The sequence below is a fragment of the Canis aureus genome, chromosome 3 (genome assembly GCF_053574225.1).
Source record: "Canis aureus isolate CA01 chromosome 3, VMU_Caureus_v.1.0, whole genome shotgun sequence".
Taxonomy (NCBI): Eukaryota; Metazoa; Chordata; class Mammalia; order Carnivora; family Canidae; genus Canis; species Canis aureus.
This window is the reverse complement of record NC_135613.1, coordinates 88,483,492-88,622,448: the sequence shown is the minus strand read 5'-3', so window position 1 is coordinate 88,622,448 and position 138,957 is coordinate 88,483,492. Positions and strand designations below refer to the sequence as shown.

The 138,957-nt window shown below is 59.5% G+C and overlaps 3 protein-coding genes and 2 long non-coding RNA genes across 12 annotated transcripts; 3 read left to right on the top strand and 2 right to left on the bottom strand.

Moving 5' to 3' along the window:
• Positions 1-53,748: 53,748 nt before the first annotated feature.
• Positions 53,749-58,093, bottom strand: LOC144311575 (uncharacterized). Its single transcript, XM_077894269.1, has 3 exons — positions 57,707-58,093; positions 54,768-54,921; positions 53,749-54,667 (listed from the first exon to the last, which is right to left on the bottom strand). The coding sequence occupies exons 1-3, from the start codon at positions 57,871-57,873 to the stop codon at positions 54,563-54,565; spliced, it is 426 nt and encodes a 141-aa protein (XP_077750395.1). The 5' UTR covers positions 57,874-58,093; the 3' UTR covers positions 53,749-54,562.
• Positions 57,886-60,117, top strand: LOC144311574 (uncharacterized). 5 transcript variants are annotated; one of them, XM_077894268.1, is made up of 4 exons: positions 57,886-58,687; positions 58,899-59,047; positions 59,304-59,427; positions 59,523-60,117. In XM_077894268.1, exons 1-4 carry the CDS (start codon positions 58,237-58,239, stop codon positions 59,561-59,563), a joined length of 765 nt encoding a protein of 254 aa, XP_077750394.1. In that variant the 5' UTR covers positions 57,886-58,236; the 3' UTR covers positions 59,564-60,117. The 5 variants fall into 5 exon arrangements, with proteins under 5 accessions (XP_077750394.1, XP_077750393.1, XP_077750391.1 ...); XM_077894267.1 differs by having other exon boundaries at positions 57,909-58,687; positions 59,504-60,117; XM_077894265.1 differs by having other exon boundaries at positions 57,915-58,669; positions 58,899-59,427.
• An 18,843-nt stretch (positions 60,118-78,960) lies between these two features.
• LOC144311572 (uncharacterized) lies at positions 78,961-80,044 on the top strand. Its single transcript, XR_013377181.1, has 2 exons — positions 78,961-79,718; positions 79,875-80,044. It is a non-coding gene; the product is annotated as an uncharacterized LOC144311572 (long non-coding RNA).
• LOC144311573 (uncharacterized) lies at positions 79,087-81,397 on the bottom strand. The gene is made up of 2 exons (XR_013377182.1): positions 81,054-81,397; positions 79,087-79,388 (listed from the first exon to the last, which is right to left on the bottom strand). It is a non-coding gene; the product is annotated as an uncharacterized LOC144311573 (long non-coding RNA).
• A 32,780-nt stretch (positions 81,398-114,177) lies between these two features.
• B3GAT1 (beta-1,3-glucuronyltransferase 1) lies at positions 114,178-138,687 on the top strand. 4 transcript variants are annotated; one of them, XM_077894259.1, is made up of 7 exons: positions 114,178-114,332; positions 129,517-129,612; positions 129,778-129,924; positions 133,857-134,365; positions 134,824-135,120; positions 135,804-135,904; positions 136,880-138,687. In XM_077894259.1, the coding sequence occupies exons 2-6, from the start codon at positions 129,609-129,611 to the stop codon at positions 135,888-135,890; spliced, it is 1,044 nt and encodes a 347-aa protein (XP_077750385.1). In that variant the 5' UTR covers positions 114,178-114,332; positions 129,517-129,608; the 3' UTR covers positions 135,891-135,904; positions 136,880-138,687. The 4 variants fall into 4 exon arrangements, with proteins under 4 accessions (XP_077750385.1, XP_077750387.1, XP_077750388.1 ...); XM_077894261.1 differs by having other exon boundaries at positions 129,517-129,629; XM_077894262.1 differs by lacking the exon at positions 114,178-114,332 and adding an exon at positions 116,707-116,962 and having other exon boundaries at positions 129,517-129,629.
• Positions 138,688-138,957: the final 270 nt, after the last annotated feature.

Sequence of the window (138,957 nt, the reverse complement as noted above, 5' to 3'; positions counted from 1 at the left end):
AACCCTGGAGACGATCCGCTCTCCTGTCCCAGGAGCTCCGCACAGCCCCTCCACCCCCCAGGTAGCGCAGCCCTGACCTGGGATGGGAGAGGGTCATTTCGGCTGCTTTACCCTGAGAAGCAGCGTGACCCCGGCCGGCCTGGCTTCTGCTTCTCAGTTGGTAACGCGCATCCCTGCATCCCCGCATCCCTGCATCCTTGCATCTCCCCATCCTGCATCCCCGCATCCCCACATCTCTGCATCCCTAAATCTCCGCATGCCCTCATCCCCGCATCCCCGCATCCCCGCATCCCCGCATCCCCCATCCCCGCATCCCCCCATCCCGCATCCCCGCATCCCCGCATCTCTGCATCCCCACATCCCTGCATCCCCGCATCCCCACATCCCCGCATCCCCGCATCCCCGCATCCCCCCACATCCCCGCATCCCCCTGCATCCCCGCATCTCTGCATCCCTGCATCTCTGCATCCCTGCATCCCCGCATCCCTGCATCCCCTCATCCCCGCATCCCCGCATCCCCCATCTCTGCATCCCCGCATCTCTGCATCCCTGCATCCCCGCATCCCCGCATCCCCTCATCCCCGCATACCCACATCCCCCCATCCCTGCATCCCCGCATCCAAGCATCCCTGCATCCCCACATCCCCCATCCCTGCATCCCCGCATCCAAGCATCTCTGCATCCCCGCATCTCTGAATCCCCCCATCTCCGCATCCCCCATCCCTGCATCCCCGCATCCCCGCATCTCTGCATCCCCGCATCCCCACATCCCGCATCCCCGCATCTCTGCATCCCCGCATCCCCACCGTGGGTGTAGCAGCAGCTTCTTGGGTACCTGTTCCTGCAGGTGGCTCGGCCCAGGGACACACGGGATGTCTCCCTTACCTGCAGGGGTGCCTGGTGCGTCTCTCCTCGGGCCGCGCATTCAGGCTGGAGTGTGGTTAGGCGTTGGTGCGGCACGGGTCTCTGGATCACCGCAGGGTAAACACGCATCACACCCCGTAGGGATCAACGGGCCGCGCTCCTCCCGCCTTTACCAACCCACACCCCTAATGCCTCATGAATGAACAGTCCAGGTGCTCCGCGTGCCCTCCAGCGCTTGACAGCAGCACGTTTTCTGTCTCACCCATTCCGGGGGGTGGGGGGGGGATGCCGTGTTACCTGAGTGTGACTCCAGTTTGCATTTCCCTGATGAATAACTGGTTTGAGTGCCTTTTTTTTATATATTTATTGTCTATTTGGATATTTGTTTTATGAGATACCTGTGCAAAGCACTTTGCCCTTTTTTTCTATTCTACATGTTTGAAAACTTCTCTACACACCCTGGATAAAAGCCCTTTGTGACATATAAATAATGTAGGTGTCCTCTCCGACAGCCTGGCCTGCCTTTTCACCCTCGTAATGGTCTCTCTGAGAAAACATTTTAATGTGGCCCAATTTATGAGGCTTTTGCTCTGTGTTTCATGCCTTCCCACCCGTGTTCATAAAGATAATCTATGCTACACGCTAGAAGCTCTTTTATTTTACTTTTCACAATTTTACCTACAATCTTGGAAATTATTTCTGCTGGTTGAGTAAGTTGAAGGTTAAGATTAATTTCTCCCTTTCAGCCTCTCTGTTTCTTCTAGTTCTTTCTTTATTTTTAAATCCTCTACTTCTTTCTCAGTTACATTGCCTCCTTTCTGAGGTTTTCTAATTCTTTTTTTATACTGATTATTCATATCTTACATTATTTCCTTAAGTATTTGAACTTGTTTTGAAATATGAGGTCATAGTTTTCCTGTATTTTACGAGCATGTCTTTCTGATATTCTTTCTTTGACGGTGAGGATGTTACCCTGTTCCTTACATTCGTCTCATAAAAACATTATATGGGATCCAAGTATCATCCTTTGCTCTAATTCATTTTTATATGAAACTGGTTTTCATGGACTTTTAGAAGGGAGATCAGGAGAACATTTTTAGCTTCACATCTACAGTTTTTTGTTTTCTTTTGCTGCTGCTGCTGCCTTAGTGAAACAGGTAAAAACGTTGGCTTAGTGCTTTCTGTGGTCACCACGCTCTGTCCCCTCCCCGATTTTTATCTGAACCTCCCATTCCTTTGCCCCATTGTCCCTGGGCTGGCTTCTCTTCCCAGTAGGTTATGTCCTCCGTGTGGAGCTCTCTCTCCGAAGGGCTCTTCAGCTGGGTGGTTTCACAGATGGTGAGGCCCCCATTGCTCAAGCCTTTAAAACATCACAGAAGACCCCCTGAACTCTCTCATGAATTAAAACAGGCCAAAGCCATCCCAGTTCCAACTGCTCTTCTCAAATTGCCCCACTGTGTTCACCTGTGTTCAGCAGTTGGCTGCTGTGGGATCTGCTCTTAGGTCTGTCAGACACCCTCTTCCTTTCCTGTTTCACCCCAAACAATGCTGACACCACAGAGGACTTAGAACAGCTGAGGCTTTCTGTACCTGAGCACATCTTGTGGTGCTAAGGGGTGACTTGTCAGTCAGTTCTGTGGTATATATTGTCTTACGTTTCTGGTTTTCCTGCATATTTATACAAATGGTTTCAGGTAGATTCAAAACCTAAGCTTGAAAAAAAAAAAAAAAGAACAAAGTACAAAAAAAAAAAAAAAGAAAAAAACCTAAGCTTGTGCTGCTGTCACATTTTCACAAAATTTTTTCGTGAGACTCTTTTAATTTCCTCAAAGTTTTGGAATTTGGCACATCCCAAATGAGGTGGGAAAGAAGATGCTTTCTGTCTGCTGTGAGTCCTTCCCCATTAAAATTTCTAGCCATCTTCACCTCCACGGGGCCTAGGAAAGCTAACTTGGAAGTTTACCTATTAGAGATTCTGGAGACTATGTTTTGTAAATTGAAAACTCATTCCAGGGCGGGATCTAGCATATTTTCCAGCACAACTTGGTTAGCTGTCAATCAAGAACAAGGCAACATCAGAAAAACTCAGGATATGAAAGATTGCTTCGTTCCATGGCCTCCCAGCTAACATAAGGATCCAGGTAATGGTAAAACACCAGGTACTGGGCGCCCGGGTGGCTCAGGGGTTGAGCGTCTGCCTTCGGCTCAGGTCGTGATCCTGGGATCCGGGATCGAGTCCCACGTTGAGATCCCCGCATGGAGCCTGCTTCTTCCTCTGCCTGTGTCTCTGCCTGTGTCTCTCAGTCTGTGTCTCTCATGAATAAATAAATATGTCTTAAAAAAAAAAAAGAAAACAGGTATTAATTCAACTCCTTGAGGACTTGGATGAAGACATCTGCGTTGGGGCTTTTAGGGATTAGAGAAGATAGAATAAGAATGAGAAAAAATGTAAAAGTAGCAGAAAAAAAAGGGGGGGGGCTAGTTCAGAGATTTGAAATGCCTCATCTATAAATATATTCTCTGTTCCGGTTGATTAGAAATACAAGAAACATAATTAGTTTGAAACCACTTTTTTTCTAAATTCTGAAATAGTTTGGAGACACACTTCCTATCTGTTTGTTAGTAGACTCTATGGTTGTCTCTCTCCATTTAAGAAAGTATTTCTCCTGGAATCGTGTACGAGCATATTTGCTCTCCTTAGCTTCTAACCCATTGACTCCCTTGCAGTCAATCCATGTTTCTGAGCCCCTGGTATTTGTCAAGAACAGTTGTCAGGATCAGTCCGTTTCAGTCGTAAGACAGACGGGCAGTGTGAGGAATAATAAGACGAGATTAACGAGATTAATCAAAGAGATATGTATTCAGGGTTAGGGAAATTCAGGGTTAGCACAGTCTCCACAGGCCAGCAATGTTGGTAGGGGGGGGATAGAAGACCAGCGGGCCCAAGGGGCACTGCCTGGACCCAGGACAACCAAGACCCTCCAGTCCTCCAGAGCCCCCCTCCCCCCTGATGCTGCCTGAGGCCTGAGGTCTGGAGACGCCCTGGCTGCCTTAGAACGGTAGAGCAGAGAGGATGCAGAGAGGCCGTGGACATCTCCAACGCCCGCAGACCCATGGTGAGCGACCAGGAAAAGGCCCTGTGCCCAAGGAGCTTATATTCTGGTGGAGAAGGAAAATAAGCACACACACAATTTCAAATTCAGTAGGAAGAAGAGCCAGGTGAGTTGAGAGGAGAGAGTGGCAAGTCGGCCAGGGCCGAAGCCCTTGCAAAGGCGCTTGGGTACAGACTCCTTGGGAAAGTGCTCTGCAAGCAGGGCCCTGAATGACCGGTGAATTCTTGGGCAGAGAAAACAAGTGCATAGTGGACCATTTTGGAAGCTCAAGGCACGTTAGGGTCAAAGGTGTCTTGTTTTGTTTTCCCTCTTTGGCTGCTGACTGAAGCACCCTTTCTAGTGAACATTACAACCTCTAAGCAAGGTGTTCTGTGAACGTCTAAAGGAAGCAGGTGGCACGGTACAAAATCAGACGTGTTCTTCAATACTAAAATAGTTTCCTCTGTGTCTAAAGAACGTGGAAAACCTGCATCTCCTTTCCATCATTGCATCCAATTTTCCCCTTTTGAGGAGGGAGCTTTCAGTAAAATAGAGTCTGGGAAAGATAAAACTCCTCCGTCAGCAGTGACATAAAAGAGAGAAATTCAGGACGGGAACGTGTAACCTTGGAAACCATCGCCTTTCAATGTAGAGCCCTCGCCAAGCTCTAGGATCCTAGTGAGGCCAGTGTCTTCTGGAGACGGTTGGGTATAAGAAGGAGGAGGAGGAAGTAAGGGAAGAGGAGTAAGAAGAGAAGTGGGAGTCACTCGCATGTATCGAGCACCGACTGTATGCTAACAGCGTTCTAAGCACCTTACATTATTACCTCGTTTAAACCTCAGTCTTATAGGGTAGATGACAGAGTTATGCCTATTTTATAGATGATGAACCTGACATGCAGAGGAGTTAAGTAACTTGTCCCAAGGACTCAGAGCATAAATAGAGGAGCTGGGATTTGAGCCAGGAAGTCCGACTGTAGAGCCATGCTCTCCTTCCACACCACAACTTCTTCAGTTGGAGACTCAAGGAAGGAATACATTTCATCATGTCCCGCAAAACCCCCACCTGCACCACGCAAAGGAGAATGTCCCTCTCTCCCATTCCCTATGTTTTCAGGAAGACCTTGGAGGACCAGCCCCTGATCACGATTTCTCCAAATTTCACTCGGGATGGTTGGAAGAAGGGGAAAGAAAGGGAGCCACGCACCGTGTTGCCCTGTTTGGGGTCTTGGACTATAAGCTCCGTCTTTTCTCTGTCCCGGAAATACCCAGAATGCCCACAGAGTCACGGTGGTCTTCTGAGAGGCTTGTCGTTCACCAAAAAGGCCAGACTTGTGTAAGACGCCAATTGCATTAGGCAGAAAATAGATTGAGGCCCCACAAAGTGGTCATTTGAGGATGACTGAGAACATGGAGGACAGAGGATACAGAAAATACTGAAATAAATCAAGTTTCCCAAGACTAGCTCCCAGCTCCACCAGGGCTCCCCAGCTCCACCCTGCCTGCCCCACCCCTGAGGAGGAAGAAGATGAAGCAGGACTGGAATCTAGAGCTAGAACCACCCAACAAGGGCTGTGTCCACAAGGGAAAGCAAGCAGCGTGCAGCCCACGGTGGCTCTGTGGAAGGGGAGAGGGAATCTGTACCTGCTCCCTCTGTTGCTGGAGCCCAGAGCACAAGAGCAGGGCACACAGGGGTTTCCAGACCTGGATCTGGAGGGTAGGCAGCCACAGCCAGGACATTCTGGCAAGTGCTAGCGCCCTTGGACTGGGGAGTGAGTGCGGAGTGTGTAGTGATGAGCCAGGCACCTGCACCTGGGGCTGGGAACCCCGCGCAGCACACCTGCCTACCCTCACCTGAGGGAGTGAGCACGACGCTGTTAGATCCCACAGCGGCACTTTGCTGCCCTGTGGCTCCTGTGGCATCGCTTGCCCTTGAGTGTAGTGTATCAACCCCGGATTTCACTGTTCCCTGCTGGCCGTGGTACAACAACGTGGTAAACAGAGGGAGAAGAAGAAAACAATCACTGGCGTGCTGGCTTTAGACCCACTGTGAGCACAGAGAGGTTAAGCTACTCCCAGAGCTGCACCGACAGCATTTGCAGAAGAAATAAGCCAAGTTAGCTTGAGGCGGATTTGGATATTATTAAACCAACAAAGAGATAAATAAATGCAAGCTTTCGTGGAGGAAAGGTTATTAAATTGTAGGACAGGATATCCTGGGGACTCTGGAGTCTTCCAGGAAAAATTTTAGAAGTAAACAAGACATTGATTGTCTAGGACCTAAGAGGCATAGGGTTGAGCCCAACAGCGTTGAAAGGCACAGATGAGGTTGCTTGGGCCAATGCTTACAGGCCAGGGCGGGCTTCAAGCACGAGGATAAATCATAAGCAGCAAGCTGTGTCTGGGGTCTTCCCTGAAACTGCCACAATTCTTTTCCTCTTGCCCAGTCCCCCGATAGGATCGTCCCAGTCTGTCACATTCAACCCATCCTTATTCCCCTTCCTCGTTCCTAGTCCCTCTAATCCCAAGATGTTAGGTGACAGCGCAGCAATGGCTAGTGTGTTACCTAAAAGTAAGGCATAGTCCTGAGACGATTGCTAAGGATATTTACATTTTAGGAAGCTCTCCCAGAGTTTTACTTTTAATTCCACAATTAGCCATCTAGTTGAATGTTTCTTACCTGGCAATGCTGGCTGAATGAAAACAGGAGTCAAGAAGCCTCTCAGAGAAAAAAGGTTAATGTGGACAACAGGTTTTGGCTGCCTAACCTCCTTATTAAGATAAATTCCATCTGCTGTACAATTTATTTAATATACAATTTACTTAATGTTGAACAAGGGGTGGTGGTAAGGGAGGTGGGCAGGGGGTTGGGGTGACTGGGTGATGGGCACTGAGGGGGGCACTTGGCGGGATGAGCACTGGGTGTTATGCTATATGTTAGCAAATTGAACTCCAATAAAAAATTTTAAAAAAACAACAATTTACTTGATGTACAGTTTATCAGCCCCCACCCACTGGAATACATTATACCACAAGTCAGGGCATTACTGCCCTTGCACGTAGGGCCCAAAGAACCAGGAGAAGAGGGAGATCTGGCAGAAATGATCCTCATTTTTCCTGCTTAAAGCCCATAAAGGGTTATAAATCTATATTACAAAACAGAAATAAAGACACAGGCACAGGGAAATGCTCAAAAGAGAACTAGAAAGAACCGTCACAAAGGGTCTCTCTCTCTTCAAGGATGATTTGACTTCATCAAGGGATGAGGAGTGGCAAGAAGAGAAATATTTTTCATGGAACAGTGACAGTGTCTTGAGTAGGATAGATCAGACCCTGAGTCTGTGACATATTGATCTCCAGCCTATGCTCTCTCCTGAGACTCGAAGTGCTGGCTGTGATCTTGGAGACCTTTAACAGCTGATGCACTGAAAGAGCTCTCAAGTGGATGTCAGGAGGCTTGAGGGTAAGTCCTGATTTTTCACTAATTAGCATGTGGCCCTGGGCAAGTCACTTAACCTTTCTAGTCAGAAGACGATAGGAATGGACAAAATACATTATTTAGAGCATCAATAGAGAAATTCTAATCCTAAATCACCTGTCATTGTAGGATTTCTAACTTTCCGAATACAAAGATTTCTTTATTAGAGAGTTCAAGCTCATAACACATGTATTAATTCAGCCATTTGCTTATTCAGCCACATATTCAATTAATATTAATGGAACATGCTACCAATAAGGGAATAAAGAAGCTCATCTTCAATATGCTTTGAGGTCATATTTAAGCTTCTGTCTTTGTCACTGTCTTCTGCTGCATTAATCCCTAAGGTGACTTAATCTGTTGCCGTTTTCCCAAGGAAAAACCAGAGACCATTTCAGTATTGAAATTAATTGTTAATTGTTTGACCATCAAATCTTTCCCCATTCTTAGTAACAACCCTATAAGACCTTAAATATAGAGGTTTCCTCTCCTGGGGTGCTCAGAAATTTCCTTCTTACTTTCCAAGACAGCCTCTCCATTATTTTTGTCAAGGACTACATTTTTTTTAAAATGATCAAATTCTGGTTTTGACAATGATGAAACAAGATTCATCAACAACAAGAAACAACAAGAAACAGATTTAACCTCCTGCCATAAATAAGTGGGCCAAATATATGAAACAACTGTTTTTGAGATATTGGATAACAATTATTGAAGAACTGGTGATGCCTGAGAGGACAGAGACACCCTATGATTGTGCTACAGTTTTGTCTGGAAAAAATTCAAGATTCAGTGAGAGAAGGGAAATCTAAATGGAGCCTGCTGGCCTTACTGAGCCGAGAAGACAGAGATCAGAGCCAGAGAGGTACATTCATCCAAAACTACATAGGTGAAGAGCTCCAGAAATCTGCATAGAGCATCCTTGAGATTTTGTTGCGTTCTAGGATGTGAATATTTGGAATGAATCTCCACAGCTGGCTGAAAATGATCATGGAGTTATAAGCTGAAAGCTCCTGGCACTCTCGTAATGAAGGGAGACGTTCAATTCTGTCTTAGTCAGCTTGGGCTACTATGATAAATTACCATAGACGAGGTGGCTTAAACAATAAATATTTATTTCTCACGTTCTGGAAGCCAGAAAGTCCAAGACCAAAGCGTACCCGGTATTTTGTGAGAGTCGACTTCTTGGTTTGCAGACAGCCTTCTCCTCACTGCATCCTCACATGCCAGCGTAGAGAGAGAGGAAGCAAGACTCTCAGGTCTATTCATATAAGGTCTCTAAATCCATAATGAGGATTTAATCATCAAGATTTAATCATCTCCCAAAAGCCCCACCTCCAAATTCCATCACTTTGTAGGTTAAAGTTTAAATATATAACATGCAATCCACAACAAATTCCAAACAGCCATAATGAAGAGTCCTCAGTAAACACCCAACATTCAGTGGGACATTGACAGGCAGTGGAAATGTTGGAGGAGATGTACCTTAGCAGCGGGACTGAACTTTCCTTAGAGTGAAGGTTACTGTAGATCCATCCAAGGGAGGCTTAATGTTAGGCCTCCAAGAAATCAAACTAACACACAAGTGACTTGATTGCCTATGAAAGAAAGTCTAGCTCTCTTTAAAGAAATACAATAAATCCAGGTACTTATTGGATTTACTTATACTTAAAATATATTTATACTTAAAATATAATATAAGCAGCATCCATCAAAAATTACTAAACATGCAAAGAACCAGGTTAAGGGATCCCTGGGTGGCACAGCAGTTTAGTGCCTGCCTTTGGCCCAGGGCGCAATCCTGGAGACCCAGGATCGAATCCCATGTCGGGCTCCCGGTGCATGGAGCCTGCTTCTCCCTCTGCCTATGTCTCTGCCTCTCTCTCTCTCTCTGTGTGACTATCATAAATAAAAATTAAAAAAAAAAGAACCAGGTTAATGTGACCCATGAAAGAGAAAAAGAAAACTTCAGATAATGATCTCTTATAAAGAAAAATGAAAAATCCTCAACAAAATAGTAGCATAGTATTTTATTTGGGGGTATGGTGTAAGAAAGGGGTCCAGGGAAAGAAACTAGGAGCTAATTCTTTGAAAGAATTAACCATACAGATAAACCCCTAGCCAGAGTTATCAAAAAGAAAAGAAAAAAGGCCCAAATTAATAAAACCATGAATGAAAGGAAAGAGGAGAGATCATGACCAACACCAAGGAAATACAAACAATTTTAAGAACATATTATTGTCAACAATATGCCAACAAATTAGGAAATCTGGAAGAAATGGATGCATCCCTGGAAACATATAAACTACCAAAACTGAAACAGGAACAAATAGAAAACCTGAACAGACATATAACCAGCAAGGAAATTGAAACAGTCATCCAAAATCTTCCAAGAAACAAGAGTCCAGGGCCAGAGGGCTACTCAAGGGACTTCTATCAAATATTTAAAGAAGAAATAATACTTATTATACTGATGCTGTTTTAAAAAACAAAGGGAAGGAAAACTTCCAAGTTCGTTCTATGAGGTCAGCATTACCTTCATCCCAAAACCAAAAACCCCATTAAAAAGGACAATTACAGACTAACATCCCTGATGAACATGGATGTCGAAATATTCACCAAGATACTAGTTAACAGGATCCAACAGTACATTAAAAAGATTATTCACCACAACCAAGTGGGATTTATTCCTGGGATGCAAGGGTGACTCAACATTCACAAATCAATCAACATGATAGATCATATTAATAAAATAAAAGGCAAGAACCGTATGATTTTCTCAACTGAAGCATTTGACAAAATACAGCATCCTTTCTTGATTAAAACTCTTCGAAATGTGGGGAGAGAGGAAACATACCTCAATATCATAAAAGCTATCTACAAAGAGCCCACAGTGAATATCATTCTCAATGGGAAAAAGCTGAAAGCTTTTCCTCTAAGGTCAGGAACACGACAGGGATGCCCACTCCCACCACTGTTGTTCAACATAGTACTGGAAGTCCTAGCCTCAGCAATCAGACAATAAGAGGAAGTAAAAGGCATTCAAATTGGCAAAAAAGAAGTCAAACTCTCACTCTTCCCAGCGGGCATGATACTGTATGTGGAAAACCCAAAAGACTCCACCTCAAAATTGCTAGAACTCATATATTAATTCAGCAATGTGGCAGGATATAAAATCAATGGACAGAAATCAAAGTTATTAGCGTTGCACACTAATGATGAGACTGAGGAAAGAGAAATTAAGGAATAGATCCCATTTAAAACTGCCCAAAAGAATATAAGATACCTAGGAATAATCCTAACCAAAGAGGTAAAGGACTTATGCTCTAAAAACAGCAGAACACTTATGAAAGAAATGGAGAAAGACACAAAGAGATGGGGAAACATTCCATGCTCATGGGTCAGAAGAATAAATGTTGTGAAAAAGTCTGTGTTACCCAGAACAATTTACACATTCAATGCAATCCCTATCAAAGTACCATTGACATTCTTCACAGAATTGGAACAAACAATCCCAAGATTTGTATGGAACCAGAAAAGACCTTGAATAGCCAGAGGACTGTTGAAAAAGAAAACCGGAGCTGGCGGCATCACAATGGCAGACTTCAAGCTGTATTACAAAGCTGTGATCACCAACACATAATATACTACCACAGAAACAGACACATCCAGGTCAATAGAACAGAACAGAGAACCCTGAAATGGGCCCTCAACTCTATGGTCAACACATCTTCAACAAAGCAGGAAACAATATCCACTGGAAAAAAGACTGTCTCTTCAGTAAATGGTGTTGGGAAAATTGGACAGCCACGTGAAGAATGAAACCAGGCCATTGTCTTACACCAGACACAAAGATAAACTCAAAATGGATGAGAGAGCTAAACGTGAGACAGGAATCCATCAGAATCCTAGAGGAGAACCTCAGCCACAGCAACTTCTTGCAAGGCAAGTCTCTAAAGGCAAAAATGAAGTATTGGGACTTCATCCAGATAAAAAAGCTTCTGCACAGCAAAGGGAACAGTCAAAAAACCTAAAAGGCAACCTATGGATGGGAGAGGATATTTGCAAATGACACATCAGATAAAGGGCTGGCATCCAAGATCTATAGAGAAATTATCAAACTCAACATCCAAAAAACAAACAATCCAGTCAAGAAATGGGCAGAAGACATGAACAGACATTTCACAGAAGAAGACATAGACACAGCCAACAAGCACATGAGAAAATGCTCCGCATCACTGGCCATCAGGGAAATACAAATCAGAACCACCATGAGATCCCACCTCACACCAGTGAGAATGGGGAAAATTAACAAGGAAGGAAACCACAAATGTTGGAGAGGTTGCAGAGAAAAGGGAACCCTCCTGCGCTGTGGGTGGGAATGTGAACTGGTGCAGCCATTCTGGGAAACTGTGTGGAGGTTCCTTAAGAAGGTAAAATAGAGCTGCCCTACGACCCAGCAATTGCACTGCTGGGGATTTACCCCAAAGATGCTGAAATGAATGGGCACCTTCACCCCAATGTTCACAGCAGCAGTGGCCATAATAGCCAAACTGTGGAAGGAGCCTCAGTGTCCACTGACAGATGATGGATAGAGAAGATGTGGGAGGGGGGGCGGATTTCTCAGCCACCAGAAAGGATGATTACCTACCATTTACATCAACACGGATGGAACTGGAGGGTATTATGTTGAGTGAAATAAGTCAATCAGAGAAAGACCATTATCATATGGATTCACTCATATATAGAATATAAGAAATAGTGCGAGGGGGGATCCCTGGGTGGCGCAGCAGTTTGGCGCCTGCCTTTGGCCCAGGGCGTGATCCTGGAGACCCAGGATCAAATCCCACGTCGGGCTCCCAGGGCATAGAGCCTGCTTCTCTCTCTGCCTCTCTCTCTCTCTCTCTCTCTCTGTGTGTGTGTGTGTGTGTGTGTGTGTGTGACTATCATAAATAAATTAAAAAAAAAAAAAAAGAAATAGTGCAAGGGACCATAAGGGAAGGAGGGGAAGCTGAGTGGGAAAAAGTCAGAGAGGAACAAACCATTAGAGACTCTTAACTCTGGGAAACAAACTGAGGGCTGCTGAAGGGGAGCTGAGGGATGGGGCACCTGGTGTAATGAGCACTGGGTGTTATATCCAACTGATGAATTATTGAAAACTACATCTAAAACTAATAAGGTGCCATATGTTGGCAAATTGAATTTAAATTTTAAAAAAAGAAAGAAAAGGGTCCAGGGGTGCCTGAGTGTCTCAGTTGGTTGAGCATCTGACTCTTGATTTTGGCTCAGGCCATGATCTCAAGGCCGTGTGACTGAGGCCTGAGTCAAGGTGCTCAAGCAGGGAGTCTGCTGGACATTCTTTCTCTCTCTTCCTCTGCCCTCCCCCGTGCTCCCTCTCCCAAATAAATAAATAAATCTTAAAAAAAAAAGTACTCCAGTTTCATGCTTCTGCATGTCGCTGTCGTTTTCCCAGCGCCATTTTTTGAAGAGATTGCCTTGTCCCCATTGTATATTCTTGCCTCCTTTGTTGTAGATTACTTGACTATATAATTGTGGGTTTATTTCTGGGATTTCTGTTCTGTTTTAGTGATCTGTGTGTCTAGAACGGTACCATACTGTTTTGATTACTACAGCTTTGTAACATATCTTTAAATATGAAATTGTAATGCTTCCAGATTAGTTCTTCTTTTCCAAGATTTCTTTGGCTACTCAGGGTCACTTGTGGCTCCATACAAACTTTAGGATTATTTCTTCTAGAAACGTGAAAAATGTTGGTATTTAGGTAAGCTTTGCGTCCAATCTGTAGATTGCTTTGGGTAGTATGGGCTATTTAACAACATTGGTTCTTTCAATCCATGCACATGGAATATATTTCCATTTGTTTGTGTCTTCTTCAGTGTCTTTCCTCAGCATTTTATAATTCTCAGAGTACAGTCTTTCACCTCTTTGGTTAAGTTTATTCCTAGATACTTTATTATTTTGAGTACAATTGAAAATGGGATAGTTTTCTTGATTTCTCTTTCTGCTACTCCAATATTAGTGTACAGAAGTGTAACAAATTTCTGTATATTGAATTTTATCCCACAACTTTACTGAATTTATATATTACTTCTAGTAGTTTTTTGGTGGAGTCTTTAGGGTTTTCTATTTATAGTACCTTGTTACCTGTAAATAGTGAAAGTTTTACTTCTTTCTTACCAATATCTTTTTCTTGTCCGATGGCTGTGCCTAGGACTTGCAGTACTATGTTGAATAGAAGTGGTTAGAGTGGACATCCTTGCCTTGTTTCTGATCTTAGAGGGAAAACTCTTAGTTGTCACCATTGAGTATGATGTTAGCAGCTTTTTTTTTTTTTTCATTTTTGGCCTTTTTCATATTGAGGTAGGTTGCTTCTTTACCCTCTTTGTTGAGAGCTTTTATGATGATTGAATGTTGTACCTTGTCAAATGCTTTTTCTGCATCTATTGAGATGATTACACGGTTTTCATCCTTTCTCTTGTTGACGTGGTGTATCACATTGATTGAGTTGTGAATATTGAACCACCCTGTAATCCCTGGCATAAATCCCACTTAATTGTGGTGAATAATTTTTTAATGTATTGTTGAATTCAGTTTCCTAACAATTTTGTTGAGTATTTTTGCATCGATGTTCGTTAGAGATGTAGGCCGATAATTTCATTTTTTTGTAGTGTCTTTATCTGGTTTTGGAATCAGAGTAATGGCCTCATAAATGAATTTGTAAGTTTTCCTTCCTCTTTTTTTTTAGAATAGTTTGAGAAGAACAGGTATTAACCCTTTGTTAAATGTTTGGTAGAATTCATTTGTGAAACTATCTGGTCCTGGACTTCTATTGGTTGTAAGATTTTTTTATTGCTGATTCAATTTCATTGCTAGTAATCAGTCTATTCAGTTTTCTTTGCTTTCTGATTCAACTTTGGAAGGTTATATGTTTCTAGGAATCTATCTATTTCTTCTAGGTTGTCAATTACTTGGCACATAATTTTTCATAATATTCTATAATAAACTTTTGCATTTTTGTGGTGTTGGTTGTTATTTCTCCAGACCTGAAACCATTAAACTTCTATGAAAAAACATAAGCAGTAGTATTTTTTGACATTGTTATAGAAACATGTTTCTAGGATATATCTCTTTAGGTAAGGAAAACAAAACCAAATTAAACAGTTAGGACCATATCAGAATAAAAAGCTTTTGCACATCAAAGGAAACCAAGAACAAAACAAAAACAACTTTCTAAATGGGAGAAGATATCTTAAAATAATATATCTGATAATTAGTTAATATTTTTTAAAGAAGAAGGAACATATACAACTCAAAACCAAAATATAAAGACAATCTGTTTTAAGGTGGGTAGAGGACAGGAATCAACATTTTTCCAAAGAAGATATAAAGATGACTAACATACACATGAAAAGATGTTCAACTTCCTTCATCATCAAGGAAATATAAATCAAAACCACAATGAGGTATCGTCTTACACCTGTTGAAATGGCTAAAAAAAGATAAAAAATCACAAAAAATAACAAGTGTTGGTGAGAGTGTGGAGAAAAAGGAATGTTTGCTCACTACTGGTGAGAATGCAAATTGTTGTAGCCTCTGTGGGAAAATAGTATGGAGATTCCTCAAAAAATTAAAAACAGGATTTCCATATGACCCATTCCACATGGGTATTTACCCAAAGAAAACCAAAACACTAATATGAAAAGGTATATGTATTCCTATGTTTATTGCAACATTATGACAATAGCCAGCATATGGAAGTAGCCTAAGTATCCACTGACAGATGAATGGATAAAGGAGATGTGGTATGTGTACAATGGAATGTAATTCAGTCATTAAAAAAAATGAAATATTGCCATTTGCAATGACATGAATGGGCCTATACAGTATAATGCTAAGTAAAATAGTCAGATGGAGAAAGATGAATATCATATGATTTTACTCAAATGTGGAATTTAAGAAACAAAACACAGAAAAAAGAAAAAAAAACCCAGACCCTTAAGTACAGAGAAAAAAGTGGTCCTTAAACTCTTGAGTATAGAGGGGAGGTGAGTAGGGGGACGGGTGAAATAAAGAGGATTAAGAATACACTTACCTTGATGCACACTAAGAAATATATAGAATTGTTGGATCTTTATGTTGTACACATGAAATTAATATACTACTGTATGTTAATTATATTTTTAAAAAATAAAATAATTGAACTTCATCAAAATTTTAAAAATTTTGTCCTTCATAGGATACTGTTAAGAAAGTGAACAATCAGTGTATAGAATGGGAGATAATATTTGCAATTCACAAATCTGATAAGGGACTTGTATCCAGATTATATAAAGAAAGTTTGGTGCTGGACTTCTATTTGTTAATAATAGAAGACAAACTTAATAATAAAAAGACAAAATAAATTAATAATAAAAACTTAATAACTTAATAATATGACTTAATAATAACTTAATAATAAAAGACAAAATAAATTTTAAAATGAGAAAAACATCTGAATAGACATTTCTAAAAAAAAAAAAAAAAAAGCCAAAAAAAAAAAAAAAAAGACCAACAGCACATGAAAATGTGCTTATTATCGTTAGCCATCAGGGCAATGCAAATAGAAAGCACAATGAGATACTGCCTCACACACTAAGAGGTCTACGGTTACAAAGAGCCCATGTAAGTGTCGACCAGAAGTGGTTGGAAAGACCCGTATTCTCATGCGTTGCTGATGAGCGGGTAAAACGGTGCCGCGCCGTGGAACAGAGCTTGGCAGTTTCTCAGATTGTTAAACGTGTGGTTGCCCCGTGACGCAGCTCCTCCACTCAGATATGTGCGTGTGCGCGTGTGTGCGTGTGTATCCGGGAGGAATGAGAGCATACTTCCACACACAAAAAAATATGTGTCTTCAAAGTCATAAATTTATAGAAAGCATCAGCATTAGCTGTAATAGCCAAAAAGTGGAGACAACTGACGAACGCCAAACAAAAAGCGACATAAGCATGAGCTGAAATATCATTTAGCAATACAAATGCCTGAAGTACTGAGACCTGCTACAAAATGCACGAACCCTGGAAATATTACCCTAAGTGAAACACGTCAGTCACAAAAGACCATTTACTGTATGATCCCATTTATGTGAAACCTTGAGAAGAGGCCTATTTTACTTAGCGTTATACTGGATAGGCCCATTCATGTCATTGCAAATGGCAAGATTTCATTTTTTTTAATGACTGAATTACATTCCATTGTACACATACCACATCTTTATCCATTCATCTGTCAGTGGATACTTAGGCTACTTCCGTATGCTGGCTATTGTCATAATGTTGCAATAAACATAGGAATACATATACCTTTTCATATTAGTGTTTTGGTTTTCTTTGGGTAAATACCCATGTGGAATGGGTCATATGGCAATCCTTTTTTAATATAATGATACAACATAGATTGTTGGTTGCCAGGGTTGGCAGGAGGGAAAACGGAGAGTGAATGCTAATGGGCACGGGGTTTCTTCTTGGGGTAAAGAGATATCCTGGGATCAGATAGTGATGAGAGGTGTTCAGCTCTGTGAACATACTAAACACTCTTGAGCTGTACACTTACTTCAAACAGGCGAATTTTATGATAGTGAATTATACCTCAATAATTCTGTTAAAGACTTTTTTTTTGGAAGATTTTATTTATTTATTTAAAAGAAAGAGAGCGAGTGAGGGTAAGGGCAGAGGGAGAGGGAGAGAGAATCTGGAGCAAACTGTGCTGAGCGTGGAGCCTGACTTGGGGCTGAATCCCAGGATCCTGAGATCATGACCTGAGCCAAAACCAAGAGGCCACTGCTCAGTCAACGGAGCCACCCACATGCCCCAAAAATGTTTATTTGGGAATGTAAAGATCTAATGTATCCAAAATAATCTTGAATGATAAAACAAAGATGGGAACCTTTTATTATCTAATTCCAAACCTCATTTTAAACCTACAATGATCAACACAGTATGGTATTGTCCAATGAAACAGAAGAGAGCACAGAATACACACATATTTATATTGTCAGTTAATTTTACAAAGATTCTGAAGTATCAATAGGTGCTCATTTCCACAAATTCTACTATAGAATTGGATATCTGCATGTAAAAATAAACAAATTTTATTTAATTTCACATCATGTAGAAAAAGGAATTAAAATGTGTCACAGACTGAAATGCAAGAGCCACACATAAAAAAAACTTCCAGGAGAAAACAGAGGGGGAGATTTTTTGTGATCTTTGCTTAGGCAAAGATTTCTCAAACATGACACAAAAATGTGGACTATAAACAGAAATTTTGATAGAGTGGACTTTGTGAATTTAAAACTTTTGTTTTTCCAAAGGTGCTGTTAAGGGAAGAAACAGCAAGACACAGACTGTAGAAAATATTTGCAAAACACATACTTGATTTCAGGAAGCATGAAACATTCTCACAACTCATTAATAAGAATACAGAGAACATAATAAAAAAGAATACAAGAGACATAATCGATGTTTAGTATTTATTAATCAAGATACATAAATGACAAAAATGCTCAACATCATTACACATTTAAGGAAATACAGGTTAAAGCCATGATGAGGAGCCCCCATCCTCTAGAATGACTGAAATTTATTTTTTTATTTTTTTATTTTTTTTAGAATGACCGAAATTTAAAAGACAGGCAACACCAAGTTTTGTCGGGAATGAGAAACGGCGAGAACTCTCATGCCCGACTGCTGGGAATGAAATGTACTGGCGCCGTGCTAAACTAATCAGCAGTTTTCTGAAATGTTAAATATACACTAGCCATATGATCCAAAAATCACACTCCCACGTGTTTACCCAAGAGAAATACTTCTACTGGAATGTTCACAGCAGCTTTATTTAGAAGAGCTTAAAATCGTGGAAAAAGAGAAGGAACCAAATATGCCACATTATCTATACAACCAACAATTAATCAACAATTTAAAGGAAAGACTAACTGATGTAGGCAACAACCTGAATGAATCTCAGACGCCTTATTTTAAATGAAAGAACACGGACACAGAACACTTCGTACCGTGGGACCCGACGAGTACGAGCTCTACAAAATTTAGAAATGCAGCGACAGAACGAACCTGTGGCTGAGAAAACCCAGGGTTAGAAGGGGCGGACTGAAACGGGGCGTAAGGGGAATCCTCCACATTTGACGGTGGTGATTGATTCACCACCACGCACGTTTGCCAAAAGTCATCAAGCTGCACACCTGAAACTTGAGGACTCTTGTTGGATGCAGATTACGCCTTGAGGAGGTTGGCCAACAAGGCCGCCATCTGAATATGGAAGTGATGGGCCCGGAGGTGGTGGGACTCAAGTGTGGCCATGTCCTGGGACAGAGCCAATAGCGTGGCCTTGTCCCTCCAGGGATCCAAGTGAGGAAAAGTGGGTTCCAACAGCCACAGGAGGGAAGACAGCTGCATCTAACAAAGCACACAGCCACCTTCTTGAACCTGAAGTGGGAGATGGAAACCATGCTCCTCCTCAGGTGGGTCACAGGCTTCCTCAGGCCCATGGTGGCGGGTGGAGCTTGGTGTCGGGCTTGTCTCCAGAGCGCCACCCCTGACCCCTGGGTGATGGGCTCTGCAGAGGCCGTGGCATCCCAGAGGCACGTCCCTCAGGACACGGGTGCTGTGGCTGCAGGTGCCACGTGGCGGCAGCAGGGTCGGCCTCAGGAGGGCTGCTCATGGCCCTGGGGCAGACGTCAGGCACTGGCTCTGGTCACCACATGCTCACCTAGGTCTTCTCTTATTTTAGGGCATACTCTTCTCCCAGGCCTGGGGTGTAGCCGAGTATAGACAATATGGATCTAAGAGACACTGAATCATTTTAAATCACTTTAAGCCATCTGCAGAGAAACGTGATCTGCAGGGTAGAAACACTGAGTCCCAATTCTGTTGTCAAAACCATGGCTCCTCTACCGTCAGGCCTGTCTGCCTGGCGTCAAGGACACCAAGTGACCAATGTGATTCCAAACCCCAAGCTCTGGCCCAGCAGGGCGGGCACATACCTGTGTGTACACCTGAGTGTTCTGTTGGATTTGCTTGGTCTTGTTTGGTTTCCGGGAGAAAAAGGGACAATCCATGGATTCCCACTTGTCTTGCAAAGCATATTTGTATCGTTCACGCAGCCACCACGTCGTGGCTTTTTGCAGCTGCGGAAGGCTCTCCTCCACCATCGCAACCTGTGGAGGGCCGATACTGCCCTTCGCAGTGGCTACAGGGTAAGAGACCCTTTGCCCTGCAGAGAGAAGCACCGGACAGAGAGAAGAGAGCACGCTTGGAGAAGTAGGGAGTGCGTCTGGTCTTCAGGGTACGTGCTGGAGCCTCCAGCTTCGGCTGCCAAGGAGCGGAGCCGCCGTCCAGCTCCCAGGCCACAGCTCCTCTGCTCAGGGCCGCGCAGTGACGAGCAGTGCGGAGGCGAGGGCCACAGGGTCTCCCAGCCAGAGGACTAACCCCCCTGAGGACACAACCTTGGTGGGTCCAGAGACCCTGGGGGCAGCTGCTTCGCTTCCAGAGGAGGCTGTGATGACGGGGCCCCCACAAGGGCCCCATCAGACGAGGCTTCTCCGTCTAGAGTGGAAACGAGGCACCAAGGCCCAGAGGGTTTGGGGCAGAGTCCAGGCTGCTGCAAACCCACAGGCCCCAGGCCTCAAGTCAGAGAAGGTTTCAGGGACGTGCTTTTAAGGATTAAACATAGCTCTTGCTTTCTCTCTCTTCCCTCGTTGGACGAGCGCACCCGCACGATGATGGGCACTGGTGTGTGTGCACGGGGACACAGACACCGCACACCTGTCCCGGCGTGGGCTCCGGCACTGACAGGCCCGGTGACAAGCCCTGGCTGGTTGTGTGGCCTCCCTGTGACGTGGTTCCTGCCTCTGTAGGGCGACAGTGCAACGGGTCTCAGGGTCATTGAGAGGAGGAGGCAAGGCCTGAAGCCACCCCAAACACAGCCACGCGCTGAGGGACTGACAGTCACCACATGGACAGAACATACGAGAACCGGCAGGCGACATTGGAGACACCCTGTGCTTGCACCTGCCCGTGGACGCCGTCGTGTGTGTGCCCCAGACACGCTCAGGGCGGACACGGGCTGCGATCTCTCTGCAGGTTTCCCCAGCCCCACGTGACTGTGCTCAGGTGTACACACCCCCGGCCGAGTCGCTCCCAGCACCCGCGCTGACCCCTGTAACCTCCCGCAGGCCTGTGTCTGGGTGCCTGGGCTGCCCTGCCCTGGCCTGTCGTTCTCCGAGATGCACCCGTGGAAGGGCCCAACGGGGCCACCTCCCAGGCCCTGTGCACCCCCTGCACCCGCGCGCCCAAGTGCCCACCACGCGCCGTCCGGGTCCGAGCCACGCCTGCCCACGTGGGCTCCTCGTGGGACGGGAGCCTGCACAAGGCTCCTCCTGAGGGAAGGGAGCTGGGCCGGGTGAAGCCCGCGTGGTCTCCCTTCCTCCGGGATGAAGCCCTGGATCCTCTAAACTGTGCGCGAGCCCAGGCGCTGGTTCCCTCGGCCCCCAGGGCTGCCCCACCGCCCACGGCCTCCCCCTCCAGGACCCGGGACCACTCCCCCGGGCTCAGGACCTCCTTACCCGTAAGCTCCTCCTTGGTCCTCGAAATGCAGCTCAGATGGCAAACCTCACCCCGATGGCCCCGACGCATCGGCCCCCTCTGGGCCCTGCGCGGCCCTCTGCTCCCTGGGGGCAGGGTCTGCGCTGCGGGGACAGGGCTCGCGTCCCCACCACCTCTGATCTCCCCAGCCTGGTGCAGAGGGAGCCCGGGGACTGGGCACTGGAGGCCCCCGCCCCCTGCCCGCGCCCCCTTCCTCACCGCCCAGCAGGGCCGAGGCCCGACTCGCTGCCTGAGCAGGGAAGGCCCGGCGGGCTCAGCAGCTTGTCTTCCTGCGCTGTGCCCCCTCCCTGCCCAGCCAGGCCCGTCTTCTCCCCTCTAACCGCGTCCTTCTCCCCACCACATCCTGTCCTCCTGCCCCTGAGCTTCTTGCCCATGCACCTGCCTTCTTGGTCCCCACAGGACAGGGAGCTGGGGGCGGGGGCTGGGCGGGGCATGGATTCCGGGGTGACGCTGGGCTGACCCCATGCTCGGAGAGGTCAGAAATGAGGAGGCCCAGGCTTTAGGCCCTGTTGTCTAGCTCCCTTCAGCTCTCTTCACATTCACTGAGCTGGCTTCCCCACCCCCAAACCTTTGTGCAGACAGAGGGTGCCCCTTGGGCTTGGGTGCCAGGGAGCTTCCCCAACGCAGAGCACCGAGCACAGAGGCACAGCCACCCTGGGGCTGTTTCGGGGCCCGCCTGCCTCACATTCCACACCCCTCGGTGCTAGCTGCACAACCTTGGGCAGGAGGCACCATTTCCTGGCCGTGGGGACCTCGTCTACAAGGCAGACATGATGGCAGTACACCTCTGATGACAGAGGATGACCCAGGGCTGCCAGGAGGAGTAAATACACGGGCGCTTGTGGCACAACCGCAGCAGGGCCTGGCTCAGAGCAGCTTCCTCCACTCTCTGCTCTTCGGGCCCTGATGGGCCCTGGGGGGCAGGAGGCGTTGTCCTAGGGGCCAGGGTGCCGCCGGGGGGTGGACGGCTGCTGGTCACTGGTGCTCTTCTTGTCATGAACAGATAGCGAGGTGCTGTGACCCTCCCGTACCTGGGCAGGAATTGGACTGCTTCCTTTCTCCCCCAACTGCCGAGGGAGTTCCTGCATAAACCCAAATGTTTGCATCGTGTTCTACGCGTCCTATCACGGTCTCCCACGTTACCTCACTCAGTCCACATAAAAACCCTCTGATGCAAGACTGCCCTTCTGTACGATCTATGGAGAAATCCAAAGTGCGCACTATGAGCCCCCAGGTTGGCTTTGTCAAGATGACAGAGCTAAAGAATGACAAGGACCCTGGAAAGGCAGAGAAACCGATGATTCACCTGAACTTCCTGGGGCCCGACACCAGCAGGGGCCGTGACCGGGCCAGAGCTGCTGCAGAGCTAACCGGTCACCACCACTGGGCAGAAATACTCGCCAGATGAGGGGCATGGGTTGCACAAGAAACCTTCTGTTCAGCAAAGGGGGAAGGCAGAGGAAAACATCTAAGGAAGAAAGAAAAATTGATGAGAGTAAAATAGGAATTCTAGAGGCTTCGGGGGAGCATTGCTTTACTTAATGGGTAAAGTCAGCAAGGTAAAAGAGTGCTTGTTTGTGGGAAGGGGTCAACCTCACCCAGTTTATAAGGATCCTTCTAAGAAATAAAGCAGGAAATGGGGAAAGAAGGGGTTTTAGGTCCAGACACGGTCCTACCTTATCCTTAGTCCTGGCCATGGGTCAAGGTGCAGACACACCAATGAAGGCACAAATCCTTTCCCTCTCAGCCTTGTCCCCTGTCCCCCGCTCTGAGGCCACCTCCCGCCCTGCCTGCCATTCAACCTCACCTGGTGTCACAGGCCATCCCCTCTCCTAAATCATGCTGCATTTAATGTGCCACAAAGAAGGCTGGGGACAGAAGACATGGTCTCGATCGGCCTATGCACCGTGACCCTGGGTTACAAGTGCTCTGTACAAAAATAAGTTCAAAATGGATTAAAGATCTAAATTTAAGACTTGAAACCATTAAGCTCTTAAAATAGAGGCTATAAACTCTTGGAAATCAGCCCTGGCCATATTTTTCTATATGTCTTCCCAGGTGAGAGAAACAAAAGCAAAAAATAAACAATTGGTACTACATCAATCTGAAAAGCTTCTGCACAGCAGGAAACCATCAACAAAATAAGGAGGTAACCTATTGAATGGGAGAAGATATTTGTCAGTGATCTGCTAAGGGGTTGGTAGCCAAAATACATAAAGAATCATACGACTTAACACCAAATCATCCACAGCAGCAGCAGCAGCAGCAGCAGCAGCAGCAGCATCCAGTTAGAAATGGGCTAAGGACCTAGATTGACATTTTTCAAAGAAAGACATCCAGGTGGCCCACAGACACGTGACAAGATGCTCAACATCATGGAAATGCAAATCAGAATGACCTATCACCTCACCTGTCAGATGGGCTAGTATCAAAAAGACAAGAAACAATAAGCGTTGGTGAGGATGTGGATGAGAAGAAACACTCGTGCACTATGGGTGGGCAGGGAATTTGGTGCAGCGCTGGGAAAAAGCAGTACAGAGCTTCTTCAAAAAAAATTAGAAATAGAACTATCATAGAATCCAATAATTCTTCTGAGCATTTACTCAAAGAAGACAAACTAACAAACAAGCTATTTCAGAAGATGTGCACACCCCTCGTTTATCGCTGCATTACGGACAGGATCCAGGGGTGGAAGCAACCCAGAGGTCCATCCATAGGTGAACGGGTAGAGAAGAGGTGCCAGGTCTATGCAACGGAATATTACTCAGCCATCAAAAGAATGAAATCTTGCCATTTGCAGCGACAAGGGTTGAGTATAATGCTGAGTGAAATAAATCAGATGGAGAAAGATAAATACCGTATGATTTCACTCATGTGTGTAATCTAAAAAAATAAAAGACCAAAAAAAAAAAAAAAGAAAGAAAGAAACAGACTCCTAAATACAGAGAATAAATTGGTGGTTGCCCCAGGGGAGGTGGGTGGACAAAATACGGGAAGGGGACTGAGAGGTACAAACCTCCAGGTACAAAATAAATAGGTCATGGGGAGGAAAAGTACAGCATAGGGAATAGGATCGATAATATGGCAACAAGCTTGTATGCTGACAGGTGGCAACTGAAATTATCAGAGTGAATAGTTCATAATGTATATAATTATGAAATTACTCTGTTTTACACCTAAAACTAATATATGTCAACTATTCTTCGACTCAAAAAATATAATATGGGGGCACCTGGGTGGCTCAGTCGGTTAAGCATCCAACCCTTGGTTTCAGCTCAGGTCCTGATCTCACGGATTCTGAGGTCAAGGCCCATGTGGGCTCTAAGCTCGGTGGGGAATCGGCTTGAGGAGCCTCTCGGTCTGCCCTCCCCCCCGCACTCTCTCTCTCCCTCTCACATAAAATAAATAAATCATAGGTATAAAATGAAAATGGAAAAAAAAAAGTTGTTCTACGAGTAAGTTTCACACTTTGCAAGAACCAAATGTCAAATCATTGAGACCCAGTTTCAAAACGTTTCTCTCTCTGGTTCTTTATTATTTCAAGCAAGTAAGGACACAGCTATGAATGGCAGCCAAGTCTCTAAAGTGTGTGTGTGCAAGTGTGTGTGAGCATGAATATCCGTGCTGTCACGTATGTGTGTGTGCACGGGGGGGTATGTGTGCCCTTGTGTGTGTGCGGGGAGTATGTGCACGTGTGTGTGCAGGTTAGTATGCCGGGGGGGTGGGGGGTGTGTGCAACCTGCACGTACCCGAGCTTAGGTGACTCTGCTCCGCCTTCAGGCTCTGAGCGCGGGGCTGGCCTGGCCCAGCCTGACATGGGGCACCGGCCAAGGCCCCCCAGGCAGCCAGGACTCCCGGCTCAGACACGGGGCACCTGCCGCGAGGGGACCCCCCACCCCACGTGGGGCAACTGCAGCTGCGACGACACAGAGCCCACGGAAGGTCAGGAAAGGGGCCTGCAAACCCGGCCTCGGACCAGGGGCTCCCATGCACCGGCAGATGGGGTGTACCCAGCAGCATCTGGGCCCCACGGCCTGCCTCAGCGCCCGCCCCCCGGCTAACCCGCACCCCAGTCCTACCCCCTGGGGCTCACCCCATCTGCCTCCCCCGATTGCCTCCAGCCCCCCAACAGCCAGCCCCCGGCCTGCCTGCCTCCCCCACCTCTGCACCCCATCCCTGCCTGCCACTCCCCATCTGCCCTTCCCCCCATCTGCCTCCCCCCTCCCCCTGACCTCCCCTTCCCCCCCAAAGGAGCAGGATAACTGGCAAAAGAACAAAATAAATTACAGGTCTTATATATTTAAAGGCATCAAAATCCCAGAGCCGAAGGACCCTGCGAGGTGAGCCACAGACCACAAGGCCTTGTCCCCATGGAAGAGAGACCAACTGGCAAGGCTCCCAGCGGCGGCCCGGCTGGAGCCACGGGGCACACGGGCGACTATCCCGAACCTACAGCAGGACGAGGTCGGGGACAGGGTCGAGGCGGCCCCCCGACCGTCGGAGCGGGGTCTCCTGAAGAAGCTCCGGGCCACTCAGGGAGGGAAGGCCAGCCAGAGGGCCAGGGCCCCCCTCAAGCCCCCGTCTCCCTCAGCAGGTCCGCAGGGGGCGGCTCCGGCTCCCGGGTGGGCTCAGAGGCCCCGGGCCTCGAGGGGCCATCCGGGCCCAGCGCCTGGACCAGAGCAGGCCAGGGGAGGCTGAGGCTCCCTTCCCTTCCCTCCGCTTCGGCCTGCTCGGGTCCAGACTCCACGGCCTCCGCAGACTTCGCCTTTGGCCCCTTGGTCTAGTCCCAGTGGTGTCCTGGCCTGGCCTGGCCTGGCCCGTCTGCTGACACGGCTCCCTGGTCAGGCCTCAGTTTGCCACCTTGTCTCCCTATTCATTAATTCACTTTTCTTCCACTTCCAATCTGTTGTGGAGCCCATTCAGTAAATATTTTCAATTAAGTTACTCTTAGTCCTGAATTTTCTTTTTGATTCTTGCCTGGAACTGTCACTTCGTTGCTGGTATCCCAGTAGAATTAATTTTTTTAAAAGTTCTTTAACATATTTGCAACAACTGCTTAACCCAACATCTAGGGTATCCCAGAGTAAGTTTTTACACACTGATTTTATTTACTTATTTTTTTACCAATGGATCATGTTTTTCTTTCTTTGCTTCTCTAGTAATACCTTATTGCTCACTAGACATTGTTATCACATGTTTGCAGGAATTCTGGATTCTATGTTTCTCTGAAGACTGGATATCTGTTCTAACAACTGACTTAATTATATGTGAATTGCCTTAAACGCTTTCTTGATTTTTATGCATTGTTGTGATTGAATCCATGGAAAATTAAGCCCCTCTAAATGGCAGGAATCAACCTCCAAATGCAAAATTATTTTTAAAAGTGTGTAATTAATTTTGGGCTTTGTTGGGGCACCTGGCGGCTCAGTTGGTTGAGCGTCTGCCTTCAGCTCAGGTCATGATCTCAGGGTCCTGGGGTCGAGCCCCGTGTCAGGCTCCCTGCTCAGTGGGGAGCCTGCTTTCCCCGGCTCCCTCTGCAGCTCCCCCTCATTGTGTGCACACCTGCTCTCTCCGTCTCTGTCTCTATCTCGCTCTCTCCCTTTCAAATAAATAAATAAAATAAATGAATTTTTTTTTTAAATAGGGGCTTTGTGGGCAGCCCTGGTGGCGCAGCGGTTTGGCGCCTGCCTTTGGCACAGGGCGCGATCCTGGAGACCCTGGATCGAGTCCCGCGTCAGGCTCTCTGCATGGAGCCTGCTTCTCCCTCTGCCTGTGTCTCTGCCTCTCTCTCTCTCTGTGTCTCTATGAATAAATAAAATCTAAAAAAGAAAACCAAAAAAAACATTTAAAATAAATAAATAAATAAATAAATGGGGGCTTTGTTAAGGTTATATAGCCTTTACGCTAGAGAGTGGTCTTGACTCCAGAGCCATGGCTTTTCCAGTATTTCACTCAGTGTCTGGGCAAGCAAATCATTCCTACTCTGGCTGAAATCCGGAGTTGACCTCTACTACTTTTACTCTACCCTTAAATCTACGGCAACGGCTCCATGGTAAACTTCAGAGCCTCACCCTGCCCATAAACATTCCAGCCTCCGGAAAAGAGCTCAGAGAAAGTCCCCACACAGAGAACTGCCTCCTCCCAGTGTCCGTCTCTCTGTTCCAGTCTTTTGCAAACTGGGTCTTATTAAAACTACAATCTAGCCTAAATTCAGCTTATTTCATTATTGAAGAGATAAGCTTTTTCCCCTTCTTTCTAACAGAGGAAAGTGAAAACACGAACTTAAAGAATCAAAACATCACCTAGAGTCTTTAAAGTCCTTTTATGTACGATATGTAGCACAGGGTAAAACTAAAATCACTAGGCAAGGAAAGAAGAAGAAAGCCTCCTAATAAACAGAAAAAGCAGCCCAGTGATTCAGGTATTAGAGTTAGAAGCAAAGACCTTTAAAACTCTGGTTAATAATGTTATGAATAGTAGAAGAAAATCAACAATTTAGATGAAAACACAGATATTTTGACATGTGTAACTGCAACCCATAATTAAGTGAAAAATATAATACTCAAGTAGTAATCGATTATTAGGTATTGATTATTAATGTTTAATTGATAGATTTAACATCATATTGGATATAGCCAAATACAAGGTTAGTGAAATATAAGGGAAGTCAAAGAAAAAGCACAAAGAAAAAGGAATGGAGAATACACCCAGAGATCAAGGGCCAGGCAGGACACATTCAATAGATTTAAAATGCCTATAATTGGGGCAGCGACATAATAGGAGGGATGAAGTGTGGCAAAAGCAATATTTGAAGAAACAATGGTTGAAAAATGATGAAAGACAAAAGCACCCAGATCTAAGAAACTCAGCAAACCTCAATCAGGATAAAGACCCCCAAAAATATACTGTAGGCATATGATAGTCAAACTGCTAAAAGAAAAGGAAGAAAAGGAAAAGATGGAGGGAGGGAGGGAGGGAGGAAGATCTTAAAAACAGCCAGAGATTTAAAAACCACCTTCAAAGCAATAATAATCACCACTAACTTCTCAAGAGAAGGACTTGAAACCAAAAGATAATAGAAAACTATTTTTTAAAGTATTGTAAGAAAAAAATGTGACTCCTTTAAAAACAAAAATGATTTTTGTAAAAGAAAGTCTTTGGATGAACAAAATGTGAGCAAAATAATAATCACCAAATCTTAACCATGATAAATACTAAAGAGAATCAATCTGAAAGGAAATATCCTAGATGACAACACAGAATCGCATGAATAAATGAAAATAATCAGAAAATGAAAATATATGGGTCAATTAAAACGAATATCAACTGCAAAAAGCAGTAATATTAATGGCTATGGAATTTTAAATGGGTGTAGAATTAAAATCAATAATAGTTAATAATAACAAAGCAAAAGGCAAAAGGGGTAAATGGAATTGAAACATTCTAAAGTTCTGGCAATGTCAGAGAAGAGGCAGAAATACCATTTTTATTAGATGATGAGAAGTAAGAGATGCAAGTTGTGCCATCTATAGTAATCATGAAAAAATATAAAAGAAGATATACATAAGATATATATGACAAGTTAATAGAGAAAAATGGAATAACAACTAGTCTTATTAATTCAAAGAAACTCCAGAAACGAGGGGGAAATGAACATAAAGCTGTTTTTTCAACTAGGACATTAATTGTAACATGGAAGCCTCAGGCCCACTCAAGCCAGTCATGACATTAAGTATACGTGGAGTGTCGGTGATTTTCTTTTTTTTTTTTTTTTTTTTTTAAGATTTTTTTTTTCTTATTTGAGAGAGGGAGAGGGAGTGAGAGCAGGAGCACACACAGAGGGAAAGGGAGAGGGATTTTCTGTTTCTTGATCTGGGGGCTCGTACTGAGCTGCCCTGAGATTGTGGAGACGTGAATTTGTTATATACATTTTTCTGTTTGTAGTTGTATTTTAGGTGTCATTTAAAGGGTTTATTTATTTATTCACGAGAGACACAGAGAGAGAGAGAGAGAGAGAGAGGCAGAGACACAGGCAGAGGGAGCAGCAGGCTCCATGCAGGGAGCCTGATGTGGGACTCTATCCTGGGACCCCGGGGTCACACCCTGGGCCGAAGGCAGCGCTAAACGGCTGAGCCACCCGTGGGGGCGTCCCCCTAACGGGTATTTTTTAAACATCCTGGAAGTGCCTACATTCTGGAAGGCCAGCCACTGAAATGCCAAAATAATGGGAGCCGGGCTTGCGAGAGAGTCTGTCCTTTCCACTGACGGATTCTCTGGTGTCTTAGCCGCGGGTGCCTGCGGGGTTTGCACGCTCACCAAGAACTCAAACACACTGTAAAAGCCAGTGGAGCATAACTCAGTACAAAGAGGGTCGTGTCCCTGCCGTCTGGTGGACAGCTCCTGGCATCTCGGGAGCACTGTCCCTGTCCCTGTCCCTGTCCCTGTCCCTGCGCGGTCGGCCGCCTGGGAGGAGAAGGCTCCACCGCAGGGGCCTGCGGACCCGGCTCTCGGCCCTTGGGCACCCCACAAGGCTCCCGCCGCCTGTAATGTCCCCTGAGGGCCTGCAGGGCCTGCGCCTCCCCAGCCTGTGGGCTGCACAGCAGGGGCTCAAGGGACGGCTTTCCAGGCAAGGCCGCCCGCAGTCGGGAGGGGGGGTCCTGGGGGCGCCCCCAGGCGGGGCTGCATGGGCAAAGGGGAAGCGGGGGGCGGCTTGTCTGCCCTCCCACCGGCCACCGGCAGCTCTCCACCACACGTCCTAGGAAAGTGCCCCAGCCTGGTGGCCGGGCTGCCCCGAGTTGTCCTCAGCACAGGGGGGGATTCGGCTCAAGGCAGCTGTGTCTCTCTCGTCCCACTCCTGGGGACAAGGACATTCACACAACAAACTCCAGGGCGGGGACTGTGGCCGTGGGACCTGGGAGGGGCTCCAAGGTCCCCTGCGAGGTGGCCAAAGCCAGAGCCCCCGGCCCCCTTCTGCCCTGCGCCCTGCGGCAGCCCTGTCCCTACCCCAGGTGACCCTTGCTTGAACAGGTGGACCGAGGAAGATGTGGAGGTGGGGACTTTGAAGCCGCCGCTTAGAAGCTGAGAGCCCTGGCGCCAATCCGACCCCCGAAACCTATGGCCCACACACGGTTCGTTTTCACACCATCCCCCCAGGGAGCCGGGACGTCACCCCTCTACCCCCAGGCCCTGTTTTGGCAGATCTCACGCAAGGGTCACTTCAATCTGTGTCTGCTGCTTCCCCGTGGCTCTTGTCCGAGACCTGCCACACCGGCCTTCACCCTCTGCGCTCACACCCACCCACGGGTCACGACGGCCCAGGAAACCGCAGCACGCTGAGCCGTTCCAAAGCCCCCAAGCTTGCACCTGGTCCGCAGGGTAAGATAACCTTCCCGGTGGGGAGACGGGCCCCTCCGGAGCCGCCAGCCTCGTGCCCTGCTCCCTCCATCCCACACGGCCACGCGGGGCGGCTGTCGGGCACCTGCAGGAGCCGCACTGCCCAAGCCTCGCAGCTGGCTGGCCCTCCCTGGCGGGCCCCTCGCCGCGGTCCTCCCACGTGCCCCACAGGCCCCGCCTCGAGGACCCTTCCCTCCGAGGCTCAGGCTCGTTGCTTTGCTGCACTTCCCTAGGCCGCTCTCCCTCTCCCCCTCTTCCCCACCCTCTCCCCCTCTCCCCCTCTCTCCCTCTCTGCCTCTCTGTCTCTTGCTCTGCCTCAAATTTTAAGCATTCACTACATGCTTAGATCCCTGACCTGACAGGCACGAGGACCCCGCGAGGTGGGCGCCGCAATCCCCTGCACCCACGGCGGGGGAGGTGGGGGCAGGAGGTGGCGGCAGGCCGAGCGCCTGGAGCCCCAGAGCCCGCACCCCGAGGCCTCAGTGCAGGCGGCACGACGGGCTCCACCGCAGCTCGTGGAGGCACAGGGGAGGGTGTGCCTCACAGGCAGCCCTGGGGCGCCCGCCACAGCGGGGACGGAGAGTCCAGCAGCGCACCGGGCGGCTCCGGCCGGCTGCCCGTGCAAGATGCCGCCTGGGAGAACTTGTCGCAGAGATCGCCGCGCACTGGGTCCTTACCCTGGGGCTGGAGCCAGAGATGAGGGCCGGCCCGGCGCTGGAGGAGCCGCAGCAGCAGTGCGGCCCGCGGGCAGCCAAGGAGGCGGCTTCGATGCGCCGCACGAACAAGGCCACGGCAGGGGCGGAGAGCCTCCTCCCCACGAAGGGCCTTCTGCGCCCAAAGCCAGGCGGCCGTGAGCACAGTGCGGTGGGTGGCTGGACGCCCAGTGGCACCTGCCGCTCTGGGTGCAGCGCTTGGGAGCAGGCCGCGTAGGCTCCAGGGGAGCTGTCCCGGACGGCACCTCCCCATTCAGGGCCTTGGGCACCGGAGCGGCTCCCGGGGACCGTGCTTCGCCCTGTACAGAGCGCCCGGCTCGCGAGCTTGTGGACAACTGGAGAGCTGCTGCGCATGGACTCCAGGGCGAGTCTCAGGCGTTCGCCAAGCGCTACCTAGAGTTGGGCATTTCGGGCGGCCCTGGGGGTGCAGCGGTTTAGCACCACCTTCGGCCCAGGGCGTGACCCGGATTGAGTCCCGCGTCGGGCTCCCTGCATGGAGCCTCTTCTTCATCTGCCTGTGTCCCTACCTCTCTCTCTCCTCTCTGTGTTTCTCATGAATAAATAAATAAAATCTTAAAAAAAAAAAGAATTTGGCATTTTTGTCCTCACCCGGGTTCTGTGCAGTGGAGCAGGTGTCACCACAGTGAGGAGGATTAGAAAGACAGCTTTTGGGGCGCAATCGTCGTGCATTTAATGCACAGAGTAGGGTCAACCTCCTCTTCTCTGCTTTTGCCTTGTTGTTGTGTTAAATTCCAGAAATCCCTGTGACCCTCAGTCCCTGTTCCCGCTCCCCAGCACAGAGCAGGAGGTGGCAGCGCAGATTCCAAGACAGGACCAACCCCGCTGGGTCCAGCCGGTGGCGCGCACGTTCCGGGAGCACGGGGAGAGCGCCGGCTTCGGCCGGGACTGCTGCTGCCTCCGGACACCCTCCTCGACCCCACAAGGCCCAAGGGTCAGTCCTCTGGGATTCCCAGCAGCGGCATGCCGGCCCCCCCGCGCGGCACTGCCATCCTCCGCGTCTGCCTCTGGCCTTCACGGCCTTCGAGTGCGGGCACTGTGTAGACTCTGACAAGCGCTAGGCTTGGCCATGGCACCAGGAAGATAGTAGATGTTCAACGAGTACTAGGTACATGAATGAATGAATGAATGAAAGAATGAATGAATGAATGACTTTTCTGGGCAAGAGTAGACAGATGGGAAGCAGAGCCCCAGGAGGAGAGAATGCTGTGGGTGAAAGCTCTTTCACTGGCCGCACATCTGGGTGAGGGGTGCCCTGTGGAGCTTGCAGTTCCTCCAACACGACGTAATGTGAGAGCCAATATTTTATTGATTAGTATCTTAATACCCCCATTTCCAGCTGTGTTTGCAACAGACGATTGGACGAGCTCCGGGAGTGACGTGAATGCTGAATCCAGTGGCAGAGCGTCTGCAAAATGCTTGGTGTGGACCCGCGAGGCCCTGGGAAAGCCCCAGCTCAGGACCTGGGAACGTGGGAAAAGTCTCCACTCACAGGAGGGCCGGTTGCCCTGAGGTCTCAGATCGCGGACAGGCCCCGCCAGCTTCTAGGGGGCGGGGGGGCTCCCCTGGAGGAGCCGCACCACGTTTCCTGGGGCCCAAGAGCCTGGGGGGCGACGGGGCAGGCGAGGACCCTCCGTGAGGCACGTGCTCAAGGCCTGGAGGAGCAGGACCTGCGTTGCTAGTGCAGCCTGCCCGCTGAGGACACCGAGGCTGCGTGAGGTTTACCCCGCGGCTGTTGCCAGGACGGAACCAGGTCTCCCAACCCCGGACCCGGCCCCTTGTGCCCCGTCTCGAGCGCAGCTTGGGGGAGAAGCAGGCAGCTGGCTGTGTCCTGAGGGGGCGTCAGACCCACCTGGAAGGGGACGCTGAGCAGGCCCGTCACCACCTACCAGCCAAACCCCACGGGCTGGCACCGACCCGGGAGCCCCCGGTTGGGCAGCAGCGTACAGAGGGCCCTGGAGAGGCCGTGGGGCCGGGTGGGAGTGCGGACAGCAGGAGCTCCCCGAGGAGGCCCAAGGAGGCCCAAGGAGGCCCAAGGAGGCCCGAGGAGGCCCCAGGAGGCCCGAGGAGGCCCAAGGAGGCTCAAGGAGGCCCAAGGAGGCTCAAGGAGGCCCAAGGAGGCCCGAGGAGGCCCGAGAGGCAAGTCTCCAGCAGGAGGGAGGAAGCCACCAGAGCCCCCGGCGGCCAGGTGGAAGGATCCAGGTGAAGGCGGCGCAGCAGAAGCTTCCAGAATGGGGTCCTGCCAGTCGGAACTGCTCTATAAGGCTGGCCAGGGCCTTGCGACCACCCCCCTTGGAGCCCAAGACCACCTGCCTGGAGCACAAGGAACCTTCTCACCTGCGGAAAACAGCTTTGTCGACATTTCCGTTCATTCCCCGCACCCCCTCTGCCTGAGGGCCGAGGCCCATGAGGGCTGCTGGGTGGGGGAGGGTGCTGGGCTCCTGCACCCAGTGACCCAGGGGCCCCCGGCCCGCGGGCAGCAGTGCAGGCAGGAAGCCCGGGGTCGTGCGGGCCAGTCCAAGGCCTCCCCGGGCATCCCGGGGGCACCTGTGGGGTCCCCCGCCCAAGCCGCCGCCCAGGCCTCCCCAAGTCCCTAAGGACTCGCGACCCAGCCTGGGCCGGCTGGGCCCCGATGACACAGAGTCCAGAGAGGACCCGAACGCCTCCCGGGCCTGCCCTGGGCCTGCCCTTGCCGAGGCTGCTGCACTGCAGAGACATGAAAACCTCAAACAAATTTTTTTTTTTTTTAAGCAAGAGGAGGAGGGGGTAAAAAATAGCAGCACACAATTAGGGAGCCGCTGAACTTCTGTGCAAACTAATGAATAAACCAGCCCTTGACAACTTCCCCCAACTGCCGCCGACAGGATAATTGGGCCTAATTTCTTAATTTTAATGCCGTTGTTGCATTTGGCTTCTGCTAATGAGATGTAAATATGTGTTGCGGGTTTGTGGATTTGTTTAATTGCAGGGTAGCTCAACTGTGATTGGCCGGAAGGTTAGTCTGTTATTTATTTATTTATCTATTTATTTATTCATTTATTTATTCATTTCTATGTTCATATGCCCCCAAATGGGAAGGAAAGGAAACCTGGGGCAGGGTGGCGCTGGTGGCCCCTTGCCTACCCCTCTTTTTGGGAGAAAGCCGGAGGGTCCAGCGCCTGTACGGGGCTGTGGGTGTGGGGAGGGGCCGAGAGGGTAGCCGCCCGCACCCCTCGCTCGCCGGGCGCTGCGCCCTCAGGAGCCACGCTGATCTACACAGGCCTGTCCAGTCGCGGGCAGGTGTCCCAGGTGCTCAGCACCATCAGGCGGGACTCGGATCAGACTCATGTGCAAAACAGCAAGGCCGCCAGCAGAGGTGGGGCAGCAGGGCCCGAGCAGGGCTGGAGCGTGCACATCCCCAGACAGGAAAAGAGTGCGGCGCGGGGGGGACGACGGGAGGCCGCTGGACACGGGTGCCTGCCCCTGCTCCTCGGTCCAGGGCTCGGGGGGGAGCGTCCCTGCAGAGGCTCGTGGCGGGGCCAGTGGAACCAGGGCAGGGGCGAGGCCGTGAAGATAGCAGGGTCCAGAGCGGAGCACGTCGTGCAAGCAAGACGACCCTTGTCAGCCGCCTAGCTGGTGCCAGAGCTCTGGTGCACTGTGACCTCGCCCATCACCCACGGCCCGTGTGTCCCTGGGCGGCTACCTGGACACCGTGGGCCCATCACCCAGCTCGTAAAGCAAGAGAAGGCGGCGGGAAATGCAGCCGTGACGGGCCGAGGGGCGGGTGTCGGGGGGGGCCCTGCTCTCTGCTCTCCAACAGAGATGCCGAGGTCACAAGCAGGTGTCTCCATGCCGATAGTGGGGTCCCGGCGCGGCCCAGTTACGCCCAGTCCGGGCTCCCAGTCTGCCTGGTGGCTGCTTGTGCTCCATCGCTGGAGTTCCGGAAAGCCGCCTCACCCGTGGGCCTCGGAGGGGGAGGCTGTGGCTGCAGACCGTGAGTCCACACGGAAGGCCCGCCAGAGCCCAGCCGCCCCTGGGTGACGCGGGCCCTGAGAGTCCCCGCGGGAGCCAGGGTGCAGCCCGGGGGTCCCGTTCTCCCGAGGACGGTGGTGTCACCGGGGCTCCCGGCGGGACTGTCGCTGGACCCGCTCAGGGCCGGGGTCCCACGGTGATGGCCGCAGCCTGAGACATGGGGGTCTCAGTTTCACTCACAGCCGTGTGCAGACACAGAGCCCTCGGCCCACAGGGGCGCCCTGGGGGCCCCCCGGTGTCAGCAAGCTCTGTGACCAGCTGATAAGCAGGACTCCCACCAACAGAGCCCCGCGGCACCTCTTGGGTCAGAAAACGTGAACCGGCTGTGCCTGCTTTCGCCCCTCGAGTCTGCGGGGCCTTCATGGAAGTCACGCAGGAAGAGCGGCACATCCCACCCCCCGGGCCCAGCAGGGTCAACCACGCGCCGGGCAGTAAATCTGGAGGCTCTTGGACCGTAGTCCGCACCCCCGAAAAGCCACGGCCTCTGCCCCCCATTCCCACCCGGCTGCCTCTGGCGTCAGCGGGGCCATCAGCACATCTCACTTAGCGAAGAAGACCGCTGCTCCTGGCCCGGGGGTGGGGGGGCAGCTGGCCAGGCTCGTCAGGGGCCCCCTCCACCCCCGCCCTCAGCGCCTGCCCTGCCTCGCTCGCCTCGGGCCGGGGAGCGCCGGGACCAGACACCCAGACCCTAGGTCTGGCTTTCGACCCGCTGGCGGCCCTGAGCTGTCCCTGCAGCTCTGCAGCCTCTGAGACGGTGGAGGGAGCTGGTCTCAGGCCCCGGGAGCTTGAGTGACCCGTGGGCGGCAGGGAGCAGCCAGGTTGGCAGGGACACATGGGCTCGGAGCTGCCCCGAATACGTGATTACCTCGCTTGTTCCTCATGTTGTCATGCAAACGAGCTGAAAAAAATCTTATACGTTTATTCCTCCAAAATCTCAGTCGCTGTGGTCCAGCCTCTTTGCAGACTTACCATATCAAAAAAAAAAAAAGGAGAAAGAGAAAAGAAAAGAGGGGAAGGGAAGCAGGGAATGAGGAAGGAGAGGAGAGGAGAGGAGGGGTGAGGTGGGGAGAGGAGGGGAGAGGAGAGGAGGGGAGAGGCGAGGCGAGGCGATCCCTGCAGGCCCGAGCAGCCCCCTGGAGCAGCGCACCCACCCAGAGGCCCGGGAGCCCCAGCCCGTCAGCCCCAGGTGTCAGCCCGTGTGCGGAACTAGGCTGCAAACTGTGCCTGCCCGTCCCTGCAGGGGGGGCCTGCGGAGAGCCCGTTGGGGGGTTGGGGGGCAGCCCCGGGTCTGAGGGCCACGTGGGCCGGGAAGCACAGTGGGGAGTGGACAGAGACAGGTCGGGGGCCAGGGGCCAGTGCAACGGTGATGCGCGGCTGCACCCGACCGACGAGGCCCTTCTGGTGCGGGGGAGGAGGACCTGGAGGAGGGGGGCGGCGGCCCCGGGGGACAGGCCGGGTCGCGGGACATGCTGCCGCTCGGGCTCGGGGCCCACCGGGGCCTGCAGGTGCACAGAACCCCTCCCTCACCGCCCAAGGGTGCTGGCGACTGGCGGCTCTGGCATGACACAGGAGCCCCGACCGCCCATCGCGGGCGCCCCTGGCTGAGCCCCGAAAGCCTGTGGGTCCCCCAGCCCGGGGCGTGGGGGGGAGTGTTGGCTGGGGTGCGGCAGGGGAGAGCCAGGCCCCGGCAGGTGCTCCGGCCTCATTCCTTAAGGTTCGGCTCATTTGACACCGAGAAAGAATGGAGGTGGGGGGCCCGGGACAGGGAAGAGCGGGGCTCGGCAGGGACCCCGGGAGGCGACCTGAGCCCAAGGCCAAGCACCGAGCCGCCGCCGGGCCCCTGGGTGACTTTTCTGTTAATAAAGGTTTTACTTACTTTAATCAGTAAACACCTCTGAGCGGCTCTCGGCTTCGTGGAAAACTGAAGCAGAGCGAGGAAGTTACGTGGCCGAGCGCCCCTCCCGGCGGGCTGTCACCAGCGGGGGGGCCCCTACAGGGTGAGTCAGCGGGCGCCCTGCCAGCCACCCCAAGTCCCGTTTCCACGAGGCGGCCCTCGCGTGCTCGTTCCACGGCCTTGACACACATGTCATGATCGTCTCAGAGGTGGGGCGCCCCACGGCACAGCGGCCCCAGCACAGGAGCCCACACCCCACAACCCGTGTCCTGAACCCCACACACTGAGTCCTGAACTCCACACCCCGCACCCCACACCCTGCACCCTGCACCCCACACCCTGAACCTCGTGTCCCACACCCCGAACCCCGTGTCCCGCGCCCCACAACCTGAACTCCACGCCCCGCACCCTGCACCCCAGACCCCACATCCTGCGCCCCGCGCCCTGCACTCCACACTACCCTGCACCCTGGACCCCGTGCCCCGCACTCTGCACCCAGTACCCTCCCCGGGGTAGGCTGCCAGTGGACTCTTCACCGGCTCCACAGTTTGGTCCGTCCCACAACGTCACTCAGGTGGAGTCACAGGCGCGTGGCCCTCTCAGGTTGTCTTTCACTTAGGGACTTGGGCACCTGAACGTCCGTCTCCCCCGTCTTTTCAAGGACGGCTTGAGCGCTCCCTTTTCCCATCACGGGATGGTGTGCCGCGGTGTGGATGCCCAGGAACGTACTTCCCGGCCCCCTTGGTCCCATGAGGGCCAGGCCCGCCGCTAGGCTTGGGCGATCGTGAATCCAGCTCTATGACCATTCACGTTCAGGTTTCGCGTGGACATGAGCCTCCGACTCCTGGGGGTAAATCCCGAGAAACACAAGAGCTTGATGACCGGTTCAAGCACATTCAGTTTCATAAGACACCGCCGTCTGTCCTCCGGGGTGGCTGTACCACGTGCCCGGTGGCACCCGCATGACCGGGCTCCTTGCTCCCCCACTTCCTCCTCCGCATCAGACGCGCTCAGTGCTTGGGGCTCCGGCCAGCAGGTGTGACGGTATCTTAGCGCTCTCATCTGTGGTCCTGAACATGTGAAGGTGGCCACCTCTGCGTGTATCTGCCACCCGCATGCCGCGATCGGTGGGGTGTGTACCCCAGTCCTCAGCCTTATTTTTTAATTAGGCTGTTTATTTTCTTCCTGTTGAGTTTTAAGGGTCGCTTATATTTTTGGACAGCCGTCCTGTACCAGACACGCGTTTCGCCAAGATTCTCTCCTAGTAGGCCGCTTGTCTTTGCGTTGTTTTACCCGTAACCTCTCACAGAGCAGAAGTTTTTAATTTCAATCAAGTCCAGCTTGTCAGTTTGTTTTTCTATGGATCTGGCTTTGAGGGTTTTATCTAAAAAAGTTACTGCCAGGGCAGCCCCGGTGGCTCAGCGGTTTAGCGCCACCTTCAGCCCAGGGCGTGATCCTGGAGACCCGGATCGACTCCCATGTCAGGCTCCCTGCATGGGGCCTGCTTCTCCCTCTGCCTGTGGCTCTGCCCAACCCCGCCCCCCCCCGCCCCCGTGTCTGTCATGAATAAATAAATGAAAAATCTTTAAAAAAAAAAGTTATTGCCAAACCCAAGGTCACATAGATGGGATGATAGATGATAGATAGATGAGAGATGATAGAGACCAATCCTCAGAGATCTAGAACATCTATCTAATCTATGTAGACGTTCAGCGGAAGGCCTTGGCCCGCGGTCATGGAGGCTGGCAGGTGGGACTCAACCAGCTAGGGCCCCGGGGGAGCCAGGGCATCGCTCCGGCCCACGTCTGACAGCCTGGGAGTGAGGAGGGCGACGTGTCACGTGTCACGGCGGCCTGAGGGCCTGTGGGCTCATGGCTCAGGAAGAGCTGATGCTGCTGTTGGAGACTCAAGGCAACAGGAAGCCAGCATCCCAGCTTGAAGGCCGTCACGCCCAGGATTCTCTTACTGAAGGGAGGGTCAGCCCTTTTGTCCTGTTAGGCTTCCAACTGATCAAAACTCGTGTTGTGCAAGGTGATCTGCTTGGCTCAGTCTCCTGATTGAAATGTTGTCTTGTCCCAAATCACCCTCAGAAATACCCTGAATGGGGTCTGACTCGGTGGCTGGCATGCCATCGCCCGTCGCGCTCGCATGCCAAACTAACCACGCGGTTACCACGCGAAGGCAGAGAGCTGCCCGTGGGACTCCTCCGGCAGCCTTATAACTGCCCGTGAGATCCGTAGTGATGTCCCTTCTTCATTTCTAAGATTACTAACTTGCAACCCCTCCATTTCTTCCTTACTCAACCTAGATAGACGTTTACAATCTTGTTGATCTTTTTAAAGAAACAGCTTTTGTTTTTGTGGATTTTTCTCTATTGATTTCCTGACTTTTATTTCACTGACTTTTATCTAATTCTTATTCCTTTTTTTTTTTTTTTTTTTTTTTTTGGCTAACGTTAAATTTGATTTTATCTTCGTATTCTAGTTTCCAAAGGTGAAAGCCTGGATTATTGCTTGAGGTTTCTCTCCCTTCCTCACACATGCATCCAAACCTAAGAACTTCCCTCTAACCACTGATTTCACTACATTCCACAGATGGTAATAACTCGTACTTTGATTTTTATTTTGTTCGAAGTGTTTTTAAATTTCTCTTTAAATTTCTTCTTGACTTGCGTGCTTTTCACAAGCGTCTCATTTAATCTTCAAGCATCTGGGGGTTTTCCGGCTATACTTCTGTCATCAATTTCTAGTTTAATTTCATTGTGGTGTGAAATTTGCACAATTCTATTTTTGCACATTCATTTGCACGATTTCTATTTTTTTAATGTATTAAGCTCTGTTTTATGACCTGCAATGTGGTCTATTTTGGTCAATGTTCCATGTGACATTGAACAGCAAGCGTGTTCAGCTGTTGGTGGATGAAATATTCTATAAATGTCGGTTGGGTCCAGTTAGTCGATGGTGCTGTTCAGTTCATGCTAACTTGACCTGGCGAGGCCGCATGCCCACGTTTCTCCATAAAATTACTTTTATCCCCGTCTCCTTCTTTGGAAGGAAGTGTTTCACAGGATTTTTCAACCCAGAGGACTCTCCTTCTCATTTCCCCACCGGAGAAGGCCGACAGGGGGGCGTATGCCTAGAATCACTCCCTCATTCATTCATTGATTCATTCATTCAGTGAAGCCTTATCTGGGTCCGCGGTGTGCCTGACCTGATGATACGCCCTGCCATCGAGGGCACAGCAGACCGAGTCCTTGTCCTCAGGAGACTAACAGGCCAGGGGAAGACGGGTAGTAAATAGATTGCAGTGGTCGCGAGAGCCGTCAGGCAGAGGCGGGGACGCGGGAGAGATCAAGGGGGCCAGGAAGGCATCTCTGGGTCCCGGAGGAGACACACCACGGACGTTGGCAGGCAAGCATGGCAGCAAGAGCTGCGCTCAGGTCCGCGTTCCCGCACATGCATCCACCTGAGGTTGGGAGCCAAAAAGTGGCTAATTCAGTGTTGCTGTCACAACATTTTTTTTCTTTTTCTTTTTCTTTTTTTTTTTTTTTGGTCAGACTTGACTTCACTCAAGATAAGACACCGTGTCTTTTCTTAATACAGGTTGATGGACAGAATGAAGACAGTCATGGAGATTTGTGCATTGTGTTCGGAGGCTATCAAACAATCTCTTGGGCCTCAGCTTCTACATCTTGGTAAAGGTCGTCTTTAGGAAGAGGGAGAAAGGAAGGGTCTCACAGCTGGAGGGGAAGGTCCCTGAGCTTGGCGAGGACACTGTCACCTGCCAACGAGGCCGATGAGACAAGGCCCGGGAGCTGGGACGGCAGGAGCATAAGCGAAGATGCTTTGAGGGGAAAGTAGGTCAGATTTCAGATTCCTGTGCTCAGTGCTCAGCCTCCCAAAACGTAACAGGGCTACAGCTCTCCAGAGCGAAGGGCAAGCAGATGTTACCCCGATGTGCTCACTTTCCAGGCACGTAGTCTTTGCACGTGGTGGTGCACACGTGCCCACACCAGCTTCTGTACCTGAGGCCTGGCTGCTGTGCTCACAGGAGGTGGGTGACCCTGAGCGGGCGAGGAGAGGCGGGGGACCAAGTAAAGGGATGCACACCTTCCAGTGGCCGAGCCTCTGGTAACCGAATCCCACGCCCCTCCAGCTGGGACCAAATCAGGCATTTGGGCTTCTGCTTCGGTCCACAGGGCGGTTAGCTCAGGGAGGGCGGCGGGCGGAGGACCCCTGTCACCAGGCCTCGGGCTCCTTGCAGCCCGTGTCCCTAGACACCCGTGGGCTGGGCGCCCTCCCCACCCCCATACCCCCGGGCACTCCAGCCTCTGTGCGGAGCTCCCTTCTGTCCACGCACACGCAAGCATGCAGACAGTAGATACTCGCACACGCGCATGTGTGAGCACGCACACCCTCACGCACACCTGGAGCCTCTCCCTGTCCAGGTGCAGCTTTTACTCACTGCCCCAGCTTCCAGTCAATCCTCCCCTCACCTGCACGGATCCTGACCAGCAGTTGCCCTTCGGCGCCTGCCTTGGGTACGGTGGCCTTGGCCATTCTGAGGGGGATGGCACCGTCCCTGTTTCTCAGATGAGGAGCCCTCAGAGAAGGAAAGGACTCCGGCAGAGGCATAGGACTGTAATGTGGGGCAGGTGCCGCCTGCGTTTTTAGGAGAGACCCCGCTCACGGGGGCCTTCGACGTGGTAGGGGGCACGAGCTAGAGTGGGGAGGGTCAGCAGGGAAGAGAAGACTGCCTCCCGTGCAGGTGACGGGGTCACGACAGCACCTCCCTGCCCACCCCCACACTGGGTGGAGCACGGGTCCTGGTGCAGAGCTCTGGATCCCTCTGCTGAGCCTCTGGGCCGGGACCACCCGCACCCAGCCCCCAGCTATGTCACTGAAATCTGTGCTTGTGGAGCCCTGACACCGGGAGGGCACGGCTAAGCATCGGCTCTCAGCTCCTGCCACCTGTCCCTGTCCGCAGTCCGAGGGGGGCATCCCGGGCAGCTCCCCGGCCCAGACGGCCCCATCCAGAGGGCCCCCATCAAGGTGGGCCCCGTGTCTGAGCTGCCAGCAGAGCCCGTGGTCGGCACCCCTGCCCAGTCCCAGCCCGGCCGCGACAGGTGCACAGGGGATGAGCAGTGCAAAGGCGTGCCCCCACCCCCCGGGCTGTCCCCAGCTGTGCGCACGCAGCTCGCCCTAGCTCCTCTTCCCGGGCAAAGAGTTGGCCTTGGAGAGTCGTGAGCGACTCAGTCAGAATCACGCAGCAGAAAGAGTCAAAACGTGGACCACGGCCTCCGAGGCCCAGGAGGGGCAGCAGAAGCAGTCACACTGGCTTCGGGGACGGACAGCCCTCGCGGGCGGCGTTGCCGTGAGCAAGTCTATTGGCCTCAGGCTCCTGGTCTGTAAAGTGGGACCCCTGAGATCTCAGAGGGCTGCCTGGAGATCAAGGTCCGGAACGCACCCGGGAGGGCTCGGGCGCCCGCGGGCCTCTAGCGCACAGGACGGCGCTGACCGTCAGGGTCCCTGGCGCCGTGAGGCCCTGAAGGCCGACGAATGGAATCACTTTATCTCCAGCTCTGCTGGGCCCGCTCATTCGGAGCTCCTGGCTGCCTCCTCCCTCCACCAGCATTAATCATACACGAAGCTTCCCTCCAGCAGGCTTCTGACTGATTCACGTTGGGGCTACAACGGGTTCCAGCACATGCCCTGCTTCGCCGGCCACCCGCGGCTCCGTCCCCCTCCGACCCACAGGAGAGAGAAGGCAGGCGCAGGGCCCCCACACGCAGCTGCCAGAAAGCCGTCCGCTCCCCCCGCCCCTCGCCCTGTCCACAGTGCCTGGAGGCCAAGGACATGCCAGCAAGCATGCCTGGCACTGAGTCGTCCTCAGAGCCGCTGCGTGGCGTCCACGCCCCGCGGAGCCTCGGCCTTCCTACCACAGGGATTCTCACCTGCAGCAGCGGGGTGTTAATGGCACCCCGGGGAGCGTGAGGGTCACACCCAAGGCCCTTTACGGAATATGCACCGATACCAGGTGCTCACCACGCGCTCAACCACACAAATGCCCAGGGCCGCCACTGTCCGTGGGGCACCTGCTGGGCACCTGACACCATGCCGCCCGCCCGTCAGCCCCACGCAGGCCACTGGCCCTGTGCGGAGAGGCCAAGGCCACAGCAGGTCCCTCGTGAGGGAGGCCCCGTCTGGGGGCGGCGGGGAGGCGGGTCTGCAGACGAGCTCGCAGGCTGGGGCCACCTGGCTGCCCTCACACACGGTCTTTTCCAGGAGCAGAGATGGGACATTCTTGTCCCTCCTGGACTGCAAGCGTCTGAGGAGGTGACTGGAGAGCAAGGATGGCAAATGCGAAGTATACCCGGGGAGAGGGAGCCCGGGGGGCACTGCCTGGGGGAGGCGGGCAGGGCGGGGATGCTGGGGAGGATGCGGTGTGTGCCAGGTGGGGGGCGGCCCCGGGCCAGATCCCTGGGGCCTGGGCCTCCCCCCCATCCCGGGGCTCTGCGCCCCTGTTCTCGCACACCCACCTGCTGAGCCAGGGGTCTGCAGGCCACCGGGCATTAACCTGCCCCAAGTCCCCGGGTCCCTCATGCTCGTCGGCTTCTGAACCCACGTCCCCCTCACCCTGGCTTAGGTGACCTCAGAGCACCTGCAAATCCCTGAGAGTTTAAAACTTACTTTGTGCTGCTGTCATTTGGTTATTGCGCGTGTCCCCCCAGTAAAATGTCGGGTTTGGGGTTATGGCCTTAAAAAACCCGTTTAAGCTACGGTCTCCTCACGCCTGGAACACTGCCTGGGACACAGGTCATCAACAGATCGACGCGGGATGCGGGAGTGAGCACCGGAAAGCGTGCCGTCCTCTTCTCATTTGTCTGCGGCAAAACACTACTTAGCCCACATGAAGCCCCTGAGACAGCGGCCCAGGAGCGCGCGTGTGCGTGTGCAGGTCCCCGAATGTGTGCACGCTCGCGTGGAGCATCGTCGCCAAGGCACGGGCTGCCCCACAAGGCTGGCCCCGGGCCCACGACAGGAAGAGGCCGCAGGCGGCCACACGTGATCAGGGACACAGGAGCACCCCCCAAGGGCTGAGGGCCCTGAGGCCACGGCTGACCTGTCCTGCCCAGCACACCCCCTGGGGCTTCTGCAGCCCACCCGCTGGGGTCGTGGGACCGGTGGGGACAGGGTGGGGGGGTCCTCCAGTCTCACCTCCGGGGTCTGCAGGTACGGGCACCCCTGGGCCCCGGGGCCACTCACGACCTCGCCAGTGGACATCTGGTGTCCCTTCCCAAGAGTCTCAGCTTGGACAAGAAGTCCTGTCCTCTCTCCGAGAATAAATCCCTTCGGAGCTCCTACGGGGATGAAGTGAGCTGACACAGGTGACACAGAGCCTGCGTCCCTGGGGATCTGGGCTCCTGGGCCCCCACCTGCCTGCCCCCCGCGGACACGCAGGGCCAGGCTCTGTGGCAGCAGCACCGCCCTGCCAGGGCCACGGCGGCCCCGCGGCCTGTCCATGGAGGGAGCCACCCCCTTAGCCCAGCCCAGCAGCGTTTCCCTCTTCCTCCTCTGGAGCAACGGGCAGTGGCCACCGTGGGAGCCGCCCAGGGTCGAAGGAGGAGCCTCCACTCTTTGCAAGAAGAAATCTTGCGGTGAGAGCCTGTTCCTGGGCTTTGGCCGCCTTCTGGGCTGGCGCACGGACCGTAGAGGCGCATCACAGGCCGAGGGGAGCCCCAAGCCCATGGGCACAGCGCACCCCCATGCTGGGAGTTGCAAGGAGCAGTGAGGGCACAGTAGGGCCAGAAGCACCAGGACACAAGGGGACACACTTGCAGACCCCCCCCGCTGGGCTCAGGGGCACCTGCGATGCTCTGCGGTCGGGGAGGCCATGTGCCCACGGTGCCAGCACGGGGAGGGGCGCCCACCCCGCCGGCCTGGTGCTGGCCCTGCCTGGGGCCCGCATGGGCCATCAGATGAGAACAACCACAGCTCCAGGACACCCGGGGGTGACAAGGGCACACCAGCCCCCACATGGCGCGCTGTCCCCTGACATACACCTTGAGCCGGGCACGTAGCGCTTGGGCACGAAGCCTCGGGTGCTTGGTGCTTGGGGGACAGGCGGGCACCCCCCAAGGCCAGTGTGCGGAGATCTGGCCTGGGTCAGGTCTAGAAGCCCGGAGAAGCCGACACAGAGCCAGTGGGATGCCCGGGGCCACAGAGGGGACGCCCAGGGTCGGGTGTAGGTGTCTCTGCTCAGAGCTGGCACCTGCCAGCAACAGGCCTTGGGAACGGGAGGCACGTCCTTGCAGCAGGGCAGCAGGGACCAGACGCCCCGTGCAGCCTCGCCTGAGCCTGGCACCAGCCCTGTGCCTCCTTGGGAGGGGAGAGGAGGGGGGGAGCAGAGAGAGTGCGGTGCGCAGGGAGGGGGCGGGACACACCAACCTGCCTCTGAGCTCAGCCACACCCTCACCTTCCACAGGACCCTGGGGAATCACGGGGCAGCCCTTGGCCTGGGCCCTGGGCCCTCAGGTCCTTGCGTCTGACCCCCGCTGTGAGGATACTGGAACTGGACCGGTGGAGGGGTGGGGGAGGGGGAGCTCCTGCACAGGGGTGGGGGAGGGAGTGGGGGAGCCCCTGCAGAGGGGTGGGGGTAAGGGGAGCACAGGGAAGCCCCGCAGGGGTGGGGGAGGAGGAGCCTCGGCCTGAGGGGTGGGAGGAAGGGGAGGGGAGGGGGTGGGGTCCCATCCCAAGGAGGTGCACATGGGTACTGCCTGGCCCCCGGCGGTCAGGGAGGGCGCCGAGCACCAGCCAAGGGGGATGGACCTGGCCCGCCACGGAATGGGCGAGGACAAGACTGCCCGGGCCCTGCAGGTTTGGTCTGGCCACGTGGGGGTGCAGATGGCTCACAGGGGAGCTGGGTGGGGGCCCTGAGCTCAGAGCAGACCCTGAGAACTTGCTGAGTCACAGGCAGGGCTGAGAGGCCAAGGGCGAGGATGCCGGGGTTCTGGCCCATTATCGGGGATGGAGGGAAGGATGCCCCGGCCGGCTTCTGGGCAGCAGCCCAAGCCGCCGCCAGCCTGGCCCCCTCGGCGGCCCCCCCCCCACAGGCCCACCTCCCTCCACCCCGGGTGGGTGAGAACAGGGCCCCCGGGGCACTCCCCGCAGAGCCGGCTCCTCTGCCCGCAGGAAAGGAGGAGGGATCGGGGGGGATGGGGACGCAGGCAGCATCCGTCTTGAATTCCCGGAGGCCGAGCATCTACAAAGCCAATTGCATTATGTAAAACGGGCTTCAATTTAGCCCCAAATAGAACGAAATAGAGCGATGTCTCCCTAGTGGGGCATCATCCCTTTCTCCTGGGGCACCTTCCCCTTTCCCTGGAGGAGGGGGCACAGTGCAGGCCCCCGCGGCCTCACGCCCTCTGCCCAGCCGCCAGATGCAGCTGGCCCGCAGCCTTCCCCTATCCCCCTCTGCTCACTTGGCCGCAGGCACGGGCGGGCCCAGGGCACTCCGGGGTGGGGGATCCTGCGGGCCCCATGAGAACTACCTAGGAGCAGGGTGGCTCAGGCTGGACACCAGGGCCGAGCTGTGAGCCTGGGGAGAAGGAGGAGGGGCCGAGCAGCCACACTGGTTGCCATGGAGACCGTCTCCCCAGCAAGTGGAGCAGTCGGGCTGCAGAGGAGCTGACCTTGAAGGATTTCCAGGAGACAGAGGAAAAGCACACAGAGGAACAGATGCCCGGTGTGAAGTGTAGCCTTTACCTGGGAAGCTGGGGGGGGGGGGGGGCAATATGTCAGGAAAGAGCCCGTAGCTGGGGGGAGGGGGTAGAGGGGAGGGCAGGAGGGGAGGGCCGAGGGCCAGGCAGCCAGCTTTTCTGGAGTCTGCCACAGGCCACGCTCAGACATCGGGGGTATGGTCTCACTCAGGTGTCACTAGTGTCCCTCTCGTAGAGGAGGCCACTGAGGTTTAAGGACCTTGAGGTCTCAGATCAGCAAATAGGGAGCCTGAGGTTGGAATGAAAAGACTTCGGAATGAAGATTTTTCAGAAATGGCCCTAAAACTCACACTCATTCTTGTAGTGCGTGATCCTGCTAATTCCCCCTGGGAGGGAGGGGCCGCAGGACCCCAAAGCACACCACAGGAGAGGACCCTTTCCTGGTCGTGCTCCTGGCCCCTCAATCATGTCCCGCATGGTTTTCTGAGGCATTGGGGTCCCCGGGTCCCTCAAAGTCTTAGCTCATTCCGGTATCAAGTCCAAAGACTCACCTGAGTATCCAAGTCAGATACAGCTGAGACTCAAGTAGGATCCATCCTGAGTCAAAATTCTTCTCTAGCTTGAACCTATGAGTATTCTACTCCATAAACAACAAATAGCCAAACTCTAAAATGGGCAAAGGACTTGAGCAGACATTTCTCCGAAGAAGATACACAAATGACCAAGAAGCACACGAAAGGCTTCTGACCACCACTAGTCATTAGGTAAACGGCAAACCGGAGCCTCCGTAAGGTACCATTTCCCAGTCGTTAGGATAAATGTCATCAAAAGAGAGACCTAATAAATACCGGTGAGAACGTGGAGGAACCGGAATCTGCACCGCTGGGGGAAGTGTAAAACGGTGCGGCAGGTCTATACTCGAGGAGCTGGAGGCGGGGACTGGGTCAGACACTCGCACACGCAGGTTCACGGCGGCGCGGCTCCCGACAGCCAAGGGACCGAAGCAACACAAACTATCCCTCCGTGGACGCCTGGTTCCACGCAATGGGCGCGTGCACGCACGGGTGTTATTCAGCTTTGAAGAAGGAAGGCAACTCCGCACCTGCTGCAGTGTGGAGGGACCTCGAGGACGTAACGCTGAGCGAGGTAAGCCCACCGCCACAGGACAGCCACGTGCGGCTCCACTTCTACGAGACCTAGAACAGATTCACCGACGGGAGATACAGGAAGGCGGCTGCTGGGCGGGGGGGTTGGGGGGGGGCGGGGAGGTGAGGAACCGGAGGCAGGGTTCGATGGGGCAGGGGCTCCGTGGGGATGATGAAGTCCTGGAGGGACTTCCGTGGTGCTGGTGTTCTCACCCAGTGTGAACCTACTACCCAGACACTTACAATGGTTATAATGTACATTTTTTGGATGTATATTTTGCCACAATAAAAATGATTTCATTTTTATTTTTTTAATTTTTATTTATTATTTATGATAGTCACAGAGAGAGAGAGAGGCAGAGACATAGGCAGAGGGAGAAGCAGGCTCCATGCACCGAGAACCCGACGTGAGACTCGATCCCGGGCCTCCAGGATCACGCCCTGGGCCAAAGGCAGGCGCCAAACTGCTGCGCCAAACACGCATGTTACTTAAATGCCTTTGAACTACCGATGCAGATGCAGATACTTTACATCGTCCAAAAAGCCGACTTTATGTTCCCCTTCTGCTCTGTGAATCATGGTTCTTCCACACAAGCCCTCGGTTGCCTACTCTTTTTGCAAAATGTGTCCTTCTCCGTATATTAATACCTCGTTTTGCACACGTACAAGTCCGTGCTTAAGGAAAAAGATGATGAGGGATCCCTGGGTGGTGCAGCGGTTTGGCACCTGCCTTTGGCCTGGGGCGCGATCCTGGAGATCCGGGATCGAGTCCCACGTCGGGCTCCCGGTGCATGGAGCCTGCCTCTCCCTCTGCCTGTGTCTCTGCCTCTCTCTCTCTCTGTGACTATCATAAATTAATTAATTAATTAAAAAAAAAAAGAAAAAAAAAAGAAGAAAGATGATGCCAGCCCGGGTTGCGTTTTCCGAGCACGATGTTCGATGGCAGCCCTGGGGAGAGACTAGAGTAGCGCTGGGTCCCCCCAGGTCTCCAGCGGGCGGGGACCATCCCCAGAGGGCCGCAGTCTGTCTCAGAGCCGAGCTCCCGTCTTCAGCCGGCACCCTCCTCCCCACTCCGAGTCCTCACTGTCTGGCCACGGCCGTGATCGTTCACTCGTCCCTGACGCTAGAAGGGCAGGGCTGACCACCACAACCCGGCTTTCCCTCTCACCTCCGCCAACGTGGGGAGAGATGCCGCTGGGGTGCAGAAGCTTGGGGAGCCCAGCCCCGAGCAGCCTCTGCGGGCTCCTCCCCACGTGCTGGGCCATGGCGAAGGCTCAAGGGTGAGCAGGGCCAACGAAAGGGCGAGGGTGAGCCCCGGCGCTGCGGGAGCAAGGGGGGCACGGCCCACGTGGTCACCCGTCCCCAGGGTGCGGGCCGGAACCCCCGTGCTGAGTCAGGAACCTGGGTGTCGCTGTCGAGCGTCTGCTGACGCTGGAAGTGCTCCGGGATAATTACCCTCCAAGTGCCAGGTTATTTCTGTCTCCCGCAGGAGGACACATCAGAGGGGGCACAGTCCAGAAATAGCAGAAGCAATTAGCAGGCGGGCTTCTGGGGCGTCATTAGCAGGTGCCGCTGAGGCCGGCCAGGTGAGCCTCAGCCTAGTTTCTGGGTACGGGGGAGGCGGGGGCAAGGCGTGCCCCCCAAGGCCCCCACCTGGTGCACACAGGACCACCAGCTGCTGGGGCATCTTCTCTCCCCAAGGCCCTGTGTGGACCAGGGGCTCGGGTGGGCTGAGAAAGACCCCACTGACAAAGACTGACTCACAACATGGGCTTGACACCTGGGGGACCCGGAGGGGGCTCATCGGACACTCGCCAGCCAGCGAACACAGCCCGGGCAGGTCCCAAGATACAGGTGGGGGCCCCGGGCAGGTCCCGAGATACAGGTGGGGGCCCCGGGCAGGTCCCGAGATACAAGTGGAGGCCCGGGCTCTGCTGTCAGGAGACCTGACTTCAGGCGTGGGCACTTCAGCTTCTGAGCCCGGTGGCCTTGGACAGGCCCCTGACGTCATGGACCTCTCTGCTCTTTGCTTGGAGCTCAGCAGCCCTCAGGTCGCACCATAGGTGGCGGAGGCCAGGAAGACCTGGGGGTGCTGCCTACACGCCCCCAAACTCTCGGGGGCCACCGATGTGTGCTCCACCTCCCCGGGCCCTGGCTGGCAGCCCTTGCCCGTCACCTGGGAGCCATCCCAACTGAGCCCCAAGGCCAAGCCACAGGCGTCAGGGCGCAGTCAGAGCCAGGCCGGTGCTGCTGCTGATGCCCCCGAGGAAGGGGGAGCGACACAAATGCGGGGCAGGTGCTGTGCGAGCTTGGGGTCGTCGCCAGGGCCGGGAAAAGGGTGCGGTGGGCAGCCAGAGGCGGGCACTGGGCATGTCCTCCCTGTTCTCCTCCTGGAATCAGGCGCCCCGGGGGGTGGCTAGAAGGCCCCCAGGCGGGGAGGCCGCGCAGTCTGTGTCCCCAGGGCCCAGCTCCCCAGGACACCGGGCGAGTGCAAGGTGCCCAGCAGCGTCACCCCCCCCGCCACGCGGCTCAGGGACGCGGCGCCCCCGGCCAGGAGGTGACCCCGGGGGCTGCCTGGAGGCGGCTCCCCCGAGACTTCAGCTTTCCCGGAGCCTCCTCGCCCGGGGCCAGGGCGGACCCCTCGCTCCCACCCGGCGCCTGCCCTGGCGGCCCAGCCCCAGGGCACGGGGGCCCGCCCGGCTCTCGGCACCGTCCGCTGGGGCCCAGCAGGGGTGGAGCGTCACCCGCCCTGCGCCCGAGCAGGGGTGCAGCGTGCCGAGCCCCGGCGGCTCCGCGGAGGACTCCGGGCTCCCCTGGCGCACCTGCTCCAGCTCCTGCGGGGCAGGTGGCTGCCCGGATCCGTGCGCTCATGGCTCCCGCCCCCCCCCCGCCCCCGGCCCTGCAGGGGCCCGCCCCCCGCCCCCCTGCCTCACTGGAGGCTCCGCGCAGGGTCACCGGGTGTGCCCTGTCGCCACCCTGTCTCCACTGCAGCCAACCGAGGCTCCCGCCCAGGTAGCGACCAACGGCCGCGTGATCGTCCCCGCCCGAGCGCCCTGGGCACGCGGGGCCCCGCCGGGAGCTGGACGCAAAGCCCGTTCCCTGGCGCCCTGGCTCCGCTGCCCCGTCCGGGAAGGGGCCGTCCCGCCGACCTCCCGGGAGCCGTGGGGGGGGACACAGCGAAGGACTATCCGCCCCGCAGCGTGGCCCCTAGGCCTCCGGGACGGCTGAGCGCGGAGCCCGAACTCCCGGCCCTCGGTCGAGCCCGGCCCCACTGCCCGCCCAGGCCCGGAGGCCGCTGCGCCGAGGTCCTCCCCGCGCGTCAAGCCGGCGTCGGGCAGGCCCTGCGCACTGTCCGCCCGCGGGCCACGGAGGTCCGCCCGCCCGGCAGTGCACTGTCCTTCCTCGCGAGGCGGCTTCGCGGACGACGGCAGGTGGGCAGGTGGGCAGGTGGGCAGGTGGGCAGGCGGGAACCCGGCGCGGAGCAGGGACGCGAAGGCCCTGGGCCCGAGGCCTCCGCAGCCCGCCGGCCCCCGCCCAAGCGGGGCGGCCCCTCCCAGGGCGACCTCCCAGGGCCGCACACCCGGGCCACAGCCCTGCCCCGACGCCGGGGTGCGGGGCGCGCACATCCCTGCGCCGGGAGGACCGGGGCCCCGTGTCCTGCACGTCCTGCCGCCCGTGTCCGTCCGCGTGTCCTGCCGCGCGTGTCCATCTGTGTCCTGCCGCGTGTCCGTCCGCGTGTCCTTCCGCGGGGCGCGTGCAGCTCGCTCACGCGGGTGGACGTGCCGCGGCCGGGGGTCTTCAGGGCGAGGACTGCCGGCAGCTCGGAAGCCCCGGGAGCGTGGGCGTCGGCGCCGCGAGGTGTGTCCGAGCCAATCCGCATCGGGATTCGAAGCGCGACGCGGGGAGGCGGCGGGGAGGCGGCGCTGCCTTCAGAGCTCCTCCGAGTCTCCACTTGGGGCTCGTCCCGCGCGCCCCCGCCTCTCCGTGCCCTGCGCCCCCGCAGCCAGCGCGCAGGGCCACCCCCGCCGGAGGAGCAGCGGCCCCGCGGGTGTCGGGGGCTCCCGCCGGGAAGGGCCAGGGGCGGCCGGGCACACTGGCCACTGCTGCTCGCCGCGCGGAGGCCGCGCGTGGGGGCCGGGCGGCGGGCAGCGGTCAGGGACGGCCGCGCGGCCCACGCGGACACGCAGGCCGCCCCTCGCGTCTCCCCCTCCGGACGCCACTTCCACGGTGAGCCCCGCCCCGGCGGCCCCACCACCGTCAGAGGCCCCCATCCAGGGCTCAGGCTGCCCCGTGTGACCCAGGGCGCACCGGCGTCCAGTCCACAGCGGTCACCAGCCTGGGGGGTGGTGCGCGTGGGAAGACGGGCCCGCACAGGTGACCCCGCAGGCCGACCTGTCCTACGTGTGGCTTTTGACCCCCCGAGGGCTCTCAGGGCAGGTAGGCGCCCAGGACACAACGCCAGCCCTCTGTCCCTGGGAGGCCGCACGGTGGCCGTGTCCCCTCGAACAAGTCCAGAGGCTTTCGTGAGCGTTCTTGGCTTGGCCAAAGGTGCCCAGACGCCAGTGGGCCTCGGGGTGCTCGGCAGCTTGCCAGTCCCCCAGGAGGTTCCCCTGCAGCAGGCCGCCGGAGGGGGGGGCAGGAGCAAGTGCATGTGCCACGAGCCCCCACGTGGTGCTGGTGCTGCGGCTCGGGAACCACACTAGCCCGGGAGCTCCCAACGCGGCTCCGTGGGGTGGCCCGGGACGGCGGACGGGGCGGGGGTCATGGGGCACGGTCCGGCCGCCCTCCCCAGGAGCCACCATGCCACGTGGGGAGACGGTGACGCGGTGGCTGGGCAGTCCCCGAGCTCGGCCCGAGGGTGCTGTGCTGTGCTGTGCCCTGTGCTGGCCGCGCCTTCACCTTTCCTTCTCTCGGGCCCTTGGAGATGGGGGTGCTCAGCAGGACGGCAGCCTCACTCCCGCTCTGCACTCCCCTGGGGGAGGCCGAAGGAAAGTCCTTATTTAAGTAGGTTTCAGAGACTCGCGGTTAATTTGTGGGGCGGGCAGGTGTATGCTGCTGGCACGGTCCTGCATGTCGGGGGCCCTGCCCTCCAAGAGCACGCGCACACCCTCGGGCCTGAGGGGAAAAGACTGATGGTCGCCATCCCCCATTCCAGATGGAGGCCCCGACTGCACCAACCCGACGCTCACGACAGCCACCCCTCTCCGCACTCCCCAGGCCTTCCCCCACAAGGCCAACGGTGATGGATCTGCCCCCCACAGCCCTGCACCGTCCAAAGCCTCCACCGGCATCGGCCCGCCCATCGTCACCACCGGCTGATGACACGGGTCCCATCCTTGGCTGTGTGTTCAGGAACAGGGACACAAGCACAGACAGGCAAAGGGACCGGCCCCACGTCACAGCAGCAGCAGCAGGCAGGGTCTCAAGTGGACCCCTGTCCAGCCTCTGGCACAGCGCTGTCATTCCGCGTCTCGCTCATGGCCCACAGCGATTGGCCACAGGTGCCAACTCGGGCCGGCCCACCCCAGAGGTGGGTGGGGTCCGAGGCCCACATCTCGGGATGCCTGAGGCAGGCCCATGCTCACCGGCCGATACCAGGCAGGGGGCTGGCATCGAGCCCCAGGCGGGTGCTGGACGACAGCACCTGAGGCTCCCAACCCCACCCCCGACCCTGCCCCGGGATGCTCAGCACCCCCCTGCCCCCTCCCAGGATGCTCAGCACCCCCTCCGCCTCCCAGCATGGGGGCCCTTTTCCGGAGCGCACAATCCAGAAGTAGGAGGGGAGGAAAGACCCAGAATCTGCTGCTGCCGCCGTCCGTTCCACTGCTCAGTCTCCCCGAGCTGCACCACTGCCAGGTGGGTCCCACCCGGGGTCCCACCCGGGGCTCCGGCCCGGCTCAGGGAGCCCTCCGTCCCGCGGCCCACACACCCGGGGTGCTGTGCCTCCAGGGCACCTGTCACGAAACCATTGGGTTCCTAGAAGCCACTGACTGTCGTTCCAACAGGACTGCACCCCACCACCCCCCACACCATCGTTCCCGGGCTCCTGAGGGCCTGGGGGACATCCGAAGCTGGGGTCGGGGGGCAGGCAGGGCCGGGCTGGCGGCGGCTGGGGGGGGGGATGACAGGGGCGCTGGGCAGCACCTCGCCACTTGGAGCCCCCCCACAGAGCACCCCTCATCCCCAGCAGCATGTGCAGGGACGCAGCCCCGACTTGTCGAGGGGAAGGGCGGAGAGGAGCTGACCCGTCCCTCCTTGTGCCCCTGGGCCCTGCTCGCTCGCCCGCAGGGCCCGGGCTCCATGCAAGGGGGAGGAGGGCAGGCTGCAGACGCAGGGCTGGGGGCCGTCTGTGCAGCCGCCGGGAGGGGGGGGTGACGCCAGAAGGGGTGGAGGAGGCGCCGTATGCTTGGCGGGCTCCTGGCTCGCCGGTTGTCAACGACTGCTTTCCTGGGGACTCTGGTCGCTCCAGGAAGCTGCAGTGAGACGCCCGTCTGTCGTCAGGGCGCCGAGCGAGCCAAGACTCTTCCCGCGTGGGCTCAGGGAGCCCTGGAAGCCGGTCTCTCAGCCGCCCGCAGATGTCACCTGCCCCACTGCCAGCTGCCCCACAGGGGAACGGGAATGGGGCCTGGGCTGGAAGAACTGCATGTGGGGGGGCGAGGGAGCCTCCTGCACAGACACGGGGTCGGGGTCAGAGCAGACGGGCCACGGGCCCGCCCGCCGTTGGGACAGGACAAGGGGTCAGCCCTGCAGCCCGAGGGCCTCTCACCTTGGACGTTCCTGCACAGAGGCCTCGGGAGGAGGGCGGGTGTTTCCACGAGACTCCGTGACACCGAGCCAGAGCCGATGCTGGTCCATTCAGGAAGACAGACGCTGACAGGATGCAGTTCTCACGGGGAAATGACAATCTGCTGGCCCGGGACCTGAGAATGCGGTCACCCACCAGGGCCCAGGGCGGGAGGGGAGGTGTGCGTCAGGGGGCTCTTGCTCCAGGCCACCAGGAGGCTCCTTCCACCATGAGCCCCAGCTCCCCACCCTCCCGTCCTGGGGTCCCTGGCCGCGCCTCTGGCTGGTCACTGGGGCACCCAGCAGGGAGAGACGTCGCGCCCGCGACACCTGAGCACGTGCACTGTGCGAGCTGCAGGCCCCTGGAAAAGAGATGCAGGCCGTGCAACATGGGGCAGTGCTGAGGCCTGTGTGCCATCCCCGCCAGGCCAGGGCCCCCACCCGGGGGGGAGGGGGTCCCAGGTGAGGGCAGGGACGGACCAGCACCGGGAACAGGCTGTGGTGAGGGGCGCCACAGCAGCACGGGTCCCAGATTCCCAAAGAAAGACCACGCCAGCACCTCTGCCATCCTCCCCCATCAGAGGCGCACCGTCTGCCCTGGGGTGAGACCCCGAGGGGCCTGCGGCCAGGGGCTGAGCCTCCCCTCCCCGCACAGACCAGGCTCTCGGTGCAGAAGGGGGCGGGAGGGCAGCCCGGATGGCCCAGCGGATCAGCGCCACCTTCGGCCCAGGGCATGATCCTGGAGACCCAGGATCGAGTCCCGCATCAGGCTCCCTGCATGGAGCCTGCTTCTCCCTCTGCCTGGGTCTCTGCCTCTCTATGTGTGTCTCTCATGAATAAACAAATAAATAAAATTTTTTAAAAAGAGAGAGAGAGAGAGAAAAGAATGGAGGTGGGAAGGCAGGTAGAGGGGAGGGAGGAGGAGGGGAGAAGAGGGGGGGAGGGGGAGAGGGGATGGAGGGAGGGAAGGGAGGGGAGAAGACAGAGGGGAGAAGGACGGTGGGCCCCCCCCCCCCCCCCCCGCGCAGCACTTGCGGTGGCTCAGGGCCTGGGCGGGTCCCTAGCTCACCCCATCACCGGGAGGCGCTGCAGCTCGGCCTTGGCCCCTCGGGGAAGACCAGCAAGGAGCCTCCACACAACAGGGCCTCGAAAACGCAGCCCGGGTGGAGAAGGCGGGGAGGCCCTTGCACCGGCGGGACCACCAGGGGAGGAGAAAGGGTCCCCAGCGGCCCTCCCAGCCCGGGCCTCCGACTCCGCCCCTGGGTGACAGGGACTCAGTCTGCAGCTGTTGTCGCTCCAGCGAAGGCCCGTCTGTTCCCGGGGAAGAGCCGCGTGTCTGTCTTCACGGGTCGCCCGTTCTTTGGGGCCCTTGGTCTTACTTATTTTGTAGGAGCTCTTGGTAGAGAAACTGACCTTGCTCTGAGGTCAGTTGTTAGTTGTTTGGCTTTACTTGTGGTGGGTTTGGTTGTGCGGCATTTTTAACTATTTTTTATGTAGCCCGGCTTATCCAGATTTTATTTCATGATTTCTTGGCATGGCTTTTTTGTGTTTCTGTTTTTTTGGTTTTTTTTTCCTAGAAAAGCCTCTCCGGCTCTGAGACCGTCGATGATTCTCCCAGTTACTACATGGATCGTTTTTCGTCCACGTCTAGATTCCTGACCCACATGGAACATGCCCTAATTTGAGATGCCTGCTGATGTCCCATGTCTGGAGTTAACAGTAATTTTCTCTGGGTTGACGTCATTGTTCCAAGCTACTGAACGGCCCACCTGCTTTCCCAGTAGTTTAAGAACGGAAGCCTGTGCAGAAGCCTGCGCCCCGTGCTCTGAACGTCCTTACCCACCCGGCCCCATTCCTGGACTCTGCCTCCTGTCCCACTGGCCTCGCTAACCGTCCAGGAACCACCACCACACGTTGTGTCTGCTAGTTTCAGTCGGTCGCTCCAGCCCTCGTCACCTCCCCGTGCGCACGTCTGTTTGGGAGTTTCCTGAGCTGTTTCTGCTGCTTTCTTTTCCTGTGTGAGTTTTACCATCAGCTTGTCTAATTCCAGAACAAATCATGTTGCTGTTCATTTGGGGATCACATTAAATTTATAGATTAATTGGGCAGAATTGAATTCATCCGAGGTCCACGATCTAAATCATTTAGGAAATACACACAGCTGCTAATTGACTTAGATGCATCTCCTTCAGACGTCGGGGTTCCAGGAAGAGCCACCCGGAGGTCGCAGTGGGGGCTAACCCGGCAGCCCTGGGGACCCCCAGGACCTAAGGGCTTGCGCCTTCCTCCTCTGCCCTCCCCGCGGCCAGCTCCCCTCGAGGTCGGCTGCACCTGAGGCAGCAGGTGGCAGCTGGGGCTGGAAGGGGGCAGGAGGGTGGTGAAGGTGGCACGGGCACCTCCCGCTTGGCAGGAGCGCTCCGGCACGTGCACCAACAAGCATCACCAGCCCGTCTGAAGGGTGGTTTCTGCAGGGCACTGGGAAGCATCGTCTTCCCGCTCACGTGCGCCGCCACCGCGAATAAAGTGAGATCTCTTTTAACGAGAATAAAGGAGGAAAGCGTTGGGGCAGCCCACAGCCTGTGCCACCCGGGCCTTGGTCCTCTGCTCGCCGCCTGCGCACCCTTCCCGCTGCTCCCGTCCAGGTCAACGACAGTGGTTCCAGGTCCAAGAGTCGGCTTCTCCTGCGTGTTGCGCCCACGCGGCCGTTCACCATGTCAGCCGCATCGCTCCCTCTTCGAGGTGCCCGGTGCTGCAGTGCGGACCGCGCTCCTTGATCTCCTCCGGGCCCCCCGGCTGCCCAGGCCTCCCGTCCTGGCTCCCCACGGAGTCCACGCACCCCCGTGGCTGTGCGAGCCGAGGGGGCCTCGCAGTGCAACGCGCAGCCCCTGCACCTGCAGGGAGGGCCAGCCTCGCCGGGCTCACCTGCCTGGGGCAGCGGGGACCGCCCACGGGGGCCACTTGGCCAGCGCCCCTCGGTTTCTCGTAGGGAAACCCGCACCTTGCCCGCGGCCTCCGAGCGCAGCAGCAGGAAGACGTGTGCGCGAGGCCTGCGCGGGGCTGCGTGGGCGCGCGGGGCCGGCGGGCTGCATCCCTGGCGGAGAAGCGCGGCGGGACGTCCCCGGAGGGCCGCGCTCGGCGGGAGGTTCCCGACGCTGCCCGGCGCTGCAGGAGGCCGCCACCCGCCGGCACGACACGCGCGGCTCCGTCCGCTTCCACTCGGGTGACCCTGGAGAAACCACAGGCCGTGAAGGTCGTTCCCAGGGGCCGAGGGAACGCCGGGCGGTGACAGAAACGGTCTCTACCTCGCCTGGTCGCTATCCCGGCGGGCCCGGTGGTGGTCACGGCGCTGCACACACCTGGCTGAGCCCCGACGGCCTCACACCTGCTCCCGCAGCACACGTGCACCCCCGCCGGGACGCGCCCGGAGCACCAAGCGCAGGCCCCTCGTCTACATGGCACCTGCGCTCCCAGAGCTCCACTGCGGAAAACCACCTGGGAACCATCTCCACCACCCGTTTCCCACGCCTTCCGCTAACCCGCGGTCCGTGCCCGGCCTGCCCGCAACCGGCCGCTTCGCACGCCTGCGCTGGAGCCCGCGCATCGGGTCTGCACTGCGCCTGCGCTGGAGCCCGCCCATCGGGTCAGCACTGCACCTGCGCTGGAGCCCGTGCATCGGGTCAGCACTGCGCCTGCGCTGGAGCCCGCGCATCGGGTCTGCACTGCGCCTGCGCTGGAGCCCGCGCATCGGGTCTGCACTGCACCTGCGCTGGAGCCCGCGCATCGGGTCTGCACTGCACCTGCGCTGGAGCCCGCCCATCGGGTCAGCACTGCACCTGCGCCTCCTCCGGGACTCCAGGCCCCCTCGCCGCCCGGCGTGGAACACACGTAGGGGCCCCTTCTCAGGTGCGCCGGGTGGCCCGTGGCCTTCCCGTGGCGCAGCACCAAGTGCAAGCCTCCCGGCCTCGTGCGGCCCGGCCTCTTCCTCCGTTGACGCTGCGGCCCGGCACCACCCGGGGCTCCGGCTCTGCTCTCCCCCGCACCGCCTGCCCCTCCGCCCTCCGGGCAGGTGCGTGGCCCTCTGGCGCGTGCTCGCTTTGTCTGGTTTTCCACGCAGGTGTCCCCGCGGCTGTCCCCGCGGCCTCTCTCGGCTCCTCCTCTGCTTTATGCTCCCGCCTGGACCTTGCCGTTACCGAGATCGGTTCCCGCGGTTGGCCTGCCGCTGCCTCCCCCCAGCGCGTGGGCTCACCCAGGGCAGGTGTCCCGGTGAGCGCGCCCGCTGCGCCGAGGCCGAGCCTCCCTCCCTCCCGTAGGTGGGGCCGCACCCAGGTCCCCTCCTCTCCTTCGTCCGCTCCCTCCGCCCCTGCTTGCAGCCTCACCCACAGCCACGGGAGGAGGTGCCCGGCTCCCCAGCGCCCCGGCCGGGCGTCCTCGTGCGCCCCAACACCCCGTCGGTGCGCGCGTGGGCACGCAGCCCGATGCCGAGGCTGCCGGGGCACCGACCCTCCCAACGCCTCCCCAGGCCCAGTCCGGGCGCCCCGAGCCTGGCGTCCAGATGCATCCTGCAGCCCCGTTTCCAAGGATATTTGGAGGAAAACGACACAGGCTGAGCGAATGGCGCTGCGGCAAGCGGAGCTGCCTCCGCGGTGGGAGCCCGGGCTGGCTCAGCCAGGCGCTGTGCGGAGGGCGGGTGCGGGTCTCCTCGTCCATTTACATGTTCAGTGGCTAATTCACTGCACAGATACAGGTGCTCCACCTGCCGAAGCAGCTCAGGCCAAGTGAGGAGCAGGGACAGCCCAGCTTCAAGCACGAGGAAGCGTGGCCAGTGCCCCCCCACCCAGCAGGGCCTCTTCCCAGGACCGGCCATCGGGCTGTGCGGCCCGGCCCTGTGTCACCTGCAGCCCCACCGCAGGCCGAGCCCCCCTCCCCAGCCCTCCCGAGTGTCCACCGCAGCCGGCCACTGTCCCCTCCCCATGTCGCCTGAGCCTGGCGTGGGCAGTCCCGACTCTCCCGCTCCCACCATCGTGAGGACCTCAGGAGAGCTGCCGCAGGAGCCAGGGTGGTGCTACCGTGGGAGCGGGGAACAGCCTGGACCCGCTTCCCACCTCCCCCTGCAGGAGCCCACTCCCCGCCCGGTGCTGCCCCAGAACCTGGCCTGCTGCTCCCTGGACACCCATTACTCAGGCCGGAGAACCAACTGGGAAGAAGGTCTCTCCCGTTTGGCCCTGGGCGGGGCCTCCCTGCCTCCATCCCCAGGCCCGGTGCCCAGGGGAGGGCCCAGCAGGTGCCCACCCTCCCCGTTCATTCCTTGCGCTGAATAAAACATTACTCACAGATCAACCGGGCAGTTTTAAGTGAACAACCATTTTCATCTGTTTTAAATTTTCATGGGTACTTTTCTAAAGAACAAGTACGTTGTTAATAATTGAAGGGAATGAGACCTTGTTAATCTCTCTGTATTTTAATAAGGTCCTACTGTGCCCCCGCCATTTATATTTAAAACAGCTTCATTTCTCCCTCCTGTTTCCTTTGAGGGGAGTGGGGGGCGGGCAGCAGGGGCCCCGAGGCGTCTTTCCTTCTGAAAAGAGCCTTGGGAGCTGGTCTCGGGTCCAGGGCGAGCCCGGGGAGGCCTCAGGGAGCAGGGCCTTCGTGGTCCCCCCCGCCAAGCAGCACCAAGGGTTGGGTGGTCCAGTTGGCAGAAACAGACCCGACGGGACGTCGACAGCGACAGCAGCAGGAACTGGCCAAGGGGAAGACCTGGTAGCAGGGGGATGCCCGCGGGAACCAGGGCGCCCCCCTTTCACTCCCGAGCGGCCCGAGGTGCGGGTGCCCTGCATGTCCTGAGCCATGACCCTCGCGGCCACCTCCCAGGGTAGGTGCTAATGTCGTCCCCACCTGACACCGCAAACAGAGGCGTCTGTACACGTAGGCAGCAACACAGCGGGGATTGGGACTTGGCTGCGCGGGGTGGGCAAGGCCTGGGCCTCAGACGACATGCGGCACATCTGCCCGGCACCGGGGCGTGGGGTCCCCAGGCCAGGCCCAAGGTGACACCCTCCGCACCCTCGGGAGCCTGTGCGTACCCAACTGCACTGCGCCCTCCATCCTCTGTGGCTGGAAGGGACGTGCCCCAGGGGACGCTGGTGGGGGCCCCGAAGGTGACAGTCCCGGGAGGGGAGCTGCTCGGGTGGCCCCTCGAGGGAGTGGCTTCATGCCCCGAGCTGTTAGGTCTCGCTGGCTGGGGGCGTGGGACAGCTCCGCATGTGCGCCCTGGGGTCGCCCCAAGGCTCAGTGCTCCGCGTGCTGCACCGGCTCCGCCCTGCGGGGCACGGGAGGGTCACGGCAGGGCTCCGCCGCGTCCCCTGAGCGCCCACCCGCGGGGAGCCACCCTGTGCACGCGCACCTGGGCCTGGGCCAGTCTCCCCACGCGCGGCCCGCGCTCCTGCTGCCCGAGGACAGAGCCGACCCAACACGGGGAGGGGGCCTCACTCACGCGGGCCCGCAGGGACTCCACTGTCCTCGAGCAGATGGAGCGTGGCAGGGCCACGGGGCTCCTCCAGGCCCGCCCTCTTCCCGCCCTCACCTGTCCTGGGGCACTCTGACCCGCGGGCCCTGCCTCATGTGACACGGGCTCCGGGAACCCCCGGGCAGGGTCCGAGTGGCCTGGGTCCTCCCTGTCCATGCCCCCGCGGGAGGCCCCAGACCGCGGTGAAGCCGCCCCTCCCGTCGGTGGCCTTGGAGCCCAGGGCTGCCCGCTGCCGCCATGGCCACGCTGTGTCCCTGACACTCCCCGCGTCCCCGAAGGTGACGGGACCCGGACGGAGGACCTTCAGGCAGCGGCCAAGGTACTGGCCCCTGAGCGGGCCCCACAGCCCCTTGTGGCGGGTGTCACGGGAGGAGGAGACGGAAGGCTGCGGGGCCGCCCGCCCAGGACAGAGCTTCAGAGCCCAGAGGACGCACCTGTGGGGTGAGCCCCGCTGGGGGCTGCCACAGCCCTGACCCCACGGACACCCAGGGTGGCAGCCTGCACATGGGGAAGCCCTGCCCCACAGTCCCCCGCAGCGCAGCCCGCACCTCGGCCTTCTCCAGCCACCTCTCTGCCCCCCCACACACACCCGCCTGACTTGGCACCTCAGCCCCCAAGGGCCTGTGGACTGCCCCAGAGGGGCCGCGGGTCTCCTGACCAGCCCCTGGCTGGCCACGTCCACCCACGCGTGCACACATGTGCGCATCCCTGTGCATATGCTGTGTGCGCGTGTGTACACGCATGTGTGTGCTGTGGCTGTGTGTGTGCATGCATGCATGTGTGTGCGCACGTGTGGCTGTGCATGTGTGTGCATGTGAGTGCATGCATGTGTGTGCACGTGTGGCTGTGCATGTGCATGCATGTGTGTGCACATGTGGTGGTGCATGTGCGTGCATGCATGTGTGTGCACGTGTGGCTGTGCATGTGCATGTGTGTGCATGTGTGGCTGTGCGTGTGCATGCATGTGCGTGCATGAATGTGTGTGCACACATGTGGCTGTGCATGTGCGTGTGTGTGCATGCATTTGTGTGCGCGTGTGTGCATGCGTGTGTGCACATGGGCTGTGTGTATGCATGCCTGTGCATGCATGTGCGACGGTGCATGTGTGCGTGCGGCCGTATGCCCAGGAATCTCTCGGCTCTGTCTTCCACCCGCCGCCCCGAGCAGGCTCGTACCTGGACTCCAACTCTGAGGCTGGAGGGGCTCAGGCTCCCCTTAGTCCATGCGCCTGACCTTACAGATGGGGAAGCCGCGTCCGGGAGGACGACGTGAGCAGCCTGGTTGGGGACACAGCGATGGTGACCCCAGGCCACACACCTGAGCTGTGGCTCCTGAGGGTGAGCTGGGCCGTGGTTTCCCCGTCTCCTACGGCCTGTCACCGTGGACAGCCGTGTCCCTCCCCTTCGCAGCCCCCTCTGCACACAAGGTGCCCGCCAGCGCTGGCGTCGCGCAGGGGTACACGCAAGAGCACCAGCCGCCGCAAGCTCCCCCTGGGTACCCAGGTGCCCCCGTGATACGTGAGAACCCACGCCTGGCCGCTACACGTTTACACACAGGGTTGTGTTGCTCAGTTCACCTCCATCTCCCCCACTGGACGGAAAGGGCCCTGAGAGCAAAGAAAGCCTCGGGGCTGCTCCCTGGTCCCGGCAGCTCCTCACACACAGTAGGTCTTCAATGGGCACTGGCTGAATGAGCAGAGGCGCGCGTGTACAAGCACACACAGCCGTGCACGCGGTCACGGCCTGCTCCGCCCCTGCAGGAAGGGACCATCCTAGGCGGGGAAAGCATTTCCCTGAGGGCTTTGCTGTTTGCACCTGCACCACCTGGGCTGAGCCGTGGGGGTGATCCGTAGGGTCGAGAGCCAGCGGTGACGTGACAGCTGGGCCCCCGATGGCAGGGGGGCACTGCCCTGGGACAACAGGGTGTGCGTGGGCCCCGGGGCAGGGGGTGGGCTTCCCCCGAGGCCCCCAAGCCTCTCAACGACGGAGGCCTGAACACAACTGCTCCTGGGTTGGAGCCCACGGCGGCTTGGAACAGCCAGGGCTTTCACCGCCCGCGTCCCAACCCGGGAAGCGGACGCGAGACAAAGCGTGGCGGCCGCCTCTCCCCCCAGCACCACACTCAGGCCTGGGCCACGCCGGGAGGCAGCGCTGCTCGGGCCCTGGCACTGCAGCCAGCCCGGCACCAGCTCCAGGCTGCTCCTTGGCCGCGGGACTCAGCTCGAGGCCTTCTCCAGCCCCAGGAGCCGCTCGCGGCACTGGCGGTGTTCCCCACCCTCCTCCTGGGGCCGCCACCCGAGACACCCGAGCCCGACTGCCTGAATCCCTAACTCCCTCTCCCGGGTGCGTGGGCTGCAAGCCCAAGATGGAGGTGCAGCGGGGCCGCCTCTCGGGGAGGCCCCCCTCCCGGCTCACGGCTGCCGTCTTTGGTCAAGTCCCCACAGATGGTTCCTCGGTGAGGAACACCAGGCCCTTGGGTCAAGGCCCCACTCTTAGCTTTAATCACGTCCCTAAAAGTCCTCTCCCTCCACGTAGTCACGTGAGGGGTCAGGGTTCCGACGTGCGAATTTTGAGGGGACACAGTTCATTCCCTAATGTATGTGCCATACACAGGGCCCGGCCCCTGCCACATGGTGCTCCGGGCTCCGGCCGGGACACAGTAGGTCCCGCCCTCCCTGACACCCCACTCCGATCACGGGGGGTGGTGAGCAAGTAAATGTTGAATTTTGGAGAAAGGCTAGTGCCCCGGAGAAGGTCACAAGAGAGAAAAAGGAGAAAGAAAATCCCCAGGTGGGCAGGTGGGCACGCGGGGGGCACAGGGCGGCTGATGGGCCCCGGGCAGGCAGTGGGGTGGCAGGGGGGCGGGCATGCGGGTGGAAGCCTCCACTCACGTGGGTCCCCGGGTCTCCGCGCCCATGAGGTACCACCAACAGCCCCACATGTTTCACCATCAGCGAAATGCACCGAGGGCCATCAGGCAGGGCACGGCGGAGTCCTGCTGACGGAGTCCTGTCTGCATCCTGACGGCCGTGTGGCCCCTGGCACTTCTGCGGCTGCGGCTCCGCTGGGACCGGCAACTGCCCACTGCCACCCAGCGGGGCTCAGGCCCGGGCCCCTGTCGGGCAGGCTGGGAGCTCAGCTTGGAGGACAGACCTGCACCACAGCCGTGCTCTTGCGCCCACAAGCCCCATGACCCCGGTGCCCATGAGCCCCATGTCCTGGTGCCCGCGAGCTGCACGACCCGTGGCCCAGTAGCTCCACGACCCCACCGAACCCACCGAGCCCTTCTGCGTCTCAGTCTCCCAGTCTGTAAGGGGAACAGGAACAGTCCTCCCTGCACGGGCCGTTGCAAGGACCAAACACGGTGGCGAAAACAATTAGTAAACCGACGGTACAAAGTAATGACTCAAAAGCAGGATAGCTGCGTCATCCCTGTCGCGTGTTCACCATCATGCTGACCCGCAGGCCCCGGGGTATCCTGAGGCTCCAGGCAGCGCTCCGGAAGCACGGAGAACACCGGTGCAACCCTCTTCCCGTCACTGTCACGACTGCTGTCGCCATCCTTGAGCTAGTCTCTGTCATCCCCCCCTCCCTCCAACGCTCCCCGCCACCTGTCTGTCTGTCCTCTCTGCCTCTGTCCCCCCTTTGCAGTGACTCCTCCTCCTGGGTCTTGTCCCAAGTCTGGAGGGGACACTAGGGGTCGGAACACTTTGACAAGTGGCCGTACGCCAGCTGGGGCCTGACGGCTGCCGGGTCCAGATGGGATCTAACAAGCAGCGTGATCACGTGGTGCACTGGGGGGCGCCGAGGCCACCGGGCCGGGGAGCAAGCAGGACGGGCGTCAGCCTGCCCCCGCAGACCCAGGCAGAGGGTGGGGACTCTGCAGCCTGGGGGCACAGAGGAACCTGGCGGGCTCTCAATTACACGACTGAGCGAACACCGCTGGCTGCGGCGGGGCAGTGACGGCCGACGGGAAGGGGGCGGGAGCTCCGGACTTGGCGGGGACACCACCGCTAGGTGTGCCGTGGGCGTGGCCAGGCCTCTCCTTCCCTGTGTGGCCTGCGTGGCTCCCCCGCGCCCACGCTGCAGGGGACTCAGCAGGGGACTGAGCAGCCCTGGGCCGGGTGGCCACAAAGCCCACTTGGAGAGAACGACAGGCCTTCCCGCGCCGACAGCGACGCGCGCCCCGCCCGGCTCCCCGCAGCACCCCTCAGCTGGCATCTGAGCAGCCCGTTCCAGAATCAAGCGTGTCAAACCGGGAGGTCAGATTCCAGGAGCCTGCCTCGTTTAGTTTTTAATTGCATCCAGCTTCAAGTCATACCAATTGGTGTTCATAGTGGAGGTTTCCCTTCTGTTTCAGGGAAAAGGAGAAGATAGTCCGGGTCTCCAGGGCGGCGCGGAGGCTGGGGCGGCCACGGGTCCTCAGCCAGAGACGGAGATGTCATGGAATCGGAGGTTTCGGGGTCACCTGGCCATTAGGGCTCCAGCCCCCAGTACCTTCAGCCTGTATCCGTTTAATCCATTCCAGATACGTCGGGCATCCCTCTGCACCTGGGTCTCGGGGGGGGCCCCTCCCCAGTAAAATGCACTCACAGAAACCAACTCTTGACACTCTGGACCGTCTAAGAGGCCGTAACCCCCGCCCGTCTCGCTATGGGAGGTCCTGGTTCGTGCATTTCAACGGGAGGGAGCTGACCCCCACCGCACGGGGCCAGGGCCAGGACAGCAGGTGGAAACAGGAGCAAGCAGGCCCAGGAGCCGCTGCTGCTGTAAAATGCCTTCGTGTCACCCGGAGAGTCGCTGGAGACGCCCTCCCTCCCGCCCCCGTGCTTCCCTCTGTGTCTAGGTGGGGGGCCGCGGGAGTCCTCGTGGGCGAGGGAACCGCGGGCACGGGAGCAGCCTTGTATGGTCTGCTGCTGGGGTGCTGAGCCACATCCCGTCGAAGCCCCAAACCCTCCTCCCAGAGCAGTCAGCGGGGTGGGGGGGGAGAAGGCAGCTGTCCGGGTGGAGGCCTGCCGTGGCGGCCGCCGAGACGGAAGAAAACAGGCCACGTCCACACAACCGAGTGGAGAACCGAGCAGGCGAGCCTTGAGTGGGGCGGCCGCTGGTGTGCGAGCTCAGGCAGGAACGGTCGGGGCACAGGGCGCTGCAGGGAGGCCCCCCGCAGAGGCCAGGGGACACGCAGGAGGCCACCCCGACGGCACGGACGGCGCAGGCGCTGTCCCTGGGGCAGCCGACGGCCCCCGCAGGGCGACACCCCGCGTCCTCCCGTCGGCCTCCGGGTCCCGGGCCGTGACGTTCACAGCGCGGGAGAAGTGGCCAGGGCACCAGGAAGGCCGCCGGGAGGAGGGAGGGGCTCAGCACGTCGTCAGGGCCCCTCCTGGCTCAGGCTCCCCAAACTTGGGGTAGCTGTGTGGGCTCAGGGCCCTGCTGGGAGCGCTGCTCCTGGGGGCTCCCTCCCGTCCCGGTGTGACGTGCCTTCCTCCCCTCCCCGCTCTGGCGCCTGCCTCCCCGTAATTCAGCTCTGCTCCCGCAGAGTCCGCACCCCCAGCTGGGAGCGGCGCCCGAGGAGCACGTGGGCCTGCTCAGCGTCCCTTCTGCTGGAAATCCCCCCAACAGGCCACCACGCGGCAGCCACTCGGGCCTACAGCTCACGGTCCTCTGTCCTCCCGACCTCCTGTTCCGACGGCCAGGCATCGGGGGGCGGCCAGTGTTCCCCCAACGTCCTTGGCCGAGCGGAAACCTCTCCGGACAAGGCCGCTGTTCTCTGGTCTCGTCCTGTGCCCCTGGCACGTGCTGGTGCCCCAGGGAAGGACGAAATCCCCCGTGGGACTTGTTCCCCGTGGCCCCGGGAGCCATCCCTGCCCCCTGGCCGCGTGGGTCACTGGCGCCATCAGTCCTCGCACATCTCCACGCCCAGGGGAGACCCCGGTCACCACCGTGAGGTAACCCCCCCCCACATCTGTCCCATAGAATCTCAGAGGATCCATTTAACTCACTTTCCCACCGACCTTTCAGCGTTGTCACTGGGCTAGCTCGTCTCTACCTCCAGGGTCTCCGGACCGAGAAGATGAAGCAGCAAGTGTGACGACATCACGGAGGGAAGAGCCCTTCCCTGGAAGGCTGCGGGACACCGCACTCGGAACCGCCGGCATCCGCCAATACTCAAGGCCCGCTGTGTATAGACGCGGAAGCTGAGGCCCCAAGCGGCCACGCGGCTCAGTGGAGCCCCTGGCAGGTGGGACCCTCCTGGGGATGCACGGCCACCAGCCTCCCTGCAGGCCTCCCTGCCTCTGCCCTGCCCTCCGCACCTCGGGCACATCCCACACCGCCGTGCAGTCCCAGCCCCGGAGCGCCCTGCAGGGCACAGTGTCGCTGGGACCCACTCCATCCACGCGCGTTCAGGGCCCCAGGAGGCCAGTGAGCTGCGTGCACACGGGCTGCCCCCTGGCGCTGGGGCACCGGGAGCAGGGTCTCTGGGAGGAGCTGCCCGCGCCGGCAGCCCCCGCAGTCACCCTGGCTGCACCCAGCCCCCCGCTGCGGAGGACCTGCAGCTCCGCGGGAGCGGTGGCCCCGGCACTGTGGGCAAGCGGGTTCCCAGCTGGATCCACGCGCAGCATGGAGCCCCAAAGCCCAGCCCAGCTTGGGCACGTCCTCCCACCTGCGTTGGTCCCCGAGTCCCGCCGGCAGCCGCTCCCGGGCCCCGCGGAGTCCAGGCACAGGAGCGCCGGTGGCCTGCGGGGCGCCTGTGGGGAGCGTGCGGGGCGGCTGCGGGGCGGCAGGGAGGGAAACAGCGTCGGCGGCCGCGGCCCCCTGGGTGGTGACCCGACAAGCCCACGTCCCAGCCCGCGGGGGTTCACCAGGCCTGGGCCGGGTCTCGCCAGCGTGCCCCCCACATGGAGGGGAACAAACAGAGCAGGTGCAGCAGGGGACTGGGTTCAAACCCTGCACCTTGGCCTCCTGACCCCGCAACGAGGTGTCCCTGGAGGCTGTGAGCCCAGGGCAGACGTCACAGTCTGTCAGGCCGTGGAAAGCATACAGCCGCCCCACAGGGGTCCGGTCCCGGGTGGGAGTGGGCCCTGGGCCACACGGTGCCAGCGGTGCGGCCAGCTGCAGATGCTGCGCCCCGGCTGCTCCCGCCACCAGCATGGGCTGCACGCCCAGGAGCCTCGTGGCCGCCTTCCCGACCCACGACCCAGGGGGACACAGCTCCGCGCCCTCCCACCAGGGATCCTCCCTCGGTGAGGCCACGGACGGCTCCCTCCAGCCCACGGCACACCTGCCCGGCGGGGTCTGCCGGCAGCCACACGAGGGACCAGGCGAGGACGCGGGCTGCCGGGGGCAGGGCCCTCCACCCTCCAGGCCAGCGGGGTTAGGGACCGGCGGGTCCTCCCAGCAGGGACACGACACCCCTCCCTGCGGGCAGCCCTGCCTCAGCCTCCTCGCCTGACCAGCCGCCTCCAGGCACACTGTGGACTGCACCACCTCGCTCTGGGTGCACCCCGCTGTCCCCTCCCCCTGCAGGCTGTGTCTCTGCCCCTCTCTCCTCTCCCCCTGCAGGCTGTGTCTCTGCCCCTCTCTCCTCTCCCCCTGCAGGCTGTGTCTCTGCCCCTCTCTCCTCTCCCCCTGCAGGCTGTCTCTGCCCTGCTCCCCCTCCCCCTGCAGGCTGTGTCTCCACCCCCCTCCAATCTCCCCCTGGATGCTGGGTCTCCCCCCTGCTGTCCCCTCCCCCTGCAGGCTGGGTCTCCACCCCCCCTTTCCCCTCTCCCTGCAGGCTGGGTCTCCACCCCCTTCTCCCCTCCCCTTGCAGGCTGTCTCTGCCTTGCTCCCCCTCCCCCTGCAGGCTGTGTCTCCACCCCCCTCTCCCCTCTCCCTGCAGGCTGTGTCTTCACCCCCTTCTCCCCTCCCCCTGCAGGCTGTCTCTGCCCTGCTCCCCCTCCCCCTGCAGGCTGGGTCTCCGCCCGCTGTACCCTCCCCCTGCAGGCTGTGTCTCCACCCTCCTTTCCCCTCCCCCTGCAGGCTCTGTTTCCACCCCCCCTTTCCCCTCTCCCTGCAGGCTGTATCTCCACCCCCCTCTCCCCTCCCCCTGCAGGCTGTCTCTGCCAGGCCCTGCCCTCAGCCTGCAGACCTTCTCAGGTTTATTATCCCCTGAGATGTTGAATTCATGACTTCCTGGCTCTTCTTTGATTCCCAAATGAGCAATGATGATGGCACCTTCCTCCACAGGCTAATATTGCTGTTTATGCAGCAAATACAACATTCATTGTCTCTACATCTTACTCCTCCAAAAATGTTTTCTAAATATTTACTGTGTGCCTGCTATGATTTTATTTTACTTTTTTAAAGACTGTATTTATCTGAGGGAGAAAGCAAGACAACAGGAGGGGCCGGGGGCAGAGGGAGAGGCAGGCCCCCTGAGCGGGGAGCCCAGCCGGAGGCTCCATCCTAGGACCCGGGGATCACGACCTGAGCTGAAGGCAGCCGCTTAACCAACGGAGCCACCCAGGGCCCTGTGCTTGTTGCTATTTTAATCGCGCACATACCCCTGGGCGCCCAGCGGCCCCTGGCACCTTGTTCACCCCCATGCCCTCACCGCTCATCAGACCCCATCATACGGGGTAGAATACACTTCTCGGCCATCCGCTCCCTGGCATCCGGGACGTCCATACGTTCGGTAGCGGGCGTCTTTCCCCCCTCGGCAGGGTTCGGGGCCGCCAGTCCTCCTCTCACACCCAACTTGGGGAAACCGCACTCTGGAACCTCTGCAGCGAGAGCTCAGGGCGTTAGCAGAGTAGAACCCTCTCGCAGAATGACGTTTTCATCGGAGCACACTCCCCAAAAAGGCACCAGGGCACTTGGGGAATGACTGGACCTTGGCAATGGCATGGAAGTGCCCTTGCGGCCTGAGAGTCAGGCCCAACCTTGATTGCGCTGCTCATTGGAGTCTCTGTAGCCCCAAAAAGCACAGGCGTCACGTGCTCGGGCACTAGAACGTGTCCTACACAGTCGAGGAAAAACCAGAGGCCCGGAGGTCCCACCCCCCTGGCCTGTGCTGACCCGTCCTGTGTGTAGGTTCCTCACTTCCCAGATGAGGGAGGAAGGAGCCTGTGGCTTCCAGGCCTCTCCTCCCCATCATTCCAGACCTTTAATATTGCATTCCGTCTGTCTGATGTTGCAAAGAATTGTTTACTGGATCATCTTTAATTGCTCTGTCTCCTTTTTTTAAAAAAAAACAACTCAGTGGATGTTACGAGTGCTCATCGGGGTCGCCATTAGGCATGACATAAGCGCACCAAGTTCCCACAACTCAAGCTCGTATTGAAGCCCTTGGCACGTCAGCTACCCTTTGCAGCCTTAACGCCAATCGAAACTCAATTTTTTATTAGGCTTTGTGGAATATCAACCAGAGATTCCAGGATTCTCATGGTTGTAGATGTCCTGAAGAGGTTGGGAAACCCCCCTGGTGGAGGCCCACCCAGTAGGCTGCACCCCTTACCCGGGAGACTTGGCTGTGCAGGTGGGGGGGAGGGATGGAGAGAGGGCAGAGGTGGGGTAAGGCCCGGAGGCCAGGAGCCTGACTCCCTTGCTCTGTCCCCCAGGGGGAGGGGCTGTGACAGACGCAGCTAAGGAGCCTTGGCTTGTGCAATTGTCACTCTGGCTTTCCTGTGAGCCCCAGGGGAGGCCCTGACCGGTGACTAAAAGGCCCTGGTTCCCCCAAAGTTCCGTGGGGCGCAGGCACTGCCTTCCTTGCCCCCTTCTCCTTTCCCTCCCCAGGCCTCTGCAACCTAGAAGGCAGCTCTGCAGACGCGGGGAGCCCGGGGCCCCAGGCTGGCAGCGTGGATGGTGTCAAGGCATAGACTTCCTTGGCCTGCTAAGACCTGGTCGCTCAGTGCGCGCTTGGAGGCCTTGCCCTTGAGGAGCCGAAGCTCCTCAGCCAAGTTCCCAGGCACTGTTGGGTCGGCCCCTTAGACGCAGGGCGTGGGTGCCGTGACCCGGTGCACTCGCCTCACTGCTGCTTGCACATCCGGGAAGCCGGAGGCCCAGAAACCAAAGCGATTCCCCCAAGGTCACGGGGCCCGCTGCACATGGTGCCAGAGTCTGGGTCTGCAGACCACGGGGGAGAGCGCTGGGCCGTGACCAGGGCGCCAAGGGTTCCACGCACCCCGACAGCCCATCACAGCCGCCCCCTACCTCCATCCTGGCTTCACGCACCCTGACGGCCCCACATAGCCGCCCCAGGCCCCAGCCGGGCTCCACGCACCCCGATGTCCCCTCATAACCACCACCTGCCCCCCATCCTGGCTCCACGCACCCCGACAGCCCCTCACAGCTGCCCCCAGGCCCCAGCTGGGCTCCACGACCTGAGGTCCCTCATAGACCCCCTGCCCCCCAGCCGAGCTCCATGCACCCCAACAGCCCATCACAGCCTCCCCCTACCTCCATCCTGGCTCCACGCACCTCGACGGCCCCTCACAGCCACCACCTGCCCCCCAGCCAGGCTCCAGGCACCCTGACGGCCCCTCACAGCCACCCCCAGGTCCCAGCCACCCGGCATGGGGTGGTCAAGTTCATTCCGCCCAGCCCGACCTGGTCACCGGAGCCGTCCCTGCTCCCCACTCTCCTCAGGGAGCACCAAGCCAGCACTGAGAGGAGATAATGACCCCAGTGAACCCCATTCCACAATACTGGGACGACTGCATGAGTCCAGCGGAGTCCGGGCCTTGGAGCCCAGGGCCCCGGGTGATCCCCAGCTCGGGCCAGGAGGCAGGGCCCGACAGGCCCCAGAGCGAGCATCTCAGCCTGGCCGTCAGAAGGGCTGGGACGTGGCCAGAGGGGCCGTGCGGGCCCCCCAAAGGGACGAAGGGCCTGCAGGGGAGAACTGGTCGCCTGCAGAAGTTCCTCCTAGCCGCACACGGCTCCCTGGGGGCTACGGGTGGAGAAGGTTCTGGAACCGGGCCCCACAGGCCCCACACACCTCCCTTCGGAACACGGGGAATTGCTGAAGACCGTAGGCGAGGAGGCGACCACGTCCACGCTTCCTTTCAGCCACAGTCCTTTGGCAACAGGAGGGTGAATTGTTGAGACACCGGGGCCTGGGCCGAGGGCATCAAAGGAAAATGGACCCGGACCTCTGGCTTCCGGCCCCAGGTCCACAGCCTCTGGCCCAGGTTCGGTGACCCCTGCCGACCGAACATGGGGACCCCTCAGGTGGAGCCCCCACAGTGCCGGTGAGCACTTCCTTTTTTTTTTTTTTTTTTTTCGGTGAGCACTTCCTCTGCCCGTCGACAGGTGGGCACTGGACGGGAGCCCGGCGTCACCTGTGCAGACTCCCACCCCCTCCAGCCCCCAGTGGGTGCTCACTGGCCCGCACAGCAGGGCTCCTGGGTTCGCACACAGGACACCGGCAGGTGTGGGGCCCGGAGCCCTCAGGACAGAGGAGGATGCCCCACGGGAACCTTTCCGACCGGACAAAGCTCAGGCCTCCGCTCATAGCTTAACAACCCCCATTGCCTTGCAAAAGAATTCTTTACAAAAGTAGAAGTTTCTAGAGCTGAAGATTCACACGGGTGTCCCAGCTGCCAAAGGTAGACATGCCCCACAAAAACTAAGGGGGAAACAGGGGGGTACATGCCATAAAGAGTATGACTCCACGTCTGAGAGGTGACTTCCCTGTCGTTCTGTGGGTGTCCGTGGAGAGAGGTCAGGAAGGCCACAGACACCCGCCAACACCACTCGCCGTGATAGGATTCGGGGAATTTCATTTCCGTATTTGTACCTTTTGTCATTGCATTATAGAATCACTTGGGCAAAGGGCCACTTTATGCAGAAAATGGCCCCATGTCCTTCCTAAACGGAGCTTGTTACAGGTCGGCCTGACTTCTGGCACCCAGAGGGGCTCCCAGGCCTGGGCCCGAGGACGGATCCCACCTCGGTCGGAGAGGCCCAGGGAGACGGGGCTTTCCTGCCGCTTCGCCGCATGCTCGGCCTCCTTTCCCGCACGCAGAGCGCAGCCCTCCACGTCTGCCAGTGGCACCCTCACGGTGTCCCCCCGGGTGTTTGGTTCTCCCCGCAGCCCGCCGAGCCAGCCAGCACCGGGCAGGGGGGCCGTGCGTGCCCGGGCCGCCCCCCGCCCTCCGTCCCGCATGCAGAGGGGCTCCGGTGGCCACAGTGCTCCTGGGGGGCGGCGCCCGGGGAAAGCCTACTAGCCCCAGGCCCGGGCCCCCCGGAACGGTGCTTCCTGGAGGGGCGTCCAGCACAGCGGGCGAGCCTGGTGGCAGCATCCTGAAGGACGGGTTCGGGCGGGGAGGGGATTCTAAAGGGTGATGGCAAAGGGGCTGGAGGTTGCCGCGTTTGTCCTCCCGCATTTCCAATACCGGCCGGCGCGGTGCCTGGACTGTGCCCCGTCAACATGAGTCCTTTCCGTCTGGCTCTGGACGATGAAAGTTCTGCTTAAAATGCAAATGGGCTTCCCAGGAGGGAAAGCAGGTTAACGATAACCTCAAATATCATCACACTTTATCCCATATCTCATTTCATTCCTGGAACGGCCCCAGGACGCAGCAGAATGATCTTCTGAGCCTCTTCCAGACGGAGCAACCGGGACCGTCGCGTGGGGCTTAGCAGTTCTGAGGGGCCACCCCAGGCAGGGGCCGTGCAGGCCACTGGGTAGGTCTCCGCGAGAAGCCCCACACACCTCCCCGGTGGCAATCTGCGATCGGACGGGGTGCACACGGCGCAGACCCGGACTGTGGACCTGCCGGAGCTCTGTGAGGGGCTGAAGCACCCCTGGAGCGCGGGCAGCTGGGCTGCGGCCTCCTGAGGTGGGCAGAGGGGCAGGGAAGGCATCGGGTGCAGGCATGGTCCAACTCCCCCCCTCACCCCCCCAAGTACCCCCGGGAGAGGTGGCATCCCCCAGGCCGGGCGGGCATGTGAGCGCGTGGGAACCACACTGCCGGGCAGCTCGGGGAAGGTCCTCACAAAGCCAAGAAGTCTCGGAAGAGTGCTGCACCCCGGAGGGAAGTGGCCCTAGAGGAGGCTTCAAGGTGGGAATTGCAAGGGAAAATAGAAGTAGGGCCCCAGGCCTTCGTCGAGTCCCTTTACACAGAGCTCCCCGTAGAAGATGCAGGCTCTGCCCCGGAAGCAGCCGGAGGTCATGAGCGCGCTCACCCTTATGTCACGAGCTGGGTGGGGGGACCAAGCTAAAGGGGCCAGGGCATGAAAGACACAAAAATTCTAGACAAAAACATCGTGGTTGTGGGCGTTTGCACATCGCAATGCTCAGAGGCAAATAGACCAGGAGCCAATCTGGGTTTTAAGGGGACGTTTCCAGAGCAGCCTGAAGCCCAGTCTGTAGCAACTTGAGCTGCAAAGGCCGCAGAGCAGTTCCCCCCGCCATGGCCCGCACCCCCTCATTGAGACGTTGAAATTGGGCATCCCTAGGAAGGACCAGCTCCCTCATGCCCAGCTCCAAGGGGCAGGAGGGTGATGGCGAGCGAGGACGCCCATGACTCCAAGGGGCAGGAGGGCGATGGAGAGCGAGGACCCCCGTGAAGCAGACCCGAGGGCACGCCGCCCAAGGAGCCGCTCCCACGAGCCGCAGAGCAGGGGCCACGCATCCAGCCAAGGAAGCTACTGGGTCCACCATCCGGGGGGCAAGGCCTGCCGTCCCCGCCCTCAGAATCTAACCCCCCCTCGTGCACCAGTCAGCTCTGAAATCGCCCCCTCCCCTGGCTGGAAGGCTGGTTTTCTTGTCGTTGTGGTTGTTGCATCCTCCTCCACAGGGATGCGTTGGGCAGCCTAGGAAGGGGCAGCCCCACACCCAGTGCATGGGTCGCCAGGCTCTAAGCAGCCATGTCTGGGACTGACGGGGGCGGGTGGAGGGGGAGGCCTGGCCCCTGGGCTGGAGGCAGCGACTGGGCCCGACGAGCGCGTGGGAGTGACGTGGATGCAGCGTGAGCCCCGTGAGGCCCGGCGTGTCCGCGGGCGGGGAAGCAGCAGACACTCGCACCCGCCTTCCCAGGGCCTTCTGCCCCTCAGCAGCACCGAGTCCCGATTCTCCTGGGGGCAGCGGGGCACCAGCCAAACACCTGCCTGCCCCTTGGGGACCTGTGGTGACGGAAGCCTGAGCGGGGACCTGCAAACACCGGGTAGGAGCTTCCGGGCCCCCCACCATGTTGCGCGTCTCCAGCTCCGCACTGCGGTTACACGGTGGGGGGAGCACTCAGCTCCATTTAGGCTACTGGGTTGTTTTGTTTTGTTTCTTTTTTTTTTTTTTAGATTTTATTTATTTATTCATGGGGGACACAGAGAGAGAGAGAGAGAGAGAGAGAGAGGCAGAGGGAGAAGCAGGCTCCATGCAGGGAGCCTGACGCGGGACTCGATCCCAGGACCCCGGGGTCACGCCCTGGGCTGAAGGCGGGCGCTCAACCCTGAGCCACCCAGGGACCCCGCTACTGGTTTTCTATATCCTCTTCTTTTCCTAGAGGGTGAACATGGTCCTTAGGCTCACCACTTATTCTGAGCCTCAGTTTCAGCATCTGTAAAATGAGGATAAAAATACCCACATTCCAGATATTTCTGTGAGAATGAAATCATGTATTTTGCAAGCCCAACCCCAAGGCTGTCACATGATAACGGCCGAGCCGATAGAACCGTTGCTGCTCTTACTATTCTATTGCTGTGCAGCCACTGGCCACCGGGTTGACCCAGGATCCAAACACGGTGCCCTGATGGCCTGATTCTCAGCGCGGTGACACCGGCTACCCTGAGACTCAACCGCCCGGCTCTGAGGGCGGGAACGTTTTGGTGGAGATTGAGCGTCAGGACGGTTCACCGCAAATAGCCAACGCGCTGGGAGCTGGGCGGGCAAACTGATTCCATGCAGAGCCGCCCCTGCTGCTGCTGCTCCGCGTGGCCGGCATCGCACGCAGCAGCCCAGCCAGTGCACTGGGGATGCTCAGGGCTCGGGCCAGTAAAATCGCATTCACAGGAGCAGGCAGCGGGCTGCATCGGGCCAGCGGGCTGCGAGGGGCCAGGCCCCGGAGTAAGCACTGCGCTGCAGGAAGAGACCCCGAGCGGACGGGGGGAGGCCCTGGCTCCAGCCGTGACCCGCGACACGCTTCAACGCACCTCCTTCCAGAAACCTCCCTGGCCCTACCCTGGGTGAGGGGCCTTGGTCAGCAGCTCCCCAGCGTGGCCCCACAGGGCTGGCTGTCTCCCCATCACGGGCTCGTGCAAGTGTTTTAAGAAGATGACATCAGGGACACCTGGGGGGCTCAGCAGTTGAGCACCTGCCATTGACCCAGGGCGTGACCCCGGGGTCCCGGGATCGAGTCCCACATCGGGTTCCCTGCATGGAGCCTGCTTCTCTCTCTGCCTGTGTCTCTGCCTCTCTCTGTGTCTCTCATGAATAAATAAAATCTTAAAGAAAAAAAGATGATGACATCACAGGGTGGTTGTAATCGGGGAGGACTCCTGGGAGAGGCGAGCCTGAAGCTGGAGGACTAACAGGGGCAGAGATTGTGGGTTGAAGGAAGAGGACACATCTGGTGTCGCAGGAGCAGGACGGGTGCGGGCTGCCCTGAGCCCCCGGGGGGCGTCATCCGTCCCAGCGGAGTGGGGACCTGCCACAGGGAGCTGTTAACCTTGGTGATGAAAGGCACCACTTCACGAGCACCAGAAATTGGCTAAAGTCATTAATTCTGCTCATGAAAGAAAATGAATGCTCGGGATGAGTGAGCCAGCGGCAGTGAGGGAAAGCTTGCTCTGCTCGGGTGGGGAAAGCCAGCGGCCACCTCCTGAGGGGAGGGGCATCTTCCCCTTGTTACCCTGCAGCAGAAGGAAGCTTTAACTGTCTTCCTTTTTGTGAGGGGGGAACTTTGTCCTCCAGGCCAGAAATCTCACGTTTCTCTAGAGGAGGAGAGAGAGGATAATCCAACTGCCCCCCTTCACCTGCCCCTCGAGCCGCTCACGTCCCCTCCTGGACCATTAGGAGCCGCTCGTGACGGTGCCTTGGCCCCACCTGTGGGGTCAGGAGCTGCGCCCTGGCTCCTGCCTCAGTGGTGGGTCAGCACTGCTCATCAGGCCCTAACCTGCCCGGGACCAGCTGGGAGGGGAGGGGGGGCGGAGGGATGCGGCACCTGCTCCTAAGCAGCGTCCTTGATGAGCCTGATGGAGGGAAGCACTTTGAAAGCTTCGCCTGCTTAATCTCATTTAAGTTTTAGGACAATCCTTGGAGATGAGGATGAAGAGGCTGAGCCTCAGGGAAGGTAAGCTGGAGTGCGGTGGCCCCAGGCGACCCCACGCGGCCCTCGGCGCCCCCAAGCTTCCCGCGTCCAGGCGCCCCCCGCAGCAAGGCTGCAGCCTGGGGTCCCCAACAAGGACCTCCTGCACCAGCGCAGCCCCACCCTCCGAGGAGCCAGCACGCCCAGGGGGTCTGGGCACCTGCCACCTGCGGCCAAGCACAGCCCGCCACCGGCCTGCTGCCGCCTGAAGCCTTTCATCAGGAAAGCGAGCTCTGTGCCCTCCACAGCCCGCTACGGAGGCGCGGCTTCCCGACAAGGCCCCCGTGTCCCCGTCACCCGGCGCGCTGAGCCGTGTCCCCAGGTCGGGACAGTCTGTGTCTGTGTCTCTCTGCCTGTGTCTCTGCCTCTCTCTGTGTCTCTCATGAATAAATAAAATCTTAAAGAAAAAAAGATGATGACATCACAGGGCCGGCCACAGATGCCGGCCACGCGGAGCAGCAGCAGCAGGGGCGGCTCTGCATGGAATCAGTTTGCCCGCCCAGCTCCCAGCGCGGCCCACTCGCAGACGTGGGTATATGCGGTGTGTCGTTGCCATCCCGCGGTCGGGCCATCCGGGCCGCGAGCTCAGAAACAGCCTCGCAGGACACGCCCGGCGGGAGCTGCTGGGGTCCACCGCAGACCCACGGGCAGCTGGGGCCAGCGGGCTCGCTGCGACGTTAGGCGCTTCCCTCGCTGTCTCGGGACATTCCTGTCTCCCAACAGATCGCCACAGTGTCCAAACCCGCGGGAGGAGCCCTGGCCACCGGGCGAGCTCCCGGAGCTTCAGAAACGAGATGACAGTTCCCTGCCGCCAAGTCGTTCTCACCGCACGAAGCCTCCAACGTGACCGTCGCTGGAGCGGACGGGCCCGAGGAGCTTCCCACTGGCCCCTGCAGGGAGGATGAGCGGCGTTTCTGTGAGAGAGAGCGAGCTGCTGCTGCGGGCGGCACCCGACACGTGCCCCGGAATCTTCTGGAAAAGGTCTGAAAGCATTGTTCCGCTGCTTGACCCATTGCAGAGTCGCTCCCCACCTTGCTGATGCCCTTGCACGTGCTCAGCCCCGAAAACCACCACCATCTGTGGGTCTGGAGCGGACTCGCCCAGGAGGCCCTAGGATCACGCCGACCGCCGCCTTCGCTCTGCGGACTCCGAGCCCGAGCACCGTCTAAGGGGCCGCTGTGCTTGTAGAACAGGTCCCCTGCAGGCCTAGGCCTGTTAGCAAGGGGGAGACCTGCACCTCCAAATGGCTGGAGTCTACTTTTACGAATCCGGAGTAATCTGGGGGGTTTGAGTGCCTACTCACTTCACATGGCGACCCTGGCTGGGGGGTGACCCCGGGGTGTGTTGTCATCGGGCACGGCGAGGCCCACACTCCAGCAGCCACTGCCACCGAGGGGACATTCGGTTACGTCTCGCCCCCGAGCCGGAGGCATGTGCCCCAGCCCAGCGGGCCACCCGGGGAGTACCAGGTCTGTCGGGAGCCAGAAGGGGCAGGAGGAAAACAAGAACAAAGCCTTTATTGTGGTTGTTGGGAGACGTCGGGCAAGCAGGGTGTGCAGCTGAACAGGCCGAGGTTGCAGCGGCGGCCTCTCGTGGTCCCGTACCCGGCGCTGCGCTGACGTGGGGCAGGGTCCTCGCACTGCGGGACCTTGTGATAAACAGCAGGCGGGGAGGGCTGAGGGCTCCGGGTTTGCTGGCTGGAATTCAAGGACACCACGCAGGGAGTCGCTCGCCATCTGTAGGAACCGGTTGTCACTCAGGGTCGTCCCTCCGGGTCACAGGCTCCAGGACCTCAGAGACTGTAAAGTACAGAGAAGAAACATGACCAGGACGACCCGCGCGATGGCTTGCCGCCGGGTCACACGCGCGTTCGCATGGAGCGTTTTGTGAGTAGCAGCCTGTGCCCGTGGGCTCTCGGGGCTCACTGCTGACGATGCTGCATTGGGTCAACAGGAAACCTGACGCTGTTCCTGCACGGACCTCACAAGGTGGCCCCGCATCTTTCCATCCCCGGTTCCCATGTTGCAGGCAGAGGGACAAGCACGCAGCTCTGCGGGGGAGGCAGCCCTGCCCTCGGGGAGCTCTCGGTTCTGCAGAGAAAACTGCCTCCATAGCACCCGAGGCTGCTGGTAAGAAGCACCTTCTCAACAAACCCATAGCACGTAGCGCATTTGGGAAAAAAGAGGGAGAAACGCGGCTTTGGGTCCAACGGACCAGGAAAAAAAAATTAAGAAAAAAGAAAAAAAAAAAAGGATTCTTTGGGGCCTTTATTCTCTTTGCTCCAGAGAGTTGGAGGCGGGGGACAGGGGGTCCCTCAGCGTCTGAATCCCAGGAACCGGCTGAGCAGGAGCAGGTCTGCAGCCACACCCCAAAGCACCATGTTTGACCCCAGAGCTGGCCCTTCACCTCACAAAGCACAACGTGCTTATTAAATCTGTCTTATTTCACCAAATAACGCTCAGCTTTGTGTTTGTGTGCGTTTCGGTTTTATTTTGTATTTTTATTATTTTTTTTCTATTTTTTTATTATTATTTTTATTTATTGGAGTCCAGTTTGCCAACATATAGCATAACACCCAGTGCTCATCCTGTGAAGTGCCCCCCTCAGTGCCCGTCACCCCCACCCCCCGCCCACCTCCCCTTCCCCCAACCCTAGTTCGTTTCCCAGAGTCAGGAGTCTCTCATGATCTCTCACCCTCTCTGATATTTCCCACTCATTTTTCCTCCTTTCCCCTTTATTCCCTTTCACTATTTTTTATATTCCCCAAATGAATGAGACCATATAATGTTTGTCGTTTCATTTTTAAACGCTGTCTGTGACCTACACACCGAGTTTAGAACAAGTAATGGATTTTGACCTGAGACTTGAAAAATCTTTTCTAAAGGGAACACAACGCCCTCCAGAAGTCTCAACCAGAAGCCAGGATCCCACTGACAGTTCTTTTTTTTTTTTTATTTTATTTATGATAGTCACACACACACACAGAGAGAGAGAGGCAGAGACACAGGCAGAGGGAGAAGCAGGCTCCATGCACCGGGAGCCCGATGTGGGATTCGATCCCGGGTCTCCAGGATCGCGCCCTGGGCCAAAGGCAGGCGCCAAACCGCTGCGCCACCCAGGGATCCCGACAGTTCTTTAAATTAAGTATGTTTACTGTTTTAATCAAGAATTCAGACAATATGGGGAGCCCCTGCTCCCCCCGGCTCATCCCGGCAGCTGGCGGCCCACACCCGGTGCGTGTGCACACTCACACTCACACTCACACTCACGCAGCAAGCGTGTAGGTCCTCCCTGACAACTTCAACACATGTACCTCCTGTCGACTCCGCACCCTTTCTCCTTTGTCCCTATTTTGCAATCTCCAGGGATCCCAGATTTGTAAGGGCCACAGAAGCCGGTCTCAAGCCCACCCCTACTCCGCCCCCACCCCTTCATCTCCCAGAGGCCAGTGCGTTTGTTCCGACCTGCAGGCCATATCCATGCTTATTTGTCCTCCTGGGGCCAAGAAGATGGAACGGAGTCACGGGGGTTCTCCGCTGACGGCGTCGAGTGGGCCTCACGACCTGTTGTCGGGCCCTTCCCAATTCCAGGGCAGGCGCAGCCTGGCCAGAGGGGCCCCCGCAGACGGGCTTCGAGCCTCCGGCCGAGTGGCCAACGGAGAGCAGAGGGCTCAGGCCGCTAGGGACCCCACCTGCCTGCCGCCGCCACCCCCTAGCTGCACTCATGCCTGGTGCCCCTCCCCACCCCTGCCCTGCTAGCCTCCCCCCAAGCCTCGCCTTCCTCCTCTGCCCCAGCTCTGCCTGCAAACTCCGCCCCTGACCTGAGGCCTCGGCCCCTCCCTCTGGCTTGGGTCAGGTCTGGGGTGCTTAGGAGAGCTCTGCACACAGGGCAGCTGCTCCTCAGTCGGCGCCGACGTCAGTGCGGGCCAAGTGCATCACCAGCCTTCGTGAAGGGGGTGCAGGGGGGGCTCGTCTTCCCGAAGATGCAGTTGGAGCGTCTTCATCAGGAGATGGGAGGATGGAAGAGGCCTCCCGAGTCAGAACAAGAGCAGTCCCTGAGGAGGGCGGCCGTGCGCACGGGCACCCACAGGCCGCCCCGGAGCTCGCTCCCCAGCAGAAGCCCAGCTCCCAGGACGGAGCCCCCGATGGGGCCTGAGCGGCAGGGAGTGCTCCTGGACCAAGATGTCTACACAGCACAATTAGGAAAGGGCTCGGAATGAAATTAAACGGCAGCCCGGTTACACTTTAATCACCGCAGGCAGATCAGGACGCTGCTGTGGTCACAACAAAGGAACCTCTATCCATTGTCCTGTGGGGATTCGCATTGGGGACGCAGTGATGCTCCTGCCAGGCGCGCGGCGTCTCCGGAAAGTCACTGTGTCCTCCTCGGCGTCCGGGCGGGAGCTGAGGCGCAGAGCCCTGTGCAGGTGGCTCCTGTCCAGCCGGGCTGGAGGACAGAGGGGAGCGCAGAGCCGGCCCAGCAGGGGGGGGGGGAGCAGCCGGAGCCGGTGGCCCTGAGCTCGGGCAGGGCCAGCAACACCGCAAAGCAGAAGAGGAACAGCAAGCCCCCACATGAGGCCCGGCGCCCGCAGGGAAGGCGAAGGCCCTGACCGGCTCTCAGGGCTGGGGCAAGGGGACGCTTCCAAGGTTCTCCCATTGTCCTCGCTGTGCCCACTGGTGACTCGTGGCTGAGCGCACTGTCATTGCACGGACACTCATGCCCGCCCACAGCCGCCTGGCCTTGGACCAGAGAGGGTGCAGGTGGGGAAGGCGCTGCCCAAGGTGGCCGCTGCCAGCATTCAGGGGGCTCCCGGAGGGCCGGGCGCGGGTCACTGAGCCCCTGGGGCCTGCAGCAGGTGCCCGGGAACCGTGGAGGCAGGTGTCCCCTCCTACGGCGCCACCAACAGACGGGGTCGGGGACAGGGGGACAGATGGGGGGGCTGAGGTGGGCGAGGGGATGGCATGTAGGGCAGGGTGGCATGGGGGGGGCCATGGCAGTGGGGGGGACGGCGTGGGGGGCAGAGGCGGGGTGGCAGGTGGGGTGGACGGGGATGAGACGGCGGGGGGTCAGCACTGGCACCAACCACTGAGCAGCCTAAACTCCACTTACTGGGTATCCACAGCTCCCAGCGGTGCCAGGCCCGTCCCCCGCCCACCCCAGCCCCCTGCAACGCCCCTCGACCCCCCGCCCACCCGTGAGAGCCCCCCTCCCCCTCTCTTCTCCCCCTCTCCCCTCCCCCGGTCCGCGGACTCTAAGCCGATGCCCCCACCAGGAGGTCAGTGTTCATGGGGCAGGAGCTCGGACCCGGCCGCAGCCCACGGCACACACCCCCACCGTGTGGACCCGGCTCTTGAGTGGCCAGGTCAGGTCCTTCTGCAGCAGCGCGCCCGGTGGAGTCGGGGGTGACCCCAAAATATGCCCCCACCCCCCAGCCCCCAGGCCCAAGGGAAGGGCCCTCCCTGCCGCAGCTTTCTGCCCAGGTTGGGGGCACCGCGAATGAATGGGCGGGCGCAGCAGTCAACCCCACACACACACAGTCCACATACCTACCGGGCACTTTACCTGATTACATCATTGCTCCTCTTTTAGGGTTTAAGCAAGGACTGTTTCCTGCGCTCTGTGTGTAGGGGAGGCCGCGCACCTCGGCGAGCGCACAGCCCGGGCAGGGGGGCCCAGCCTGGGAGCCCCGGGCACCATGGCGGCTGTGCCCCCAAACAAGAACACGGACCGCCTCTCTCGGGGGCACCGACACGAGCCATGAACGACGAGGCCACTCCCAGAGTGGGGCCTCAGGGTCCCTGCCCCACGGACACACGGCCCTTGGTCTCAGCGCGGGACAGGCCACCCGTAAGGTGACAACAGGAGGAAGGTCCCGCTTCACTGGGTAGAGCCCAGTGTCAGGCAGCAGCTGTGGCCCATTAGGGCCAGAGCCCTGGGGGGCGGCCTGCGGGACTGTCGGTGCGGCCAGCAGGGGCTGCCCCCAGGTCGAGGCCCTTCAGCCATCGCAGACCCCCCACAGCAGCCTGCTCCCGGGCAGCCACTCCCCAGGCGCCCGGGGCAGGGGGAGGTGCAGGGGAGGCACAGCGGGCTGGTCCCTCGCAAGCCTCCGAGGGAGGAAGGGCTGACCCCGCGGCCCCGGGGCCCCTCTGACTCACGTTTTGTGGCTCAGGCTCCTGCTGCTTCCGGCGGCCCATCATCAGGCCCGTCACAAGGCCTAGGGACAGGATCCTGGCTCCTCCTCTCTGCCGGGGCCCCCGCCCGGGGACAGGTGCAGCTCCCTCCCTCAGTGATCAAGCCATACCTGAAACCATTCGGCAGAGTATGGGCTGCAGAGTGTTAACAGGCCAGGCGAGCCAGCGCTACGACATCCATCCGGGTGACAGCAGACAACAGGCCGTCTGACGCGCTGTTTAGCAGTGGCTTGTAATTCTGCGCACGAGGGCCGTCCTTCCGCCGTGCGGACTCTAATGAACTGTCACAAACGCATTGTTGAGGGGCTGATGGATCATGCCGGGGAGACGGGTAATCCAGCTCCCGCGGCCCGCGTCAGCCTGCGCCCAGGGCCCAGAGCCACGCACCCTGGAGACTCGCGCTGCAGTGGGGCGGCCTCCCTGCACCCGCCGCGGGGAGCACATCAGCGCCCGCAGAGGTCCCCGCTCCCAGGCCTTTCCGGTCCTGCGGTCCCAGCAGACGCGAGGGGCGCCTCAGAGGACGGTCCGCTGAGCTCTAAAGGACCAGAGCCCGAGGCAAAGGGGCAGACCCAGCGAGGTGGAAAGTAGCTGGGGTGGACGGCAGGGTCTGTGTGGTGGGGAGAAGCCGTGGGGTCGACGCTGAGCGTCACCAACAACAGTCCACCTGCCCCCCATCAAGCTGGTGCAAAAGCAGGTGCATTAAGGAAGGTTCTCTCCCCGTGTGAGCCCAGAAGGCGCCCGTCCTCGGTTCCACGTTAGTCGTGCTGTTCGACTCTATCCAACACCTGCTCAAAGATGACAGTCTGGGCTCCAGAGCAAGAGAACCAATGGGGGAGAGAGAGCCTTCTCTTAAGGACTTGGCTCGTGTGATTTGCGGGGCTGGCAGGTTCTAGACCAATGGGGCAGGCCAGCACGTTGGAAATCCAGGTAGGAGGTGACGCTACAGTCTGGGTGCAAAATTACTTTCTTCTCAGGAAAGCTCGTTTTTTGTTTTTCTGTTTCTTAAGATTTTATTTTTATTTGTTCATGAGAGACAGAGAGAGAGAGAGAGAGAGAGAGAGAGGCAGAGACCCAGGCAGAGGGAGACGCAGAGGGAGACTCCCCTGCAGAGGGAGACTCCCCTGCAGGGAGCCCGACGTGGGACTCGATCCCGGGACTCCAGGATCACGCCCTGGGCCGAAGGCGGCCCTAAACTGCTGCGCCACCCGGGCTGCCTGGAAAGCTCGGTTTTGGAGACTTAAAAGCCTTCAACCGATTGGACCAGCCTCTCCCAGCTCCCACATTATGGAAAATAATCTATTTCTCTCTCTCACGGTCAACCGATGGTAAATGTTGAGTCTACAAAATACTTCCAGGGCAACACCTAGACTGACACTTACCTAGACGACTGGACACCACGGCCTAACCTCATGGACACCAAAAATCACCTCCCTACCAAGGGGCATTGCCAACCAAACGAGCTCGTGCAACTACACGACACGTCACGGGAGAACTATTTAGGGGAACCCCAGCCGTCTGTGGCTCACGTACTCCGTTTCACTAAATGTGACACAGCAACAACTGTATCGCCTTTTTTTTTTCGTTTTTTTTACATATTATTTCTTAGGAAAGGAGCAACTGCTGATTAAATCTGGACACAATGCGATCTCCTGACGTGGTTTTTGTTTTATATTTGTCCGGGGAGCTGGTTGGGTTTATCTCGGCTGCGTCTGCTGCTACATGTTACTCTTTTACATATGTAGAAAGAAAAACAGCAGATAAATTGAGTGAGACACTCTCAGGACTGCTTCCCAGCTTCCCATTCAGAACGTAACGCTCCTGATTCACTTTTGGTTCCGAGCTGGTGGTGTTCAGGTTTCCCCCACGATGCCCATCTGTGCGGTCCCAAGCTTGGCGGCCGCGACGGTTTTAAAGGAAACTATATGAGAACTAAAAAGAGATGTGGGAGCTCTTAAACAGGTTTTGCAATTATGTAGACCAACCGGCCTTGAGTCCCACTTCGGGAAGGCTGCTGGCACAGGCCTGGCCCACGGCTCCCTACAGCACGTGGCCCCCGCAGCTCAGAAAGGTCCATCGACACTGTCCCCTGGGTGGTCTCTAGGCCCCTGACACCAGCCTGCACGACCCTGCAGTCGAGGGGCTGGAGCTTCGGAACGCCGAATTAAGAATTCAGACAATATGGGGCAGCCCGGGTGGCTCCACGCTTTAGTGCCACCTTCAGCACAGGGCGTGACCCTGGGAGTCCCGGGATCGAGTCCCACGTCGGGCTCCCTGCAGGGAGCCTGCTTCTCCCTCTGCCTGGGTCTCTGCCTCTCTGCGTCCCCCACCCCTGCCCTTTCCTGCATGATCCAGAGAAGAGATGCAAGACCTGGACTTGACTCCTGGAAGTGGGATCTTGGGCAGGTGACTAGTTTCTCAGAGCTTCAACTCCCACATCTACAAAATCAAGATAATTAGGAGTGACCACGGCCTTATCCCCGTGATGGTTTGGAGAAGAGAGAAACAGAGACAGAGAGCGAGAGAGAGCGAGCGCAGGAACAGGGGGGAGGGGCAGAGGGAGAAGGAGAGGGAGAGCGAAAATCGTAAGCAGGCTCCGGACTCGGTGCGGAGCTCAGAGCATGACCGGACCTCACGACCTAAAATCACGACCTGAGCCGAAATCAACCCATGCTTAAGCGCCGAGCAAGGCGCCCAAGCACATCACCTGTATTAGCCACCGTTGTAAAGACTTGACTTGCCCTCACCACGGTTCCTGTGGTGATACAGACGCGGTCACCACCGCCGCCGCCACCGCCGCGGTCACTGAAAGCTGTGGACGACCGTCATCACTGTCATTGTTCTCCTTTGGAAGCCACATCTGATGGCCGAGATAAGGCTTTCCTCGACCTAAGGACCAAGGGCTGGGAAACGGTTAGCGTCAGCCTCCTTCACCAGCGTTTAGTAGGTTCCCAGGTGCCTGGGACAAGGCTAGGCAGAGGGCAAGCAGAGAGCCTCCACCGTCCGGGCGATTAGGGTTTCACCGCAAGGTTGCACAGGAGCTAAATTCTGATGGGATCGCGCATCATAGGGCTCAGATGCGCTGGAAAATCCTGAACCGCGGAATCACAGAGCTCCAGTCTCCACTTTCCATCAAGAGATCTAGAACAATCCAGCACAACAACCAGGCCGGTCCAACCACCGGCCTGGAAGTGATGGCGGGCTCAGCTACGCGCCCAGGGACAAGCCCTCCTCCTTGCCCTGCTCGCTTGCTCCCGCCTCTCGCCCTGTCCCTGGGCATCATCATCCCAACAGACGGCCTGGTCTGCACCCAAGCCCTTTCCTCAGGCCCTGATTTCAGGGAAAACCTAGACAAGGCAATGACTACAGTGTTCTGAATTTAGACTTCAACTTCAGAGAAGAGAGGGCTCGTGTCATTGGAATAAGTGAGTTGTCAGAGAAAAAGGAGAAGACACAGGCTCTACACACACTTTTGGGAGAAATCCTCATTTATAGGGCAGAAGAGGAAGGGATTGTGCCGGTCCCGACGATGCAGAGAATAAACCTTCCATGAGACGTGCCAGGGCTTTGGGTGCCTGACAGGTTGCTGTGGCTTCTCCGTCTACGGGGCTGGGGGGACAGCCCAAGCCGTCTGGCCCCTCTGGAGATTTGCATTTCATCCAAATAACTGACGTGGAAAACAAGGTCTGGACCCTAACCTGCTCCCTACTATTTAAAAAAAAAAACACAAAGCACATTTGTGCTACTGAGGATGCTCCCTCCCTCTTAAGCCAAGAGATAAAAACCAAAGGGGAAAATCCAAAGACTCAAAGGTCACCACGTACAAGCCCTTGACTCTAAGTCCATATAAGACTTGGTTCCCTGGCTTTCCCGCTCAGGCCTCCATCCCCCTCTCCTACCGCTTTTCACCCTCCAGACAGGTTTCTCCAGTACCAGTAAGTGGGGGGTGGGAGGGAGCAGAATGCGGAGTCACGTGGAATAAAGGTGCTCATCACTGTCTGATGCCACAGAGGCTGAGGGACGGGAGGCTGAGGAAGCGCCACAGTCTTTGGTGACCTTTAAGAACACAGGCCCAGAGGGCATGAAGCTGAAGACCGCGTGAGGTGGGAGGACCAGAGAGAGCAGAGGGGGTAAACCCGGCAGCAGCGAGAGGGAACAGCGGCCAGCTGCAAGGCTGAACAGCACAGATGTTGCGGGGAAAAGGTCGGGAGCGCGTCAGACGCGGCCAGGATGGGCGAGGGGCTGCCAGGAGCATCCGCCGAGCTCCTGCCCACCTCCCCCAGCCCACCTGTGCTTCTGCATCCACACTATGCACCTGCATCACCCAGCGGTGTACTCAGCAGACACTGGGCAATGAGCAAATACGTGCACGATGAAATCAGAGGCAAGAAAGAGGAGGGATGAGGAATGGAGAACTTGACATACAAAAGAAGGGAAATGGGAGTTTCCACTGGATCGTCTCAACTTCCTCAGTTGAGTAAGAGAAAACTGTCATCTCAAAATGAGACAGATGGAGGAGGCGCTAGAGGGAGGATGCAGAGCTGCCTCGGAAGCCATGCGCTCAGCTGGGCCCCGGCGCCCCGGTGGGTCCAGCCCCGGGAGCCTGCGAGGACCGAGGGCCAGATGGGTCCTGGCATTGCAAGCAGTGCAGGGGGGGAGGGGCTCCAAAGGGCGGCTCCAGCGCTCAGGGCACGCAGGACACGCTGCTCGCTGTGACACTCCGTGCATGTGTGTGGAGGTGCGGGGTCGCAGGCACACCTGCTCCAGCAGCCCCAGGCCCGGTTGGCCAGAGGGCCCGCGGCCTCACCTGCAGCCGAGGAGCCGCCCGCTGCGGCAGGGGCACGGCAGGCCCAGCGTGGGCTCCTGGCAGGTGCTCGTCGGCAAAGGTTTCCCACTGAGCAGCCCTCCAGCCCTGGCTGCACACTCGTCATCTGGAAACACTGGGTATGAACAAGCCCCATAAGAAGTCTATTTAGATTATTGCAAGAGATTCCCACGTTACTTTAGTCAGTGAAGGAAAAGGAAGAACCGTTGGAGCCTTTAAGTCTAATTTCAAATGTTGTAAATTTCTAAGTGGTTGTAAGAAAATGGTTCTAAAACCTTTATCGCCTACTTGTGTGCACAAAGTCTCCAGTCAATGGTGCCTATCAAGACTTCCAACAAATCATCAGCGAGTCCGGGGCAGAAATCGGAGCTATTTTAAGCACCAACACTGATATATGAAAGAAAAAAAAGGTATGCTCATGGAAACCCATTCAATTTTCTCATCTTAAAATTTTTATGGATTTCCAGAATTCTTACACAAATTCATCACCTAATATATCTCTCTAGGACTCTGTATGTTACGATTCCTCATCAGCTCTCACATAGAAGGTAATGAGCGCTGTCACCACGTGCCACCTAGATGCCACCAGACGCCCTCCTGGCTGCCCGGCGCCGCTCAGACGTCACCTCCTGTGGAAGCCACGACACAGGAGGCTTGGGGAACAAAACCAAAGAGGATGAGTAACAGCTGGCATGGGCGCCGTGGGCCAGGCCGGCCACCACGCTACGGTCCTGCAAAGCTCCCGCGTGAGGAGCGCGCACCGAGGAACCAGCACGCAGCACCCAGGAGGTTCGAGGTGCGGTTGCAGGTGGCCTGAGCCCACCCGGTGGGGCAAGTGCAGGGAATGGGGCTGCTCAACTACTGGGGGTTCCAATCCACCCCAGGTAAACACCCGCAGGCCGCGGCCGCCTCGGGATGCCCCGGAAGCATCCCTCCCTGAGACGTCACCATGCGTCACACACACGAAGCCCCTCCGTTGTTAGGTGGTCCCCTCGCCCTGGGCTCCAGTCACCTGAAATGTCACAGTATCCCCTGTTCTGTGACTGCAACCCGCCACACCGGCCTCAGATGTCATCCACTCGGGGCACCACGTCCAGGCCTGGAAAATCACAGTGTGGGGTATCACTGCACCAGGCAGTGGACTCAGGTTCAGGTCTGCTTGGGCCACCGACCGTCTTAGGGACCTCTGGCCCCCTGTGTCCCTCTGGCCTCAGGTTCCTCATTTGGGAAAGGGTTTTACTAGATGATCTTTAAGGTCCCTTCCAGCCTTGACATTTTCCATTTCTGAGGCAACCGATATCCCAAAGATTGGATTATTTTTTTTAAAGATTTTATTTATTTATTCATGACAGAGAGAGAGAGAGAGAAAGGCAGAGACACAGGCAGAGGGAGAAGCAGGCTCCATGCAGGGAGCCTGATGTGGGACTCTATCCCTGGACTGCAGGATCATACCCTGGGCTGAGGGCGGCGCTAAACCGCTGTGCCACCCGGGCTGCCCATCAAAGATTGAATTAAATGTTGATTCACACCGCTGGGTCAGCATCACTGGGTTGCAACCCCCTTGACAGCAGCTCTGTCCCTGGTGCTGAGAACAAATGTGGGCACATGTAAGGACTCAGCAAGTATTGGATGGACAGATGGACAGATGCATGGGTGGATGGATGGTAGATGGAGGGATGGATGGACGGATAGATGGACAGATGGATGGATGGATGGACAGATGGATGGACAAATGCATGGACAGATGGATGGATGGATGGATAGATGGACAGATGGATGGATGGGTGGACAGATGGACGATGGATGGATGCATGGATGGACGGATGATGGACGGTAGATGGATGGACAGATGGATGGAAGACAGGTGGACAAATGGATGGATGGATGGTTGATGGATGATGGATGGATGGATGGACAGATGTATGGATGGGTGGATAGACGGACAAATGGATGGATGGACGGATGATGGATGGATGGATAGATGGACGGATGGATGGACAGATGGACGAATGGATGGGTGCATGGATGGATGGATGGACAGAAGGATGGACAGATGGATACACTTCCTAGGAATATTTTCATGTCACAGTCTCTGTTTAAGACACTGTAAAGTTCATCCATTTGAAGAAAGCTCCAGTAGGGCAGCGGGAGTCAGCCCACCACAGCCTACGTGGCACATTCAATGTCAAAACCACACTGGGAGAAAATGTACTGAAAGTGGAGTTGTGAGAACACGCCCCTCAGAATTCCCAGGCCGGGGAGCCAGGGAAGCTGGATCCTCACGTGCCCAGTTTTGGAAGGTTTCCAGAAGGAAGGAGGACTTAAGATGCTGTTTGGAGGATGAGAGTCTGCTGGGTCGTGGAAAAGAGCGCGAGGCCTGTATTGGAGAAGCCGTAAGTGGCTGAACCGAGGTCCCGTCCTCGTGGTGAGTGGGGAGGACCCGCTCTGCACGCTCAACACTCGCTGGGTCTGACCCTCGGCCCAGTGAGCCCTGGTAAGAAGGGTGACGCCCAGGAGGCCAGAGAGCCTGAGGAGCCGCCCTCCTCCTCCCGGCCTCGCTGGGGGAGCCCTCCAGCCCCCGGGGTCAGCCCAGAGTGACCTGGGATGTCTGTCCACCTGTCTCGCCCCCCGCAGCTACCGCCTGCCTCCCCCTGGGTCACCTGTACTGTCACCAGGGCAAAGCCTTCAGACAATGAGCCCGGGCACAGCCTTAGGACGCATCTTCCCAGGGCAGGTCGCCTGCCGCGCCACAGGTGCATCCCTTCCTGGGGGTGGAGCCCGGCGACACCCGGCGGGTCTGGTCTGTTCACCTGCCTGCTCCCGGCCCTTGGCCCCGGGTGCCTGCAGGCACCTGCAGCTCCTTCTCCGTCCTCACCCGGGGCCCTCCCTCCTACAGGTGCCACGGACTCTGCCTCCTGCCCTGTTCCAGCCCCGAGAGCCCCCGTCCTCCATCCTCAAATCTCTCTGTGACCTCTGACCCCGCTCCCTGCATCGTATCCTCGCTCTCTGATCACAACTGCACACATTCTAAGGGCCCAGGAATGAGACCGTGAGCATCACTGGGGCCAGTGCTGCCCACCACTGTGGAGGCTCAAAACTAGCCAGTGGCCCTCCAGTTATAAGGGAAAAAAAAAACAGCTAAGGCGCTGACAAGGCCTGTACAACCAGGTCTTCGGTGACCTCTGGGAGTGGACGTCTGCTACTCACCTTTGCTCAGCTGCTTCGCTTCGCCAGAGCCCCCTCGCCATGCCTCCAGCAGCCAGGCCTCCATCACCTCGGAGCCTCCCCCGGGAGCCCTTCTCTCACACACGCACAGGGCAACCCCCTGTCCTCCGGGTCTTTGCCTCTTTGTGGCCTTCGCAGCGAGGGCCTCCTCCCCACTCCCTCCACGTCGCCATGGCCTCCCTCCCCATCACTGCCCTGGCACCTGCCACCCCTCATCTCTTCCTTCCTTGCCCTATCACCTTCCTGGAGGCTTCGTATCTTCCTTTCTCACTTGTTTACAGCCCACATCCCCTCACTGATGAGCTCCAAGGTCTAACCACAACCTCGGTGCATCTAATTGTCCCCAGAACTCACTGGACACTCCATAAGCACCTGCGGGATTCTGCTATCCATTCAGAACCATCCCCCAAGCTCCTACGGCCAGGGCCACGAGGCCACAGAGCTCAGGAGGGCATTGCCCACGTGTGGCCTTGGGACGGGCTCGCGTGGCGGGAGAGGCCCTGGGCTCTGTTCCAGCAGGAAGCAGATGGAGGAAGGTCTCTGCCCTCGGGGGAGGACACCTGGCGGGGAGCCACCAAACCAAACCAATGACAGAGGCAAGGGTAGAAGACGAGCTCGCTGGCCACCTGGAAAGATGGTAGCACCACAGGGGACTGTGCACGTCCTCGGCCCCGACGCCTCCCCCTGAGGCCCAGAGGGCGGCTGTGCCATGGCGTCCCCCCCTCCCGTCGCAGCCCCAAGTCAGCCCGTCGGGGGCCGTCAGTCCATGGCCAGCCCCCAGCAAGAAGCTGCGTCCCCACGCGTCCCGCCAGCGAACCAGGAGCCGTGAAGAAGCCGGAGTCCCGGCCTGGTGGGAAGGATACGCGCCCCTCCCGAGGGCACCCCCTCTGGGCCCCCTCTCTTCTCTCTCCTCGGGGACGCAGCTCGGAGCTGCAACGGAAGCAACCGAGGCCTTTCTCGGAGACCGACTTGGTCACTTAGTGGCGCAGGCACCGCAGGGCTGCCCTCCGAGGCCCTCGGGGCTCCCTTGCTGCACCCCGGCCGCCAGCACCCAGAGTCCCAGCCTGGAGGGCACGTGCCCCGAGCTCCCCGCACACCCCTGTATTCCGTTCACACCTCGGGAAGGCCAGGGGCAGAGGATCCTGCGTACGGACAGGGCAGGGCCAGCTGCTGCTCGCTGCCCCACTCGGGCCAGGCCTTCCTGATCCGCAGTCCCCGCGGACAGCAGGCACCGGGCGTCGGGAGGAAGGACCCAGGCCCGGGGAGGGTAAGTGACCGGCAAGTCACACGGCCAGTACGTGTGCGGCACGTCTGGCCCCCGAGCCCGGCGGGTGCTTTCACTCCCGGGTCCCGTACTCCCTCAGAAGTGCGTCCTCGCCACGACTGCAGGTGTCGCCATCCCAGCCTTAGCAGCAGGTGGCCGCCGGGGCTCAGCCCACCTGCCTGCCCAGCACCGCCCCCGGACCCCAGGCCTCCCCCCCAGAGCCTGGAACACAAGCCCCGGCGCCTGGTTAACGGCTGGTGCGTGTCGCCCTTTGCAGCCGAGTGCTGACAGTGCCCGGAGCCGGCGGCCTCTGGTCCCTCGGGTGCTCCGGGGGTGCCCAGGGCGGGACAGGCCCAGATGTCACTCAGAGCCCGTGACGGCCTTGTGCGGTGCCACTGCGCGCCCTGTCCTGCGGGTGTCCCCCCGCCACCCCCCAGCCGCGGGAGCCATCAGGGACACTCAGTGTGGGACCTTCAGGCCGACGACAGCTTGATGGGCGGCACTAAAAAGCTCTGTAAAGATGGTGAAGATGCCGCATGCCTGCCTGCCTGAGTGCGTCTCTTTATGTGTCTATAAACGTGATACCATCAAAGCAGAGCCTTGGGACCATCAATCTGCCCCCCGCCCGCAGGGAGCCGCGCACAGGTGACGGCTGGGCCGAGGTGGCCACACGGCCTGGGCCAGGGCTGCGGTGGTGGAAAAGAGGCTGGCAAGGGGCAAGAGGGAAGAGCCGACAGGTAGAGGGCAGGACACACGGGCAGGGGCAGGGGAGCCTGTGGGGTGCCAAGGGGCCCCGGGCAAGGGAGACGCGGGGACCCGGGGAAGGCCAGGACACGGCGGGTGAGACCAGGAGGCGTGGGGGGCAGAGGCGGCAGGGAGCCCGGGAGGAGGGGGAGGAGAGCTCCCCACCTTCACGGCCTCGCAGCCGGACACGTGGGACCCCGGGCTCCTCCGGGCGTGTGCACACGGGGCACGAGGGGCTGCGGCGTCAGGGCCGTCCCCAGAGCTCCGGACCCAGCCTCAGGCCCCGAGGACCAACCGGGGCCTCTGCAGCCCCAAACACTGTAGTGGGGGGCCAGCACCCACGACCCCGTGATGCCTCCTGCGGCGCCAGCGCCCCTGAGCCCACGGCCCCGAGAGGTGCCCAAACGCCGGGCCTCCCCCCACCGCCCCGACCCAAGGGGAAGAGGAGCCGGGTGGGGCCGGAGGTGGCTTCAGGCTCCAGCTTCAGGCCTCGGGGCTTCGGGCCTCAGGGCTTCGGGCCTCAGGCTTCGGGCTCAGGTCTTTGGGCCTCGGGCCTCGGGCCTCGGGCCTCGGCAAAGAGCAGCAAGGGCCTCGGGGAGTACGCAGAGGTTAGGGAGCGGATCTCACCTGGGGGTTCAGAGGCTGCTCTGCTCTCACGGGGTCATCCCAGGACCGTGGAGCCGGCAGCTCCCAGCCCAAGCACAGCCGGGAAGCCCCCGACCCCGCTGTGGTGAGGCCGTGGAGACGCGGCTCCTTCCCAGGCCCACAGCCCGCGGCCCAGCTGGTCCCCATCACCGAAGGCCCGGCTGTGTTCTGTCCTCCCAGAGCCACCGGGATGGGTCAGAGGGAAATGTCCCGCCGCCCAGGAGGGAGGACACCCAAGAGGGCGGGCACCCAGGAGGGCGGCACCTAGGAGGGCTGGCCCCCAGCAAGGCAGCACCCAGGAGGGCGGCACCCAGGATGGAGGGCACCCAGGAGGACAGCACCCAGGAGGGCAGCACCCAGGAGGGCGGGCACACAGGAGGGAGAGCACCCAGGAGGGCGGCACCCAGGAGGACAGCACCCAGGAGGGCGGCACCCAGAAGGGCAGCACCCAGGAGGGCGGGCACCCAGCAGGGCCGGCGAGGACGGGCATGGCCGCTCTCCCTGAGGGCCTCACCTCCCCTGCAGCTCGGGGACATGACGGTGGGGCACCAGGCCTCCCGAGAGCACAGGGACGAAGGAGCGGCTCCACCCAGGCAGCCAAGGCGAGGGCCAGAGATGCCAGCGGCCCAGCCCTGCGGAGCGGAGCTTGGGGTCTGTGTCCCTCGGCTTCTCCCTTTGCTGAGACACTTCCTGGCGCCACCGAGCACACCTCGGCTCCCCGGGGGGCTGGGCGGGCCGGGCGGGGGCGCAGCGGCTGGGGGGCCGGTCAGGAAGGTGGCGGGGTCGCCGCGGCCCGGGCTCAGGCCGGTGACAACGGAGCGTCAGAGCACACAGAAGGCTCCGGGTGCCCCCACCGCGGCTCCGGGCGCGCTCAGGCACTGGTCTCTACCCGGCCTGTCCCCGGGCACCTGCTCCTGCCGCCGAGGCCCGCACAGGTGTGTTGAGGAAGCACTGACCAGGGCTTGGGTGGGCTGTCGGGGCCCTCCTCCATGCGCAGACAAGGGCTGCACCCCCGCCCGGCCGTCCCACTCACAGACCACGGGGGTCTCCGCCGTCCACACTCAGGAGCAGCCCCAGAGGGGAGCGGGCCCTGCCTCATTCTCGGGGTGTCTACCGGGTGGCAGCACCGGTGCTAACACAATGGTCCTCAATCCATCAATACACGATCAGTACGCGTTCCATATTCGTGGAGCACCTGCTGTGTGCACGGCACCTTCTGTGCAACATGCACGAGCAGAGCACAGGGCACAGCCGACCCAAGACCCTTCACGCACCAAGCGGTCCCCACGAAGCGCCCCTCTGGGCTTTGGGGTTCTGACCCGCCCATGCCTGATTCGGGCCCCTCTTCCTGCAGGGGCTTCAGTATTTTCCTACCAACGTAGGCGGGGGTCTTCAGATCATCTCTTCTGTGTTTTTGGTGGCTTTGACTTTTCCCATTACATTTGCCTTTTCATTGCCAAACACTTTGGATGCATAGAGTTTTTCTTTTTTAAAAAATATTTTATTTATTTATTCATGAGAGACACAGAGAGGCAGAGACACAGGCAGAGGGAGAAGCAGGCTCCACGCAGGGAGCGCGATGCAGGACTCGACCCGGGTCTCCAGGATCGCGCCCCGGGCCAAAGGCAGGTGCCAAACCGCTGAGCCCCACACCCCCACCCCGGGCTGCCCGAGTTTTTCAAGTGTAATCTAACCCGTTGTTACTTAACCTCATGACTTAGATGCCTATGGTACCCGTTCTCATTTAGAGGCAAGCATGAACTCAAATTTTCTTCAAGTTTCAATATGGTTTGATGTTCCCCTATTAACCCACGTCTCCTTTGATACATATTATCAAGTGAGAGTCTTAGCTGCTTACTTTTCCCAAAGAACAAGCCATCCCCCCTCCCCCCTCCCCCATCCCCCTTCCCCACCCATCCCCCTTCCCCACCCCTCCCCCCACCCCTCCCTTCACTTCTCCCCCACGCTCCTCCCCCGCCCTCCCCATCCTCCCCCTTGCCCCCTTCCCCTCCCCCACCGCTCCCCAACCCTCCCCACGCCCCTCCCCCACTGCTCCCTGGGCTCCTCCACCCCTGGAGCTCCCAGAACCTCTGCTTCCACCTCCCCTGTCCCTGCTCCCTCCCAGGACTCTACCCTCTCTGGGGCACCTGCAGCCCTACCTCTGCCTGTGTCCCCAGTGCCTGGCTTGCAACAGGCATTCGGCAAAAGGCAGCTTCACACAGACAGACCCCAATTCTCCCGAGGTCCACGCGCCCAGGACCCAAGGCCGCCCCACGGTCACCTTAAAGGTGGGCGGGGGCGGGGGAAGGTCACCAACACCGAGAAGGACAGGGCTGCCAGGTAACGCCACTCCGCAGCGGGCACAGAGCCCACTTTGCCAGGAGACCCCTAAATTGTAGGTTCTACCTGCAGCGACCATATTTTCTAAACCAAAACCTAGAAAATCCAGATCAAAATTAAATGGCATATGGTGACAGAGTCCTGAAGTGCTACGATCAGTACAAGTCAGCACCTACAAACCCCGGACCTAGAGCTGTGGGAAAGCCTCTTGGGGGAGGCGAGTTGGCCTCATTACGCTGGAGGGTGTGATGCGGCACCAACACCAAGCACTAGTCAAGTACCTCGCAGGTTAACGTGCTGGCAGCGGCTTCTGGCTCCCAGGAGATCACAAAGGGCGAAACACTCAGCGTCCTGCTGCCCAGGGAGAAGAAATGGCCCTTCAGAGACAAGACGCTCCCTCAGACCCCGTCTCAGGTGGCCCCACACCGTAGTTTGACCCCCTGAAGGACCAAGGAACATCGGTGCTATCCAAAGCCTGCAGATACTCCGTGATTTTGGGCAAATCACCTGAAGCCCCAGTTTCCAAATCTGCAGAATGGGTGCATTGGGTCAGTCAGTGGTTTGCAGCGTCTCCTAGAGCTCCCCAGAGGTGCTCAGAGGCCATAGGGGGGTTCCCCAAGCCCTGCACACACCCCACCTCACTCCCCGGGTCACAAGGCTTCCCCTCCCTGAAGCCCAAGCAGCAGCCTTTCTCCCTGCTTTAATTACTGGATCGTTTCATGCGGTTCTGTTTGTGAAGATCTAGTCCGCATGCCGCCGCACGGGAGGGGCCGAGGACCCTTTGGCTCTGGTTCCAGGCCTCGTGTCCTCGGGGAGCCTGGAAAACGGAGCAGCACTCGGCTACAGCCAGGGGTCCCCCCCACCCCATGAGGTGCTATCCTGGTGGGCGGACCAGATGGGAGCTAAAGTCTCCCCCACGGAGCCAGACCGCTGGGACACAGAGCCTCGGGCCCTATCCCCTCCACCTGCAGCCGCTGCCCTAACCTGTGCTTTGGCTTCTCTGACCTTTGGTCTCCTTTTTGTGAATCCACAGGAAAATGCGTCCCTGACAGCTTGACCTGAGGCAGGGTCGCACGGGGGGCCGCCTTCCCAGGCCAGGAAACAACCTTGCAACAACCCTGGCGGCTCCTAAGACGCTCTTAAGACGTAGCATTCCTTTGTTCAGAATTCTGGTTTGGGTGAGTTTCTTTACAGAAGCTTAATTGGGAAGAAAAGATAGGTCATGTTCCTGCACCATTATTAAAAGCATCCGTCCCCCCTGCTGTGAGGAGCTGCTGGAGAGCTGGAGGGCCCCGAGGGGCGGGGAGTAGTGAGAGAGCTCCGCACGCAGCCAACCCTGCTTCCTGGGCCCTGCGGCTCCCGCTCCAGCTCCCGCTCCGAGCTGGGCCCCAAAGCTGGGCCCCAGGACCCCGAGACGTGGCAGGTGCAGAGTGGGGCAGGGAGGGCTGCGAGCCCAGCAGCTTCCCTTCAGCCCTCGCCTCCCGTGGGGTGTGTGGGGTCCCTGAGATAAAGCCTCTCCCGCCCAGTGAGCCGGCGGGGGCAGGGGTGCCGGACCCGGTGCACCGAGTGCCCAACGCAGGTCAAGCCCAGCCTCCGGGGGCCTCCCGGTGGGTTCCCGCGCAGCACTTGCTTTCCCCCAGGCCCGGCACCCTGGGGTCCACCTCGGTCCCTGCACAGTCCCCTCCTGCAGGCCTGTTAGCCTGACCTCCTGGGCTCCGCGGTGCCGAGATCCCATGCCTGCCGGGCTCTTCGCCCACCCACCTCCACTTTGCGCGACCTTCGTGACCATCGGGCTGGCTCCCCTGCTGCTGGAACCTGCTCTGTGGGCTGCCCTGCACTGCCCCTCCCCTGATGCCAGCATCCCCAGATGTTCTTGCGCCCCATAAACCCTCAGGTCTAGGCGGCTGCGTTCCAGAGTCTGCCCGGTTCCTTTTGAATATGGTCAACCCATCAGGTGCCTCAGTTAGCACGTGAGGACCGACGTCCTCTATCACCGCGATGCTAAACTGACTCTGCAGACCAATTCACCGCAGAATTGCTAACAAGTCACTGGTTTAGACACAGCCGTCCATGCACCCAGAGGCACTTGGGATCACCAGGGCTCTCAGACCCAGCTCACCTAGCCCGACGGCTGCAGTTCAGGCTAGAGAGACCCCAGCTCCACAGAGGGACGTGACCGCCCGCGTCGCCCAGCAAGTCACTGATAAAGGGCATGACAACTGTCCGGACGCCGCGGAGATGGACATGGAGGCAGGAGCAGGACGGGACGCAGGGCCGGAGGCCAAGGCTCGCGAGCAGGAAAGTGGAAAAGAAACGCTGAGCTAACGGTGAGCTCCGGGGCCTCATCGAGGTCAGCATTGATAGACCTCGGGTCCCAGCGATACCGGGAAGGTCATGACAGGCATTTAGTCCACGGTGTTGCCCCCGGGCACCTCTGGGTGCTCACGGGCCCTCTCGCAAGCCCCCGGGCCTGTGAACACAGGAGGAGACCTGGGTCCCTGCGTTCCCGGATGCTCATGGACCGGAACGTGGGCAGCACAGCGAGTGCAGGAGAGAGAAGCCCTCCCCAGGGCGACCCCGCTGCCCACCAGGGCCCTGAGCCAGAGCTGCCCCCCCAGGGGCAAGGCGAGCATGGAGCTTGGCCGGGATCGCTGTGAGCCCCCTCTGTGTGTGTGCACACGTATGCGAGGGGCCCCAGGGCCACGTGCCCGACAGCCAAGTGGGCCCAAGTGGGGTGCAGGGCGGCAAGCAATCGGGAGCCCCGCATGCGGAGGCAGCCAGCTCCGTCTGCAGCTTGCTCTCAAGAGCTAAATGACACGTAATTCAGTTAAAGGAGAAGGAAGCAAACCTCATCACAACAGTTGAAAACATGAAAACAACAAATAAACAGCTGCTTTGAGTCTGCGACAAGGAGGCCAATTTGATCTTCGCAGAAAGAAAAGTGCCATCTTGCATGTGCGTGTGAGCGTGCGTGTGCGTGTGCGTGTGTGTGCGGGGGCGGGGGGGCCACAGGCAGCTGCAGCTGGGAGCAGAGCGCGGCGCTAACCGGTGCCTGGAACAGTCTGCGGGCCGGGAACCGTGGCGCTCGCGGCCCACGGAGGAGGCCCCCGGGGAAGCGTCCACCCGCCGCACCCCCACCTGGCTCGGCCGTCGCTGACCTTCCTGCGGGCGAGCTGCCTGTCATGGAGCCGGGCGGCCCCGGGCCCAGGAGCAAGTCAGAGTCTCCCAGGCACCCCCCACCCCCCAAGTCCACGTGCACGGGAGGGGACGGCGCCCGGAGGAACATGCCCCTGCGGGCACCAGTCAGCTCCCGTTGTCGTGGATCCACGTGGGGAAGAAGGACCCACCAGGCCCAGGGCCCTGACACGGCCATTGGTCCTCACCGGTCGGCAGGCCTGCTGGCGGCTCAGCTCCACTGTGCAGGCCACAGGTGCCGGGGTTACCTGCTCCACGTGGGCTTCCAGGGGCCAGTGCTCGGCCGGAGCCACAGTCAAGGCCAAGCAAACAAGGCGAGGCTCCACAAGGCCTCTAAGGCCTCAAAATGGGTTGCCACCACGTGCCCCCTTCCAGCGTCTGGATTGAGTTAGGGTTCCTCAGGAGACGACACCCTGCCAACCACAGGACGACCCCCAGGGTGGGGGCTCGGGGACCAGAGGAATGGGGCCAGCCCACCTCGCAGGCTCCTGCTTTCTTCATCTACGAAGGATGCCCCGTTCTCGGCTGTCCTGCCTGTGAGACGGGTGCGTGGCAGTCCCTGTGTCCACAGGGCCTGACAACCACAGAGGGAGGTGATGGGCTGGGGCAGGGGCGCTGGGGCTGTGCCATGTGACAGGAGGCAGACACTGGTGAACAAGCCTGATATGTCTATGCCGGAGCCCAGAAAGGGGAGGAAGGGGAGTGGAGCGGGGAGTAGAGGGGGGAGAGTGGGAGGGAGTAGGGAGGAAAGTGGGGGGGAGAGGGGAGGGAGGAGAAGGCGGGGAGGGGAGGAGGGGGAGGGAGAGGAGGAGGAGGGGAGGGGAGGAGGGGGAGGGGAGGAGAGTGGGGGAGAAGGGAGAGGAAGGGAGGGGGGGAGGAGGGAGGGAGGAGGGGGAGGGGAGAAGAGTGGGGGAGGAGGAGAGGAAAGGAGGGGGAGGAGAGGGGGGAGGGGGAGGAGAGGGGGGAGGAGAGGAGAGGGAGGGGAGGGAGGGGAGGAGAGGGAGGGAAGGGAGGGGAGGGGAGGGAGGGAGGGGAGGGAGGGGAGGGAGGGAGGAGAGGGAGGGAAGGGAGGGGAGGGGAGGGAGGGGAGGAGAGGGAGGGGAGGGAGGGGAGGGGAGGGAGGGGAGGAGAGGGAGGGAAGGGAGGGGAGGGGAGGGAGGGGAGGGAGGGGAGGGAGGGAAGGGGAGGGCCAACGGGAGGGCTGCCAACTGCTGTGCCCGCTCAGCCCCCAACCACCTGCTGCCGCCTTCTCGGCCTCCAGGCCTGGCCTTGAACCCAGACGTGGTTCCCGGCCCACGTCCTTCATCCTGCATCTGGGACTTGGATCCTTCTGCAGGTCCGTGGACTGGGGAGTGTCACGGCGGGAACTCGGCCCTATCCACCCCCTGTCCCTTCGTCCCTGCGGGGATGAGGAGCGATGGGCCAGGTGAGTCCCTCCCGGGGCTCCTCTCCGAGTCCCAGCGACACTCATGCCCTACAACCGAGAGGCGTGGTGCGGACGTGAAAACACACTCGCAGGCACTGTCCCCAGGAGACAAGGGGTGGGGGGAGACTTTGTCAGTCTCGCCTGGAACTCCGGGAGCTTTTCCCGTCTCCAGACTCAAGTTATTTGACAAACCAAGACAATTTTTCTGTATTATTTTTTAACGTATTCCTTCTCCATCTGCTTGGTTGCGCTCCTTCTGGAACCCCTGTGATTTACATGTGAAGTCTCCAGAATCTGTCCTCCTCCTTCTGTCCTCCTCATGATTTCCAGCTCCTCATTTCTTTGCCTCCCGTGTCAGGCGTTTCTTCCCCGTCATCTTCTGAACCACGGATCTACCGCTCAGGACCTGCTGCCTTCTACCTGCAGCTAGCTCCGGAGCTGTTCCACTTGGGAAACGGGAGTCTTAGTTGCAGGAAGTTTCCATTATGCTGAGCTTACTCTCGGCCGTTACCCTGGTCTGCAGTCAGCGCATCAGGTTCCCTCCGCTTCTCCAGGAGAGCCAGGGCCGCGCCTTCTGAGTTCCCATGGTCCTCACCCGTGCGGAAGCCCCCCCTGCAGCCCTGCAGCTACCTTGGCCTTTGCCAAACCCCAACCAGGGTCCCCGCCAGAGCGGGCCAAGCTGTCTGTCCTCCACCAAGGCTGTCTCCTTCCACCTTGGGGCCCTGGGGGAGCCCTCCTGCAGCGCCAGGGGTGCGGACGGACTCCGACCTCCCCTAGAACTTCTGGCAGAGTCTCTGGATCCAGGGAGACTGGCTGTATCTAACCAACCACTCAAAATCTTCCCTGAAGTACCTAATACCTCAAGCTACGGCCAAAACAGAACTGGTGTCTCCTAAGAACTCTGATTCCCCGCCCTGTACTCCCCTACTTCTCTGATCCACAAACCTTAATCCCTCGGGGTCCCCTCACCATGCATCAAGTCTTCTTGGTCATCCTGGGTCTGATTACCACATCGTCCCATCAGGATATTTTTCTGCCGTAATCAGATTTTTTTTTTAGGATGTACAGTCCTAGATTGTGGCTTCTTGCTTCTAGTTCTTTATCTCAGCTCTCATATATTTTAAAAGCATATATTTAGGGGCACCCGGGTGGCTCAGTCAGTTAAGTGTCTGCCTTCAGCTCAGGTCATCATCCCAGAGTCCTGGGATCGAGCCCCATGTCGGGCTCCCTGCTCAGTGGGGAACCTGCTTCCCCCTCAGCCCCTTCCCCCAGCTCATGCTCCCTCCCTCTCTCTCTCTCAAATCAATACAATCTTTTAAAAATATATTATTTAGTACTTACTGTGTGCTAGGCCCTGGGTCAGGTGCTTGGAAAGTAACAGTGAACCGATCACGGTCCTTACCTCCAAGGTGCTTGCTGCACACTGAGGGGAATGTCTACACGAACAGGAAACACTGCACGGAGGGCCACGTTCTGTACAGGGATAAAGGACTGTGCTGTGGGAATGAGAAGAATGGGTACCCACTCTCCAATAAGTGTCAAGGGATCCAATCCTTTATTTCTTCCCTTCACCTTTAACATTTCTTCCTCTTCAATAGGAGTCCCTAGGGCCCTGCATTCTCCGGGTCCCTCCTCTCCGCGGTGTCCTCCCCCTGTCTCGTGACTCTTGCCCCCTTCCCCTCATGGATCTCCCCTGTCACATCCTCTCTTCCCTAGCAGGAGCTACTCATTCCTACTATTCTTACCCCCATGGAGCACCACTGAGAAGACCACCTCCTCTGTGCCTCCCACAGTAGCTCAGGGAACACATTACATTTATCACCTTCTCTTATCTGCTACTCTTATCTCTACTATCTGAAGTCAGCTCAGCTTATCTTGGCTCAGACAAACTTAATTATAGCTATTCTTGGCTCTGCCAGCATTATGATTTTAAGCAAGTCTCGGACTTCAGTTTCCTCCTTTGTAAAAGGAAAACATTAGACAAGATCTCTTTCGGAGGAGGTCTCTTCTACACTTGACATTCTATGAGTTTAAAAACTTAGTAAACAAGCCAAAACGTGTTTACCATGAATTTAATGGAATGTAGGGACTTTTATCTCAGTGAAAAGAAATCAAAAATCAAAATATGAACTTTATCACCGACTTCAAACTTTTATACTGTCTTGCAGCCATGAGCAAGCCTTTGCGACTCAAGGTGAGCTTAGTGGACCCACGGCTTCAGTATCAGCATCTGGATCAGAATCTTTATTTTAATCAGATTCCAGTCAGAATCAGGAGATTCCTATGTACTTGAAAGTCTGAGAGGCCCTAAAGAACACGGACCAAAGAGTCTTTAAAAAGGCAGATTTAAGCATCAATAGGAGGAACTTTCTAATTTAGGAGGCAGACTGAAGACAGAATGGGATGTCTTAAAAGGCAACGGAGCCTCTAGCATTGGGTTAGCACAGAAACAGGAAAAACACCTCTCTGGGGTGTTGTACAGGGGAATGGAGTATCCTACACAGGTTTACACGCATGGTCTGTGATTTCTCCAAAGTCCGAGGTATAAGGCTTTTACATTCAACCTCCGCCCATTGCGTTGGTTCTGTGCAGGAGGCCGTAGAGCCAGAGCTGGAGTTGAGACACTGTTACTACATACAGATGTGATGGTGGAAGAGAGGAGAATGGGGCAGAGGAGAGTGACGGGGGCCCATCCTGATTGTATGTTATTTCCTTCCTTCCCGGAGACCCCTTCTTGGGAGGCTGCTGGGCCTATTACAAGCCTAAAACCCTTTTTATTGCCTAAACTACATAAGGCCCTTTTCTCCCTCCCTGGTCAAGGGCTTGGATTCCCAATTTAGAAGCTAATTCTTGTTTAAATTAGTCCATCTCATAGATAGAATTAGAAGCTGGGTGATGATTTGGAAAATACAATCAATTTAGTCCAATTGTTCTTGCACGTCAGCTCCATCCAATAATGAAGAATTTGCTCCTCAGGCCCCAGGGCTGACAGGGAGCCATTACCCATGGGAGTGAGGTCAGTCAAATAGAATGCAGGAGCCAAATGGGTTAAGGGCTGCCTTCTTCCCCCAACCGAGGCTCCCAGCCAGGGCCAGAAAGGGGGAGGCTGAGATAGGGAGGTTAGTGATCAGATTCTACGAAAGGAAAAAAAAAAAAAAAAAAACTTGAGCACAACAGGACAATTACGTCTATGAGGTTAGATCCCAAGACAGAGCCAGATAAAGACAAGGTACGCATCTGTGCCTCAGTTTCCTTATACGTAACCGGAGGGTAATAGACCTACCCAGCCACCTCATGGGACTATACTTTGGAACAAACAACATAATTTATGTGAAACCTCATTTATTCATTCATTCATTTTTAATAAACATTTATAACATCTAATATTCATTAGGCATCTAGTGTGTACCGAACACTGCTAGGTAAAATAGCTGATTTAATGAATAAGTCACAGTCTGAACTTCCATGGAACTCATGTGAAACCATACATTTACCTAATAAATAGGGACGGTGGTGATGATAGTGAGGATGATGACGATGATCAGGCATTCACCCCAGAAGATACGGCTAGCCAGTGTCTGATTGTAATGTACAGTGAAAGATTGTTCCTTCCCCTGCTCATCTTGGCTGTTGAGCTAAGAGAGATTAAAATGCTTTTATACAAAGCAAACAATATACATATTTTATGAAATACATTTCTCTGCCTGTTTAATTGTGGGATTTTTCAAGAGAGGCAGAGAGATTCACCATTCACCACTGAGATGACTGGGTTGAGTTTTAGCTTTCAGTCTCAGGAGGGACCTCTGACCATTGCAATGCCCTGGGTCCTGCAGCCTTCTCTCGGCATGCAGGAGGCCCATGTGGCCTCAGGGTGCCCAGCCGTAAAGCTACGATGTCCACTTTCCCACTGCTTAACTCTTCTTAAGCCTGATTTATTGCAAACGAATTTGCTAAAACTCACAAAGACGACGGTAGTTTACCAGAGAACAAGGAAAACGTTCATCAGAAACGGCCTGTCCTAGCATCTCTGGTGGTCTTCCCAATTCCTTTCACGCCGCCAAGATACTCCCATCCCTCCCTTAATCCTTAGTAGAGACATTCCAGCACCCTCCTCCCTCCCAAAATTTAGGAACTTAAAAGGTGGTTTCAAACTTGGAGATATGCTGAGCCTTCCTGAATAGCAACTGTGGAGTTCTATGAGGGGGCCTGTGGGTGACCGCAGCTAGGCGAGGCCTAGGAGAGGACTCTGACTCCTTAGCTACCTCGATAGGCTAAGGCCACTTAACAAGAAGGGTTTACCAGCAAACTGATGACCCAGGGTCTGGGGCCTCTTTTCTCAACCTCAGAGTTACGTCATGCATGGGAAGCCCGCTTTCAAAATCTGCCAATTGGGTCACCAAGGTGTTGAAAGAAGTGTAATTTGAATCCAGGGACCCATTGTGCCAGGACTTCATCATACCCTCACTACATTAAAAACATGTCATTCATTCCATAGAATATCGTCTCTACCCACTACGCTGAGCACCTTATTTGTCCCTTTTCCCTATTGTTAGACGGCAAGCTCACTGAAGGTAAGTAAAATGTACTGCCTGGTAACAAGCACCTAGCAGGCCCTCAATAAATATTAGCTAAATAGGTGAACAAATAAGTGGATTAAAAGAAAACTGAAAGAAGAGAATGCATACAGATTTTTAAAGACCTTTAATCCTAGAAGTCAAAAGGGTTTTGGCTGTCACCACCTACTTAGCAGAAATGGCCACCCCTATCCTGCCACCCCGTCAAGGCGAGATCACTAATGGGTCACGGTGCTCTGTCCTGCTCGCCATAGATGCAGCTTCAGAGTACCTCACTCAACACTTCGCGCCTCCACAACCAGTTCACTGAAATCGGCGCGCAAGAGAGAATGGATTTGCTGTCCCTGATCTAGGTCGGCTTCCTCAGCTGGGACACGGGCTCTCTTAACCTTTCCCAATCAGTACGCGACTGTGTGGTTCCCACTCTATGCCTTACCTGGACATCATTTTAAAGATTCCGTCTTTTTCATATTTTTTTTATTTATTTATGATAGTCACAGAGAGAGAGAGAGAGAGAGGCAGAGACACAGGCAGAGGGAGAAGCAGGCTCCATGCACCGGGAGCCTGACGTGGGATTCGATCCCGGGTCCCCAGGATCGCGCCCTGGGCCAAAGGCAGGCGCCAAACCGCTGCACCACCCAGGGATCCCGATTCCGTCTTTTTCAAAGAAACACAGCTACAGGGCCTGGAAACACGGTTTTGTGTGGATGTTAGCCCGGCTGCCATGCCGGGAGGCCCCCTGCCAAGCCCGGGCTGAGCTTCCAGGGCCCGGATTCCGCTCGGGCTCAGATGCGGGAGCATATGCCGCAACAGAGAGGCGCTGGCCGCGGTGCTGAAACGTAGATACAGACGTGTGACACAGTAAAACCTACATTATTGAGGATTTAGGGTGTTTGCTCTGCTGAACGAGGGATTAGAGACCACAAAGCCCAAAATGACCATCCATTTGTGGAAAACGGAGCTGGAGAATTAGAGCTATCGGATGCGTGCTCTAACCCAGGGGGCCCTATTAGAGCTCTCCCTAACTCCTTCCCCCCGTGATCCATCCGTAGGCCATGTGAGGACACATCACCAGCTCCCTTACAGAGACCCTGAGTGCGGGCAGCCAGGGAGGAGAGATCAAATGAAAGGCCGTCTTCCCAGTCACAGGCTTGGGTGCGGGCATCTTGGGTGGGCTGCCCGGTGAGCAGCCACCGTAGCCTGGGGGCTGATTGTCCGAGCTGGAGGTTCCAGAATGTCATCCTGGGGATCTCACTGACTGGCCAGGCTCTGCCTCCATAAGTGGCCTTGCCTCCATCATTTCTTCCCAAAGTCTGAGGAAAAGCTGATCCTCAACATTCAGCACCCTTTCCATTCACACGTCCAAAACTTCTCCTTGCTGCCCAGAAATCCTGACAGACTCTTGCTTGTTTTACAAAACCAGAGGGGATGTGTTCTTCAGTCCCCTCAGCCTCGCGTGATCAATGAGGCTGTCGGAGAGAGTTTAGTGTGAGTTATTTATTTTCCTTCTGCTGTAACACATAGATCAGCCCACATGCTGGCTGGGCAAAGAGCATCAATGCCCACTGGTGCTGAGTTTCCCCTCCTCGACTCTGCTATTCTCATGGGTCCAGGGGAAAGGAAGAAAGAAAGAAAGAAAGAAAGAAAGAAAGAAAGAAAGAAAGAAAGAAAGAAAGAAAGAAAGAAAGAAAGAAAGAAAGAAAGAAAGAAAGAAGGGAGGGAGGGAGGGAGGAAAAGAAGAGCAAGGCCTAAGGAATTGTGAGAGGTCTGCTTCTGATACACTGAGTAAAAAAAAAAAAAAAAAGATTTCTCAAACCTTTTAACACCAAACTTTTCTTTTTTTTTAAGACATTCTCTTTTTTTTAAGGTTTTATTTATTTATTCATAGAGATGCAGAGAGAGAGGCAGAGACACAGGCAGAGGAAGAAGCAGACTCCATGCAGGGAGCCTGATGTGGGACTCGATCCAGGGTCTCCAGATCACGCCCTGGACTGCAGGCGGCGCTAAACCGCTGCGCCACCAGGGCTGCCCACGCCAAACTTTTCTTTGAGAATATGCTTGATCAGAAATCACTAATTAAGTCTAGATTTTACCTGTAACTGTCACGGCCCCATTCTTCATCTCCTCTCAAAAGCAGTTATGATACCAAGCACCTTGGGTGATGAGGAAAAATTTGGAGGTCATCGCCCCTCCTCCCCCCGCCCATTATGTCCTGGGCAGCAGGCTTGCCCGGGTCTCAGCTTGCTCCCCAGACAACCCATTCCTCTTCTTTCTTTCAGAAAAATCCAGTGGTGGGGCACATGGGGAAAAACGGATGGCCAACGGAAACAGAAACCCCAGGCGTGAGAGGAGCAGGAGCCATATCTTTCATTTCTCTATTTTTCTGCACCTAGTGGAAGTCCCAGCACAGAGCAGCCTCCCAGAAATTGGTTGAACGAATGAATGAATGAATGAAATCAAAGCACCTAAGAGGAAAGATTCTTAGTCCTTTTTAAAAAAGATTTTGATTTATTTATTCATGAGAGACATAAAGAGAGAGAGAGGCAGAGACACAGGCAGAGGGAGGAGCAGGCTCCGTGCAGGGAGCCCGAAGCGGGACTCCATCCCGGGTCTCTAGGATCACGCCCTGGGCTGAAGGCAGGCGCCCAGCCGCTGAGCCCCGAGGTGTCCCCTTAGTCCTTCTTTATGTCCTCCAAGTTCCAAAAGAAGGTGACAGTGGCCCAGGAGGAAGGAGTCGCTTACGCAGAAGCTCTGTGAACATCGGAGGTCTAAAGTGCCTGCCCGTCACCCCGGCCGTGGAGGGGAGTCTGGGCAGGAAATTAAGCAACTACATCCATCATATTTATTGAGCGGCTCCTCTGGAGAAGACACGTGTGCAGGAGGTCGGTCGTGCACGTCAATCCCCACGCTCTGAAGCACAGCGCACTCCTCACTTTGCATTGCCGTGTGCTTGCTCTCCACGCTCCAGCCGCGCTGCCCTGTGGTTTTCCTTTTCTCAAACACACCGAGCCTTCTCCTGCCTCCTGGCGTCGCCTACTACCGTTCTCTAGGACGGGGCCTCGGGCCTGCAACGCTGCGTGCCACTGGCCCTGCCTCCTGCAGGTTACAGCGTCACTGTGACCCCTTGGCAGAGGCTTTCCTTGATCCTCCCAGGATCCCCCCTAAGTTCTTTGTCCTGTGATTTCCTTCTTATATCTCATTCATTTTTTTTTAAGATTTTATTTATTTATCTATTCATGAGAGAGAGGCAGAGACCCAGGCAGAGGGAGAAGCAGGCTCCATGCAGGGAGCCCGACTCAGGATGGAGTCCTGAGGATGGAGTCCCAGGCCCCCGGGGTCACGCCCTGGGTCGAAGGCAGGAGCCCAACTGCTAAGCCCCCAGGGCGTCCAGCTATATCTCATCCAACACCCGTGTTCACGCAGTGTGTCTGCTGGTGCGTTATGCCCCTCGCATATAAGCTCTAGAACTAGACCGCCTGCATCAAATGCCAACTCTGTCGCTCACTAAACATGTCACCTTGATTAAATTACCTAAATACTATGCCCTGGATTCCTGACCTATAAAATGGAATTTATAATAGAACCTTATTGTTAACCGTGCCTCATAAACCAATGTCATGAAACTTGTTGATGCACACGAAGAGCATGAGCACCACCCGGTACACGTCAAGGGCCCGGCGAAAGTCAGCTTCTCTCTCTGCTGTCACTGCTGCTCTACCTTGGTGCCCGGGAAGAGCGCGGCCTCCGAGGAGCTTATGACAGGCACAGGGTGTGTGCCGAACAAACGAGAGCACGCAGGCCTGAATAGCAGGGCCCGGGAGTACCCAGGGAGTGGTCAGAGAGGTCAAGGGGTGACCTGGGGTGCCCGCACTGCCCAAAGAGGACAGAGACTGTTGCCACACCCCCAGACAGCGGCACCCCCGAGTCACGGGGCTCTGCTCCCAGAGCCTCTCATGGCTCCCTCAGCCACGGGGAAAGCAAAGCAAAACAAAAATGGGTTCACCTTATGTTTGGGAGGCTACGGAGGCTTTGGAGGAAAGGGAACCCTCGTGCACTGCTGGGGGGAATGCAAGTGACGCAGCCACCGCTGCGCAGAGCAGGATGAAAGTCCCCCGAGGCCTTAACAGTAGAGCTACCCTGTCATCCAGTAATTGCGCTGAAGATAAAGAGATAAAGCAAGACACAGACTCTCAACTATGGAGAGCCAACAAGTGGTTGCCAGGGGGCAGGTGGGACAGGGATGGGTGAAGGGGAAGGGGACGAAGAGCACCCCGCAATGAAGGGAATTGTTGGATCACGTATTGTGCTCCTGAGACTAACAGAAGGCCGTGTGCTAATGGCACTGGGATTTGAGAAACTGAGATCACTCTGGAGTCCCCAAGCCGTGCATCTGCCCCCTCCTTGAGGATGCGGGGACCTGAGGAGGGCAGGGCCAGCCTCTGCCCACAGCTGAGGAAGAAGGCAGCCCTGCTGGAGAGGGAAGGGGAGGGAGGGAGTCCTGGAGACCAAAGCACCATCTCCAGTTTGTTATGGGGAAACGACAACGTTCAGAATCCAAAGCTCTGACCAGAGACCTCCCGACGAGAGAGAAGGGCTGAGGGGCTTCCTCTCCGTTGTCTCTCCGGGCCGTGAGCTCGGCCACCCACGACAGCGCGGGCACAGGCTCCGTGAGAGCCCACGGGAACGTGCCCAGTGCCTGTCCCTGCCTGCCGGGCGCTTTGGGGCCTTGGGGAGTTCACCCTGAGGCCCTTCCTCTCAACTCCCAGCACCCACGGGGAAGGGGCTGGTGAGGGAGGATGAGCACCTGCAGCAGGGGCACTGCTGGGGAGTCTTCCTGGACCACTTGTCCATTCACCTGGGCACAATCCGCGCTACGGATCCCGGATCCCGGATCCCGGGGCAGGGAACGGCTCCCTAGGGATGGGGCTTCCACAAGCCCCGCCCTGGACCCCAGAGAGGCAGAGGGCAGCTGGGCAGCTTTGTTACCTCTCAGGGGTGGAAAGGCGGCCAGAAAAGGAAGTGTCATGACCAATGGGAAGGCCACAGCGCCTGCTGGAAGAGGAGCCCAGCACAGGCAGAGGGAACCCGCAAGGGGAACAATTAACTGATAAGAACAAACTAATTGTCATTCATATTAAATTAGGGCACAGGTGATTTGGAGAAAACCTACAGACCCTCCCAGATGTTTCTTGGGTTTTGCATTGCAGATGATGGCTTTATGGAACCGTTCTGGGAGTGGGCTGCAGGAGCTGGGCCAGGACCAGAGCAGGGGCAGGGCTCCCATCCTGTTCAACCGCACAGTAAACACATAACAGCTTGTCCCAGAGGACAGACCCAGGCCGTGCATACTAAACATTTTGGTGGTAGGCTTCGGGGGGCCTCTGAGGAGAGGGGCTCACTGACCCCTGGCAGGGAAGAGGGGGAAGGGGAGCTGCAGGGGCTGCTCCAGATGTTTGAAGCAAGGGCTGACTCGTGGGATGCACGGAATCCAGATGTGGAAGGGAAGGATTTCCACAGGCCTGCAGAGGCCAAGCAGGAAAACCGAGAAAGGACGACCGTTACGGCCCCAACCACCTTGTGGGGTGCGGTGCGTGGGGGTGGGCTTGGGCATGCACTCACGCATGCACGCGTGCACGCACTTGAGGCCTAGGAGAGCTGTGGGTGTCTGCGTGTGCATCGGCCACTGTGTGCACATCTGGTGTCTATATGGCTGTTTGTGTATTTATACGTGTTCACGCACTTGGGGTGTTGCCAAAACTTCCCACCGAAACTAATGGCAGGCTGTTCCCTCTTCACTGAGGCTTATCATGCTAATTTTAATCCCACATTATTGTTTTAAGTTGGCTCTAAAAATTAATATTAAAAATTCTGTAAATAGAGCCTGGGGCTAAATTGCAAGACAGGTCCCTAGAAAGGGGTTTTATTACCGCTCTTGTTCTTATAGGAATAGCGAGGGTGAAGCCTGTCGCCCATCCTGTTCCATCCGATTAGCCTCCCATCAGCGGGAGGGAGAGCACTGGAGAGCGCCTGTGGTCACCCCCGCAGCGTCTTTGCAAGGGGCCTGAGGCTCTTCACGGCCTGGGCCTGGGCTGACCGCAGGCGCAGGGGGCTGGTCCTGGGGAACTGGGGGAAACACGCTCATGGCCCACACACTGCTGACAGTGACATCGTCCTGGGGTTCGGTTCCCTTGCTTGTAAAATGGGGGCCGAGAGTAGTTGGTCTACAAGGGCGCTTCTATCCCGCCACTTGGGGATTGTGTCTCCAAGGCCGCTGGTTTCGTGGGGGTGACAGGCAGTCCCGCGCCACAGGCAAACTCACGGCCGGGGCCCTCCTCTGTGCCCTGTGACCTGCCCCTTCCTGCTCCAGTTGGTGCGCAGGGGACGCAGAAGGTGGAGACAAGGACAACCGGGTCCCCGGAAAGACTGTCTTCACAGGGTCCAAGGAGCAAGGGTGACTCCAACAGGGGACGGAAAAGGAGTCCGGATGGCTGCAATCCAGGGTTCGCTGGGAGAACAGGGACAGGACCCGGTGCTGCAGCAGAAGGTACGCGGGTTAGATTTGGAAGAACTGAGAACCCTGGGTGGCTCAGCGGTTTGGCGCCTGCCTTTGGTCCAGGGCGTGATCCTAGGGTCCTGGAATCAAGTCCCATGTCGGGCTCCCTGCATGGAGCCAGCTTCTCCCTCTGCCTGTGTCTTTGCCTCTCTCTCTCTCTGTGTGTCTCTCATGAATGAATAAATAACTCTCTCTGTCTCTCATGAATGAATAAATAAATAAAATCGTTTTTAAAAAAAGATTTGGAAGAACCTTCTTGCTGGGAAGGATGCCTGGTGACCACAGGAAAGGAAGAGGGAGCGAGAGGAAGGGACACCTGTCCCCAGATGCAGAACTAAGCATATTTTCAAATATGTGTGAGATGGTGCAGATGATGAGGCCCCTTCCTCAACTCAAGATCCTGACCAGAGTGGCTGGTTTTGCGGCCCCGGCCCTGCCCCTGCAGCACCACATATGTTCAGGAGGGAGCAGGGCCCCGGCTGGGTGGTGACCAGGGCAGGGAAGGGTTAGGGGAGGCGACGGTGCCTCTCAGCATCTGCCCTGGGCGCGCAGAGCCACGGTGCCTGCTCCTAGTACTTTGATTCAGCAAAGGGAAGAGGGAAGAAGGCTGCACACCCTGTGGGACAGTTTGAGCTTCTAAAGAACAATGACATCCTCTGGCCCTGCTTCCCCTGAGATCCGCACTTCCTCAGGGACCCCCACTTCCTCCAGGCCCCTCTGCTGTCCCCAGGCCCCCCTCCTCCCCCAGGCCCCCTCCCCCGGCCCTGCTCCAGGAGCTGGCCTCCCTGGGCTGTGCCGAGCCCCGAGGGGCCCTGCCGGCAGGTGCCCGGGGCGAGGGCCAGCCGGGGGTGCGGGGCCTGCGGGCGCCGGGAGCCTCCGCACACGCTCCGCCGCCCGCACACGCGCACGTGCCTGCGCAGGACTCCGGCCCCCGCCCCGCTCCCCGCTCCCCGCGGCCGCGGCCCGCTCCGTCCCCGCCCCCGCCCCCCGCCCCCCGGCTTTGTCCTCCGAGCGTCCGGGGCGCCGAGGGGGGCCCTCGGGGCGCCGCCCCCGCCCCCGCCCCCGCCCCCGCCCCAGCTGGCCGCCCTGCCGCCGAGCCCCGCCCCCGCCCGCCCGCCCGGAGACAATCACCCTTTGAGCGCGGCCGCGGGGCCGGGAGCAGCCGGGCGGGGCGGGGCGGGGCGGGGGGGGGGGGCCGCGCTTTAACCCTCGGGGCCCGGGGCCGGGGCGAGACCAACGCGGGCCCCCCCCGCCGCCCTGCTTGGTCGCGCCCGGGGCCGTGCGGGTCCCGCCGGCTGCTCGCGCTCGGGGCGGGGGAGGGGAGGGGAGGGGAGGGGAGCGGAGCGGAGGGGAGGGGAGGGGAGCGGAGCGGAGCGGAGGGGGCGGGGCCCGCGCGGGGGGCGGGGGCGGGGGCGGGGCGGGGCCGCTGTCACCGCCGCCCGCACCCGCACCCGCGCCCGCACCCGCGCCCGCGCCGCCGCCGCCGCCGCCGCCGCCGCCCAGGGACCCGCGCCGCCGCCTGCTGGCTCCGGCCCCGCGCCCCGCGCCCCGCGCCCCCCCCGGCCCCGCCGCCCCCCGCGCCCCCCGCGCCCCCCGGAGCCGGGCCGGGGCGGCTATGACGGGGCCCCCGGGGGCCCGGAGCCCGAGAGCGCCCGGGGCGGGAGGAGCGCGCGGCCCGGGGCAGCAGCCGAGGGGCTCGGGGCCCGGCGCGTAGGGGCCGCCGCCATGGACCGCGCCGGGGCCGCTCCGGACTCGCCGCCGCAGGTCAGTGCCCGCCCCGCCCCCGCCCGCGCCCCCGCCCGCGCCCCTGCACCCCTGCACCCCCGCCGCCGCCCCCGCGGTGCCCAGGCCGTGTCCCCCGGGCGGGCGCGGGGCCGGGGGCGGCTGCGGAACACCCCCCGCGGCCCTGCCCTGCGCCCGCCTGGGGACAGCTGGCCCCGCACCTGCCGGCCGCCCCGAGCCTCAGCAGGTGGTTCCGGGCGCGCGGGGAGCCTGGGGCAGCGCGCGCCCCCCGCCCCCCGCCCCGCGCCCCCCGCCCCGCGCCCCGCGCCCCTGCACGCCCCGCCCCCCGCGCCCCCGCCCCGCCGGGCGCAGGCGGCTGAACTCCCCGGGCTGCCCGCCGCGCGGCCGCACAGGGTCCCCGGGACCCCGAGCACCAGGACCAGGGCCCGGGCCCGAGCCCCGCGGCACCCGAGGCCTCAGGCCTCCGAGCCCAGCCGACAACTTGAGAAAGGGAAGCCAGGGGCGGGGTGCGGGGCTGGGGCAGGGTCAAAGGACGGGGGAGCTGCGGGACCCCGGCCGGAGAAGGGAGGTGACGGGGAGCCGGGCGCCCGCCCCCGACACCCCTGCCCGCCGCGGCACAGACGGGCCCCACGGCCTCCACCCGGCCAGGCCTGCGCCCAGGACTCCCGGGACGAGTCCCCGCAGAAGCTGCGGCGGAGGCTCCCAGGACCTCCAGCCCCGGCCCGAAGGAGCCTCCGCGGGCACCTGCCGGCCCTGCACCGGGCGCTCCACCTGCGGGGCCGGTCCGGGAGGCGCCGCGGGAGCCAGGTGGGCGCCGGGGAGCAGCCTCGCTCGGAGGCTCGGAGCGCTGGGAGGTCGGTGCTGCTGGGGCGGGGGGAAGCTCGGGCTTCCTGAGGTCCTGGGGCCGCGGGGGAGCGCAGCTCCACGGGGTGATGCTCCGGGGTTTTCTAGGGTCTGCATGTCCCCCACCTCTGCCAACAGGGGCTGTCTCCCCTGAGCTTGCCTGACTGGCGACCAGGGTTGGCCTGCCTGGCCCGAACCACACAGCCCGCTTCCCTCGTGCAGAGCAAAGAGCCTCCCCCAGACCCTGTAAGAGAGGGTCCCGTCTGCCCAGGCACACCCAGCACCCCCAGAGGGTCTGGGGACCATGCCATCTGCCCTGCGCCTCTCGGTGGGAGCGGGAAGGCCTGCCAGGGCTCACGGCTCAACGAGGGGCACAGAACTTGGGGCCCACTCTGTACCTGACCCTGGGCGCCGGGCAGCGCTCTGTTCTCAGGCGCTTGGAAGCTCGCGTGGACCGGACTGTGTGCAGGGAGGTTGCACGTGGGCAGGCAGGGCAGGTGCACCTGAAGCCTGGGGCAGGCAAATCCCAGGATGGGACAGGACCAGGGTGTGCAGCAGCCACCCAGCTCCCCAGGAAGGCACCATGAGGGCAGAGGTACCCCCAGGTCTCTGGCCCAGAGCTCCCCACCGCAGCCCCCGAGCACTGGGGGGCAGGCCGGCCGTGCTGGCTCCGAGGTGCAGGGGGAGGCAGGCCGGAGCCCTGCAGGCATGAGAAGTGCAGGCAGCCGGCAAGTGGGAGTTGAGGGCTGGAGGACTGGGGTGCTGGCTGAGCCTGGCCCAGGGGGAGGAAGGGGAGAGCTGCCTGAGGCCGCCGCCTGCTGACCCTAGAGGAGAAGCGAGGCAGAGCCCGCGGCCGGCAGGGGAGCCAGCCCGAGACAGTAGACAAAGACAGAGGAGCTCGCCCACAGCCCACAGGACGACGGGGCGGGGGCAGCGGCACAGCTCCGGCTGGCCCAGCAGTGCTGTGGGGCCAGCACAGGGCCCTCCCGTGCGCCCCGGGGTCGGCAGTCACCCACCAGGGCAGGGGCTCCTCAGGGAGGCTGCTTCCCTGGCTCTGAGCAATACGGGGGAGGGTTCAGAGGGAGGCCTGAAGGCCAAAGAGGGCTGGCTGGTGGGCCAGGGGTCTTGGGAGGACCTTCTTGCCCAACCCCAGTCCTGAGGGCCTCCCCATCTCCTGGCCCCTGCCCCAGGGCCCTTGCTGGTCCTGGGATGCCATGGGGTGGGGAAGGGTGTGGACTCTGGGGAGAAGGAACAGAAAACTCTCCTTGGAGACCCTGCCGAAGAGCCTCGGGGCCACGGGAGTGGTGCAGTGCACAGCGCCAGCGCTCAGCCAGGCCTGGGGGCCCAGCTCTGTTTCCTGCAGGACCAGCTGAGTGGACTTTGGGAAAAGCCGAGCCCTCTAGGCTCCGGTTTCCTAACGACCTAAACTCAAGAGGCCGCCCCTCACCTGGCTGTTCTAGGGGACGTGCTAAGCGAATGCTCATTTACGTCCTTATTTCCCCCATCATCTTCCAGGATCCGGATGGCTCTAGAATTTGGAGTAGCCATTCTGTGTCGTCCCTGGAAGCCATCACACTGGGGTGCTTACAGCCCCCCTGTCCCCCACGCCACCCCAGCTGGCCGTGCCCCTGCTGCAAGGACATGCTCAGGCCTCCTTGGAGCAGCAGCAACAGCGGTGTTTCCGCGTCTAATCAGTGGTCAGTGTAGGCGTTCCAGCTCCTCAGCCCGTGCCGGCCTGAAGCGACCAAAGCGACTCGCGCGAGCTCTAGCTCCGTGACCTCTTGTCATCCCCGCTGAAAGACGGCAAGGTACACGGACATCACTCAAAGTTCCTTTCACTTCCACAGACATTGACTGAGCACCTACTGTGTTCCAGGCTCTGGGCCAGTGCTGGGAACATAAGGCATCAAATAATCCCAAATCAGGAGTTTTTATTTAGCCTTTGGAAAGGGTTATGTGGGTTGCTTTTTTTTTTTTTTTTTTTTTTTTTTTTTTTTGCAGCTACAGCAAATTTACTTTTCTAATGAGGTTCAGCTCCAGCCAATATGAAAATGAGTCTGCGCTCGCTGTGCACACCAGCTGACAGCAGGGCGGGCAGCCTCCCAGCCAAGTGCCTGGCAGGGATTAGGGCTTCGCCACCAACAGGCCCAAAAGTGGAGGGTCTCTGCGGATCCCCAGGAGCTGGCTCGTGTTGGCGTAAAGCTTGCCACGAGGCTGTGTAGGTTCAGCAGATACTAGGGCCACGGGCTGGGCTTCTGTCTCCTCGTTTGTGGGAACTATGAGCCGTTGCCATCCCTTTGTGGGGGAAGAAGGCTGGCGGGAGCAGAGACACGGCAGTGTGGCTCTGGGCACCTGAGGTGGAGGGTGGGACGCGGCCCCGCCTTGGGGCCACCCTCTGCGACCGGTGCATGTGGCTGAGCCCTGTCACTTCTCCCCATGCGGCTTCCTTCCCCACGAGGCAGCTGGGCGCTCTGGCCTCCGAGGCCGTGCGTCTCTGTAGCAAGACCCTGGGCTGCCCGTTTGACCGTCGCCCAGAGCCCAGGAGATGTGGGGCGGGCTCTCTCCACGTTTCAGGAGCTCAGTCTGCACATGCAGTAGTGGCCACAGCGTCAGTGTCCCCGAACCACAGCAAGTCCTTCTAAAGCGCCGTTCTGGACTCGCTGCCGCTGGTTGAGCCTTGGGCTCGGAGCGCAGACCCTGGAGCCTGCCTGGCTACGCTCACATGCGGCTCTGCTTCTTGGTGGTTGTGTGGCCTTGGGACGGGACTTGACCTGTGCCTCGGGCTTCTCGTCTCTAGGATGGGGCTAATACCGGGAGGTTTAAGGGGAGAATGAGTCCGTACAGTTCATCGTGAGGACCAAGTGCTTTGCCTACCGATTCCTGTTCCTCGATGTAACCTGAACGCTGAGCAGCTGTGCGTGGGTCGCTGCAGGGGCCGGGCCGGCGGTCATCAGCTCGGGCCCTTGCTCCCGTGCCTGGCTCCTCACCTGTGGAGGAACGGTGGCCGGAGAATAACCCCTGCACCACTCGGCTGCCGAGGGGCAGTGAGGCGAGGACTGTGTCCTCCTTGGCCCGTGACACGTCCCGACAAAGAGGGGCTCACGTTTCTGGAAGTGGATATGACTTAAATTCTCTTTTTATCGCAACCGAAAAGCATCCCGAAGCCCCCACCCCCATCAGTTTAAAATAAAAGGGGCGAACGCGGTCCCAGCTGCCTCCGGCATCTTGTTGGGCAGGGATGGAGCAGACTTGAGGGGCTCTTGCCTGGGCCCCCCCCACCCGGTCCCCAGGGCAGGAGCCAGGAGACGGCTGCTGGAGCTCAGCGGCCTGAGGAGCCAGGAGGGAGGGGGCTTGGTAGACGGGACAGAGACCCGGGACTAGGGTGACAGGGCCTCGCAGGACCTTGCCTTCCTCATCTAAGTAGGAGCGTGAGCCACGTGACCCGTCGGGGAGCTGGGTCGGGGAGCAAGGGTTCGCCGCGTGTCGCCACGGCCTGTTAGGTGAACACCGAGGAGCCTGCCCACAGGGCTCTGCACGGCGCATGGATTCGGTGACGCCGGGCTGCTCCATCTTTTCAGAGATAAGGAAACCGATGCCCAGAGAGGTTCCAGGCTTACCTCGAGTCTCTCGGCACCGTCGGGCCTCGTCCTAGACCATGATGTACGCGTCGCCACGCCCTCTCCTCCTTCCCATCCACCCACCTGTCCCCGGGGAAGGACGACGAGCGCCCCAGGGCAGCGGAGCGGCCTCAGCCAGGCAGGGTAGAGGCTGACGCCAAGGCCCAAGGCCCCCTCCTCACGGCTGGGACAAGGCTCCTGTCCCCTCCCCTGACAATGGGCCCAAAGGACCAAGCTAAACTGTCTCTGGCCCAACCCCAGGGGATGTCAGGGCCCCAGGCCACGGGCAGCACACTGAAAACACATAGGGAACTTCAGTTAAGTCAGTGGACCCCTAACTTGCTCCACTGGAGCCTCTTGTGCGGTTGTCCTTTTCCATCCGTTTCTGAACCTCGGCCGAAGTGTTCTTAGCCTGAGCCATCACCTGCTGGTCCTAACGTCCTCTGGCCCTCATGGCCGCCTCTCTGGGGCCCCGCATCCGGCGGTCCCCGGTCATGGCCAGGCGACACAGCGGGCTGCCCTGTGCGAGCGTGCCTCCGCGCACGGCTCCTCTCGCTCACCCCTGGCTCCACGCCGACCCTCCGGGCAGGTGCAGTGGCAGCCCTGCTGGGACTAAGGCAGGGCCGCGTCTGGCCCCGCAGATCGCCGCCTCGCTGTGGGGGGATGCTGTCGGGGGTGCGTCGCTGGCACGAGTGACCACAGCCCGGGACGACCAGCGCCGTGGGCGCCCTGGGGCACAGCTCGCGGCGTACAGCTTGCCAGCCCCACGGCTTCCAGGGCTCTGGGCACGATTTGCTCCTGCGCGCGGCCGTCGGGCTCCGCAGCGTCACCTGGCAAACTGGGCAGACCGGGAACTGCTCCAGGGCGGCCGCTCTGCACCCCGCCCCCCTCCACCCCACGCAGCCGCCCTTGTGCCCCTGCGTCCGAGTCTGGCTGCTGTGGACGCCCCACATGATGTGAGGCACGGTGGCTGTCCTCTTGGCACAGTGGCCCTGGCTCCCCCGGGTCGTGGGACCCCTACCTCCTGGCTGGATGACGTCCCGCTGCAGGCGGACGCTGCGCTCGGCGTGTCCAACCGCTGCGGGGAGGGCACCCCTGACGATGGCCAGCTCTCAGCCCTGGGGGCGCGGGGCGAGCATTGCAGAGGGTCGGCGGGACCCGGGCTGACGGTGGGGGGCCACACAGGGCAGGCCCGGCCGTCCCCCCAGCCCACCCTCGCTCTGCTGGGGCTCCTGAATCTGTAGGAGGAGCAAGGAAGGCAGTGCCGTCCCGAGGGAGCTGCGTGGAGGGGACACCGGGCACCTGTGCCAAGGGCAAGAGCAAGGGGAACCCCGGAGCATCCAGGGCTCAGCCCTGCCCGAGGCCCAAGGCTCGGCCTCCCCATGTGGCCCGTCTGCCGCCTCCAGGCATCTGCTCCTCACCTTGCGGGGTGCCCGCTCTCCGGGGGCTCCGGCCTCGGCACAGCCTCAGCCTCGCGGGGAGGAACCTGCTGGAAGAGCTGCCCCAGGAGGAGGGCTGGGCTGCCTGTGCCCTTGTCCTGCAGGCACGTGGATTCAGCTGGACCTTGAGACCAGGTGGTGGCGGCAGTGCTGGCGGTCACAGTTCCTGCTTTGCTTTGCTACGGTTGTAGAACAGACTGTGCGCAGGCCCCACGCTGCATGGCTTCCGCGGGCCCCCTCATGGGATCCCAAAAAGAGCCCCAGCAAGAGTTACGGATAAGGAAACTGAGTCACAGGGGTACGGGTGCAGCTGCTGCGCCGTGCCCGGGCCTGGACCCTGTGGGAGCATCCTGGGGTAAGTACGGCCCGCTGTGCCCAGAGGAAGCCGCGGCCCAGTTGCTGGAGACCAGTGTGAACACCAGCAAGTGTCCCGACAGTTACAGGGCGGGACCTGCACAGCGTGGACGCTGCACGCTCGGGCCTGGGGGGAGCTGGGCTGGGGAAGGCGCCAGGGCAGGAAGGGCAGGCCGCGGGCCCCGAGCTCAGGACGGATCCACCCGGTCGGTACCCTCACTCAGATCTGCAGAGACATCAGCACCAGGGGAAACTGAGGCAGAGCGGCCCGAACGGCACACGGGCAGGAAGGACCGTAGTTCGGGGACAGATCAGCATTGGCCGCCCGCACACTCCCCAGCCTCACCCGCAGTCTGAGGGGCTCCGCGTGGCCGCTCCGCCCATTGTCACCGTGACTCTCGGTCGTGGGGCCAGGCCCCGAGGTCAGCTGGCCCGCTTGGCTCCGGTCCCCAGGCCCTGGTCAGGTGCGCCGCCTGCCCCTCTGCAGGGGTCGAGTTTGTGCCCGGTCAGTCCCCGCGACCTGGTCCCAGCTCCGTGCTCTGGCGCCTCTGCGTGGCGCCCACCCAGCCCGTTCCCGGGCTTCCCCTGGAGCCGGGGGCCAGAGGCGACGGCTGTGCCCTCCCAGTGCCCAGATCCTTGGGTGCTAGGGGGTCAGCGCTCCGGGTTCGGGACTGAGCTGTGGCCTCAGGCTCAGCAGGAGCCGGCCGCCTGGCCAGGGAGGGTGGGACTCGGCTCCGCCAACCACCGCCGGTCTAGCCCCCGTGCGCCTGCTTGTCTTGCCCTGCTGCCCTCGTGTCAGGACCCGCGGAGCCCCCACTCCTGCTCCGCTCACCTCCGGTCAGGTGGGGTCTGTGGGGCCTGACCCTGGGCCGTGCCCCCTGGAGGCGGCCCCTCCGCAGGGCCTGGGCTGCCCCACACGTCTCCAGCGGGCCCTGCGCCCGGCGGACCCGGAGAGGCTGAGGAGCATTTTGCTGGAACCACGGGAGGGGGAGGGGGAGGGGGAGGGGGAGGGGTCCGAGGCAGGCCTGGTGTGGCCCTGACCTGCGCGGGGGTGAGGCGCACTGCGCGGCGGGGAGGGTGCGCGGGGCCGGGAGGTCCGCAGTCGGGTGGCGAAGACGGTGCAGACTGGGAGGCGCGGGCGGCCCCAGCTCCAGGCCGATGCTCGGCCCCGGGCGGACCTGCGACGGACGGACGGACGGACGGACGGACGGCAGGTGCAGCTGGAGCCCCCGGGACGTGCGGGCGGTGGAGGCGGGGGGCGGGGGCGTGGACGGGGTGGGGGGCGCGGACGGGGTCAGGGTCGGGGCGTCGTGGGATCAAGGGGTGTGGTTGGGAGTCAAAGAAGCGTGGCAGGTGTCGAGGGGCGTGGCGGGGCTCAAGGGGTGTGGCAGGTGTCGAGGGAGCGTGGTCGGGTCAAGGAGGAGTGTGGGAGGCAAGGGGTGTGCCTGGCGGTCAAGGGGATGTGGAGGAAGGTCAAGGAGGGCGTGGCTGGGGCCAAGGAGGCGTGGCCTGTTTCGGGGGCGTGGCCAGGGCTGAGGGGGCGTGGCAGGCGGTCAAGGGGCGTGGCAGGTCCCAGGGAGGCGTGGTCAGGGTCAAGGCGTTGTGGCGGGGTCACGATGGGGCGTGATTGGCGGTCAAGGGGGTGTGGACGGAGGTCAAGGGGGCAGGCTGGGGCTGAGGGGGCGTGGCCGGGGCGAGGGGCGTGTCCAGGGCCAATGAGGAGTCGGGTTCGAGGAGGCGTGGTCTGCCGGGGGCGTGGCCGGGGTGAGGGGCGTGTCCAGAGTCAATGGGGTGAATGGGTTTCGAGGAGGCGTGGTCTGTCGGTGGGCGTGGCCGGGCCTGGGGGCGTGGCCGGGCTCTGGGCGAGGCGGAGAAGCGCGGCTGCAGGTGCAAGGAGTGGGAGACGCTGCCGCGCGGCGCCTGCTTTGCTCCCAGGGCCGGGGCGGCCCCGCGGGCGGCCTGCGTGGTTACGGGCAGCTCCCTCCGGATGCAGCGGGCCGGCCTCCCGGCTCCGGAGCTCGCCCGAGCGCCAAAGGGGGAGGCGCGGGCTCTGGCGACACCGCAGTGGGCAGCAGGCACACGGGACCGGCGGGGGGCGGGGGGCCGTGGGCGGCCGCAGGGCACGGAGCCTGGAACGCCGCGCGCAGCCAGCTGAGGTCAGCAGGAGACACAAAGGTCTAAGTGTGCGCGGCCGGCGGGCGCAGGGGCCAGCAGTGGGCTGGACTCTGAGGAAGCACCGGCCCGGCCTGGCGGAGCCCAGACCCGAGCGGACCCGGTGGAGGCACGTGTCCCCCGCTGGGGACCCCGCCCGCCGGCCGGAGGACGAGGGCAAGGCAGGCGGGAGGGGCAGGGCACCGAACCCGCGTCGTCAGGGGCAAGGGCGCAATGGAAGATCCGGACAGTGAAGGAGACACAGTGGTGCCGCCGGGGAGGGGAAACTGAGGCTGCAGACGTCACAGGTTCGTGTCGGTGCCCCACTGGGTCAGGCCCTGCCGCCTCCTCCGCGAAGTCCAGGGCAGGGACCTGGAGGGCAGGAAGGACGGGCAGGCCCACCTCGGCCCTTCCAGGGCTGCAGGGTCGGCGCTCGCGGCAGCTGCTCCTGTCAGCACCTGCGCCACTTTTTATACTGATTTGGCCTAATCACCTGGACAACCCTGGGCGGGAAGTACTGTTTTTATTTCCATCTCATAGATGGGAAAGGCAAGGCCCAGAGAGGTTACGTCGCTCATCTACATCACACGGCACAGGACGAGGGGCCCTGGTTTGTGCCCAGGGCTTCGGGGTCCAGGGCACAGGCTCTCTGCTGCTTCACTGTCCGAATGCCGCTCTCTGGGCAGGGGAGGGCAGAGGAGGGTGTAGGGTGCGGGGGAGGGCAGGGGGGCAGCGGAGGAGGGCAGAGGAGGGCAGAGCAGGGCAGGGCGTGCAGGGGAGGGCAGGGGGAGGACGGAAGGGAGGTGACAGCTGTGACTACAGTCAGACCCTGCCGTCACCATCAGGAGCCGAGGGTCAGGTGTTTGGGGTGCATCTCTAAGGTCCCGTGACCCCCAAGTCCTGCTGTTCCTCCCCGGTGGGCAAGGCCCTGCTTGTCAGCAGCACACGTGGCAGAGGGTGGGCCGGCCGAGGTGTCGGGTAGGACTCGGTGCTGTCGGCAGGTTGGCCCTGAGTGCTCCTGGCTGTCTGGGTGGACAGAGCGGCCACACTCAAGAACCCGGGTGGTGGGAGAGCTGGGGCAGGCCCTGGGGGCCGGCAGATGGCAGCCGCGGGGAGGGCACCCCCAGGCAGGGCAGCCCCCCGACAGCAGCCCCCCACAGCAGCCCCCAGAGACCAAGGGGCAGGGGATTGCGGGCTGCAGGCCCTTTGCAGGGATGACTCCCCATCCCATAAAGTCCAGGCGGGCGGTTCAGTGCTCCCCCCATGCAGACGACTTCCCCCCCGGATGTCTTGCATGCCCAGACCCCCGGTGGTCACCCTGGCACCCTCTGCCCCATGGGCCTGCAGGGCCGCTGCCCAGCTCTGCACAACCCTCGGGAGCCCCTGTCCCTCACCTACCCGCCTCCCTGGCTGCCGCTGCCTCCCTGCTGTCCCCACTGTCTGTGTGCCCGGCCAGGCCGAGGTGGGGCCACCCGGGAGGAGCACTGGGCAGCCCCAGAAGCAGCGGCATTTGGCCGTTTCCCCCCTGCAGGCCCCGGGGCAAGTGGATGCCTCTGCCTGAAGCCACGGGGACAGGATTCCAGGGCCTTCGTGGGACCCGCGGGCCCATCCCTGTCTGAACCCCGCGGTGAAGCAGCACGGACTCGGCCTCGCAGAAGGCCCTCGAGGCCCAGCCCAGTGCTCTCCTCCGTGGAGTCGTGAGCCCGCTGGAATCCAAAGGCTGTTGCAGAAAAACCCAAACCAAAGGGGCTACCTAAAACCCCGCATCCGTGAGTGTGTCTGCTGCGGCTGTTTGGAAGAACACCAAGCCTGGGCGCCCATGACACCAAGCCCGGGTACAGGTGACACCAAGGCCTGGTGGAGCGCAGCCTCCCAGGCTGCCCCCCTCGGTGTGCGGCGCCCGCGCGGAGCCAGGTGGTGCACGGTGTGCTCGGCCGCCGTCCCCGGCAGTACCCAGGAGCCAGGCAGCGGGGCTGGGCCCCCAGGTGGGGGCTGACCTCTTGGGCCGGGGCCCCCCGTCAGCGTGGCACGCCGGAATCTGGGCACCGGGGCCCTTCCTGCGGCCCAGCCTACCCACCGGAGGGCAGGCCAGGGGCAGGCACCTGGGCTGCGAGGCCAGGACGCAGGGACCCTTCCTATGGCACGGAAAGCACGTGGGTGTAGGGAGCACCCCGGGTCCCTGGCCGCAACCTGGGCGGGGGGGCTATGCTTGTGGCCCCCCGAGACCTGGGGCCGATGTGCGATGCTTCTCACTCGGTTCCCGCGGGGGTGACATGGGCCGGGTTTCCCTGCCTGCCCTCGGGCTGCTGAGGCGGCGGGCACCTGGCTGTTGGTGGGGGGGGGGGGCTGGCCACTGCACCCAGCAGCCCACAGGACCCCCCTCATGTCTTCTGAGGTCGTGGGGGCAACAGGAGGACAAAGGGGAGCAGGGCCTGGGCAGTGCGGCTCCGATGACCCTCACCCCACACGTGTCCTGGGGGACAGCGGGGAGCAGGCGAGGCCTGTGTGCCCCCCCACGCCCCCCCATACCCGCCCCGGAGGTGGTGGCTGCACGCAGAGGCTGGTTGGGGTGGAGAGCGAGGGGGGCGAGGTGGGTGAGGTCAGGGTCCACTGGCCGGGGGCTGGCCCTGAGCCATGGCTACGCGGGCCGAGCTAACCCCGGATCCCACGAGGGGTCCTGCGGGGCCGGGACAAGGCCTATGCTCTCCTGCAGGATGAGCGCGGCCTGGGTACAGGGGCCAGCATCCCTCCCACCAGCTTCCCTTAAAGTGTCCCCTGTTCCTGCATCCTGCCGCCGCGCCCCTAGGTCGCATCCCGGGTCGCCAGCTGCCCCCTGGAGCTGGGCCCCCCTGCGCCCCTGGGCCCCCCCCCCCCGTCCATGTGGCGGCTCAGACGGGGCCTATCCCTCCACGCACAGCGCAAGCCGGTCTGGCCCCGGTGGCCCCGGCACGTCCTCACCCACCCACTCGCTTGCCAACGGCCGCCTGCGCTAGCGCGACGCTGGGCCTCCGCCCTCCGGGCCTGCAGACCATGAGCCACAGGCTTGCTCGGCGTGGGCTGGCTCCCGCTTGTTCGCCCCGCGCTCGGCACCCATCAAGGGCTGCGCTGGGAGTCCCGTGGGGAACAATGTGGGGCTTCTGTGGAAACTAGGGTGCCGGCTCCCAACAAACCTCTACCCTGAGTCAACAGAGAAAGCTCTCAAAATTAGGTGAAAACGTGTGGGAAAAGTAAAGATTCTTCAAGGATGCGGCACCGAAGAGCTGGCCAGGTGTCCTCGGGGGCCTGGACCATATCAGAGATCCGCACCGGAGGCCGCGGGGGCACGGGAGGCGCCGGGCTGTCCCCCCGAGGAGAGCCGGGACCGAGCGCGCGGGCTGTGCGTTGGGGGAGCCACCGTGTGCGCCATGGTCGGGGGAGGCGTCCCTGTTGAGCTCTTTGTTTTTGTTTTTTTGAGATTTATTTATTTATTCATGAGACAGAGAGAGAGAGAGAGAGGCAGAGACCCAGGCAGAGGGAGCAGTGGGCACCCTGCAGGGAGCCCGACATGGGACTCGATCCCGGGCCCCCGGGGTCATGCCCTGGGCTGAGGACAGACGCTGGACCCCGGAGCCCCGGCGTGCCCCCACATGGAGCTCTCGGCTCCTTAAAAGGCACTTGTCAGGCTGACGCATGTTGTGCAGCGCCGCGTGCAGGACGCCGCCAGGTTCCCCGGGCGACCAGCCCCGCTGGGAACGTGGTTCCATCATCCTCCAGAGGCCCCTGGCCCACAGGCTCTGCGCTTGTGTGCGGGGACCTCCATCGGCCTCACGTGCGTGGCACCGAGTGGCTCCCAGACCCGGGAGGCCCCCCCTGCCCTGGCCCCGGGGTGCCAGGAGGAAGCCTGCGGCCTCGGAGGGAGCGCCGCCCCGGAGCCCCCCAGGCGCCCACCTGGCACGCTGGCTCTGACCTGTTGCTGCAGGGGAATCAGCTGCGTGTCGTGGACTCGGGCGCTGAGGAAGCCCCGAGCTCTGCAGCTTCGGAGAAGCCCCTGCGCCTTTGGACGACCCGTCCAGCTCGGCCCTCGCCCCGCGTCTCCTGGGCTGCCTGTCCCTGCCCCGGGCTCGGGCACCTACGTCTGGACCTGGGGGCCCCTGGCTCCCACACAGCGCCCAGGACTCCCCAGAACCCGGCGGGCCACGCGGCCAACCGGCCCCTAAGTCCTGACCGAGCTCTGCACAGACAGACGTGCAGCTGTGGCGTCCCGCCCCAGTGCCCACCTGACCCCCTGCACCATCACGGAGCCCTAAACGTCACCAGGTCAGGCGGCCAAGGCGGTGCCATTGCAGCAAGCCAGGGCCCCGACCCAGACTGCACGGTTCCAGGTGACGGTGGGGGCCGCGGAGGGTGGGCCCAGGCCCCAGTGAAGGCGACGCTATCCCCACCGGCAGGCTATCGAGGCCACGGCCACCCGTCTCCGCAGCACTCTGCGCCCTGGCTGGGTGACCGCCCGCTCATCCCCACGTCCCTGGCCACACTGCCGTCGTCTGTGTCCAGTGGACGGAGGCCTCCAAGCGTGCGGGAGGCTGGAGGGGCCTCTGGTGTGCACTGACCGTGGAGGCCACCACAGATGCAAGTGACGAGGGCCAGGCGGGGAGGCCCGGGCCCCGCGATCCCGGCCGGCCTCCTCCCGGCCTTGCCTCCCCAACCCGGGCCGCCTCTGCAGGGTCCCTGTGCTCCAGGGGGGTGGCGGCCGGGTAGCGGGGGTGGGGGCCACACAGCACTGGGCGCGAGCCAAGGCTGTGCCCAGGTGGGCACCCCTGCGGATGCGAGGCCAGGCGAGGCTCTGGGCTCCCCTGCCCCGGTCCCTCCCCATGCACCTGCCCCACCGGCCGCAGGCTCTCTCAAGGCGGGGGGGCTCTCCGTGCGCACCCCGACTGCCTGCTGATTAGCTCCACGATTCTGCTCCGGTGCTTATAATAGGCTCCAATAAAGTTATGGGGGTTTCAAGCCGTAATGGCTTCCACAGTAATTAATGCACAACTGGGTTTATTGCTAAGTTTATTTTTAGAGTTTTCTCCCTCATCCCCTCCTCCCTCCCCCTTCATAGCTGTTTTGGCCAAAAACACTAGGTGGGATCAGTCCGCACAGGGCCCCTGCACCCTGGCCTGCATCCTCCCCTCCCAGAGCCTGCCTCCTGCTCCTGCCGCCAAGACGCTTCCGCGGCCCCACGGTGGAGGCAGCTTCTGTGCAGAAGGGGGGCTCCGGGGCAGCCCTGGGCCGGAGGCTGCGTGTAGACCTGTGCTCACCCTGCACCCGGGGAGGTTCCAGGCTCGGGGACCTGCTGACAGCGGAGCACAAGGGCCAGGACTCACGTCTGGCTCCTCTGTGACCTGACCTTGGACAATCACTGGTGCCCGCTGGCCTCCGTGACCCCCTCGTGAAGTGCGGTTACAGGGGCACCTGTGGCTGCAGGTGTCACGAGCATTGAGTGGGACGTGCTGTCACTTGTGGACGCCACCAGGTGCTGCATAACAGCTGGTTCTTGCCGAGGCAGCCCGAGCAGACACGCGGGGGGGGGCGGGCGACAGGTGCCAGAGGCAGGAGGCTGGGGACCAGAGGCCACTCCACGTCCTCGAGCCTGGCACAGAGAACCACATGCGCCTCCTGGGCGGGGGCCTGGGCTCCGAGGCCTGCAGAGGCCATGATGGGGGCACAACTCGGACCCCTGAATCCTTGTCCCTGCTCTGTGCGTGTCGTGTGCCGCCACCTGTAACGGGCAAGCCTGGTGGGCCTTCCACGCCCCTGAGGAGGGCAGCCGGCCGGCGAGACGTACGGACTGCCCCGGAAACCCCACATGGTACTGGGAGGCAGACCTGTCCTTCCCTGAGGCGACAAAACTTGGAGAGACGAGGCCGTGGGGGCGGGACGGAAGTTCTCGGCTCCTGACCCCTGCCAGGGATGAGGAGCCCACGCTCTGCTGGCCACGGGCCTCTCCGAGGCCACCTGTGCACACAGCTGGGCTGGGCTGGCATGTGCTCCCCCGGCTGGGCTCCCAGCGTACACGAGGCCCAGCACAGAAGGGAAGGAGGGCAGGCGACAGGGTGGCACGGATTCCGCGGTGGCCATGAAGGCAGTGTGCTGCTCACCTGGTCACGCAGGATAGCACGGCCGGCCGACGGTGGTGCCGGACCCTCCGCACAACCGACAAGACGTGCAGGCAGGCCCGCCCGCTGGCCGAGGGTCTCCCAGGCCCCCTGTCGTTGCCGCGTGGGCCGCAGCCTGGGGACGCGCAGCCCCGCAGGCACCTCTTCTCCGCCGATGCCGGAGCCAAGGGAAGAGCCGCGCTGCGTTTGGGCCCAGGGCTTGTCCCCAGTACCTCCCAGCAGCCGCACCGGGTACCGCGGCTGGGGGAAAGCGTCACTTGAGCATGCACGGGTACGCGTGCACACATCCCGTGGCCTCCGCGGGCCTTAGCGAGCTTCTCCTGGAAGCCGAGCGCAGCGAGTACCCCCACCCCCGACCGCGGAACACGCGGAGGCAGAGTGGCCGGAGCTCGCAAAGGGCACAGGGCTCGGCGGCGGCGCTGGGGCTGAGCACGAGACGCGTGGGTCCGCAGGCCGTGCCCTCGGCTTCTGGGCCCCGCTGAGCCATGGAAGCGGGCCGCGCCACGTCCCCACGCCCGAGGGCACCGGGCCCGGGTCACTCCTTAGGGAGGTGGCGGCGCAGGCTTCAGGGGACGACGGCGCCGAGCCCGGCCAGGCCCTGCTGGGCACCAGCCCCGCCCCCAGGTCTCTGGCCATCCCGTCCTGCTCTCTCTTGCAGGTGTCCACTTCGCAGGGCTCCTGAGCGCGCCCTGGCACAGCCACCCCTTCCCGCTCTCCGGCCTGGCCAGACCCTGCAAACCTGCTTCCGCAATGGGTGGGTTGTGAGCGCTGGTAAGACCTGCTAGCCAACATTCGGCTTCTCTGCTCTCCTCGCGCCTGGCCCGCCCGGCCCATTCCTGTTCTTTTCTCCCCTGTGCTTGCCACTGTCTGCTGCTGTCGCCCCCGGGGCCACCCTTCTCCTGACCTTGCCGCCGCTCAGGTAAGGAGGAGCTGTGGGCCCAGCCAGCCTTGGAGATGCCGAAGAGACGGGACATCCTTGCGATTGTCCTCATCGTGCTGCCCTGGACGCTGCTGGTCACCGTGTGGCACCAGAGCACCATCGCGCCTCTGCTCACCACGCACAAGGGTGAGCCCCTGACCGCGGGCCCTGTCCCCAGCCAGGCTCCACAGTAAGAAGGACGGCAGCCAACACCGGTGGGGCCGCACTTCCGCTGACTAGGCAGCTGGGGGAGCCGGAGGATGGGCCGGGCCGCAGAGCTTACCTTCTGGGGGTCTCGGTCCCTCCGGATGTCTGATGAATGCCACCTACACACGCATGCGCAGACACACACACACAGACACGCATGCATACACACGTGCAAGACACGTGAACACATACACGCATGTGCACAGACGTGCACATGCACACACGTGCACAGACACGCATGCACAGAGACTCATATGCACAGACGCATCCATAGACACACGCATGAACAGACACATGCAAGACACGCATGCACACATGCACACACGTGCACAGATCCATGCAGAGACACACATGCACAGACATGTGCATTTACAGACACACACATGCAGAGATACACATGCACACACATGCACATGCACAGACACACATGCAGAGAGACACATGCACATTCACATGCACAGACACACGCATGCATAGACACACACGTGTAGATACACGCATGCAGAAACAGACATGCGCATCCACAGACACACACATGCAGAGACACACATGCACAGAATGTGCATCCACAAACGCATGCATGCACAGAGACACATGCACAGATACATGCATGTGCACACGCGTGCACACATGCACAGATACACCTATGCACATAGACACACATGCACACACGCATCCATAGACACATGCATGCACAGACACACCCACAGGTCTGCATGCAGTCTCAGGATGTGTAAGGACTGGTTGCTCTCAGCTGTGGGTGGCAAAGGATGGATGGGCGGAGTTTCGGGCCTGTGTTTTAAACCACTCCAGGAGACCATACCGTTTGCCCCTTTTTTCCTGCTCAGGCAGGAGACCCCGATCTAGTCCTACCTTGTGAAATAGGCCTGGATAGAGGAAAAGTCCCACGAAGTACTCATGGATGAACAGGCTGGAACCAGCCTCTCCTGGCCTTGAGTGCAGAGCTTTCCCCTCCACCAGGGGCCTTTCCTGCTCCACTGGGCTACCTGTTCCCTGGCCCCCTTCCACGTGCCCCACGTCTAGCCTGCCCCGCATTCCTTGGTCTCTCCCTGACGCTCTTCTTCCCTCCCGTGTACTCTGTGCCCTACAGACTTAATACTAAGGCAGCAAGTCTCCTACTGAAACGTGCAGCATCTTACATGGGGAGCAGGATAAAATACGAAAGCAGCAGGCCCATCCCAGAGTCTGGGGCAGGGCCTGTAAATCCACGTGTAGCTCAGAACCCCGAGTGATCTGGATGCCGGCAGTAGCCGGAATCATAATCTGAAGCCAGGCTGCTCCACAGTCATGCGGTGGGCCCTGCTCTGCCCCAGCAGTTCCTGGAGCTTCCATGAGGAAGACTTTCCAGGCTGAGGATCACAGAATTCCCACTGCCCACTGCTGGGCACCTAGAGCCTCTCCCGACCTTGATCCTCCAGCATCTCTCTTTGGTGCTCTTCATTTTGGAATGGCGAACCTGCCACCATGTCTTCCCAGAGGGCTCGCTACCATCTACACAGCGGCTTAGTGTCGTGTGCATTCCAGTCTTGGCAGAGCTCTGGGGGCAGAGGTTCAGAATGCTTCGCTAAGCACAGACGCTGCTGCCTGAGGACAGGGAGTTGGCATCTGTCCCCTCAGACTGTGCCAAGGGGGCTGGATGAAAGCTGCAATGAAATAATTTCCGGGTGGCCGGGAGTCCTTTGTGACCCAGAGGTTACAGAAGCCCTACAGCCAGCACAAGGGCTGAGTTCACATTGTGGCCAGGTCACAGTGCATGGAGAACCAGGCCAGGGCCCAGCCCCACCTGTTTGGGAGGATTTGAATGTTAGAAAGGTGTGGAGGATGGCTCTGAATCCTCCTTCCCAGGCCTCAGTTTCACTGACTGCAAGATAAATAAACCCTAAAAATACCTTGGTCAGAATCCCCGTCACCATCTCTCTTTCTTCAACTTCGTGCTGCTTTCCCAGTTTGACCCCAAACCCCTCCAAAACGTCACCTTTGCCCAAGAGGGGCTGAGCCGGTCTTCCTACGTGTGTGCACTCACACCCCAGGGGACATGGTGTCCCCGGCCCGGGTGCTCCTTAGCCATCACTGTAGGTCTTCTTGTGCCATTGGCCTGTGTGACTCTCTAAGAGCCCAGAGCCCAGAGCTGGTCTTCTGGGTTCACCGTACCTCCTCCCAGAGCCCGGGGACACGCCTCCGACGAGCACCTCCTACAAGCACCACATAACACCCCATCCGCTAGGGACAGTGATGGGAAGGAGGGGAAGGGACACAAGGGCCAATCCTGAGCATCCCCCCTGGGACCAGGCTTCGATGCAATCGCAAGAATGCTTATTTCGCCCCTGCTCAGCTGCACGAAGCTGGGCACACGTAGGGCTGGCACCCGTCCTCCCTGTACGCGCGGAAGTGACAGCAGCCTGCCTAGCAGACCTAGCAGCGTTCAGAGGCCTTTCATACACTGACTCGTTGATCCCTGAGGTGCTATAGGGGTAGCAGGTGCTGGTCTCCGCTGCTTATTGTGGCTGCTGACATCGAGGCACCGGGAGCTAAGTAACATGCTCAAGGGCAATAGTCAGGGACCGAGTGGACAGGGTCTGCGCCCAGGCATTGGGATCTCTCCAGGTATGAGGTATGTCCTGACTGTTCCCACCTCCTCCTGAGAGGCTGTAAGAGCAGGGGGGCCACACAGTGGTTCAGACAGAAAGCCCCGACCCCGAGAGGAGGGGCTCATTAAAAACAGTACCAGTGGCCCTGACTTCTCCTCTTGACAGAACTTGCTTCACTAATGAGGAAAATGTCCAGGATCTAAGAAAAAGCTAGGTCAATAGAGCTGCCCCAGCTGCACAGACTGCCTTCCGGAAGGAATAGGCCCCCCAGCCTGTGAGTGTTGCAGCAGAGGCTGGGCTCTGCGAGGTTTCACCCACTGCCCCTCGTGGTGTCCTTGGGGGCGATGCGGAGACGCTAGCTGGACCCTGCACCCTAGGTCAGCGGTTCGCCAGCCCTCGGGGGGGCTGAGCGAGTGCCCCACAAGTACAGAGCGGGAGCGGACATCAAAGCTGCAGAACTGCTAAAACACCGCTCCTTTAGTGTGGGCTAGGATTTAAGAACGGCTAAAAGCACAAACGATCATGGATTCAGGATTCCAAATTGTCCTGCCAGCCCCTGGCAGGGTCCTGGAAGCGGATGTGGTGGTGGAGTATGAAGTGCTGCACCGGGACTCCTAAGACCAGGAGGCGGGGACCGTCTTGAGTAGGAACTTGCGGGGAATGGGGTTGAGCCGGCCTCGGCCTCAGTGGGGCCCAGCGCGCCGAGGCCAGGGAAGCGCCTACGCCACCGCGGGCAGTGCCACCGGGCCATGCAGGCCCCTCGGGCGGCCGGCTCTGGCCAGGAGGGCCCCGGGGTGGGGAGCGGCAGGGCACTCGGCCATGTGGAGCCCAGCACTCGAGGAGGGGAAGCCCGCCCTGGCACGTGGCCCGCCGCGCCCCAAGCGCTCGGAGCCGGCGGAGGAGACGGTGGGAGGCGACTCCTGTGTCATTCGGGACTCGGACCCGGAAATGCGGGCAGCGTTCCAGGGCCGCGGCCTTCTCCGTTAGCTCTAGATAGTTCCAGATAGTTCTAGAAGCCCGAGCCCGCGGGGTTCCGAGGACGGTCCTGGGGGAGGGAGGAGCGCAGGCCAGGAGCCTGTTGAGGGGGTGGGGGCGTGGCCAGGGTGTGAACGGGGCGGGGCCGGGCCGGGGCAGGGGCGTGTTGTGTACAGGGTCGGGGTCGGGGCCGGGGCCGGGGCCGGGCGGGGCGGGGCGGGGCGGAGCGGCCTCCCGCGCGGCCCGGCCCCACTCGGCGTGTCCGCCCCCCCCCCCGCCCCCCGGCAGATGACGGCAGGGACCCCCGGCGCGAGGCGGCCCCGGGCGCCGACCCCAGGGAGTACTGCATGTCGGACCGCGACATCGTGGAGGTGGTGCGCACGGAGTACGTGTACACGCGGCCGCCGCCGTGGTCGGACACGCTGCCCACCATCCACGTGGTGACGCCCACCTACAGCCGCCCGGTGCAGAAGGCCGAGCTCACGCGCATGGCCAACACGCTGCTGCACGTGCCCAACCTGCACTGGCTGGTGGTGGAGGACGCGCCGCGCCGGACCCCGCTCACCGCGCGCCTGCTGCGCGACACGGGCCTCAACTACACGCACCTGCACGTGGAGACGCCCCGCAACTACAAGCTGCGCGGCGACGCCCGCGACCCCCGCATCCCGCGGGGCACCATGCAGCGCAACCTGGCCCTGCGCTGGCTGCGCGAGACCTTCCCGCGCAACTCGAGCCAGCCCGGCGTCGTGTACTTCGCCGACGACGACAACACCTACAGCCTGGAGCTCTTCGAGGAGGTGGGCGCGGGCGTGCCCGGGGGCCCTGGGGCGGGCGCCGCGTGGAGACCGCAGGCCACGGGGAAGGGACGGGAAAAGCCCGCGGGCTTCAGGGGTCGCCCCGCGCGGTGCAGCCCTCAGACCGCAGCGGTGGCCTCGCAGCTCCTGCCCCAGCGCCGCCGCCAGTGGGTCACACGACGTGGACCGGGCTGCCCTTGGGGTTTGGGGGTCATGGGAGCCCGGGGAGGGAGGGGTCCCCCCAGACTCCACATTGGGAGGCTAGGCCTTGCAGCAGGGCGGGAAGCTGAGGTCAGGTGGAGGAGCCTTTCCCTGGGTGAGGCAGGCTGCGGCTGTCCCCGCGGGGAGCGCGTCTGCAGCCCCTGCGGTGGCTCCGGGTCAGCTCAGGCCCCTCCTCCCGGGCCGGGCACCTCTCCCCATCGGCAGCCCCACATGTCCTGACTCCGCATCCCCTCCCGTAGATGCGCAGCACCAGGAGGGTGTCTGTGTGGCCTGTCGCCTTCGTTGGTGGCCTTCGCTACGAGGCGCCGCGGGTCAACGGCGCCGGGAAGGTGGTCGGCTGGAAGACGGTGTTCGACCCGCACCGGCCCTTCGCCATCGACATGGCTGGATTTGCCGTCAACCTGCGGCTCATCCTGCAGCGCAGCCAGGCCTACTTCAAGCTGCGCGGAGTCAAAGGCGGCTACCAGGAAAGCAGCCTCCTCCGAGAACTCGTCACCCTCAATGACCTGGAGCCCAAGGCAGCCAACTGCACCAAGGTAAACCCTCCGCGGCACCAGGCATGCTCCCCCCAGCCCCCCGCCGCCCTGCAGAGCAGAGCAGAGGGCGCAGAGCCCGCGGCCAGCCTGGAGCCGAGCCCACGCAGGCAGGTTGTCCCCTCGGCCATCACCCGGGCATCAAGTGGGGAAACGAGGGTGGTGGTCACTGGGGGGCCTAAGGGTGCATTTCCTCCCAGACCTGGAAACACCTGGGCTCTGGGACCACCCTGCAGACACGCGTGTGCATATACATCCGTGCACATGCCTGCCTGGTGCATGCACACACGCATCGCACACCCACGCCGATGTGCACACCGCGTCCAGCTTGGACTTCTTCAGCAACAGCCTGGACTGTCGCTTTACTGAGCCTCCTGTAGAAGTTTCTCCCTCTCTAGAGGAACCTATCAAGAAACGGGGGGGAAACGAGAAGTGAGAGGAGATTGTGGGGCTGACCCGTGTATTTTCTGTAGCTACACACTTGTTTCCAGCAGATATTTGGAATGCATCATGTGTACAAACGGCAGGTAGGGGTGGCAGTCGGTAGAAATAAAAAACAGTGGAGAAAATCTCGATGATCGAGGGCAGAACAGGAGGAGAAGTGCTTGCAGAGGAGGAGGAGGGATCGGGGTGGCAGGCCGGAGTCAGGGCCTGCCCCAGGTTGTTCCGTGTCTCTGCACACACAGATCCTGGTCTGGCACACGCGGACAGAGAAGCCGGTGCTGGTGAATGAGGGGAAGAAAGGCTTCACCGACCCCACTGTGGAGATCTGAGCCCCAGGAAACAGGTATGGCAGGGACACGGGCAAACCACCCTCTCGTGTTAACTGAGTGGAGGGGACAGGGACAGGGAAAGGGGGCAAGCATGAACGGGGCATAGCCCAAGTCCCCTTCCCACTGCCCGTGGAACACACTTTCCCGCACACAGCTGCGGCCCTCTGCCACCAGCGCCTCTGGCGGCCTCTGGACGGGGCCTCGTGATGACCCTGTTGCTACGGTCACCTGGGTGGTGACTGTGGTCCCAGGCGAGGCACAGCTCTGGAGACTTTCTCCCAAGCTCCGCCCTCCCTGCGGGTCCTCGCTGCTGTGACAGGGGCCCCGCACTCGCTGCAGGGGAAGGGGGCTCGTGGTGGGGACGGCCCCAGAGCCCAGCGCGCCGGCCAGCAGGGGACGGCTCGCCTCCGACCTCGCGCTCTGGGCCTCCGCTGCTTGATCCGCCAGGTGCGTTGCTGGGGCGCGGCCACAATCTTGGGCACCTGTCCAGTCTTCCCTACAGAAGTGTTGCTCTTTGTATTTGATTCCTCAAGACGTCCACCAACGCGGGCCGCGGTTCGTCTCTCTCCATTCGAGCGCTAGAGGAACGGCGCCCAGAGAAGCCGGTGGCGGGGCCGGAGCCCGATGGTCCCCGTCCCGAGTTGTCCGCGGGCTTCGCTAGGATCTCCCCACGAGGGGGGGGGGCTCAGATGGCGGGGCTCACGCCATCCCCGAGTCAGGCTCTGGTTTCGGGATCACACCTGCTCTGTCCACCTGCAGGGCCCGCAGGGTGTCCGTGGCTTGTTCCGTGGCCTGTTTGGGCCCCGAGCCAAGGTCCAGCTTGAGCGGTGCTGCTGCAGCCGTCCCCGCCCTCACCTGGTCACTGGAAGGCCCCGCCCGCCTCCCAAGCAGGGGGCCCCGGGACCCCGGGGTGCACTCTGCACGGGGCCCACCGTGGGCCGGGTGGCCGCCGCCGCTGCCCCCACCACGTCCCTCCTCTCCCTGCACAGGAGCCTCCTCCTCGCACCGTTCCTGGCCGTCCATCGTCTCCCGTGGCTGATGGTCCCTCCGAGACAACCTCCTGAGGAAGCACCATCACCCTCCTCCTCCGGGGGCTGCAGAGCGCGCCCAGCCTGCTCCAGGACACGGGACGGAGGAGCTAAAGCACAGACCCCAGACCTGTTGTTCTCGTCCCTGCAGTTGACCGGCTCCGCCGCCAGCCCAGCGGGCCAGCCCCAGCCCAAGCTCCCTGCGCAACGGGGCCTGCAGGCAGGCGCGGGGGCCCCGGCCCTGGGGTGAGGCCAGGCTGGACAGGTGAGAAGCCCCCAGCTGTCTGGGGGCAGTGTGGCCTTCCCCGCCCGCTCCTGGGGCCCAGCATGATGCCCAGGCCACCGGCCGGGGAGCACCGGGAACACCTGGGCAGAGCCACCCCCAAGGAACCAGGCCCCTCTGGCTTCCCCCGGGCTCCTGCCTCCAGAGGAGAAGGCTGTCCTGACTCCCACGGGCGACCGTCCTGCTGCAGGGCCCCCGCGCCTCCCGCCCCGCTGGGGGTGACGTCCCTGCGGCGGCCCCACCCCTCGAACCTGCTCCCAGGCGCACAGGGTGGGGGGCCCTGGAGCCAGTGCGGGGCCTGACCTGGACCGAGACCGTGAGGCCCATGGACACTCGGCCTCCCCTCGCCCGGGCCCGGCAGGCAGGAGCCCTCTGTGTGGAGGCCTAGAGGCCTGGGGGGGCTGAGTGAGCCCGGGGGCTATCTGTGCTTCCTCCTGCCCGTGCTGCGGTGCTGGGGGGCAGGCTGTGGCTTCAGGGAATCCGTGCAAACAGGCGAGGGCACTCGGACCCCGAGGGGACGCTGCTGTGCAAATCATGCCATCTTACGGCTCCCTTGTCCCCGAGGCGGGGCTGGAGGACCGCGGCCTGCGCCCCCCGCCCCCCAGAAACAGTGCGCGCTGCTCCCCGGACGCGCGGCCCTCTGCTGAAAGCTGGAAGCACAATTTTCATCCCAAGTCGAGAAAAAGGAACAGCCTGAGCCAACCCAAGAGGTGTTTATTTTTTAACGCTAACAGCCCCCCCTCCGTGCACACCCCGAGACCGGTGCCCCCGCCCGCAGCCCCTCCTGGGGGGCGTCCCTAGCCCTCCAGTCAGAGGGGTACCGGCTACCAAGTGGGAAGTGGATTCAGGGCCCCGCAGTGTCCGCAATCGCCCCACCAGGCCCCGCCGGGCAGGACATTGCCAGCAGGTCCCTGGGGCCGCTCGGAGCCGGGGTGGCGGGCGGGAGGACGGGGGTGCACGACCCGCAATGAATCTGCCCAGGCACAGCACTGCCTCACTCATCGACACCGCCCTGAGCGCTCAGGGCAGCCTGGCTGGTCGTAGGCCACCTTCTTAGCCAAAAACCCAGGGCTCGTTTTTCAGGAAATTGATAATGAACAACAAAAGGGGATATTCTCTCTCTCTGTTTTTTGTTTTTTGGGGTTTTTTTTTTTGGCGGATCCTATTTCCGTTCTTTTCACCTAATAGCCTCTCGTAGCTGCATGTGTATTTATTTATAATTATAACCCTGGTGGACTGCAGCTTTCATCTTTGTCGGGAACGAGTTTGTTCCAAATCAGAGCTGGGTCGCGACCACAGTGTTTGGCAAACCCGGTCTGTCCCTGCTCTGCACCACAGAGGAGCGGGGCCGGGGCTCGGAGCCCCGAGAACAGAGCCTGGGGAGACGGCGGGGCCCGTGCAGCTGCACCATCTGGTCTGTTTTAATTTAACTGTATTTAATTTGTTTCCAAAATTAAAAGTCAAACATGGTTTTTAACAGCCCTAACCCTCCGCAGCCCGGCCTTTATTCTCGCAGCTCACCTTCACCTCCCCTGGCGCCTGTCCGGCAGGCGCTACCCTCGGAATCCGCACCGAGCGGTCAGGGTACACAGCACCGTCTTCCTGGAGCTTCCCTCCCTGGGAAACGAGACGAACCCCCATATTCCAGGTGTGGTCCGGGCTGGGAGAAGCAGGCGGCCAGGTGGGGGGTGAGCGCAGCTCGGGGGCGATCCCTCCCGCACACGGGGTCAGAGCCCTCGACAGCATCAGGACCAGC

Excerpts from the sequence above, each read along its gene's own strand:
- B3GAT1 (XM_077894259.1), top strand. Across the intron at positions 129,925-133,856 it reads TCTGCTCACCACGCACAAGG|ATGACGGCAGGGACCCCCGG; the intron begins GTGAGCCCCTGA and ends GCCCCCCGGCAG. Across the intron at positions 135,121-135,803 it reads AGGCAGCCAACTGCACCAAG|ATCCTGGTCTGGCACACGCG; the intron begins GTAAACCCTCCG and ends CTGCACACACAG.
- LOC144311574 (XM_077894263.1), top strand. The coding sequence starts at position 58,237 with ATGGCACCTGCGCTCCCAGAGCTCCACTGCGGAAAACCACCTGGGAAC. Across the intron at positions 58,688-58,898 it reads ACGTAGGGGCCCCTTCTCAG|GTGTCCCCGCGGCTGTCCCC; the intron begins GTGCGCCGGGTG and ends TTTTCCACGCAG. Across the intron at positions 59,428-59,522 it reads CAAGCGGAGCTGCCTCCGCG|ATACAGGTGCTCCACCTGCC; the intron begins GTGGGAGCCCGG and ends TTCACTGCACAG.
- LOC144311575 (XM_077894269.1), bottom strand. The coding sequence starts at position 57,873 with ATGCAGCCCGCCGGCCCCGCGCGCCCACGCAGCCCCGCGCAGGCCTCG. Across the intron at positions 54,922-57,706 it reads GTCCCCGCTGCCCCAGGCAG|GTCCCGGGCCAGCAGATTGT; the intron begins GTGAGCCCGGCG and ends CCGCATTCTCAG. Across the intron at positions 54,668-54,767 it reads TCTGTGCAGGAACGTCCAAG|GAGGCTCCCTCGCCCCCCCA; the intron begins GTGAGAGGCCCT and ends GTGTCTGTGCAG.